This window comes from Astatotilapia calliptera, chromosome 23, assembly GCF_964374335.1.
Source record: "Astatotilapia calliptera chromosome 23, fAstCal68.1, whole genome shotgun sequence".
Lineage (NCBI taxonomy): Eukaryota > Metazoa > Chordata > Actinopteri > Cichliformes > Cichlidae > Astatotilapia > Astatotilapia calliptera.
Window position 1 is genome coordinate 33643037 of NC_137443.1, and position 118040 is coordinate 33761076.

A 118040-nucleotide genomic window follows, 5' to 3' on the forward strand; every position below is an offset into this window, starting at 1 on the left:
AGGTCAGGGTGAAGAAGTGACAGCCAAAGAAAAGCTTACCACAAAACGGAGAAGTTATGACAAATCAGACTATAAGGCAAAAAGAAAGTGCAGCTTTATGGTTTCATGGACAAAAGAATTTCTGTGGCTGCAATATGATGAGCTAAATAACCAGGGCTGCACATAAGTGGTCCGCAGGTGCGCATTCGCTGTCAAAATAAAAAACACGCACAAGGGTTAGGGTTAAATTTAAAAACTGTACTTTTGAGTTAAAATATATATTTATAATTTTAATAAATGACAAATTAAAAAGGCATGAACATTTTTTTGTATCGAAAAAATATCGAACCGTGACACCAAAGTATCGAACCGAACCGAACCGTGAATTTTATGTATCGTTGCACCCCTAATATATATATATATCAAGTGCAGGATCTACCAAGAAGATGCTCTGTCCCCACTGCTGTTCTGCATAGGCCTGAACCCCCTCAGTGAGATCATTAACAAGACTGGCTACGGATACCGACTACGGAACGGAGCAGTTGTCAGCCACCTCCTGTACATGGATGACATCAAGCTGTATGCCAAGAGTGAACGAGACATCGATTCACTGATCCACACTACCAGGCTATACAGCAATGACATTGGAATGTCGTTCGGACTGGAGAAGTGTAGTCGGATGGTAACAAAGAGAGGAAAGGTAGTCAGAACTGAGGGGATTGAACTACCAGAAGGCAACATTGCAGACATAGAGGACAGTTACAAGTACCTGGGGATCCCGCAGGCGAATGGGAACCATGAAGAGGCCGCTAGAAAAGCTGCAACCACCAAGTACCTGCAGAGGGTCAGGCAAGTCCTGAGGAGTCAGCTGAATGGTAAGAACAAGATCCGGGCCATCAACACGTACGCCCTGCCCGTGATCAGGTACCCTGCTGGGGTAATAGGCTGGCCAAAGGAGGAGATAGAAGCCACTGACATAAAGACAAGAAAGCTCCTTACCATGCATGGAGCCCCAAGTCCAGCACCCTGAGGCTGTATGCTAAGCGGAAGGAAGGGGGCCGGGGACTGGTGAGTGTCAGCACCACAGTCCAGGATGAGACAACAAACATCCAAGAATACATTGGGAAGATGGCCCCAACTGACTGAGTGCTCAGTGAATACCTTAGGCAGCAGAAACCCAAGAAAGAGGAGGGAGACGAGGAACCATCATGGAAGGACAGGCCCCTGCACGGTATGTACCACCGGCAGATAGAGGAGGTGGCTGATATCCAGAAATCCTACCAGTGGCTGGACAAAGCTGGACTGAAAGACAGCACAGAGGCACAAATAATGGCAGCACAAGAACAAGCTCTGAGTACAAGATCCATAGAGGCTGGGGTCTATCACACCAGGCAAGACCCCCGGTGCAGGCTGTGTAAAGATGCCCCAGAGACAATCCAGCACATAACAGCAGGGTGCAAGATGCTAGCAGGCAAGGCATACATGGAACGCCATAACCAAGTGGCCGGCATAGTGTACAGGAACATCTGTGCCGAGTATAACCTGGAAGTCCCGAGGTCAAAATGGGAGATGCCCCCAAGGGTGGTGGAGAATGACCGAGCTAAGATCCTGTGGGACTTCCAGATACAGACGGACAAAATGGTGGTGGCTAACCAACCGGACATAGTGGTGGTAGACAAACAGAAGGAGACAGCCGTAGTGATCGATGTAGCGGTTCCGAATGACAGCAATATCAGGAAGAAGGAACACGAGAAGCTGGAGAAATACCAAGGGCTCAGAGAAGAGCTCGAGAGGATGTGGAGGGTGAAGGTAATGGTGGTCCCCGTGGTAATCGGAGCACTAGGTGCGGTGACTCCCAAGCTAGGCGAGTGGCTCCAGCAGATCCCGGGAATAACATCGGAGATCTCTGTCCAGAAGAGCGCAGTCCTGGGAACAGCTAAGATACTGCGCAGGACCCTCAAGCTCCCAGGCCTCTGGTAGAGGACCCGAGCTTGAAGGATAAACCGCCCGCAGGGGCGTGCTGGGTGTTTGGTTTTATATATATATATATATATATATATATATATATATATATATATATATATATATATATATATATATATATATATCTCAACAAAAACCTTTAAAATTTAGGAAAATATTTCAGTTTCTTTAGGATGAACTTTTATTAATACAGGTTAGCCAAAGTGATATGTCATATGGCCAAAAAGTAAAATGTATTTCACAAGGTAAATCTTAAAACCTTATAATACAATAAAAATTTAAAATGCTTTCTTTCATTATTCATATATATTCATTTATAATACACATCTCTTTCCATTTCAATAAATTTTAAATCTCACAATCTCATCCACATAAATACTGCAAGAGGAATGAATGCTTGGGCATTGAAATAAATCCACGAGATTCTCCAATGCGCCAAGTACTGGCAAATATATGGAAATCACTCATTGTCTCCTGCCTTAATTACAAAAGCACACACAAAGTGGATGCCGCCAAACCAAGCATTTACACGTAAAGCTCTCTCAGGGATTTTTGTGTGCCAAACTGCTCGTGGACAGTGCTTGTGTCTGCAAATCTCAGTTGTCACCCATACGCTATTGTCATTCATGTATTCATATGCCTCTGCACCGAAAGGGATAAAAAGCTGGGTGGTAAGTGGGTGGCAGGGGGAATGCAGGGACAGGGATTGCAAAGCAATGGGACGACATGAAAAACGGCCACACTTGAAAGTGACAGGATGTGACAGTACTAAGCTGTCAACATGCACCATATATAGGACAAAGGTATTACATCATGCTGCTTAATACAAATACAGTTTATAAGCTGTGAGGCCAAGTGATACAATTAGGACTGAGCACAGTGTTAATTTATTCACAGCAACACATAATTTAATGTTACTGATTGAATTCATGAATAAAATTTGTGGAAATGTGGTTTGTTAATGAACAGCAACTGCAACTTCCATTCAGACAACTGGAGAAGTTCAGCTTATTTATACATTTTTAGTCAAACAAAGGCGCAGATTATGCATTATGTGCAGGATTCTATGGCTAATTAATGTCCATGTCTGGGATGAGTTGGTTCTCCGGGTAGGGGAGTTTAAGTATCTCGGTGATGCAGACGCTGTACTGATCTGTTGTGGTTCAGAGAGAGCTGAGCATGAAGGCAAAACTTTTAATTTACCGGTTGATCTACATTCCTGCCCTGTTGGTGATGGGTATTTGCTACTAACTGAAGGAATGAGATCACAGATAAGCAGCGGAAATGAGCTTCCTTCGAAGGCTGTCTGGGCTCTCTCTTCAATATTGGGTGAGCATTTTGGTTAATTTGGAAGGGCTCACAGTAAAGCCTCATCTTCATCCAACAGAGCCAGTTGAGGTGGTTGGATGTTACTAGGATGCCTCATGGACACCACTTAGGCCAAGCTAATTTCTCCAACTCATTCAGGGAGACATCAAATGAGCTGGAGGAGCACAAGTAAGATAAGATAAGATAACCTTTATTAGTCCCACACGTGGGAAATTTGTTTTGTCACAGCAGGAAGTGGACAGTGCAAAAGTTATGAGGCAAAAATTAGAATACAATAAGAATAAATACAGTACACAACTGTACAGAATAGAATAAAATAAAATACTATATACAGTAGAATAAAATAAAATAAATATACAATAAGATAAAAATAGAATACAAATACAAATACTATATACAACTGAGAAGTAGCTGAGAACAAGGACAACAATAGTCTAAGTTTCTGTTTTAACTGCTGCAGTTATAACTTAAATGCCATGTCCCATTTTGGACCCAGGGGTTTTGAGTTTTTGTGGAATCATTATGGTTTCTTTTTGATATTTTATGCTTGAGATTTAGATTTAGTTTTCCCTTGTGCTTTGTAGTGTTCGCCATTATGTTGTGTGTTTCACCTTAGTGTATGGTAGTGTATTTCCATGCCAAATTCCAGTGTTTCTTAGTTTGTGGTTGCATTATAAGTCTTTACTGTTAGTGTTTACTGTGTTGTGAGTCCTGCATTTCAATTCAATTCAGTTTAATTCAGTTTTATTTATATAGCGCCAAATCACAACTACAGTCGTCTCAAGGCGTCGTATCCCACATAGCAGACAGGTCTGGCCCGGATCTGGTGTCAAGCTGGCACTGATGGCTGACTTCTGGCATGGTAAGTGGTATGCCATCCAGATATGGGCCAGGCCTGGCATAGATGACACTGTTTATGTGATGGCACGCCACATCTAGCCTGATTATGGTTTGGTTTTTGTGACCCAGGCTCATAGAAAACAGCTCTGGCCCGGATCGGGCATCAAGCTGGCACTTCTTACTGACTGGTGTCACTGCTGGCTGACTTCTGGCATGGTAAGTGGTATGTCAACCAGATGTGGGCCAGGTCTGACAATGATGGCACTATTTATGTTCCTATTTTCCTATTTTAGTTAGAAGACCCAAATGCCATGTTGCAATACTATACTGCTATGGTAGCCAACATTTCAAATGCAGGTTTGACAGGTTTGTGAGTGTACACTTTATCCAAAACCTAGTGAGGGTTTACTCATGTTTACCACCAGGTGACTGTAGCTCAGATGGTAGCACAGCTCATCTAGAAATCGGAAGGTTGGTGGTTTGATTCCTGGCTTCTCCACTCTATATGTCAAGAGCGTGGATGTGTATGAATGTAGTTTGAAAGCACTCAGTTTAGAGAGATTGGGTGAATGTGGCCTGTTGTATAGAGCACTTTGAGTAATCCGGGAGAGTAGAAAAGCATTATATGAGTTAATTGGAAATTTTTATTCGCAACTTTACACAAATTTGGTTTTGGAAACTCTTTCATAAACTGGATAAGAATATTATACAATTCCCCAACGGCACGTATCAGAACAAATGACCAGACATCCTCCAGCTTCTGTCTCCTGAGGGGCACCAGACAGGGATGCCCACTCTCCCCCTCACTTTTTGCAATTTTTATCGAACCTCTAGCAGCAGCATTTAGACAGGCTACAACAATTAAGGGCATAAAATGTAAGAACATAGAACATAAAATCAGTCTCTATGCGGATGATGTGTTGCTTTTTCTGCAAAACACACAAACCAACCTCTCTGAGGTAATTACTTTAATAAACTGGTTTTCAAGAGTTTCAGATTATTCAATTAACTGGCCAAAATCTACAGTTCTCCCCATTAACTGCTCCTTCCATAATTCTTCCTCTGCCCCACTGCAATCCGGAAATATTAAATATTTAGGTATTAATATCTCTCCTAAGCTTTCAGACTTAACTAAACTAAACCACATCCCACTTCTAAAGAAAGTAGAAGGCGATCTGACTAGATGGAAATCTTTACCCATATCACTCATGGGAAGGGTCGCCACTATAAAAATGATGATCTTGCCAAAAATAAATTACTTATTTTTGATGATCCCTAACAAACCATCACAAGATTGGTTCAGATCTCTGGATTCATATATTTCCAAATTCCTTTGGAAAGATAAACCCCCGCGTATTAGCTTAAAAACGCTACAAAGAACCAAGGATAGAGGAGGATTAGATCTGCCTAATTTTCACCAATACTTCTTAGCCAACAGGCTTCAGTTCATCTCAGAATGGTTAAAACATACCTTCTTAGTTGAGCCCTGGCTAGATGTTGAACAGGCACTATGCAAGGATCTAGAGATTTCAGACCTACCATTTATTAGCTCAAACATCAAAAGACATGAATGCTTTAAAAGTATCAACATCAGCTTTTCTCTAACAGCATGGTGGGAGTTTCTAAAAATAACGGAGTCTTCATTAATCCCATGCAAACGTACACCTATCTGGAATAACCCTGACATATTACAAAACAATAATATGATTAATTTCCCAGAATGGAGTTGTAAAGGAATTAAATACTTAGAACATATATTAGAGGGAACAGAATTTATTCCATTTGACAGACTAGTTGAACAATATGGGATCAACAAGACAAGGTTTTTAGAATATCAACAAATTAAATCCATAGTAAAAAAGAAATTTAACCTCAGTCAAGTTGAATTACAAACACCACCAAGTGCGGCACATTTTCTTACTCTTAAATCCCCCAAATTATTATCTAAAATATACAGAACACTTTCTAAATTAGATGAATCAATATCCCTTCCTACTGCAAAGTGGGAAGCAGATTTATCAGTCAACCTAGACCAAAACTTCTGGTCTCAGATTTGCTTAAAAACTTTTAAATTAATTAAAAATCCCAGTCTGCAATTAATACAATACAAAATACTTCATAGAGTGCACTATACAGGTCATCGGATGTTCAAGATGGGCTTTACATCTTCCAACAACTGCTCACACTGTCAAGGCAATACACCAGACAATTACATCCACGCTCTTTGGTTCTGTCCACCAGTGCAAAAGTTTTGGCGCGAGATATGTGAAGACTTATCAAAATGTCTGAAATGTAACATTCCAACCTCCCCCTTAGTGTGTTTGTTGGGCAGCTTAGATAATGTCACTTCAGAAAAGAATATAGCCCATATGATCTTCACTGCCCTATGCATAGCCAAGAAAACAGTCCTCATGAACTGGAAAAATAAAAATAATCTTAATTCTAACCAATATAGAAATTATCTATTAGATTACATTAGTCTTGACACAGCTTCTGCCACCACATTAGATCAATTGCTCTGGGCCCCTTTTATCAGCTCCATCACCTAGTGGGGGTGGGGGGTCATAGTTTGGTCCCGCCTTCACTGTTGTGATTGGTGAGGGGGTAGGGACAGGCTTAGGGCGTCGGGGGGTTCCCCGGAGGTATCTTCCTTGGGGGGCTCAACCCGGGGTAGCGGTCACGTCCGGTTGAGGGCTCTGTTGGCTCTCAGGTGACTGTTTCCTCGCGGCTGCGTGCAGCGGGGCTAGGGGAGGGTCTGTGCTGACGGACGCGGGTTACTGACCTGGCAACCTGGCTGCCCCTGGGTGGGTCCGGGATGGGCGTGAGGTTCTGGGGGCGCTCCGTCTCTGGGCTGGGGCCCGGGCCGGGCCTCGGGGGCTCGGGTCCTGGTTGGTGTGTTGCCGGGGTTGTGGGCGGGTGGGTGCATGGGGGCCCGGCCCTGGAGCAGGGTGCCGCCGGTGCATCGAGCCGCCTGGGGGGCTCTTCAACTGGTGGGGGGGATGGTCACATCTTGCAGGAGCTTTCTTCTCTCAGGAACTCTCTGCAGGAGGGGGAGATACAGGAGAGGTGGAGGAAGATCTCAGCCTGGGCGTTTACCGTCTTATGTAGTCTGGAAGATGTGTGGTTGGTGGGGTGGGTGCAGTTTTCTCTGTGGTGGGGTTGGGTGGACTGTCCAGGGCTCTGTGGAGCCGGGGGGCGCTACTGCACTGGGCCCCGGTCTGATGGGCCTGGGCCCCCCTTCCCTGGCGGGTCGCGGAGGGTGGGAGTGCCTACTGGGGTCAGCGGGGGAGCTGGCCCCAGGGAGGGGTTACCTGCCCCTCCCTTCCTTCCCTCCCCATCTCCAGCTGCCTCCCTCTTCCCGCTCCTCCACAACCACCCACACATGCAGGGCCTTGGAGTGGGGGTATGTCACCAGGGTGCAGAGGAGGCTACCCCCCCCCCCCCTGTCCCCTTCTGGCTGCCTCTGCCTCAATTTTATCCCACAACTTAGACATTCACATTATTCATACTCTCATTACACATACATATAGGATCTTGGGGGTGGGCACAATCACGGAGTCCAAATCACCATCAGGGTGTATACCTCACCCCTGACGTCGTTGCCCACCTCTCAATTTTAAATACACTTAGTCATTGAGGGTTAGCAGGAGGGACTATGCGCTTACCTGCTGCTCCTTGGCAGGTAGCTCCATGCCCTCCTGGGTTTTAATTGCACCTTAGAACACATATGCATCAACACTACAATGAGCGGGTGGAGGGAGGTTTGGAGTCTTCTCCCACCCCCATTCTCTGCGGCCTGCTGGAGCGGGAGGGCTAGTAGGAGGAGTTGGCCGTCCGACTGCGGTCTGGGGTGTGGGGCCTCCCTGCTGCTGCGGAGTCGGGGTGGTCTGCCTCTCCCCACCGCAGGGAAAAGGGTAACACCACCTGGGTCTGGGTGCAATTCCCCCCTCCAGGGGCAAGGGTACCTAGACCCGGTTTGTAGAGTACGCTTGGGGAGTGTGATTGTGTGTACAGCGTCTCTTTATGTCTGTCTCTACGTTGGTTGAGTGTGGAGTGAGTGCATATGAGAGCATGAGGGTGGGAATGGATGTTTGTGTCTGTGTGTGCCTGTATGTCTGTGTCTATATGTCAGGTTGGGTATCAGACGCCACCTCTCTGGGGACACCTCAGGCCCTCCAAGGTTTGGAGGCCTATCTCCACCCACCACCACTTCCCCTGCCGGTGGCGGACTCCCTCAGGTGTCGGTGTGTTGGTGGTTCTTTGTGTCTGGGGGTGGGCGTCCGGGTACACACCGGCTCACTCCTTGGCGGCCGCTTGTCGGGGCCTGGGGCCTGGGGCTCGCTCGGGCCCCTTTGGAGGTGGGGTGCCCCCGGCCTCTCGGCCTAGGGCTCGGTCACTCAGGCGCAGCTGGGGGCCGGCGGAGCTCACGGGCGCGTCACTGCAACTCCCCCTGACTTCTGCTCCGCGGCTGCTGGGCGAGCCCTCATCTGGGACTCTCCTCAGCTCTTACTGGGACAGTGGCGCGGCTGCCCCTCTGTTGGTCTTCCATGGTCTCTTGTGTTCTGGGGGCCTCTGGATGTCTGGAGTTTTGATCTCCTCCATACCCGCTTCACACCCTGGAGGACGGGGCTGTGGCCCCCCCACACTCCCTAGCAGATCATTACATGGAGAAACCTTTGGAATGCAAGCATGCTGATCCACACAGGTATGCACACATGGGTATTCACAGACGCAGACTAAAGCTTTCTTGGCTGCTGCCTCAAAGCACACTGTGCGCTGTCTATCTTGCGTGCTGCACAATATCGTTTATTACTTAGTAAATACTGACATCTATGACTAGCTAGTTTATTGTGATGGTGCTTTGTTTTCTCTATTATTATGTTGCTCTTTGTTGTTTGCTGTCTCCTCTGTTTGTTTTTGTTTGTTTGTTTGTTTGTTTGTTTTTCTCCATACAGGTGACCCAGGAGTTTTTTTTTTTTTTTTTGTCTCTCTTCCCCCCCTTCTCACCGTCTCTTCTCCCCTTTGGTTTTCTTTCTTTCTCTCCCCCTCTCTCTCTCATTCATTCCCCCTGTCCTATTTATTAAAAAAAAAAAAAAAAAAAATGACAAAGGATGAACTGAAGCTCTGCCATCACGTAATGTCGCATACTGCTGTTTCTGATGTCATTTAAGAAAAAAAAAAAAAAAAAAAAAAAGAAAAGCATTATATGAGAATCAGTCCATTCACTGTCTGACTAGAGTTTCGTCATGTTACTTTTGCATTATTATGTTCTGGCACATTGTTATTACATGGCTTGATTAAAGTACACATTAAGCTGACATCTGGGGTCAGAGCTGAAACTGTTCTGGGCCAGCACAGTGCCAGCAGTGTGTCTGCAACTAGCCTTGTGCTGGCCCATGTGTGGGCCCCCTCTGGAACACCTGATCTGGGCCATCAAAGGGCCGTCATTTTTAGCGGTATGTGGGCCAAGTGTAAGCTCATTGTGTGGGCCAGTTCCAGGACATACCAATTTTGCTATGTGGGATATTGTAAGGTAGACCCTACAATAATACATACTGAGAGAAACCCAACAATCATATGACCCCCTATGAGCAAGCACACAGCAAATTCAAAAGTGTTAAATGTTTTGGTGTTAATAGTCTTCTTGCAAAAGTAGAGTTAATTTTACTCTAAGCAGAGTCACCTTCTTTTAATGTAACTCTGAGGTGTAAAATGATAGTAGTTAAAATCGAGTGTTAAAAATGAGTGTTTCTATGTCAAATCTGGAGGTGTTACAATGGAAACATTAACTCTTGACCTCTTAACTCTGAACTCCTAGAGGGGCTATGACACCAATAGAGTAAATTCACAGACTCCGCCCCCAGCACGGCTCCAATCGAAGCTGAAGTGAAGCCGTTTCAGAACATTTTGTTCTACATATTTGAGTTGTTTGCCATGCTTGGTAAGTCATTTTTTCAAAGATTGTTTCAATTATTATTATGAGCTTTTACTTCTGTGGCTCTTTGGAGTTGAGACAAAGCTGTGTGAAAGGCATTAGCCATGTTGCTCGCTGATAGCATAATATTCTGTTTTAGCTAGCTGAAAGGTATTGTTTGCGGGCAAATACCACAGCCTTGAAAAAAGCTTGCATGTGAATTTTCAGTCAAACTTTTGGTCAAATACACCTAAAACAATGTCTAGAATGTGAAATGTTGGTATAATGGTGCTACTTGAAGCCTGAAAACGATCGCCCGTAAAAAAAAAATAAAATAAAAATAAAAAACACGAGCAAACAGCAGTAGCAGGCATCCTGACTGGGTTCTACGTTAGCATAGATCCCTCCAGAGTTTTGTGCACACGGTTTAGGTAAAAATTAAAAAGGTTGCGGTTTTACATTTAGTTCAGTATTACCTGTTGCCTGTGTCCTTGTCTTTTGGGAAAATACTTTACACAAGTAATGGCTCAAAGAGGATTCCTTTTTTTTTTTTTTTTTTACTGTGCTGCAATTGTTTACTGGATTATTTGTGCCATTAATTGGCGTCAACTAATTTTTAGTCAATCTCCGCACAGGATATGCTTGTGAAGATGGAATATGGGGGAGAGCAGAAGTGCGTTGAAGTTCCACAAAGGGATGAATGAAGGACATGCATATTGTATTGAAGAAATAAGTGTTGAGAATGCTGTTGTCACGGCCGGGCGGATCGCACACAGTAATTCGGCGTGCCCGTGTGGCGTGCTGGCTAGACCCAAGCGCGGCGAAGGCTAGCGGTGGGTTTGGAGCAGACACGCAGTTATTCTAGTAATGACCTGAGCACGAAGCGTGGCTTCGGAACGGTCGTTACAGACAGAGAGCGAGCGGAGCCGGGAAGAGAAAAAGGATTTGAAAGGGATTGTAACTCACAGTTGCTGAATCAGGCGGAGACTGACGTCGGCAGAGTTTCGGAGCTCCTGACACGAGGATACTGATGTCTGAGCGGCGAACAGGTGGGTGGCGTCTCTCTTTTAACCCCGGCCCCGTGATCAGCTGATCACAGCCGATCACCGGCTGACAGCTGTTATTTGCATTTACCATGTCAGACCTTTTGATAAACAAAATTCTAATGAAAGTGAGAACATGTATACTGTTACATCTTTCAGAAAATGTTTTGAAATTGTGGTGCACAGTTCAGAATAAATGTTTTTCAAAAACCATTGCATCTTTTTAGTAAATGTTTATTTCCAAAATAAATTTCTAGAAGTTCAGAACAGTAAAATTCCCGCTTTTTAGAATGAATTAGAAGATAACTCTTACGTAGTTAAACTAAAATACTCTTTGAGAGTTAATATATAAACTCTTAACACCAAGTGTTAAATTATCAACTCCAGACAGATTTGGTGTTTAACACTAAATCAGAGTTAATGTACCAACTCTCCAAAAAGAGTTAAATTAACACTCTCTGGTGTGGACCCATATAGACACTTTAATAGTGTTGAAATCAAATCCGACAGTGTTAATTTGGACATGCTGGATTTGCTGTGCACTTTGACGACAGTGGGAAGGAAAAACTCCCTTTTAACAGGAAGAAACCTCCGGCAGAACCAGGCTCAGGGAGGGGCGGCCATCTGCTGTGACTAGTTGGGGAGAGAGAAGGAAGACAGGATAAAGACATGCTGTGGAAGAGAGACAGAGATTAATAACAAGTACGATTTACTGCAGAGAAGTCTATTAACACATAGTGAGTGAGAAAGGTGACTGAAGAAGAAATACTCAGTGCGTCATGGGAATCCTCCAGCAGCCTAATTCATTTGGGTCCTACCCTACCACAGTGGAACCTGACACTAAACCCATATAAGTTGTATTAGTTGTCTAATTAGTTATCTGCTTTAATTAGAAGTCTTCCATGTGAGTTAATGCAATACCTGGAGTTTCATATGATTACCTACACGATCCTCATGAACATCCCCAATTTGGAAAGTTGTTGCTGTAGTTGTAAATTTGTACATTTTTCATAACTATTAATTGTTGCTGACACATCCAACAGTAAATCACAAACTATGCTTTTCTCCGGGATGAGTCTGGACATATATCACAGCTGTCAGGACATTTTTATTGTTGACTGCTCTAACTGTCTAATCATATCACTTTAATCAGTCAGAAAAATGGTTTCTTTTTCCCAGGTAGCTAGGTAATGGTAAAAATACATTTATGGTACCAGAGTTTCATCAGTAGATATGCAATATATGCACATAGACTGATTCAGTTGTTGATTTCTTAATGCATTTCAGCACTGGTTTTCTTCACTCACCTGTATCACTCATTATGGGTTTATAAACCATTCTGCATTTAATCATTAGTTATTATTTATCTCTGGCTCTCTTCCATATCATGTCTTTATCCTGTCCTCCTAACCTCACCCCCAACCAGTCATGGCTGATGGGCACGTCTCCATGAACCTGGTTCTGTGGGAGGTTTCTTCCTGTTAAAAGGGAGTTTTTCCTTCCCACTGTCGCCAAAGTGCTTGCTCATAGGGGGTCATGTGATTGTTGGGGTTTTCACCGTTTTCTCTGTATTATTTTATCTCACAATATAAAGCACCTTGAGGCAACTGTTGTTGTGATTTGGCACCATATGAATAAAATTGAATTGAATAATAATGTAAAACTGCTGTTTTGCCCTGGGAAACACTTCTTTGCACATAAATCTCTTAAGCGGTCAAGCAGGGTTATTTTCTTTAAGAATGTCAGGAACCGAGGTGTATTAATTGAACGAAACTAATAATATAACTTTAAAATGCATTCTGGTCTCCCACTGCAGACCAGGTTATAAAGACTTACATGTAAGAACAATTGGGTGGCACAATGGTGTGATGATTAACACTGTGACCTCACATCATGAGAGTCTTTGCTTTGAAATTGCCAGCCGGCTGGAGCCTTCTTCTGTCCTGTTTGGCCATCCCCTGTTCCCTCCATGCCCGAGTGAGTTCTGTCCATGTACTCCAGCTTCTACTCATGGTCCAAAGACATCCATGTCAGGTTAATGATTCTAAACTGGCCATTTGTGTGAATGGTTATCTGTACCTCTGTGTTAGCCCTTTGACAGCTAGGATAGGCTCCAGCCCTACTGCAGCTGTGAAATGGAAAAAGAGAGTTTCAAGATAAATCTGAACAAGCAGCTAAAGAATGCATTCTCACATTAGAATGGGTTGTTTTGCTACAATTACATTAGGTATTAATGACATTATATATTTCTCTTGATTCTTATTACTCCAGTCTGTGCTCCTTTGTGTAGGCTTCATAAATCAAACTTGTTATGAAAGACCTGAATGATGTGCATTTGTCATGCTTTTGGAGGCATTTCTCATCAGTTTTCAAAGGCAAAAATATGAAATTTACACTGCAGGAGAAGATCCCTGAGAAACACCTTGTTAGTCTCAGCCTGAAAACAAGAGCTTTATACTTAGGTAATGCTTACTGTAATTGGCAACATTGCCGCAGAAGGTACGTAAAAGATGCCACAGAGATAATGGAACTTTTTTCAGTGTTGCTCGTAGCAAGGGCAGGTTGGAGGATTCAAGCAGGTGAAATCTGCACTTCTCCTGCTAATTCACATTCTAATGTTAATGTTTGCATCAGTACCCAAAATACATTTTCAAGAATGACTACTGATTTAAGTTCCTTAACTAATCTTGGTTGATACCAGTTTTCTCTGCTGCATGGTAGATCAACACAAGAATAAAGCCAGATTTTATGTACCAGGCTTATTTTATACATATCAGCAATATATGAGTGAGCTGCAGTTCTTTGCAGGATTTTTTGTTTTGTGTGTTGATGCCAGAGGTCCGAGGAGAATGGTCACAGATGAAATGATGAATGTTGATTTGTACTGCAATATTTGGATTGTATGCTGAGAATCTGGTTTTAGTCATTTGGTTCAGTTATTCTTACCAATTTTATTTGTATGAACTTTGTGTTTCTTTTTTCACTTGTGTTTATTTAAATGATCTGTGTTTTCAAAGATTCCAAAGTGGGTGAATATCCAATATGCTTCATTTCATTTTCTGCCCACTGTTGAGTGCTTTAATTATATAAGATATTTCAGCTGACATCAGAAAAACGTAACACTGTAAATTTGAAGTGTTTAATATCGAGCATTTTTGCTCATGTGTTCTCCAGTATGTGGTCTTTTACCACACGTTTGGGTAGGCAGGCTATAATCTGAAAACAAACAACTCTTTTTATAATGATGTATAGAATAGCTTTGGAAGTTCAAAGTTAAATAGACAATGTTTAAAAATGACATATTTATCTGAATGCCATGAATCTCTCTCTAGTGGTTTATTATTGAAAAACTGTCATTATTGGCAACTTCTTGAGAAACTCTAAGAAGACAGAATGTATTGTGTTTAGTTTCATATGTAAAGCTTAGTTGAGTATGTTCCACAGTAAGAATTGTGTGGGAGGTGTGAAGGTTTAAAAATAAGCTGTGTTTTCTAACTAAACGGCTAAATTGAAACTGTTAGAATCTCTATGAAAATGAGCCGTTCATCTGCTAATATAAAGTTAAACTGGAAGATTGAATTCTATTTTTCAAAATTGTATTTAATGTTGTGGGGTTTTTTTTTCTTGTTTTCCTTTATTAAACAGGTACTGGTATGCCATCTGGACCATCTGCCTTTCCAGTATTCATTTCCTTCATAGCCACCTTTATTTCCCTCCTTACTAATTAGCTGCTCTTCATTATTCACAAGTTTCCTTCCATTCATGCTCCTCTCTCTCATTGTCTTCATTCATCAGCTGCTCAAACTACTCCTTTCATCTTCTCAGCATATTAACTCGTTAGGAGATTTTTGTCTCTGTCCCTAATCATTCTAACCTGATGCACACTCTTTCCATTTTGGTCTCTCTACCTGGCCAACAAGCTGTTTTCTCCTTCTTTAGTGTCCAGCCTCACACACAACTCAATATGAGCCTCTTCCTTTGCTACTTCCCTCTTTGCTCTATGCCTCCCAGTATTCCTGTAGACTTTCTTCATCTCCTTGACCATCCCACTTCTTTATTTATTATCATATTCCTATCCTATATTCCTATTCCACCAAACACCTTCTTGGCAGTTTCCCTCACTTGAGCTGTTTTCACCTACCACTCAGAGTTTTGCATTTTATTCTTAACACCATACCTATCAAACACCTTGTCACCTACACGTCTACTGAAATTCACTCCAATCACCAGTCTCTCTTCCTGGGGACAATCTCTACCACTTCACCCAACTTACACCAGAATTCCTCCTTTGAATCACCTTGTTGTTGAATTGTGCTATACAAATAAACTTGCCTTGCCTTGCCTTTTCTTCTGGCATCCAGCCTTTATTATCTCCCTTCAACAATCAGCATCAAACCTTGGGTTACCAGCTACCAGTGTTGGGAAGGTTACTTTTAAAATGTATTCCATTACAGAATACAGAATACATGCCCCAAAATGTATTCTGTAACGTATTCCGTTACGTTACTCAATGACAGTAACGTATTCTGAATACTTTGGATTACTTAATATATTATCATGCTTTTTACAACAACGTGAATGTACTATTGCTGTGATTTATTACTATTACTGAAGGTCCGCGACTCCGAACTGTAGTAAAGGGACCTCTGACTAATACGGCGGGGTCCCTGTCGGCTTGTGTGGGTCGACTTTGCTAGCGAGAGACAAAGAGAGGCGTTGAAAGGCTGCTCCAACGGAACTTATTGTTTTCGGAGGAAAACACGAACACTGTGTACAGTCGAGTCTTAATAGCTTACTTACAACTGGGCTCGTCAGGCACTCTTATTGGCTGAAGTGGTTATTATTATATTTACATGCTTCCAGCTCCCGTTTCTGCTCGATGACAACTCGTACCTTTCCACTCCCCTTTTTCTCCCTCCTCGCGCTCAGAGACCCATAACGTGTATGGCAGTCCATTCTCCCAGCAATACGGACTACACTGCCCATGATGCTACATTCTTTAGAGCTATAAATGGTAAATGGCCTGTATTTATATAGCGCTTTACTAGTCCCTAAGGACCCCAAAGCGCTTTACATATCCAGTCATCCACCTATTCACACACTGGTGCTACATTGTAGCCACAGCCACCCTGGGGCGCACTGACAGAGGCGAGGCTGCCGGACACTGGCGCCACCGGGCCCTCTGACCACCACCAGTAGGCAACGGGTGAAGTGTCTTGCCCAAGGACACAACGACCGAGACTGTCCGAGCTGGGGCTCAAATCAAATCAAATCAAATCACTTTTATTGTCACATCACATGTGCAGGCACACTGGCACAGCACATGCGAGTGAAATTCTTGTGTGCGAGCCCCACAAGCAACAGAGATGTGCAAACACAACAACACAAACGAGCAAAATACAAGAATGGCCAACCTGAAACTAATAAATATATGTACAATATATAATAGTGTATGCATTTCTGGATGTGTATACTAAATATCTTCCTACGTGTGTGTGTGTGTGTGTGTGTGTGTGTGTATACACATTTTTACAAATTAAATAGTAAAAATAATAATAATAATAATAATAATAATAATAATAATAATAATAATAAAATATATAAAATATACAGAGGCTCGAACCGGCAACCTTCCGATTACAAGGCGAACTCCCAACTCTTGAGCCACGATCGCCCAGAATGCTTGTAGCATTCTGCCTGTTAGCTTAGCACAACAACAGCAACAACGAAAAGGTGCTCTCTCACCCAGGAAACACACAGTCGCAGAGAGAGAGAGAGAGCGTCGCCCTGTAACCATGGCAACCGTAACGCTGCCGCCTGGAACAACAGAACGTAGCTGTCAAACAAAACCCAAACAGTCCTGACCCGCGACAAAATGAAACAGGAAAGTACCGCAGTGTAATCCATTTATTTCAACAAAGTAACTGTATTCTGAATACCACCTTTTTAAACGGTAACTGTAACGGAATACAGTTACTCATATTTTGTATTTTAAATACGTAACGGCGATACATGTATTCCGTTACTCCCCAACACTGCCAGCTACAAACTCATTACCCTATGTAACCTTCACCTCAACAACACAATTAACATACTCTTTCTTTAAGGTTGCTCCTACTGCATTTTGCTTTTTCTGCTTCCTACCATTGTAGAACAATTTGAATCCAATTCCAGTGCTCCTGGCTTGGCTTGCCTTCCACCAGATCAACTGCACACACAAATACCTCTACCTTTCTTCTCTCCATCATATTAGCCAGCTCTCTTGCTTTACCAGGCATAGTGACTACATTTAAAGTCCCCACTGTCACAGCTTCACTCCTGCCTTTTCTTCTCTCATGCTGCCTCCGAATAGCCCTTCGACTGCTAATGATGGAATTACAATGATATTAGTACAGTCAATTTCTTATATTGTAACATTATCAACTGAGTGATAACAAAGTTTGTTTGTTAGTTTGTTTATTTGTTTTTTTTTTGGGGGGGGGGGGGGTAATTAAGATTTACTGGGAAAAAAAAACATTTTAAAGGAGAAAAATAATCCACTCTTTGAAATTGTGAGGCATTTATTTTTTCATTTAGTTTTTATTTCATTTTCAGTTCTGGACATGACAGCATGACCGCATGTACAATACAACACTGAACGAAGAGGTTTCTAGAGTAATTTCAACACATAAACACACTTTGCAAACTTTCCAAGCTATTAACATTTCCCAGTCCCTCCTCTCCTGCTTCCAGTTGAACATGTTTCTGTTAAAAGGGGACCTATTACTCTTACCAATCTTTTTTTGTTATCCTCATGCACAGATATAGCTTTGCATTGTCCAAGCTAGATTGTAGGGCATTTTATCTCATGTTTCTTTATGCTCCCTCCTTTCCCAGTTTCCTCTGATTGACCAGCTTTCAGAAGCCTGCAAAGGGGCATCCAGTGCCTTGTAAACATCCTTCTTGTTCCTTTTGGGCATCAGCTGCCAATTTTTTTTAATATAAATTATTCATTTTCTCTTCAGCTTACAGCTTGAGCATTCTGCTTTCAGCGATTAATTTTATGTATGTTTGCCTAAGTATTTGATCCTTTGCTATACATGAACAACAAGCATTAATACATTACACATATGACATAAAGTAAGGCAAAGAATAACAGGTCCCCTTTCATTCTTAGCAGGTAGGTAAACTTCTGTATTGAACAACTATCTCCGACCATCTCATACCTTTGTTTCCCTGAAGGATCAGCTTTACATTATAGCATTCTTGCTAGCTACTAGCAAGGTTTTCACCAAACATTTGTGCTTTCTCTCTCTTTTTCACCTTCTTAACAGCTGGTTATATATTACACATGTAAAGCTTTAGTTTAGTTAAACATGAGAATGGTTGACCTCTAAGGTGCCGCAAAGCCTCTAAAACTGCTGCTGAGTCGCTACAGTAGTTGCTTTTGATTTGGTGAGTTTAAGAAGAAACTAGCTAAATATTCCCAACTAAACTGTTGCACTTTGTGCTGCAGAGATTTCAGGCAGATTCACATTTTCTGATATGCGCTTACCACCAGGCCTCAAACAAGCAGAATAAGTGGATGAACAGTCCTCACCTCTTTCATTAAAGCTCTCACATTAGTAAGTATATGAAGAGATATGGATTTTTGGGCCATTTATTGTACACGTTGAGGTTTTTAATTACATAGAAAAATTAAAAACTTGTGTTCCTTTCTCCTTTCTGTAGTATAAGAAAGTGTAGTGGGGGGAAACATTTACCCAGTTTACCCAAAACAGCACAATAATTAATTAACCTCCTAGGACCTGGTGTCCACATATGTGGACATCACATTTTTTTGTTGTCTAGACCAAAATATAAAATTTTGCTCTACAAGGGCCTGATATCCACTTACGAGGACGTTAGACTGCCACTGTTCTATCAAAATTTAAAGCGAATGTGCTCGTATGTGGATCTCATTTTTCTCAGAAACAAAAATCAGGCAAAAAAAAATCATGTAATTCTTTGTTTTTACATTCATCAGGTCCCAATGAGCCCAAATAGCAAAGAGAAAATATAAATGCATGCCATGAAAAAGTTCGGGTCTTAGGAGGTTAATGATCAATTATGTCATCCAAAAAACAATATTATACTTCATTTCCATTAAAACTTTTACTTGTGGCCAAATACAGGGAGTGCAGAATTATTAGGCAAATTAGTATTTTGTCCACTTCATCCTCTTCATGCATGTTGTCTTACTCCAGGCTGTATAGGCTCAAAAGCCTACTACCAATTAAGCATATTAGGTGATGTGCATCTCTGTAATGAGAAGGGGTGTGGTCTAATGACATCAACACCCTATATCAGGTGTGCATAATTATTAGGCAACGTCCTTTCCTTTGGCAAAATGGGTCAAAAGAAGGACTTGACAGGCTCAGAAAAGTCAAAAATAATGAGATATCTTGCAGAGGGATGCAGCAGTCTCAAAATTTCAAAGCTTCTGAAGCGTGATCATCGAACAATCAAGCGTTTCAATCAAAATAGTCAACAGGGTCGCAAGAAGTGTGTGGAAAAACCAAGGCGCAAAATAACTGCCCATGAACTGAGAAAAGTCAAGCGTGCAGCTGCCAAGATGCCACTTGCCACCAGTTTGGCCATATTTCAGAGCTGCAACATCACTGGAGTGCCCAAAAGCACAAGGTGTGCAATACTCAGAGACATGGCCAAGGTAAGAAAGGCTGAAAGACGACCACCACTGAACAAGACACACAAGCTGAAACGTCAAGACTGGGCCAAGAAATATCTCAAGACTGGTTTTTCTAAGGTTTTATGGACTGATGAAATGAGAGTGAGTCTTGATGGGCCAGATGGATGGGCCCGTGGCTGGTAAAGGGCAGAGAGCTCCAGTCCGACTCAGACGCCAGCAAGGTGGAGGTGGAGTACTGGTTTGGGCTGGTATCATCAAAGATGAGCTTGTGGGGCCTTTTCGGGTTGAGGATGGAGTCAAGCTCAACTCCCAGTCCTACTGCCAGTTTCTGGAAGACACCTTCTTCAAGCAGTGGTACAGGAAGAAGTCTGCATCCTTCAAGAAAAACATGATTTTCATGCAGGACAATGCTCCATCACACGCGTCCAAGTACTCCACAGCGTGGCTGGCAAGAAAGGGTATAAAAGAAGAAAAACTAATGACATGGCCACCTTGTTCACCTGATCTGAACCCCATTGAGAACCTGTGGTCCATCATCAAATGTGAGATTTACAAGGAGGGAAAACAGTACACCTCTCTGAACAGTGTCTGGGAGGCTGTGGTTGCTGCTGCACGCAATGTTGATGGTGAACAGATCAAAACACTGACAGAATCCATGGATGGCAGGCTTTTGAGTGTCCTTGCAAAGAAAGGTGGCTATATTGGTCGCTGATTTGTTTTTGTTTTGTTTTTGAATGTCAGAAATGTATATTTGTGTATGTGGAGATGTTATATTGGTTTCACTGGTAAAAATAAATAATTGAAATGGGTATATATTTGTTTTTTGTTAAGTTGCCTAATAATTATGCACAGTAATAGTCACCTGCACACACAGATATCCCCCTAAAATAGCTAAAACTAAAAACAAACTAAACACTACTTCCAAGAACATTCAGCTTTGATATTAATGAGTTTTTTGGGTTCATTGAGAACATGGTTGTTGTTCAATAATAAAATTATTCCTCAAAAATACAACTTGCCTAATAATTCTGCACTCCCTGCATGGTAGTACTCATTCAAAAGCCATAATATCAAGTGGGAAAATGGTCATAAATAAATAGGCTAGTGATTAATTAGCATTAATATTAATGATAAGATAAATGATTAATGAATATAAAAATAAAATAATAGTAATAATAATACTGGCACCAGAAAAAGATGCCCTGAATGACTGAAGATGAACAAAAATGGAACCGAAATCCTTCCATTCGCAGTAGGTTAGCCGGTCTTCATTATTTAGCAGTCTCCATCAAAACGTTCACCTTAAATAAACTTAAAGACAGAATAATATGTACACAGAATTTATATTTTCAACATAGTTTTCCCACTAAAATGTCCGTCCCAGCTAGCGAACAAACAAAGCCACACAAAGAGCACAGGCACTTGATGTTCTTTTCAGGATGCAACAAAGCAGATGCTGCTAGTTAAACTGGAGTAAAAGGATGTCACCAAAAAGAAACAGTATTTTCTCCACTTCACATTCTGCAACCATGCACGAAGAATTTAAAGAAGACCTTTGAAAAAGACCTCTAAGCAAGGGCATGGATATTACTCAGCACATGACTCACACCATAATAAGATGAAGAGTGACAAACAGAAGATTAAAAAAAAAAAACAGGGAAAAAATAAAACAGATGGCACATACACTGTAACCACAGCCACTGATGCGACCACCCGGCCCTCCTCGAGGCTTAGCAGGTGCCGGTGGTGCTTACAGTGGTGTAGCTGAACTTGGACATTGAGGTCGCCATCGATGTGCCCATGGAGGTGGCATTGATGCCGTCTTCCCCACCTTCCCTCCCACTGCACCAACAGCATTTGCGGCACAGACGGTTGCGACTGCAGCAGGCAAAAGTGGACAGCAGAGCCTTGCGAAAACGTGTGTTCATGAAGCAGTAAATGATGGGGTTGACACAGGCCGACGTGTAGGACAGGAGGTGGATGAAAGAGATGGGTGCTCCTGAGAGGGCTTTGGTGACAGACTTCATGTCAAAGGCTTTCCAGGTATTGACTGTGAACAAGGGCATCCAGCAGATGAAGAAGAGTGCTACGATCACCATCAGCATGCGGATGACGCGCCTCTTAGCCTGCAGCTTAGCCTCGGAGGTGTTGCTGCGGGCGCGCTCAGTCTTGACCTGCACGGTGCTAGATGAGGCAGAGAGGGTGGGAAGCTCCACAGAAGAGGAGGGCTTTTTGGATACCTGGATGTAGCAGCCATCATCATCGTCATTCGGCCCTGTCAAAGGTCTGTCTACACCATTTTTCTGGCCTGTAGAAGTACAGGGGGAAAGCGTAAGTTTGAGTCACCTTAAATCACGTGTCATTAACAGAAACAGGTGACACATGATTACAATACATTTTGGCTTCCTGCAGCTGACACAGCTGCAGACAGTTAGAAAAACCCCACCTCCCCTCACTAACAACTGAAGTGGTTAAATTTCATAACACTAAACAAACCCTTTAGGAGGAATTTCAGGGGTCGATAAATCTCCCATTTGAACAACATTTAAGTATTAAACAGTTATCATAAATGCTATCCTGGCCAGCACACGTTAACATTAGCTGTTTAGCTATACCGATATTTTGACACATAGCTTCAGTATGTCCAGAGTTTGGAGAACTAATTTCACTATTTGTTTATTAGTAGGTTCTAAAAATATATTCTACCTCATGATCTTTAACGAAATAATCATCAAAATCAAAGTAATTTGTAAAATGAATAAAATTGTGGCTAGGATAGGCTCCACCCCTCCCTGCAACCCTGAATTGAATAAGTGGAAGAAAATGGATGGATGGATGGATGGATGGATGAATGGATGGATGGATGGATGGATGGATGAAATAACATTTCTAAACTTAATCTTAAATACTTATTTTGTTAAATCTTACCCTCAAACACTCTCTGTATGTATAACCCATGTGAACAAGAACTAGTCAACGGCGGGGATGAAGAACTCCCTTTTAACAGGAAGAGATGTCAGGCAGAAACCAGGCTTTCCTCTGATCTTAATCATGGATTAGCAGGTGTGTTTGGGTTTACTTCACATGCAGTTCTTGGGTGTAACGTTTCCAAAGTTAAGCATTAATGACATTAGATTTCTCAGTAGTGTAACAATATAACAAATTGCTTGGAGCACTTTAGCCTTCATTTCTGTTTGTTCACACTTCTACAGTGGAAACAATGTGGCAATGGCTTTGAAAGGTTCATTTCCATTCTTACACGCTTTCATCTTTTTAGAACACCTGAATGAAACACATTTAAACAAAATGACTGTGATGCCAACCAAAATGTAAAACCTGATTTGCAACGCACCGTCTGCTAGTGTCTGAAAATTGCATAATTATCCTGTAGCTTAAAATAACCCTAACCCAACTCTAAATGATTCAACTCCATGTGGAATTCCATGCAAGGATGGAAGTTTATTTTGCTACGATCTATTTTCTAATTTTATTTCAGTAATAAATTACCATCACTACTGAATTCTGTTTCACATGTTCCCCACCTTGATGAATCACACTCAAGACTGGACTCCATGGAAACTGGTGCTGCTGATACACACAGTTATAGCAGCAGTTATAATTGACCTAAAGTGACCGTATTTCAGCTATAGCAGATATATTTTTTTCTGTTTCTGTTTAAATGGAGAATATCAGCCGCAAGACAACAACCCGAGTGGTTCCAAGGACAGTGGAGTATATTTTTGGATGGAACAGGTGCAGAACCTCCAGGTAGCAACAAAATATGTCATTCTCTGCTTGAGGCAGATTACACAAATGTCCCTTTGTATATGTGTAGAAATATTTATTTGCTGCTGTTGCCTGGAAATGACAGTGTGCTATCTAAGTGCATAACAATAAAACTCAAGTAGGCACATGTTTATTTTCACAATAGCATATGTCTTATATTTACTAGCCATTTATAGTCGGGGAACATTTACTGGCCCTTCTGATTGTTTCCTGCCTTCCACATGTAATTTATGGCAGCCCCATTTGGGTCTGGAGAAAGTGATTTTTCATCTTCACTACAAGTTAAATCAATGCAAACAACAATCCTTTCACAATTGGATTAAATGTATAATGGATCTCACCAGTTGCCTCCTTGCTCTGGCCCAGCTCAAACTGAATGCCCCGGTAGAGCTCTCTGGAGATCAGACCATAGGCTATACTCATCACCACTCCCGGGATAAAGAACAGAATGAGCAGCAGCAGCACGTACCTGAAAACAGCCAGAATGGAATAAAAGGGGTGTAAAAATCACAGATTTGCAACTAAATCAGTCCTCAAAGCTGAAGAAATCCAGCTGAAAAATTTGCTTGTGAGCGTAACTGTTTTTCTCTTGCCTCTGTATTGCCATGCACATCCAGGAGATGGGCTAAAGGCCCTACAGATGCTCCTCCCAACAGTTATCTTTACCCCCTTTGCTTCTTAGCAAAATGTACTGCAGCATCTCAGGTCAGTTCTGCAGCTCCTCTCTGCAGACCATGACCCCCCTCAGCACCCTGCAGTGTAACCCGCCTTTACACTCTGTTTTTCTTTGAGCTGTTTACCTCTGGTGATACTCTTGATGCTGCAGCGTTTGTATATATCACCAGTAGTGGGGTTTTTTTGGTTTTTTTTGCCGCAGCCTTATTGGAAGACCAGAACAACAGTATGAAGTTTTAACTTACTTACTGTACATGAAGACCAACTGGCATAATAATTACTACAAATTCTTTCCTTAAACACCTTTTTGAGATGCATGACACAACAGGGCTTTGCACCATGCTTTTTCCAGTGTCAATATCCCAACATATGTAGATTAGAAGATCATAGTGTAGAAAGTACTGTTTTTGTTTTGTCATCAATCAGTACAAGTTTGAGGATCTTAAGACATGTCTGAAAAACACTGGAAAAATACAATCCTTAGTTTGATAAGTTGGCGCTGAAGAATCCTGTCCATGCAGGACTATGTCATCTGCATAAAAATGTATTTTATATGTTTAGTTTTGCTTTACTTAGAAAAATGTTTGCTAACAAAAAGACTATGATCACCTCTCACCCAGTAAAAACTTGTTCAAAAGACAAATTTCTCAGTTTCTCAACATTTTCTACAGGTAAAAGGCAAAAATATCAAATATTACAAGTTATAAAACTATCCATCCATTCTTACGGCCATGGGTGGTGTCTAAAACATTGCCAACCACTATACTGCCAGGTATAAAATATAGTACATTTGAGTTAAATCTTTTTGGTAGTTGTCTTTTTTTGTAGCTTCAGCACTGTGAAAAGATATTTGCCTGCTTCTTTATTTCTTAGTTTTTTGCACATTAGCCACACTAAAATATAAATCATTTCCAAAGCATCTCAATCTGATTTGACTCCGACTTTGACAAGGCCACTCCAAAACCTTCATTTTGTTTTTCAAACCATTCACACCATTGCTGATGTATTTCAGATCATTGACCCACTGTATAAGTGGGTGCACAAGTGCACTTGAGCTTCAGGGCATGAACTGATGGCTCGGTATTCTCCTTCAGGAGAATCATTTATATCATTGTCTGATAGAGAGCACAAATCATGGTTCCATCAATTATAACTAATTTGTATCAAGTCCTGAAGGAAGAAAGCAGCCCCGGCCCACTAGCACACTGCCACCACCATGTCTGACTGTTGGTGTGAGTTTTATGCCAAATGATGCATACGTCCCAAAAAGCTCATTTTTGGTTCTGCTCAATTTTTGTCTCACCAGTCCACAGAGTATCCCAGATGTTTTTTCCCCTCAAAGATGTGATTGAGTTCTTTTCAGTCAGCTGTGTTTTTCTTCTTAGAACCCTCCCATGAATGCCATTTTTGCTCAGATTCTTTCGTATTATTGAATCATGACCCTAACTAAGGCAAGTGAGGCATGTAGTTCTCTGGATGTTGTTCTGAGTTCTTTTGTGACCTCCTGGATAAGTCATCAGCGTGGAGTTGGAGTAATTTTGGTAGGGTGACGACTCCTGGGAAGGTTAACACTGTTTGAATTGTTTTCACTTTTTGGATTAAAGCTCTGACTGTGGTTCACAGGACTTAGAAATGGCTCAACAAAGCCTTAGAGATGTCTTTCCCTTTCCTCACTAGATATCAGTGGCGTGCTTTTCAGTTGTTTCTTTAGATTATGGCATGATGTGTTGCTTTTTGACGTTTTTAGCCTATTTCGCTTTGTCAGACAGGTCCTGTTTAAATAGAAATCGGGCCTGGGTGAGGCTAGTGAAACTGAATCTCATCTCTCAGGTTTCAAAAAAATAGTGGATAATAGCAGTTAATTTATGACTTAAACAGGAAGTTAATTACTTTACCACCTCGGATCAGTTTGGTTTGGATAGTTTTTTTTTTCCTTAATAAATGAAATCATAATTTAAAAACTGAATTTTGTATTTACTCAGGCTATGTTTGTCTAGAATTTAAATTTATTTGATGATCTGAAACATTTAAATGTGATAAAAGGCTGCAACTACTTTTTCACACTGTTTCAACTACCATATTCAAACAACAACATATACATAATTCGGGGTTAAATTGAGCACAGTGCCACAGTGGTTTGCCTCACAGCAACAAGAGTTCAATTCCACTCTCCGGCCGGGGCTTCCTCCCACAGTCCAAAGACATGCAGTTAGTGGGGATAAGTTTATTGGAAACTCCAAATTGCCCATAGGTGTGAATGTGAGTGTGAATGGTTGTCTGTGTGTTAGCCCTGGATACGCGGCAGAGCCTGTTCTGAGAGGTACTGTAGCTGTAAAGATGAGATCCAACCTGTAGATACTATAAGGATAAAAGGTAGAATTTAGTGAGTGAATCTAATCAGCACCAAACTGTCTAGTACAGTATTATCACAAAATGAGTTTAGACCTACTTCAATTTGTTCTGCAAAACATTTCACAAAAACATAATTCAGCAGCACAGCATGCATAGATTCAATATCTGACTTAAAAACTTTAAAACGAATTAGAACAATGGATTTGGTGTGCAGTCCTAACTTTTGAAAATAACCTCTCATCTTCCTCTCCTGTGCGCAACACTAAGAGTGGGAAACTCAACATTCGCTAGCAGGCACGCTGTGCAACAAACTGCACCGACACAGTTTGTGTGTTTGGTCATGTTTGTCAAGCTGTTTGAAAAGTTCCAGTGGAAAGGACTTGGCACCTAAAAAAAATCCATTTATGCTTGCCTGTCTTCAGTAGCTCCTATCTGGATGCTGAGTATCATAGCATGACTTAAACGTTGTTTTTTTTACATCTGCACCATAAACGCATCACTGGGAAGAGAAGGCCAAATGAATGCACTGAAGATGTAAGCAGCCCGTGGGCTAACAATATTTTCTTATTACTGCAAGTGTTTCCATACCGCCGCGGGAAGCAACAAGAGTCTGCAGCACAAGTAAGAACTGGTCCATTTGACAGTCATTCGCATTATTAACCTGTCTACAAGATTCTATTGCTCACTAATTGAAGGGGCCAGAATGCCATTCTGGATCATTTCAGCCCAGTTTAACACTTGTTTATAATTGCAATGGGATTAAAAAGTCCCAAACACACTTATGTCTCAATCATGTCTAATACTCAGTACCCCAGAACTGCTAAACACAAACTAGCTGGAAAGCTGTCTTAAGTGAAGGGTAAAGTGACCTTAAACAGCTTGAATCAGACCGTTGATGAGTCGAATGAAAATTAGATAAATAAGCTACTAATGCTGTCCAGGTAGAAGCGTGTAGTTGTAAATGAGCATTTAGTACACATCAGCTGTTTGCTGCAGTTAGATAACTTGGTCATTTGAGATCAATAGCAAGAATCTCCACTCAAACCACTGAATAACGCCAATGATTTTAATTGTGTTCCACTTTAAACCAATGTGCGAGAGTTAAATATTAGAACTTTCTGTGTGGCTCTTATGCTGCTGATAAAAAAGGCTGTAAACTATTAAACCCAGAGTGTCCGGTTTGTATGTAAATGTGCACATAACATTTACAAATACAGTTAAAAGATTATCTAATTATTGGGGATGTTTTCAACTGATTTAGACTGGGTACACGAATGTTTTCTATTCACAGACGACAAAGAATACCAATCCCAGCTTTCTGCAGTGCTTAGATTGGTGGCACATCAAAGAAAAAGTTATGAACTGAGTGTAGAGCAAAAAAAAGAAAAAAGCAGAGCAAAATGTTGACAGAGGAATTTCTGAGTAGTGCAAAAAGGTTCAAAGGGCTTAGAGCCTCTGTCAGCTCTGTCACAGTATCTGACGGAAACCCCTCCGCACATATTCTGTGGAAGTCCTTCGACGCTCTGGAGCTTTGTTTGAAAGCTGCTGAGTTTTCCCACCTGGGACTGGAAAACCAGAGACTGTATTAGTGAATCGAATGAACGAATGTGTGTATTAGAGAGAGAGGAGAAGGTGGCGTGTACAAGTAAAGCAAAACACGAGCACGCACAAGCAAGGTAATAAATAAATGGACCGGCGCTGAGTAGATGCAGCCAGATCTCCCATTTGATTGGTAGTAATGAGAGAATGCTCTTCTTAACTGCCGGTGTCTGCGGTGCATCAGTCAGCACATAAAAGCGACAGCACACAGGAAGAGGCCATGTTTCATTCATTGTCTGATATTCTAATGTCTGCTTGGGCAACTCTCTGAACTCAGCACTTCTCATTAAAAATAAAAAAATAAATAAAGGCGTCTATCAGCTGGCAGTTTAATACTGTGGAAAATCTGTTAGACAAAAGCTGTGTGGAAGTGACCACGCGGGAGTGTGGAAACAGCATTTAAAAACAGCAGTAGTGGATCTGCGCTTGTTTTGCCTCAAAGGGAAAACCCAGATGGGTAGAGCTGAAGCAGAGGGAAAAAAACATGTTGAATATTCATAGCTACCTCTTTTCCCACATCACCTGAAAGCAACATGATTATCAAGCAGGAAAGATGCGTTTGGCTCGCATTAATCATCAAAGAAAATGATGGTGCATATGTCATAAATTTCTTTTGCACTTTTAATTTCCAGTCCTGTTCAGTCAGAGCTGGAAAGCACTAACTCAGCTAATAGTGCACCTGCTGGAGGGTCGCCACAAAGCAGGAGGCTCTTTTTTTTTTAATGTAAAAGGCTTTATTATTCAGACCAGAAAGTAAATGAGCAAAGCATAGCAGTGTTCAGAAAATAAAACACTGATTGTATTAAGTCAGACTACAGGTGTCACTCGCCTCTGTCAGTGCGCCACAGGGCAGCTGTGGCTACAATGTAGCTTGCTATCACCAGTGTGTGAATGTGTGTGTGAATGGGTGAATGACTGAATGTAGTGTAAAGCACTTTGGGGTCCTTAGGAACTAAGTAAAGCGCTATACAAATGCAGGCCATTTACCGTTTACAGGTGTTCACGGCGCCAAAAACTTGAAGGTTATCAGAAACGAACACGTGTAACAGCAGCAAGTAGTCGAGTCAAAAGTTCTCCAACTAAACTAAACCGACTCTATAAAGGAAGATTCTAAACTACATGTTTCAGGGTTCAACTTTTTATTTGCTCTGCGTGGCGTTTTGAAACCAAAAACTCTGATGTTATAATGACAATAACCGAGGCAATTCAATATTAATAGAAACCATTTTCCTAAAATGTAACTGCAGGTCACTCTGGTGACCCGTGTGCCCTATCTCTTGCCTAATGACAGCTGGGAAAGGTTTCAAGCAGTTGAGGAATTGGTTGGATGGTTTGATGGATGGAGGTCATAATAACAGCTTGCATTAATGACTCATTCAGTTGGATTCCAGGGAAGGAAATTAGAGGCAATTTTTAAAAAAACAAAACAGATAAACTGTAGAGTTATTTGGGCCAATAGACCCTGGCAGTAAATCCTAAAACAGATTTACAATGAAACAAAGAGCCCTTTTGAAATGTTTAAATGTTGCATTTACAATGCAGCACACAGTCATAAATGATCAAGGATTGTCAAGCTAATTTAATATTTGTGAATGATGCAAAATATAGTTTAAAAGCAAACATTTTCCCTCAAACGCATTCTCGCCCATGTAGGCCAATGTGATCAGTGAGCTGACGCTTTAGACTGGCCTTACCCCAGAATGCTGAAGTCCTGAAGTCCCAGATTTTTACTCATAACATGGCGTACGGATTTTCTTCACCATCAGTTACAGTGAAATATGCTGTGTTAGGCAAAAGACACCTGCTGCAGACAGATTATCTACAGGCACAGCACCGATGATGAGGCTGATGATGATTACTGTTTTGAGTGCATGAATCCTTTCAAGTAAGCACACAATATTTAGTCATATAGCACTTCACAGACAAGAGTCAAAGAGTGCTTTACAGTTTGCAGTGTTTTAAAGGTTAGAGTCACTAAAAATGTCTGGTATCATTACCATCTTGAGGGTTGTTTTTGGCAGTTTTCCCTTTGGGAATATTCTTCAAAAATACTTAGCATATCTCACGGCTCTTTATTTTTGCCCATTTATATACTATAATCGAACCCACAGAGGCTGATGCTCCAGAAAACGTAACAAGCCAAATTTATTGCTTTTTAATTAGCACAACAGTTTTCAGTTGTGCAATCATGATCAATTTGGTCTTTCACGTGATCAAATAGCATTAGGGAACCCAATGTGTCACTGAAAAAAAGGAGTGATGGCTGTTTCTAGGCCTACACAGATTAAACCATTTAGTCATTAAACCATTAATGATTTTATAATGATTGATTACATCTGTCTGTTTTCTTAGCCACTCACTCAATCCAGGGTTGTTGGGGGTGGCTGGAGCGTGTCCCAGCTGTCTCTGGGCAAGACCCAGGGTATGTCCCAGTCAGGTTGCTAGTCCATCACAGGGCCAACACAGACACAAAGAAACCATTACAGCTGATATAGCAGTTACATGGATGTCTTTGGATTGTGGGAGGAAGCACACGGAGAAAACCCATGGAAGCGCAGGGAGAGCATGGACGCTCCACACAGAAAGGCCCGGCCAGCTGGCAGATTCAAACCCTTGCTGTGAGGCAACAGTGCGAACAACTGTTCCACTGTGTCATAATCATTATTTTCCATTCACAACAATTTTGGTCAATTTAATTTTAAATTAGAGAAAAAAAATGTGCTTTTCTTTCAAAAATGAGGACATCTGAGAATGATCCCAAGCTTTCCAGCAGTAGTTTATGTTAAGATCAAAAGGGGGCTCTTCAAAACTCTTCAAATGGCTACAAAGGATATTTGTTCAGCTTTATTTATATCTCAGATTTTAGTTGGACGATAAGGTCGAGAACTTAATACATCTTCAAATTGTCTCTAAGGTTGTGGATTTTAGCTGTATGGTTATGCATCTGAAAACTACTAAAACAAACAAAAAGAAGAATTAATAAATTAATTGCAAGAGTCATCTTTAAATAAAATTGTAAAATCCAGCTATGCTTTGCTTTATTAAGTCTGAGATAGAAGCAGAGATTGTACATAAAAAGAAATCCACCATAGTTTCACTGAGTAGGAAGTCCCATGGTGAAGCCTCCAGCAGAATTTATGGTACCACATTAGTCTATGTAGTTTTTGGCTCCCAGAGTGATGCCTGTGTGCAGAACTTAATCTGCCATTGATAATGTTTTGCGTTGGTAGAATGCTAACTGGTTGAAGAAGTGCTTGAACAGGAAAGGGAGTGACAGCGCACACCTTCATGAGGAAGAAGTGCAAAATGATAATAACGATCAACATATTACACTGGCTATAGTGAAGAGCTGTCATTATTATTAATACAGTTTCACGATAGAGAAAATCTGTTCTTTCGTGACTTTTATTCTGGCTGCGGCAAGAGCTAAATTGAAAGGCCAACAACAGAACAACAAGTTTTTTTGCAGTTGCATTGAATGTTAGATAGAAAGCACTTAGGCATAGAAAAGAGTGCCTTTATGAATAACATGCTTTGAGTGCTCTAGTAGAGTAGAAAAGTAATGTAATGTGAGAACCAGTCCATTTACCAATCACCTAAGTCACCTACAGATAGCTATTAAAAGGAATGCAGATGTGCAACACTAACATAGGCTTCTGTTTTAGACCCAAATCTTGCACTCGTTTATCTACTGAAAATCAGAGCTCTGATCTGAATAGTTGATCAGCTGTAATTTAGATACGATTTAGATGTATTTTAGGTCTAAATAAAGGTCCAACGCTGATAATGAAAAATCGACAGAGTCAAAGACACTCCATTCATAATGTTAGAACCATACAGTTTCCTTTTTAATGCAAAATGTTATCTGCTCAGATCAAAACGTGGAGTGAATAATGAATAAGATTAGTCATCGTTTCAGAGTACTTTTTGCAACTTTGTCAGTGAACATGATGTGTAAGTGCAAATATATACTTTGCTTGACTTTGACTTTTAACCACTTTATGGCTCTTTTATGGATCTCAACCTAAAAATGGCTGCTTCGGTGATTAGGTGTCCATTTCATCTAGCGAAAGCTAGATTGTGTTATCTCTTAGGAAGCTTTAACCCCTGACAAGGAATTAAAAGTTGAAATGTGCTTGTACTCTGTGACATGGAAACTTTTGACATCTGAGTCTTGATTGTCTTCTCCTTCCTCCTCCACCTCCTCACTGAACAGGCTAATTAACTGCTCTCCCACTGCCTCATCTTTCTCAGTGAAGCTTAAGAGCTTGATAGACAGTCAGAGAAAAGAGAATTCGTCAGTGTTCCACCACAAAAGGCTGTCAAAAAGAGAGAAAAAGAGATGTACAAGTTCTGGCCATGTTCATCTTCTTCTTCACTTTAATTGCACCATCGTACAGAATCCAAAGTTTTCACAGACAGATCTATAAAAATCCCTGAGTAGTATATCCCAAGAGGATTTAACGTGTCTTCTCTGAGGTGGTATCCATCTATTTGGGGGAGCTTTTGAACAAGAAAGCTGGTTTTACTGGCCTTTAGAGAGCTATAGATGAATAGATGAATTTCCTAACGTGGAGCAATCCAGACTGTAACGGCAATAATCGGTTCTCTCTTGACCTTCTCATAAGATTTGCTCTTCCCTCTTTCTAAGCAAAGAGTAGGGAAAGAAGAAATTATTGCATTAATTTAAAAAGACAGTGAAATGATCACACTGAGGGTAGACACATTATCTGCAGAATATTTGTGTAATAATGTAGTTATTTCCTTTTTTTCCTAGTGCCTCCATTTATTGGTATAACCCCTGCTAAGCTACAAAAGTGATCCATCTCATATTGGCTCTCAACAGGAACTGCCTGCTCACTAATTTTGTCTTATAAAACTTTCACCTACTGATTTCATTCATTTTTCAAACACCCACTCCATAGCCACCTTAGCAACTTCAGCCCGGGGGCTCATTTCTAAAATGACAAGAATTTAAGAGCCTTCTCTTTTTTCATCCCTCTCACATTTCTTTCTGGCCAAAGAGAAAATCCACCAAACGCTTGGACACAGCAGCATTTATAACTGTGAAAGTGATCACCAAATTAATTTCATTTTAAGCACCCTCACATTCTGTGAATCTGTTCAAAGGGTTAAAGTAGATTTGTACAAAGTTATCGTGTCAAGTTTGACTTCATTTTAAAATTAACACTTGCAGCTTGAAAGAAGAAATGTTTAAAGACAGTTAGACCTGACGGTTTTTAACAATAATGCTAAAGTACTGTCAGATTTGCAAACAAGCTAAAAACAAACAAACAATCCAGTTAGCAAGCTAGGGGGACTTTTCAAAAAGCGATTAAATTGTAAAAAAAAGTTCAAAAAATGTAACACTGTACTTTCTTGGCACCATAGAAATGTACTATGCACAACACTGGCTTTGCTCATAGGAGAAGAATTGTTTGAAGATAGAAAACAGGAGTTTATAATAGAAATGTGTCTCGAGCAGTGTTGGTCAAGTTACTTGAAAAAAGTAATCAGTAACTAATTACTGATTACTTCCACAAAAAAGTAATCCCGTTACTTTACTGATTACTTATTTTCAAAAGTAATTAATTACTTAGTTACTTAGTTACTTTTTAAAAACACGATTTACAACCTGAAGAGGTGATAAAGTGATAGATCTTTCAGCCCAATTCTACGTTTTCTGCATAATCCATCATACAAAATGTAATCAAATGGAAAAGTCTCTTTTTAAAACTTGTTTTATCAGCTTTAATCTTTCAACTTTATGCATCAAGCAAAAATTTAATTATATGCAACATTCTCTGACTGGAAGAAATTTGTTTAATATTTAAACCTATTTTCTGCACATTCCAGCACATAAAATAAAATATTTTTTGTGTTTACACTCACTCTTTCAAATAGATGCAAGTAAAACACAGCAGAAAATAAATAAAGTCAAAGACTCAGCGGTCCTGTTGCTCTATTTTCACCTGTAAAGCAGGACTGCGGTAGGCGGAGGTTTACCCTGGTGCAGGTATGCCGCGGTCAGTTGAAGAATCCACGAGTTTCTTTGTGAATTTCCCATTATGTCATAGTGCACTCGGTGCTTGCTTGGAAGTTTAGGGGTTATTTTCGCAGTAAAAAGAAGTTTTCTTCCCACGCACGATGGACGCTAATGTTTTTGTCACTTTTTATGGAATCAAACTCAAAGTAAGGTCAGTACTTCCACGCTTAAACGCTGCACGCTCATACTCTCTCCCACAATCGATATATGATCCACTGTTGATCTGCACACAGCTGTTGTCACTAACGGCGCACTCACTTACGTCACTGTCGTGAGACATTCTCGCAAAAAAATCACGGTTTTAGTAATCTAATACGGTTCTGCCCAAATAGCAAAATCACATTAAATTAATGTTGTTTTTTTCATCCAAATCATCATTATGGTCAAGATTGAAATCTCAATGCTAAATAAATATCAAATCAAAGTTAAAATATTGATGAAACCTGACAGTGTAATAGTAATGCCATAGGAAAAATATTGATTCAAAGTTGTCCTGTTATAATTAGCTACTGAAAAGACTTTGATCTATAGTTGACCAGATTATACTGACAGGAGATGGATTTGTAGTTGACAGGAAAATTGTATTGAAATGTCATCAATTTATAGTCGAAAACTTGATTCCCAAAAAGTTGATTCTGCTTATCTGGACGCAGCGTTTTCAGTAAAAGAAACTTTTAGTTACTTCTTCTTGGTCACAAATGACATAATTCCACTTAATGTAAGTGAGAATCCAAGAATTTCCACACTTTTGGAAGCAAAGCCATGGAAACTGTATTCCATTTCCATTGCATTCATATTTTACTCACTTATCCCTGTCAAGGTTGTGAAGACATCACACCAAATAATTGTAATGCATGTGAAGTCTTGCTTTTCACAGACGCTGGCAAGAGTTTATCTATTGAGAATGGTAGATATTATTGCTTTAAAATAGCTGGCAGTCATCATTTCCAAACTAGTCATCCAGCCCACACAGATATTTTTTTCTTTACATAAAGACATGTCTGATAAACTGATTACAGACCATGCTTTTTTTCACCTATCTTTTATATTTCTTTCTCTGGCGGCAAATAGTTTAACATAACATGTTAATAAGCACTTACCAGGCCTGCTCAGATTGTGGATTGGGCCAGTCCAAGCGGCACATGCGGCCCACAGTACCATTATGCCTTGGGAAAGACTTGAGAGTGCTAAACACCGGATAGGGCACCATGATTAACAATGACACCACCCAGGTAGCAGCGATGACGCGGTAGGCGTGAGATCGGGTCTGCCATGCACGGGATTTCAGTGGGTTACAGATGGCACTGTATCTTTCGATAGCAATGGCCACCAGGCTGAAGGTGGAGATGCTGACGGAGACTCCTGGAAGAGAAAATAAATGAGACTAAGAAAACATTTGCAAAGCCAGTCGACTCACTTCTTATACACAAAGAGACACATTGTTGCAAAATTTACATTCTACGGTCGTACTTCTCAATAGATAAATCATTTGGTTATCCTTCAGTTTGGACTCTCCACAAGATTCTCCGGGTGCCACCCTGAGATACCGAAAAACATCTGAACTGAACTAAAAGCATAAAGTGAAAAAGAAGGCAGACATATTTGTTCATTCATTTGACTGAAAACATGCTTTACTCCTGACTTTTAAGTGGCACACCTGGCAAAATCGCTCTACATCATGTTAAAATTGCATTTAACATTTTGTATTGTGCTGCTTAATTGGATCCCCTGTGTCCACAAGAGGAAAACATGAGAAAGATAATGTTACCTGAATTATTTTTATGACATAACCCATCCCCTTGGAATATCTCACAAAATGTGCCATCACTTTTACTCAGTATAACAAATATCAACCTGTTGACAAGAAACATGTCTATGTACTAATGGCACATTTTGGAAATAGAGCAGTACTAAGCACATACATTTAAGTCTAATATTTGCTCATCTTTTAGTTAACACTAACAAACAAATTGTTTGTTTAAACATGTCATAAGCAGCCGTGACTATTTACAGAGGAGAAAAGTATGTGAAAGAACACACCCTTGCAATACAAGAGCCTCCTAGTTCAAAGTCAAATAAATGTCAGGCTGCTCCATCAACAGTAGCAATGTGGCCCTGTTTTCTCTGGACCAAAACTGACTGATGGCAACAGTTCAGCCACAGATCCAACAGGATACTTTTCAATGCTGTAACTAAGTGCCAAACATCGCCCAGATTAGGTTTAAAGTCTCTGCTATCTGGATATCAGTCAGACTAGAAAGCCAATTTAACTTGTGGGCTTTAAGCACCCTTTTAGAAATGTCAATGCACTATGCACTTTAGACGTGAAGCATACAGAGCATAATTTATGTGATAACAATGTTACCAGTGATGCCATCTTCACTGCCTGGAGAGTGACATCGCTACCCAGACTGCATTCCAATGTAAGCAAGAACTTTAGCTTAGGAATGAAAGGACCTTTACAAGTCTAACAGGTTTTTGGTATGAGTTTTAAATAGCTGGTGTTAAAATCCAGGTTATGGTCACATTTTGTTTTAGACACATGGGAAACAGCAAAAAAGGCTAAAGGATGTTACATTTCAATTAAGTCTTGTAACGAGTGAAAATCAGCTAAACTCAAACTTTACCACAAAGCCTAACCCAGGTCACCAGAGACCTGGTGGATGTTTAGAGTTTACAATTCATTTCAACTTTATTTATACAATGCCTAATCACAACAACAGTTGCCTCAAGGTGCCTTAAATTGTAAGGTAGACCCTATAACACAACAAAGAAAGGGAGGCGACCCCCACGTGGGGGTGGGAGGGAGGCCTCCCATATTCAACGTGCTGGGACATGATGAGTTTGTTGTTGTTGTTGTGTGTATGTGTGGCTGGCAGCTGAAAAGCTGCAACTGGGGAAAAAAAGTGTGTCAAAAGTGTGAACTATGTGGTCGGGTCCGTCCTTACTCCCACAGACACAAACCAAGGCCAAGTTGAATTTGCAATAATCAGCTGAGGGGGAATGAAATAACTTGTTGTGTGTCTGTGCTCGAATTGTGAGTCCAGATGAGGCAAAAAGCACACGCACATACCTGTGTGTCACAAGCAGGAATAAATTCCCTGCGCTGAACCTCTGTTGCTATGAGAGGCAGCAACCTCAATCCTCCATTTCTTTGTCACGCAGCATATTAATCCCCATTCATTGTTCCTCCAGGACGGAAGAACATATCCTGCCTAAACCAGGGCTTTACGTTATCACTCATGGGAGGAAGTCATTCTGCATTCTCCTGTGAGCACGGTGCAACTCAATTTACAGGAACAATACTAAGCTTTTGAGTGGTGGTCAGAAACTGTTTCCCTTCATCCTTTGGTGCAGGCTTTTCCTGCAAACCTGTGATTAAAAAAACCAAAACTGTGTTCCTTTCTATTGTGATAAGCTTTTCTATCTTATCAAAGGTAAAAGATTAAGGATGTAAGTATATATTGAGTGAAAAACGCAAGGATTGAAACCCCCAGAGAAAAAAAAAGGGGAAACAGCAAGGATAGTTGGTGTTGGATTTGATGTGGATCTGATGGGAGCAGGGAGGAGCTGTATCTTATTCCTGCGCCACCAGAACAAAGGAGCTGACTGGCAAAGATATTCAACAACAAAGAGAACATCAGCTGCACAAAAAGACGTCTGAATGCCTTTTCTGTTCCATGAGCTGTAGAAAAAACAGTATTTCAGTTCTTTGCAAGACGGGTAACCTTTTGATTGCTGCTTCACTTGCATGAAACCTGAAGGGATAACAAAGCTGCCCCTTGATAATCAGGCAATCATTAGTCCAACCAAATCAGTAAACCCAGTGCAGTAAAAAGTATTTTCCCCTCCTTGATTTCCTAGTTTCTTGGTATATTTGTCAGATCATCAAACAAATTTTAACTCTAGACAAAGATATTCTGAGTAAGTACAAAATGCATTTTTTAAATATTATTGTAGGGTCTTTGCCTAACAGTATAAAGCACCTTGAGTTGACTGTTGCTGTGTGAAAAAGTACTTGCCTTCTAAACCTAATAGCTAGTTTTGCCACCCTTTACCGCAATAACTGCAACATGAGTCCTTCACATCGTTGTGGAGGAATTTTGGCCCACTCATCTTTGCAGAAGTCGAGCATTAAAGGCCAGTTGAAGGCCGTGGAGAAGCATAAGTCCGGTCTTTGACTTGGCCTTGGACAGAAACCTTCCAAACCATCCAGCTTTTGTCTCGTCAATCCACAGAACAATTTCCCGAAAGTTGTAGGGATCATTAAGGTTTTGTCTTTTTTCTTGTGTTCTTTTAAGTCAGCAGTGGTTTTCTCCTTAGAACCCTCCCATGGATGCCCAGTCTGCCCACTTTCCTTCTTATTGTTGAATCATGAACACTGAGCTTAATTACAGTCAGAATCAGAATACTTCATTACTTACTTCAGGGCCAAAGGTATAAGATAAAGCGGATATTTGAAAGAATACTCATCATGCAAAGCTCCTCTAGCAAAATGTAATCTTCCTTTTAATACTTGAACTTGATTTTTTATGACCCTCGAAAACTATATGAATAGTGAAATTATTATCCTAAATATGCAATGATTATTTGAATACTTTGGCTTAGCACGAGTGGGGGCATTCAGACTATAAGGTACTCCTCTCCCGTGGGGTGTGCAAAAATACCGCAGTGTAAGAAATGTGCGTTGCTTTGTAAAAACTGCAGTGCAGCTTGTTGATTTGGCCCATCGCTAATACTGTCAGACTCACATTATAACTGTAGAACATCTTCCTGCATCCTTAATTTTGTGTATGTCATGGTTTTTGTAACAAACTACACTTTTAGTTAGAAGTCCTGTTTTTTCTCGTTTTGTTTCTTTGATGGTTCTTCCCCTACTCTTTTATCTGTTTTATCTGTTGACTTTACTTGGTTCACCCTTTTAGTCTTGTTAGTTCTTGATTAGTTCTTCTTGTGGTTTTTTTACTTTTGCCTTCCTCTTTTGTTCTTTTTCCACCCTCATCAGTGTTTGAGTGAGTTCACCTGTTTTTATTGCCTCTCTCGGTCTATGGTGTGTATTTAGTGTGTCTCAGTTTCCTCAGTCTTGGTCTGTTTCCCATTCCTTTTGTCTCCACTTTGTTTAATTCTGGCTTGCACCTTTTGGTAGCTCTACTTCTCTTTTAGATTTCTTCAAGTTTTTTGTTTTTCCAAGCACGTTTGTATAAGACCTTCTGTTTAAATACACAATCTTTGAAATTACTGGCAGCCTGTTGCCCTTTTGTCTGCTTTTGGGTGAGTCAGTGAGCTCATTCAACAGGGCCAGGAGCATTACAAAAAGAGTTGCTAACAGGCAATTTGATCCCAATTGTAATGGTGCCAGTTTACCAAAATATGTAGAAACTGCATATGCTGCACAATGTGCAAACATAATGTATGTTTACAGGGTACCCTGTATTGTGTCCATGGATTTTTTTTCTATTAATCAAGAAGAGCAGTATGACCTGTTACCAGAGTGCTAAATATGCTGTTACACTTTTTGTCAAAGAGACTCTGACTGTGCCAGCCTGTTTCCATGAAAGAATCCTGACTGCCATCATTGTTGTCCACTGTCCACTGCATGTCTACGCAGAAGGAGGTGGGTGGCACAGTCAGCACATGCAAATCTTAACACAGAGCACAGACACTGTAAGTCGTCTCACACTGTAAGTCTCTCACGCCCACATGTCTCTTTCAAGTGCTAAGCACAGACATGGAGAGAGATCAAATCGCACACAGGGGTTTTCTTTTGTTATTGCTTGAAGTCGGCGATGCTCAGCCACGGCACCGGCTTACACTGATTGCAGAGAAAGGGAACACGGAAAGGGAGGAATGTTGTTATGTTCATTCTTTCACCGCAAGGCAAAGAAGAGGTATAATCAAATAAACAATGCAATGATGGAGAAATGCAAGTGTTATTTATATAGCACATTCAATGGTGCATTAGAAAGCAAACAAACAGCAGGATTAAAAGAAAGGGCAGTAAAAATCATTTGAAGTCAAATGTATTAAGTTTGTATTATGTTGTGTGTGTTTGTGGATGTAAGTTATAAATGAACACATGGTTGGGGACCAAGCCAACAAACATGGAAGATGCAGGTTTTAGGAATGAATGACTGCAGCAGTGACACTTTCATATATAGCCTGTAAACTGCATGAGGACTTCTGAGGACATATTAATAAAGATAAGTAGGTTTATAGTCATTACTGAGGCCTGTAGAGTCACAAGTTCACATGAGTGATGTTTGTAAACCCTACACTTATAGTAACTGATGGCCGTGAGGCTCTGTAGATCCATACTGACAGGAAATGCACTTTCAGGTGATGTACAGCACTGATCCTTCAGTGATTTAAACTCATGACACTGTTACACAGACAGCACAAGGAAATTCAAACCAGACTAATGTGCTCTTAGTCGGAAAGTTTGGCCCTAATTCTTCAACCCTTTCAATATTTCAGAGAAAAAAATATCAGACCATCTGTTTTATTACAGCCACTAGAAGTCAACACTGAGATGAGATCAGCACCATCGATGGACCGATTTATGAAACCTCTAAAGAAAATTAAACTCCAACCAATACTGAAGGGGTTCCCCCACACTGGCCTCTGAGGTGTATTTTTCATTTAGCATTTTTCAGGTTTTTGACAGGACAAAGCTACCTACAGTGGCCCCCTCTTTCTTATTTTTAAAGTTCAGTCCCTCCTAACCAGGTAGAACTGCTTATATTGGTTTCGTAATAGCTGGCTTGTTAGCCAGGTTTTAGCTGTGCTCGGTATCATTCAGCCAGGCACCCTACTCCAGAGAGGATCTGTGCTATGAGTTGTAGAACCTGCAGCAAATAGCAAAATGGGTAAGCAGAGTTGGGGAGTAACGGAATACATGTACCGCCGTTACGTATTTAAAATACAAAATATGAGTAACTGTATTCCGTTACAGTTACAGTTTAAAAAGGTGGTATTTAGAATACAGTTACTTTGTTGAAATAAATGGATTACATGGCGGTCCTCTGTAATTTTGGTCATTCCACGCCGCGCATTGCGGCTCGAAACCCAAACAAAACACGCGAGAAGAGGCTGTAAAAAAGAAAAAAAAGCGTCCTGTTGGTGGCGTTAGTCAAACAATGGAGCCAGAGCCAGCCGGAGCCAGCCAACAGAGTCAGCAGTGCACGTTGGGCAGGAATGCGTTTCAGAGTTGGAAGTTCCAACACCATTTCATATTCAAAGAAGAAAGGGATGGGCGGAATTTCACAGTGCAATGCAAACTCTGCTTGCCAGCAAAGAAGATGCTCTCTGCGTCAAAAGACTCCACCTCCAACCTAAGAAAACATCTGAAAGTAAGTTATTTTAAAAAAACTAAAGTTAACATACTGCAAATATCTTATTTTAGTTGTGGTAGCTACCTAGGCTATGTGCCACTTCAGTAGCTTCGATATAATATTGCTGTGATTTTAGCTAACATTGTTAGCTGGCGTTAGCTAACGTTAGTTCATAGACGGGTAAACTTGATGGATAGCATTAACGAGCTGTAAATTATGGTGTGCAGTTGTGAAAGCCATCCCAAAATGATTAACAGTAGGGTGGACATTAAGGTTGGGCGAGATTAAAAATTTTTCCAACCGACAATCGTCAGTCAAACGATAACCAACATAATCGTGCAGGTGACTTGTTAATGGGCGGAGCAATGTAATAATGCACGGACTGATTTGCGCATTTAGAACATAAATAGAAAGTTTAGTTTTGGGGGGATATTTTTTCTTTTTTTCTTGTTGGAGTTTCTGTATTAACATAGCTACTTTTTGGATTATTCATTTATTTATTCGAGATGCACCAAATTGCACAAAAAACTTAACTTTACCTCTGATATTTTTTTATGGTCGCTGGAAGTGACATTTTGGTTTTTAACTTATTTGTTTTTTGGTCGAGTATCTAAGACATAAACACTGGAACACAGTTAAAGTGGAAAAAGAAGTCAGTTTAGTATTTGTTTTTGGCATGCATTCAAAAAGCAGCACCTCATATGTTTACTGCAATTGTTCGCCAATTATTTGATTTTTGTGGCCAATTAAGGTTTTCAACCAAGCAGTTCAGCACTGACACCTTGGACAGTTCTTTGTTGCATGCCTTTGTTAAATGGCCATAAGGTAATGTTGCTGAGTTGCATTAAAACATATGTCTTGTTTTAAAAATTATATCTAGGGGTAAGGTTTAAAATGTAATTTCTCATTGTTACATTGAGTTTGAATATCTGAGTTGTATTGAAAAATCTTTTGTAATTTAAAATTATTGGTGGAAGAATAATATTGACAGTAAATGCCAAAATAATATATTTTTCATTTTTGAGTATAATTTTATATATTGCCTTTTTTTGTCCTAATAAGAAAACAGTCATTGAAAATGCTGATATTTTTTCTCCTTGTGCAAGGCTACTTTTTGTTTTAACTAAGTGATGTTGGTGACCATAACAGTAAATACTTTTCAATGGCATATTTTATGTTTGTCTTCCACTTGTCAGCTTTATAAATAAAAAAAATGTTAAGGAAAGACTGTGCTTTTTTTATTATCTTTAAGAAGACAAAACAGCTTATACAAACATACCCAAGTCTTTGCTCCTCTACATTACATATATTATCTTAAGTTGGGCCTAACAGTTAATTGGTAAAGAAAAACAAACAAGGATTTGTAGGATGTGATAGCAACATTCATGTAGTTGTAAAAAGCATAACAATATATTAAGTAATCCAAAGTATTCAGAATACGTTACTCACATTGAGTAACTTAACGGAATACGTTACAAAATACATTTTGGGGCATGTATTCTGTATTCTGTACTGGAATACATTTTAAAAGTAACCTTCCCAACACTGTGGGTAAGCCAAGCTCACCAAGGCTGACAAGTAAAGGACTACCAGCTGCAGCCCAAAATAATGGAGATACTTGGTGTTGATTATTAAATTCACTTCTGGGACCTTATGAAGTGGAGTCAACTTTGGATACCATGGAAACCATCGGTACATCTCTTAGAGTTCAGTGAAGGCAAGCATTAAGCAGGACCGAAACAAATGTCCCTCACATACCAAGGGTAAGAAAAAAACTGGTGGTCAGTGGTAGTTACAGTAAATCAAAGGACATTTAGAGTGTTTTTTACTTGTTATTGTGTTATTTTCAGTTGAATTCCTGTTTCAGGTCCAGTTTATCTTTAAAACTAGGCACAAACACAAGATGAAATGTCTGGAAATTTGAAGTATCTAACTTGATTTGCCCTAATTTCCTTTGGGATTAATAAAGTATTCTGATTCTGATTGATTATCTTTCTTATTGCTACTTTAAAGTATTTCATCATATTTTCAAGCTAAATTTTAAAGGTACATATGTGGTTATTCGTTTATGTGCTTGAATGAGAAGTCTTAACATCAGTGTTGTTTTTAAGGCAGTATTTGGATCATTTTTCTCTAAACTTACTATCTTTATGTTTGTCAGAGCTGATAAACTGATGGAGGAATTTGTGGAGCCGAGTAACACCAGCAGCCAAATGCTGACAGCGGCAGAGGTAAGTCACTTTAACATGACACATTAGATAAGGAGGAGACATGGCATTCCAAGTGTAACCCACCTAAAATTGCCTCATGAAAATTAACTGCTGATCCCAAGGAATACCAGTAGGTGGCGCTATATTATGTAGTGCTTGTGACCTTGAGTAGCGAAGTAGCGAAGGAAAACAACGTTAAGGCTATTAGTGATGGGATTTCCGGCTCTTTTTAGAGAACCGGCTCTTTTGGCTCGGCTCACTAAAAAGAGCCGACTCTTTCGGCTCCCAACCGGCTCTTCGGGTTGTTTTGTTGCTTTATCTAATTTATTATTAACAATAATATAAAATTATGCACAAAAGGAATTACTAATGTAAAAAAAAAAGTGGTTTTATTTATATATTCATTCATTCATTCACTTCCGCTTATCCTTTCCAGGGTCGCGGGGGGCGCTGGAGCCTATCCCAGCTGTCCTAGGGCGAGAGGCGGGGTACACCCTGGACAGGTCGCCAGTCTGTCGCACATATATTTTTATATATAAATATATGTGGTGGCCCCTAAAGACAAAACATGTACAAACTCCAAAACACATTTCTAGCATGAACTGAACTTCCAAAACAGAGCTACCTAGATCACTTAAATTACACAATTGAAAGCATATGTGTATTGTCTGTGTATTTATACACAAGCACTCATATATATTCAAATAATTTAAAAAAAAATGTTCATTTACCTGTTACTACCACACACCAAATCCAGTCGTTTGTACTTGCTGGCTTCTGTAGCCACTTGGTAACAAAAGATCAACACTGCGCCTAGCATCCTGGAGCACTTCTGTTGTGTTTTGTACGTGCTTCAGAGTTCTGACGTGTTTTGAAGTTTGTACGTCCTTTGTCTCTTGGGGCCACCGTAAATATACTTTTATTTATTCACTCCACATAAAATGTATTCTCTGTCATATGGGCCTGCATGAATAAACTTTTTGAATCCTTTATCATTTTCATATAACTGAAAATAGTTGTGGATGATTACTATACCTTTCTAATGTGCCATTGTTGTCCCTGGCTCTCTTTCTCTCTCTCTCCCTCCTGCTCTGTTCCTCCTCCCCTCTCATCCCAGCGTAAGGCACAAGACTCGCATGTGGAGTGAAGCGGAAAAAAAGTGCGAGAGAGGGTGAGAGAAAGGAAAAAAAATCGCACCCACGGCACGCGATAAGGAGCCGGCTAGTGTCGTTCAAAGACCCGGCTCTAAGAGCCATTTCGTTCGTGACCGACACATCACTAAAGGCTATGTATGCTGGTCGGCGCAACTCACTGGGAATTTTTCCTTAGTCCTTGTTTAAAAAAAAAAAAGTTATGTGTGAAGACACGAAGTTGGATTTTACTCTTCCGCCTGTTGGGAAATGGAATTGTTGATGCCGATGTACCTCTGTTTTTATGATTCCTGTTCATTTCCGGTGAGTTGACTAACTTTGCTAGCATAGCAAGCTAATCGTTAGCTAAATGTAATGTAAATTTTATGTGTTCCTTTTAAGTGCTGTATTATCCTTTTTTTTCACTTGTGAATAATCTAAGCCAATTGGAGATGTTTTTTTTTTCTGAAAGATAGGAAGTACATTTTATTTCCTGTAAGGAGATGATAAATATGAGCAGTCTTTGGATAAATAGTACTGCGACCACGTTTTGCACTTCCCTCATGCATTGATAAGGTGCATTCTCACAGTTCAGTAAGAGCTGGTTTAATGTGACTGCTGTTCAAATCCGATATTTTCAAATCCGACCTGGGTCACTTTCGTATGTGGTACTGAATCCGATACATATCTGATGTTTTAGAAAGCGACTGCTGTGTGAACGGTCATGTCGCATTAAATCCGTCTTTTACGTCACTGACACAAAACAGACGCCAATTATCAGCGCCGGACAAGACATCGTGAGCGCTTCCTGGCCATCCAGTGAAACTGTTGGGAAGACAACGTTGGAGAAACGTGAACATTTTATTTGTACTGTATAATCTGCAGATTCTGACAAAAAGCTGCAACTATCCTTTGAAGCACCACTCATCTCTAAAACAGCAATAAGGATAATTATTAGGCCATATGTAAATAACAAAATAACTTTATAACTTAAAGAAAAATTGGGAAACGTAAAGTCCGAAACAAGTCTTTATATTAAGGCCATCAGTCAAACAATACTGTTAGGTCTGGATCTAACCAGAGCACGTTGTGTGTGATGTCTTCTTTTGCGCATGCGGGCCGCTTTGAGGGTTCACACTAGAGCGCGTTTGTTGTCACATTTTATTTGTAGTGTGAACAAGCAGACAAAAAAATCAGATTTGATCAAATAATCGGAATTGAACATTAAGACCTGCAGTGTGAACGTAGGCTAAGTCTCTGTGTGGCCAACACCAGACAACATGCCCACATCGTGGCCTAAACCAATCATGAATGTGCTGCTTAGAGATCGACAGACCACGTGAGTTTCGCGCGTTGCATTGTAGGTACTAGTGGCAGCAAAATTGAAACACTGCATCAAGCACTAGCATTTCCAGCACCGGTAATCATTAATTCTGCGGTTTTAATCCATACCTGCATTTTATTTGCCCCAAAAACAATTATGTACAAAACGAAGGAGAACACAGCAGGTCTGTACAAAGACCGACTTGACAAAAAGGCAAAAACAAAGTATGAGGAAAAAAAATCAAAGGAGTGAAAGGGTTAGACCCATAGGAGCATACAGAATGGAGTAAAGACGTTAGCGTGCTGCCTAGGGCTGCCACGATTAGTCAGCTAGTCACGATTACGTCTAATTTAACAGTCGACGCGTTGTTTGACGCTTTGTAAGATCCCAAAAGACGCAGGAATAAGTAGTAGTATTTAAGAGTGTAATAACGGACTGAAACAGAAGATGGCAGCACTGTATGTACAAGGATGCCAGCTGCCGTTAAACCCCGAAGAAGAAGACGCGGTGTCCCAGAATTCATAGCGCGGCCCAGCTCAGTTGTCAACAATGGCAGCAGCTAGTTAGTTTTAATATTACTCTTATTATTCTTTCTGGGTCACAAAATAAACGATTAACATATTTTCAGGTCAGAATGTAGCTGTGTAAACTTCAAATATCTGCTCAGTTTATCAAGACACCACATATTTTCAAAAGCACTCCAACGTTTTCGGAGACGTCTGTTACCCACCAGCTCGATAGCTAGCCGGGGTTCAAGGCTAACTAGAGTTTGTTGAGAACACCGGACTCCCGGCAAATCGTTTTCAAACCCTCCGCCGTCTTTCGCTACTCAGGTTAAACATGATATATAAGTTACTTAGATAACTTAAAAATGTTATTGTTTGGCTTTTTTTAGTATTTTATTTGTTCCTGATTAAATTGGTTTGGCTGAGATTAAAGTTATAGTTTTTACCCAGCTGAATAAACGTCAAGCAGATTAAACTCCATTGAAACAATCTGCAAATGTTATTAAAATTTAATAAACTCTCATCTTGTCTTTATTTTTAGCTAGCACATACCTTAAACACTTATAGCTGTAAGCTAATAATAGTTATATAAGAGCAGATGCTGGTGCAATAAGCTGTACGTTTTACGTCCAATGGATGCATGATTTAATTAGTCGACTAATCGCAAAAATAATTGGTGACTAGTCGACTATCAAAATAATCGTTTGTGGCAGCCCTAGTGTTGCCCAACTTTCATCACGCACATATTTATTATTATATGGTCCTAAGTGTGAGTGCATACACTCAAAAAATGTTAAGTAACTTCAGACCCCTGCAAAAAGCCCAGGTCCAGTTTCTTTGGTGATTTGGACTATTCAATTTCACAGCTGTTGTTAAATTTTTTTCTTTCTTCAATGCAAAAAATAAATAACCATATCAATACAACATACTGGAAAAAAGTTATTCATCACTTGATTGCTTCAATACAACTCTTGGGCACATATATGCGGGACTTCTCGTGGCTGTTTTGATGTCGCTCTCCCGCTTAACCGATCAAATCTGGCTGTGGTAGCAGCTTTAAACTCCGTATGACCCAGGCTGATAGAGGGTGCCCAGTCTGGATCGCATTCCAGGATTTTGTAGGCTGGTTTTCCTACAAAACACAGCAAACATTAGCCCGCAAAGCCACAGCAAACAAAGCAGCATAGTGCAGCGAATTCAATTCAAATCAATATAAGACTTATTTGTAACCTATATCAACAATTTTGTTATGATAAATTACGTAATAACTACAAAAGAAGACTTACCTTTGTGGAAATGCTTGGAGCAGACTAACATGTGAGCTGGAGTGTTCTGGAATGTTATATTTGGTCTTCGAATGGCTGCAATCCAGGCCATCCGTTGGCTCTTTGTTACTTCGGAAACATGGCTTGAACAATTTCTCTTCCACAACGGAATCCGATTAAAACCAATCTCTCTACCCGTCGGCTTCCCGTCACTGTCATGCAACCGGCTATTGCAGTTAATAATACAACAGCTTTTGGCTATTCTTTGTTTCTTTTTATTGCTGTGTGACTGTTTTCTTGTGAAAGCCTGCGTGCGCTACTACCACTTGCCACTCGTACCTACAATCCTTTGCGGTTTTGATGTCACATTTTCAATCTCTATATGAACACGCTGCTGAAGTGCCGCAGCACCGACTCCGTGCTGCTGCACTTTGATCTATTTGTGTGTCACGCGCGTGTCCCTGCACAGACGCACAGAAAGGGGAAATTGATGGGTTTAGATTTTGTTATTGTCATTTGTATTAAGAAATATTTAACCATATATGCTTAGAGGTGTATAATCATTTGTAGATTGAAAGAATGTCTCATCCTAGGAGGTCTGTAACAACTCTGTGTAGCACGAAGAGGGGGGGGTGCGTTCACTCCTCTACAGAGTGTTCTGGCATAGATTACACACCTCCTAGGAGAGGTCGTATCTTCTCTTGTTGATATATGGCACATGTATATCTCTTTAAGTATAAGAGCCTTTTGTTCAGATGGACCCGCTCCTGGCACCAGCGTTTGGGGAGTCTTCACAGGGTTGACCTCACACACACACACACACACACACTATTCTTTGTTCACATGTATACCTATGTAAGATGTTATATGTTAATGACCCTATGCATATTCATGTAACCACAATAAAAGGAGTGCTATGGGGAACCTGGCTGAGAGTCTGACGGTGGTCAAGTGGTGGAACGACACTTGGCCCCAGCCAGGTCTCCCTCATGCATGAGTAAACCAGAGAACTTTGGTGCCTTGTGTCTTGCTTTTTGCTGCGTAGCAGATTGTCCTTAACGTTCCAGCGAATAGGTTTATGCTACAAACCTATCAGAAATAACATAGGGAATTACCACAATATCCAGTAGCGCACGGCGACACCCGCACATTTTGCCAATGTGCTGCCAAAAGAATCCTAGGTTGCACCGGTGCTACCAGCCAGCTCGAGTAAAAAAAAAAAAGTCTCCGCAACTCTGTGTGATCAACAACAAACATATTATGCCCATATCATGGACTAAACCAATCAGAGATAGTCAAAGGCTGAACCTCTCAGATGCCCATGCCCAAGGTAAGATGTTTAGATATTGAGATGTTTGGTTCGAATCCTTTGAGGCATTATAAAATGTTGACTTTTTTCATTTTGACTTTTGACCGTATTTTTCGGACTTTAAGGGGTGCTTAAAATCCTTTCATTTCCTCAAAAGTGTGCCTTATGCATGAGTTCTGGTTATGCTAACTGACCACGAACTGATTTTATGTGGTACACGGCACTCAAAAATCTGTCAAAATGTTTTAGTACGACTTTGGTAAGCTACGAAGCCGCAATGCTGACAGCCCTAAATTTTGGGGGGAAATTAGTTTCTCCATGTATGGATTTCCTCTGTGTTGTAAACGTGCAAATCAGTCCGTGCATGATTACATTCCTATCAAAAAGTCTGTGTATGTGCAAATGTATCGCCCATCGTTGATTATTGGACTGACGATTGTCGGTTGGAAAATTTTTACATATCGCCCAACCCTAGTGTGATACACAGTAGTAAACTTGACTGAAATTTGCCAAACTCTCTCTTTATTGCTAAGAGCTTTTACTCTGAAATTTATACACTCATTATGTTTACCTATCCCCCTTATGTGCAATATCACTAAGTGCAATTTTTCTGATGCAGCATAGTATTTTATTCTATTTTATCTTGTTCTACTCTATTGTTTTTCTTAATTTTTGCTGCTCTTAACTTTTTACTGTCCACTTTCTGCTGTGAACAAACAAATTTCCTACGTGTGAGACTAATAAAGGTTTATCTTATCTTATGTGAAGGTGAAAGGTCAACAGTGACATAAAAATGTTGCCAAAGTTAGTTTAGCATTTTTGGCATTACAGGTACAGCCAGGATATATTTTTACTTACCTTTCACTAAAATTGCATAATTGACTCCAATTATGAGAAGGGGGTAGATTCAGTTGAAGAACAGCTGGATCTGCGCACGAAAGTTGACACCAAACAATACCTCTGTGAGCAGTGTGGGAAAATGTTCAAAACATTAAGTTTGAAGGTCCATCAGCGTCTGCACACTGGATAAAAACCCTACTCTTGCGATAAGTGTGGCCAGAGCTTTGCTCAATTAGTTCATTTTCAGGTACATCAGTTTGGGCACAGTGGGGAAAAAAACATTCCTATGTGAAGCGTGTGGACTTACCTTCACTCACTTAAGTCCTTTGAAAAGACATCAACACACCCACACAGGAGAAAAACCATTCCCCTGTGATGAGTGCGGAAAAAGGTTCACTCACTCAGGTAACTTGAAAAGACCAGTGTACTCACACGGGAGAAAAACCATACTGCTGTGATAACTGTGGCAAAAGCTTCACCTAATCAATTCATTTACAGAGACACAAGTGCATGCCACAGGTGTAGGAAGCGTCCCCCCTACATCGGCATTTCCACAAATGTTTATCAAACTATTTCATAAAACCATTAACATAATTTGCAAGCGTTGTCATGGTCCGGGTGTGTGCTAGTGTGTCTCCCTCTGAACTGGCATCTCCACCCCTGGGAGGGGCCTCTGTGTTCTGCTGATTGCTCGCACCGGTGGGTGATTAAGCCGGGGACTCATAAGGCCAGCGCACTCAACCTCTCTTCACCAGATTCTCAGCTAACCCTACTTAGTGCCGGCCACCACAGTGATTTTGAACACGCCTTGAAAACTACCATGTCTCATCGTGTATCTTTCTTTCATAGCCACGCACCAAGTTAGTTAGTTACTGCTTCTTTTGATAGAGTTTTCAGATGCACTGATCAAAGCTTCACTCTCTGCAACTTGGCAGAATTGTGAGGATTTTGTTTGACGAGAGGATTTTCTGCTGCAATTCTGGATGAGGTGCTGACAAATTAATTACTAGACAACTAACCGAACCAAATGTTTACATTTCCCCCCTGCACTGTCTCTGCTCCAAATGAAGATGCTCTAATCCTTTTTTTTTTTTTTTTCATTAAACCTGACTCGAGTCAACACTCACAGCCTGATAACTGGCTTTTGAAGCTCTGAAGTTTGTTGTTGCAGATCTCTCGGCACACCTGAGCCTGGGAGAAAAGATTTGCATTCCTCGGGTGAAACCATGCCTGTTTATTCTAGTAACACCTATGTTAGGTTTTGTATTGTTGATTGTCATTTATGCTTAGAAATATCTACTTATATAGGCTTAGAGTTTTATAATTAGTTGTAGATTGGTAGAGGTTTGATCCTTAATAGTCTGCAAACTTTGTGTGCATTCCAGAGCACTCTGGGAGCATGGGAGAGGTCGTACCTTGTCTTATTGTTTTATGGTAGGATAAACGTATCTATATCTGTTTTAGTCTAAGTGCCTTTTGTATAGATGAACTGCTGGACTTCCAGACCAGCAGGTTTAGGGAAGTCATTTATGGGGTCACACTCTGACCCCCCACACACACACACACACAAAGGCAAGGTACTCTTTGTGTGTATGTATACGTCGTACGTTAATGAACCTATGCATATTCATGTAACCTCAATAAAAGAGCAGTGTTACGGGGGAGCAGACGAGAGCAACTGGGGTCAAGCGAAGGAACGGCGTTTGTCCGGTTCTCTCCCGTGCACGAGAAACATGAAGAACTTTGCCTACTTCGTGTCTTGCTTGCTGTGTAATTATATTGTCTTCAACGTTCCAGCGAATAGGTTCAAGCTACAAACCTATCAACCTAATTTTCTGCTTAAGGATGGCCTCAAGAAGTACAAAGCTCTTAAAACTGTACCAGTGGAATTAGTGTGTTACAGGTGCCAGATATCCTTACAGCTGTTTCTGTTCAGAAGTTTACTGTAAGCCACGAACCTCCCAAACTCTAATGCATTAATGCAAAGTGCACCTCAGAGGAATTGCATCACACAGCCAGCAGCAAAAACACAAACATGGATGCCTAAATATGATTGAAGATTGTGCTTGTACATGAAAGCATACTCTCTGAATATTACAACATCAATCTCATAACTGCCATGGAAACAGCACAGGGGCTATTATTCATATGATTACCGAGCTGGGGCAGATCGGTGGATGCTTAGATGAATGGGCAAGTAGAAGGATGAATGGTGTATTATACGTCTAGTGTGTGGCTGTGTCCCAATTAAGAGACCGCACGCTTGAAGTACGCATTTTGAGTGCGATTACGTCACCGCCACGCGACGACAGCTGTCCCATTTCGAAGTGTACTCCAAATGCGCCGTCAATTTCCCCAAATATCAAGCGTGGTCCGGTGCATGCGTCGTGGTCCCATATATCCCACAATCCATAGCGCGGCGGTGGGTGTGGATAATTTTGCCGCAAAATACGGCAGACAGCAGAAGGGAGCGGCCGAAGAGTGAACTGTCAAAAGTAAGTACTGAATATGATGTCACTTATTTATGTGCGAATGTTTAATAATGAAGAACATTAAAACATTGCTGTTGGCCACATGTCGGCAAAGTTATGTGACAATAGTGATGTTTGTACTTTCAGCGTTAACTTGGTTTTAAAGCCTCTACTTCAATATATATATATATATATATATATATATATATATATATATAGTTGACCTTAATCTTACAAAGAATGTGATGATTTTATGGAAAATTAAAACACAACAAGCTGAAAGTCAGTGATGCTGCTCAGTTTGCAGTCCTGAATATCACAGCACAAGCAGGATTCACTGCACTGTTAATGTTAGCCATGTTATATTGCTGCCTCTGTTCGGTGGTGTCGAGCCAAACGGACTTTAACGTGTGTTTGAACGAGCTGACGGTTCACTCGTTAAGCTGAAAGTAAGATGCTTTAATCACAGGAGTCACACATGTGTCCACTGTACCATCTGGGAACTCTTCTTGTTTAGCACTCGTAATAACACAAACACTAAATCCTCCTTCTCTTGTGCTGTTGTGTAGCAGTGTATACACCTGAGACTGTCACCTGTCACCCAGCTGTATATAAACTCCGTCATGCTAGCTAGCACGCAGTACGAGTTATTGTAACTGACTATAAAAAGTCAGCAATATATGAAATATGAAAATAAACTACACCTAAACTTGGTTTATATCTGACCCAGATAGACTGCAGGTCATAACTTCTTACCTGGAGTTCAGTTCACCTGACACTTGCACCGGTGGCCGCCTTGAGCCTCTCCTCCTCCTGCCTCCCCTTTCCCTCATCCACATGCTGGCCTCTGTGGAAGCTCTACCATGGTTACCACCAAACAACTGAGTTATTTTTACACATCGGCCAGCATCTTGCCAATACACCACCTTTCATTGTTTATACAGTTACAGAAAAACCAAAACATCGGCTCATAAAAAGAAAAATCACCACCGGCCCGGAGCTGTGGCACGCGTGCCCAGGGTTGCTGACCCCTGGGCTAGATAGAAGATGTTGCTCTTGGAAGTAATGGATCAGATGCTCGTGGGGAGTTTGACAGGAGATGTTAATGTTTGTATATGAACATTGTGAGGAGGACGTGAGATTGTTTGGGAGAAGCTCAGGGTAGAGCTGCTAATCTTCCACATGGGAAAGGAGCCAGCTGAGGCGGCTGACTAGGATGCCTCCTGGAGACCACCTAGGTGAGGTTTTTCAAGGATGTCCAGCAGGGAGGAGACCCCAGGGTGCATGCAGGACATTCTGGAGATACATCTCTCGATTGCCCTGAAAACAGCTTGTTTATCCTAAATGATGGGTGATTGAGGAGAAGGAGGCATGGGCAGCTCTGCTTAGATTGCTGCCACTGGGCCTCAGAGATGAATAGAAAATGAATGGATTCTAACCCTCAGTAAATTGAAAACCATTCTTGCCTAAATACAGGGACAGGGTCAGAGCACTTGCCATCTTCTTAGACATTGCAGGGTTCAGAATCTTGGTTTAAGAAATTATTCAATACAACCATAGGTCAAACACATGACCCAAAAATGGCAGAAAAATCAAAGGTTTAAAACAAACAAACAAAAAAAACCTACAGCTCTCAATATGACAAGCAACTATAATAGGGGGATAGAGGAAATGCCAAAAAGAAAGTTGACTGTTAATAGGACTCTTTAAGACAGGAAATTATGAATAACACTTTGTTTTTCAAGACTGAGCTCAGGTCCTTCCTCTCCTTTTCTCTCAATATCTGTTCCCATTTTCTAACTTTCACTAGTTTCTGATCTCACTGCCTGATGAGACCAGGGCTATGACTGCTGGGATTTCAATTGTACTGCATCAAATATGAACTGGCCTGACAGAAGTTTGGTTTCTTGCCAGTCCAGTCATGTGTCTGTGGCAATTAGGGATGGGTATCGTTTAGGTTTTATCCGATACCGGTGCCAAATCTGTACTTTTGAAACGGTGCCGGTGCTTAAACGGTGCTCGAACCGGTGCTTAAAGAATGGAGAACACAAACTTTGTCCAAAAACCTATCATGTTCAGCTGGTTTTTTTTGTAAAAAGATAACAATGTGTGCCTTTTCTGCAGCTATGTGGCATATAAGGCATCACTCTTGGCTGGAAGCAGTGCTTAAACAATGGAAAAAACACAAAATTGGTCCAAAAACCTCTCATGTTTACCTGATTTTTTGTAAAAAGATAACAATGTTAGCCTTTTCTGCAGCTATGGGGCATATATGGCATCACTCTTGGCTGGAAGCAGTGCTTAAACAATGGAAAAAACACAAACTTTGTCCAAAAACCTCTCATGTTTAACTGTTTCCCACTTTTTCTTTGGTCATTTTAGCCTTTTTGGCCAGGGTGAAGGGAGTATCTGCCATCAAACAAGAAGACAGCCGCATGTAGCTATGATGATGTTTGCTAGTTCACCTTACATGCATTAATGTAATAACGTGGTTAGCCTACTCAACGTAAATTACACACGAACAACATGAAGCTACTCACGCAGAGAAGAACGGCTGCTGCTGCCATCATCATCCTCATCATTTCTGCTACACTGGCAGGGCTAGGGGCCAGGACTCTATTCTTCGGGTTTTTGGGGGATGTTGCTCCGGGTCCGATAACTGGCAACCCACCCGACGTGCACGGTGTGAGGTCTCGCAGCAAGCTATCAAATACGGTGCATTTCTCGGCTTTAAAAAAAAACGCTATGCGTCGCCAGCTGTTTCATCGGATTTGAGGTGTTACCTCCTTTGACAGTATCACAGTATCAGCTTAAAGCACTTGTTGCAGGCTGCTGAGTTTGCATCTTTTGCTGTGAAGTACAGCCAGACTTTTGACTGCTTCGCCTTGAGCATTTTAATCTGTAGCTCTGCTCTAACAGAACGTACGTACCTGGCCCCGCCTACTATCCTCGGAAACGTAAAATTATTGGCTAGAAATGTATCACAGCTCAGGAAAAAAAAGCACCGAAATAAAGCACCGAAATGTGCGCTGCTTTTCGGTCTGGTTACTACCGTTTATGTCAGAACCGGTGCCATCATGGCACCAGACACCGGTACCCATCCCTAGTGGCAATAATCCAATCAGACCACAATTTAAATGGAGAGATTAGGTGCTGAGTTGGGGTGTCGGGTTCGTTGAAAAATGAAAAATCATCCCTTCAAATACAATGTTCTGATGAATTATTGTTATCTTTTATTAAATTCATATTATCCAATAAAATACTTCCTTGAGTTTCCAAACACAAAATGAGAGGCAGAGCTTTCAGCTATCACACTCTTCTCCTGTGGAACCAGCTCTCAGTTCTAATTTTAAAATCAGTCTTTTGATAAAGATTAATTAGTTTAGATAGTTGGGCTTGAAGCCGGTGGCCTTAAACTACTCTGCAGTTATGCTGCTACATTATGAATATTAAATCACCTATCCATGGTGATGGGTGTTCCCATCACTTCCATGGCCACAGGTGTATAAAATAAAGTATCTAGGAATGCAAGCTGCTCCTACAAACATTTGTGAAAGATTGGATTGCTCTCAGGAGCTCAGTGAATACTGTCATGAAACTGTCATGAGTCATAAAATTTCCTTGCCGTTAACTATTTCACAATCCACTGTTAGTGGAATTATAACAAACTGGAAGAAACTGGGAAAGACTGCAACTCAGCCACAAAGTGCTAGGCCATGTAAATTCACAGAGCGGGCTCAGCAGAGGTCACCAACTTTCTACAGAGGCAATCACTACAGACCTTCAAACTTCACGTAGAGTTCAGATTAGCTCAAGAACAGCAGGTAGAGTGCTTCATGGAACGAGTTTCCATGGCTGACCAACTGGTACAAACCATGCTGCCACTGGACTCTAGACTCTTGTCCAACATCAGTGTCTGACCTCATAAATTTGCTTCTATAAGAATGGCCAGAAATTCTCATAAACATACTCCCAAACCTTGTGGAAAGCGTTCCCAGAAGAGCTGAAGCTGTTATAGCTGCAAAGGGTGATGTGGCATCATGTTAAACTCAATGGATTAAGAATGGGATTTAACTCGATTTCACGTGAGTTTGAAGGCAGAAAATACTTTTGGCGATAAAGTGTATTAATAAGAGATGGCCTCTTGGTGTGCCAGCAGTTACTTTACTGTTGGAGGTCTCTTCCTCTTAAAAGGGAGTTTGTTTTTCCCCACTGTCTCCAGTTTTGGATTGTTACAGTTATGCTCTTATATTTTATGGTCTTCACCTTTCAATAAAAAAAGCTTGTGCTGTACTGATCAGCAGCAGAAAACTGAATATGTATCAGGATGATCACTGTATTTCAGTTCACCTGGTTCTAATGTTGTGTCTGATCGGTGCATTATAATGAGCAGTATTCTGAAGGATGGGTGTACAAACGTGTACACAATACATATTTTTTGACTAGGTATAGTGACATGTTAGCAACCATGTCCAATCCAGAGAATAGAAAGACTAGTGGTAACTCTGTAGATCATTTGAGGTTATCTCACCAAGAGTGACTCCTTCAAATGCATTACCCTGCTAGAAGAGTTCCCTCATCATCTTTTAAGACATCTTAATCATTTCATAGGGAGAAAATGAAATGCTTTGACAGTTTTTTTGCATAGATGCAGCAAAGAATGATCAACATCTGCAGAAGAAGACACCATGCTAATTCCTGTGGTTCAGTGCTTCATCATTTCACTCATTCATTATGAGACTACTTTGTAGCTTAACTAAAACAAGCATAAAATTAAAGAAAAGTGATCAAAAAACCAAAAAGTTTGTATTTTAAGTCCAAAGCAGCTGCCCCTCCTGCTCTCTTCCTCCTTATCACAGCTGAGAGAGCCCAGTAATTGAAAAGGAGATTCGGCAAGCCTGTCCTCACAGATGGTACGTTGCATTTCTGAAACAATAATAGGATTGCGATCCTGACCGCTCGATATCGTTTCTCGACCATTCAAAAGCTCAAAGTGGAGCAAAGAGACAAAGTACTGCAGTCTATCTCAGTTTCGTGGCACTCTCTTTTGCTTTCAGTCTGACTCAGGCCTCACGTGGCACCTCAACTCTGGCCTGATGAGAGCCAGCTCATCGCTAAGTCACACTCCTGAAGATGTGTGACTGTTCGAGCACTTTCAGAGTGATGGTTAAAAGAAGCCAAGAGAAAAGCCTCTTTGCGAGACAGACCCTTGTTAAATATCAAGCAATTTTCGGCAGGGGGATCACAGGGTCTGATCAGCTGTGAGTCACAAAAGAAGGCCAGATTTCTCTTTTAGAAGAATAAAACACATAAAGCCCAATGACCAAATGGATCTCATATATTTAATTTTAAAAAAAGAACATGATAATAATCACATTAATGTAAACTCTCCCTTATTCTGGTTGTGCTAGTTGTGTAAGATTTCTGAAATAATGAGCCCAATCCGTATGTAACCAGGTCATAAATTACATATTGTTATATTTACACAAAATGTGTTCTAGACAAACCGTTCCTTTTATACCTGATTTTTAGGACCTCCAAGCCTGTGGTTCATTATCAGTTAGAGCCCTTCCTCATTCTTCTTCTTCGGTGCAACCCTATAAATACAGGGTAACCCTTTGGCCTCTCCCCTTTTCTACAATTCCCCTGTGGGAGAGGTTGGTGTCATTTCTTTACCAGCACTGTAAAACACACATATAATTTATATTTAGCCACCCTGATGTTTCCGATTGTGTTTTTAGTTCAATTATTGTCATCACTGTGCCTGTCTTTGCTAGATGCTGTAAATGTGTAGTACATGTCTGCCACATACGTGTTATAGGCACAGTCTATGCTAGCATGAATAGATCCTTCTTGCTGGCTTGGAAGTTGTGGTGGGTTAAGCTAACCCTCTTCCATACTGTTTGTATTTTGTTGTAGGAGCTGGAGCGGGCAAGTTAATGACTTGGAGGTCTGTGTTTCTTTTACCATTCATTGTCAGACACAGAGCAGGAACACAACAGTTACACGTACAGAAGTGGCCTTTTTACTTTTCTTATTCCATGCAAAAATACATAAATCAATAACGTTTTATTTGCATAAAGTAATTGAATTCATGAATTGTTTATACCACAGCTTTTCACGCTGTGTTATTAACCTGACTTTCTGTCACCATTTGAAACTTGATCAAAATTCTGTTGTGTGAATCAATGGCCTGAAGTTCTCCTCTAAAAGAAGAAACAGACATAGAAATATGTATTCAATATCTCCTCCTGTCCTCTCTTTCATACATCTTTCTTTCCTGAAACATAAAGCAACCCTGCTTGAGCTACTTGATCACAATTTTATTGGTGTCTGTATGAATGCATGGTAGGGATGAGAAGGAGAAAAAAAGAATGTGTAGAGTATACAGGTGAGACTGTGGGGTGACATTACTTTCTGATTTGTTGGACGAGTAAGTGCATGGGATTGCCCGGAAGGAATACCAATATTATACAACAAACTGGCTGATTTAATAACTCTTAATAAGGGTGTCAGATGCCGTTCAGGATCATCCCGGCCCACTTCATCCCCTGATTACCAGCTGTCACATTAACATCAGGCTCCTTTTCTGTAGTGCACCTGAATTGCAAATGAATGGATGGATGGATGGATATATATATATATATATATATATATATATATATATATATATATATATATATATATATATATATATATATATAGTGCCTTTCAACTCTAACTGAGCACTCAAACACTTTTTAGACTACAAACCACATTCACCCATTCATAAAGTCTGGGGTTTATTATTTTGCGGAAGTACACTTCAACATGTAGCCTGGAGGAGCTGGGGAATAAACCACTGACCTTCCAAGTAGCACACAATGGCTGACGCATCCAAAAAAATTGGCAGCAACTCTGGAGCATGAGCAATGAGTATAGAGCCAAGGCCCACCTGTATTCATATTTACATAAAACAACTTCTCTGGTTCTTTTCCTCTGCTTTTGATTACACTCTGCTAGCATATGGCTTGCTTCCATCTTGTAAACCCCTTTTTCAAGTTACTCTCAGAGGGTTTGTTTGGTTTCCAAGCTCCACTCTGCCGATAGATGATCATCACAGGCAAATAAATGTCACATCTCCCATTCAGCTAAATCCATTAAACAGGTAGCATTTATTGTAGTGACCACAGTGGGTCTTGTTTTTACTAATTTCTTTAGAGTGTGAGACTTCTGCACTGTTTTAGCTGCTGTTGTTTGCTGCACACAAGACAGTGATCCATTTTCCCTTCCTACAGCAATCCGCCTCACTGTCAATCATGGCTTTTGATGTGTTGTGCTCTTATAATGAGCCAGCTTTGCAGTTCAGTTATGTAGCACCAGTTTATAAAAACAGTTGCTCAGAGCATGTTATACTGTAAGATAAAGACCCTAAAATAGTCCCTACAAACACACAGGTCAGATGATCCCTTCTTTGAAAAACAGCACAGGAAGTGGATCTCTTTAAATGCCTCATATACTAAGAGTGTACAGTTCAGCTCAGGTTTGGTATCAAAAGTCTCATGCTCACCCATTAAGTAGGTGACAATCTTGCACATGGTGGCTCCAAAGATGAAGTCCTCTAGCATGTTGGGGATAAGTGTAAAGGGCATACAGAAAATGGCCATCATCAGGTCGCTGACCGCCAGCGACAGCAGGAAGGAGTTGGTGACCGTCCGCATGCGCTTGTTCAGCATCAGGACCACGATGATCAGGAGGTTGCCAAAGACGCTGAGCAGGAAGATGAGCGAGTAGAGCAAAATACGCAAGGAGTCCATCTCTGATAGACACAAAGAGACACAGGGCATTTTCAGTTATAGGGAGGAATATTGTAAGCTTCTCTTAACAAAAACCTCAGTTTCCAGGAGGAAGTATTTTGTGCTACTGTAGTCCTGGGAGAGAAGAAATTGTACTTGTAACAGTAATAAACAAAGAATAAGAAGTGGAAAAGCAAATAAAAGCAGCATAAGATGAACACGGGTGCATTAATTGAACTGGCTGGCTGACAAACGTCTTTCACCAGGATCTATACACCCAAATTAATCCAAAAGCAGTTTTATTCATTTGCATGCAAATGCAAGTAACACTTTAATTATTCATGCAACCCTTGTATTAAATTAGATATGAATTAATAAAAAGAAAACATCAAGATAAGAAAATTTAAAAGGAGATAGTTGCATCAATACATGAAGACAACAGCCTGGATCAGGTTGTTCCCCTGGGAAATAAGACTCTGAGCACATAAACAACACCAAACCCTATTACAAGGCAGAATAACTTGGCTTAATCAACATCTTAAATCGTGCTAATGTCAATATTCCTCTCCTCACCCTGTGAATGGAAGCATTAGTAGTAATCTTCAAGAAAAAGATGAAGACAATATCACAAGCACAGAGCCGACCGTGTCAGGTGGCTCACTTGGGAATACAACCCAAACTGGAAAAACAAGATCAAAATTAAACAGTTCTCTTTTCATCAACAATAATATCCTTTCAGTTTGTAGGGGCAGGAGGAGGAGCAAGATTTGAGCAACAGCCAGATGTAATTCCAGGCCACAGTCATCAAAACAATTACAGTGAGACGCAAAAGCGACTAAGAAGAGATACAACTGACAAAAAAATCATAAAGAGACATAAATGACTACAAATTGATGCATAATGACTGAAAATAGACACAAAGTCACTGATTAGAAGGTAAATGACAACTGAACAACACTAACAAAGTTACAAAAAAAAACAGTTGAGAACTACAAATCAAAGATAATGACTACATGCTTATGAAAATAATGACACAAAGACCCAAAATGCATAGTGACTACAAAGGCTCCGATACAGATACAGGGTTAAGCAAAAACATAGACTGGTTTAATTATACAAATTGATCATACAGACATGTGGTGGCATGCACTGAGATCTTAAAAAAAGAATATAATGAAACAGTCATCTACAGTGTGTTTCATAAGATTTCCTTCTTTCAGCGCTGCCATACAGCTAAGCATCAGTGGGTGCTGGATGGCCCAGCCAGAGGGTTTTTGGGATGCTCCCTTCACTAACACCGGCCTGCCACAGCGAGTCTGTTTGAGAATGAGAGTATCTGACAGGACAAGGCCGGGGCTGGCCATGTGCTGACTGAGTCCTCTGATTAAACACAGAGACATGCGAGAAGTCCGGAGGTTTACAGCAGAGCCTGCGCACAGAATGTAGCACATCACCTTTAAGGCAAGCATTGCTCATCAGGAGTAGAAGCAGGACTCAAACAGCGCGTGTTTGTGGGGCTTAAAACGCATCTTTGTGCCACAGTGAACACTGAGACAGCCCTAATCCTGTTAAAAAGAGAGGTTTTCCTTCCCACTGTCGCCATCTGATTGTGGGGGTTTCTTTCTAATATTTTAGGGTCTTTATCTTGCAATTTAAAACACTTTGAAGTGACTGTTGTTGTCCTCCCACACAGATGCATATTTTGAATTTCAATGTTTGCAAAACTTAAAGACCCACATAAATGACCCAGTTTTTAGAATTTGACTCAGTGCTTTTAATAATAAGGTATGTTTGATAGTATTTAATTTAACTACACACTTGAAAGCCTATTGCCAGAGCTGTTGAGCCGCAGCTGCTACGGTTATGTGACTTCAGTGTGCACATTAAAATGATGTATTTTTGATCTTTTGTCATTATTGTTTTGGTATCTTATTACCAACTTGCCCCATGTCCTCTGCTGTTTGCCTAATAGCTGTGCTTGTCTCTGTGTGGGTGTATTTACAAGTATTTTATGAAACACTGTGGGATAAATTGTGCCTTATGAGTGTGTGCAGCATGACATTACGTTTTAGTGTGAGAAAAAAAAGCTCTTTGTATCGTTGCTTTTATCCTGCTTCTGTGACTTAACTCTAAGCTTAATTGGCTGGAGAGCATCTTGCCAAAGGAGTGAAGATGAAAGTTGATTCAAACTGGCATATTCATAGTAATGTCCTCCCTATAAATAGACAAATTAAATAACATTTTTAAAGCAAACTATGAAAAAAGTTTGTCTGCAGTAACAAGTACAGAGTGATTAGACGGTCCGGTTTTGAACCGAAGACATTGCAGGTTAATGCTGATCACCTCTGCCACGTGAGAGATTCTGTCCCCCTTAACTGCAAGTATGAATTATTCCTTTGATGGAGAAGAGTCCTCTGCTTTTTGAAGCTGTTTCATTAGCCAAAGATTGCCCCATTTCAGAGATGTGACAGCATTCTGCCATGCTCTGCCATGGGCTACTTTTACGTTAATGTTCCTCATAATAACAACTTTTTAACTACAGGAAGGTGAGCATACCTTTAAACATTCTATTCCGTCCAAACCTGGTTCGCCCAGAGTTTTCTTCCAGTTCAAAAGGGACTTTTTTCCTCCTTCCAACAAGTCCTTCCTCATAGGTCTCATCCGATTGTTAAGGTTTGTCTCTAATATTTTAGGGTTTTTGCCTTACAATATAAAGCACCTTGGGGTAACTGTTGTAGTGATTTGCTGCTATATAAATAAAATTGATTAGAGTTGAGTTGAGTTAAATTCCATTCTTTTCATCATTTGAGCAATGTGTGGATGTCGGATGCTGCAGATGTTGCTATGCCCCTCTCACACAGGGTCAAAGGGAAAAAGCCTTCTTCTGGATCACAGAGGATTGTTTTAATCTTATTGCATTTTTTTTACTTGATTTGACAGGTGAGGCATGGATAGTTGTGATTGCTGTCATGACCTTTAAAGCAGGGGTGTCCAACTCCATGCCTCAAGGGCCGGTGTCCTGCAGGTTTTAGATGTGTCCTTGATCCAACACAGCTGATTTAAATGGCTAAATTACCTCCTCAACATGTCTTGAAGTTCTCCAGAGGCCTGGTAATGAACTAGTCGTTTGATTCAGGTGTGGTGATCTCTAAAACCTGCAGGACAGCGGCCCTCAAAGCCTGGAGTTGGACACCCCTGCTTTAAAGTGTTCAGTCAGACACAAAGCTAACGCATTCAGATCCCATCACATCAGGGGAACATATACTCAGGGAAAAAAATTATTTGAACCCCTGCTGATTTGGTACGTTTACCTGCTAACAAAGAAATGATCAGTCTATAATTTCAGTGGTAGGTTTATTTGAACAGTAAGAGACAAAACAATAGCCAACAAAAAAATGCATTTCAAAAAACTTAGAAATTAATTTGCATTTTCATGAAGGAAATAAGTATTTGACCCCTTTGCAAAACGTGCTTCAGCACTTGGTGACAAATCACAGAGGTCAGATGTGTCTTATAGTTGGCCACAAGTTTTGCACACATCTCAGGGGAGATTTTGTCCCACTCCTCTTTGGAGATCCTCTCCAAGTCATTAATGTTTCATGGCTGATGTTTGGCAACTGTAACCTTCAGCTTCCTCCACAGATTTTCTATGGGATTAAGGTCTGGAGGCCACTCCGAAATCTTATTATGCTTCTTCTTGAGCTTCTTCTTCAGCCTTGGCCGTGTCATGTCACGCTGGAATACCCACCCACAATGCATTTTCAATGCCCTGGCTGAGGGAAGGAGGTTCTCACCCAAGATTTGATGGTACATGGACCCATCCATCCTCCATTTGATGCAGTGTAGTCCTGTCCCCTTAGCAGAAAAACACCCCAAAGCATACTGTTTCCAACTCCATGTTTGACGGTGGGGACAGGGTTCTTGGAGTCATAGGCAGCATTCTTCCTCCTCCAAAGTTGAGTTGATGCCAAATAGCTCGATGTTGGTCTCACTTGATCACAACACTTTCACTCAGTCCCCCTCTGAATCATTGAGATGTTCAGTGGCAAACTCCAAACAGGCCTGTGCTTTCTTGACCAGGGGAACCTTGCAGGCACTGCAGGATTTCAGTCCTTCACGGGGTAGTGTGTTACCAAATGTTTTCTTGGTGAATATGGTACCAGCTGCCTTGAGATCATTGACAAGTTCTTCCTGAATAGTTCTGGGCTGGTTCCACACTGCTCTTATTATCTCATTATCATGAGATCTTACATGGAGCTCAAGACCAATGGAGATTAACAGTTATTTTATGGTTCTTCCACTGGCGAATAATGGCACCAACTGTTGTCACCTTCTCACCCAGCAGCTTGGCGATGGTCTTGTAGCCCATTCCAGCCTTGTGTAGGTCCACATTCTTGTCACTGACATCTTTGGAAAGTGCTTTGGGCTTGGACATGGTGCAGAGTTTAGAATCTGAATAGATACCTGCGTAAAATAAACCTGTGAGCCAGAAATCTTGCTGATTGATATTGAGGATCAACTACCTATTTCCTTCATGAAAATGCGAAGAAGTTTGTAACTTTTTTGAAATGCATTTTTCTGGATTTTTTTGTCTTTGTTCTGTGTCTCACTGTTCAGATAAACCTACCATTGAAATTATAGACTGATCATTTTGTTGTTAGTTAGGGCAGACTTAACAAATCAGCAGGGTTTAAAATAAATCTGGCGGGGGGCTAAAGACATCCACTTTCAGTAACTAATAAGATGTAACTGGAACATGCGTTTCATTTTCACATTCAGAATCAGCACTACATTGTGAGGCTTTCATCATTAATTCCAAGCAGTAAGCTGTCACTGGCTCAGCAGCCTCTATCGTGTTAGATTTTACGTGATCCAGCCAAATGAAAATGGAATTATGTCTTCATTGAGCACCAGCGGTATACTGGCTCCCTTGAGCCTTATATCTGCAGGACAATTCACTTTGCTTCCTTTGACTCCCTCAAGCGTGACAGCTGTGCACAAATCAAAAGGCATCTAAAAACATGTGAATGAAAGGACAGGGTTCACCTCTCAAATGTTCAAGCCTTGACCCAGGGCTGGGTCTGTTTCTTTAACCTTTATATTGCTCTATTTGCATCCTATTGGCTGCTGCAATGCAAACTGTAATTATGTTTTCCCACAAGGTTCATTTAAGTTTCATCACATCACTTCACGTTGTCTTATCTTTACGAGAGGATTAGCACAACTTCATAGGCACAGCAAGCCATTTAAAAGTGTTGTCATTTTTTGGCTGTGGATTGTGCAGTGAGAGGAGTATTTTTTTTTTCTCCTTTCACTTGAGTGATGGGGCCGGTTCTCATCACGATACATGAATAAATCGCCACAAAGTTCATGAATAATGGATGCTAATAATCTGCAGGTCTGCGGTTTTGAACTATCCTTTTAATCACAACCTTACCGTAAGGCTGCAATTCATGTAGAAAGTCCCAGTGAGATGATGAAATAGTCCAAATTGTTAGAAATTGCTGTCATCTCTATCGAAATATGATGTTTCTCCTAATTACAAAGGGGTAGAAAACCCTTTGGAAGTGAACCTGAGAACCACAGACATGAATAAGGAACTTGCGGCAATCAGCAACAACAGGATTTGCAACAATTTGCAACACTCAAAAAAAAGCAACAGATTTTGTTATTTCAGTTGATTACTTGAGCATTCACTGAGCATTAAATTCGTTAATTAACGTCTACTGCTCATCAATTATTGGACTAATCTTTCCTGCACTAACATAAGCTCCTCTACTTTTCCCATTCCCATTTTTCTGTTTAGCCACATATATGAAAAACCAGCAGCCCTCATGTAAAGGTCTTCAATAAGTGGGTCTCTGTTATGTTTGTATCATTCACTAAAATAGCACAATTCACATCCTGCCATGTTCACGTAGCTTTATTGAGGAGTGCTCGCACTGCATGCAAACAACACTCCATCTCTGCTTGTGATTGCAATGCTCTGAAAACCTGAAGGCATCATGGGAAGCACACCAACAACATCCGTTTTGATGCACTATAAATAAATCAATATTGAGCGCACAGCTACACATATAATAGAATATCTATAGCAACTGAAAAAAAAGTAAGTTTACCTCCAGTAATATTCATCTCGTGTCCTGTTTTCTGACAAATACCCACAAAATGCAAAAGAGACTCTATGACCACACCTGTAGAATTACACAATTACACAATTAGTTTTTATATTTTGGTTTAATTTCTGTGTTATAAACATGTAACATCACAGTTACCTTCAATACCTATCATAGCTAGAACAACAGAATGACGGACAGAACGTGTTTCTACCAGTTTTCTCAAATTTTCAGAGCATTTCAGTGCATTTTGTGGAAGAACTACCTTATTGAACTCCAGTGCATATTCCATGGGAACAGTCACTGACTGCACTAATTAATTAAGTCATTAAGTAATGTGTCATTAGGTTGTAGGGAAAAATAAAAGCTAGCAAGCAAACCCAAGGGTTCAAAATTAGTTTTGGTGAGCAGACACTAATAAAAACCCAATAATACTTCTTTAACATTCCTACGAAGGATCTGATCACAGTGTATCTGGTATCTGACTGAGGACATACATATATCCATAGGTTGCCAGTTGACGTCTTGGTCCCTCTCTCTTCTCTCCTCACTGTCATCAACTTTTTCTTTCTGTAGCTTTTGCAGTTTTGTTTGTTAATTATGAGTTGAGTTGGGAGACTCTGCCAGTCCTGTTTTCAGTTTTGGTTCTATTAGTTTAGCTCACTAATATTGATTCAGGGAAAAGCCAGAATCTGATGGCCTTTCATGTGATTTGTTAATTGTCTTCTTCCTCTTTTCTTTGTTGTAGCGAGGGCTCTCATCTCATTATTTCGCTGTGTTCTTTATAAGTAACTGTACTTTCATTATACAAAGTTTGTTGAACTGCAGCAGCATGGTGGCGTCTCAAATGTTGGGTTCCCTTTGAGCCAACATTATGAAATCATAAGGGTGCGCTCTGTGCTCACTGTAACATTAGAGAAACTGAAGAGGATTCTTGGCCCTGTCATTTTGCATTTAGTTCCTTTACATTCATGCAGTACAAACAAAATCTGCTCGACCCATCCGATTTGATCATTTTGGCAGGAAGTCAGATACAACCAAATCAGTCAATGTAACCTTAGCCTCGAATGAAGAGCCTTTCTCCATTCTTTGCTGTTATTTCCCATTTATAGTGTTCCTACACTAAAGACTGCATGAAAAACAAACTGACTGAATTCATGTAAGAAAAGGCTGTTTTGAAATTGATCCATGTTGGTCTGATAGGCTTTCCAGGCACAAGACCCTATTGGTTATCACATATAAATTTCCTTTTCCTTATAACCAAAAGTGGCCGTGTTTTGGCGTCATTTCGCTGTTAACTAGTAAACACTCCACACTGTGAATAAACTACTACAAGCACACTTGGCGTTTAAGCTTTAGAGTGCTTCCTTCTAATGCCTCGTTTATTGTGTCCACGCAGCCAGTAGGTCAGCATCTTACATCACTGACTTCCTGTCTCTTTAATCTGCCACCTTGAAATTGCAAAGGTTGCTTCAAAGAGTTGACAGCCTGTCTCGTATCCAAAAAGATTCACTAAAGAGATAGGGATCAGGGCAGGGTGTCACACTCCACGCTTCTCTTTACCGACAGAAGAAAATCACTGAATCCCCAGGACTGATTTCACCCAATGACAAGTATGTAATTCTCTTTTCGACTTGTCTGAAATGATAAAAATGGATTCCTGCATTTTGGTGCACATTATCTGGTGGATGGATTTTAGCTTTACACAAGCCTGACTGATTTCATATTTAACCTCTGCACTACACATTACCACACTGTGATGCTTAGCTTTAAAAAAAGTGGTAGCAGATGAATCCTTTCACAGTAATTTAGCTCAATGTGCAGAAATCAGTCGACGTGTTGCATTTTACCACTGTAATGAGGTGAGTTACTGTAGCTGTCAGCACAATTCAACTGAATTAGTCTTTCCACTATGGCTCCCCATGAGAGAGGAATATTGATCCTACATTACTTAGATTTTTTTTCAGAAGTTGGAAGGATCTTGTTTGTACTGCAAGAACAAACTCAGCATGTATTCAATTACCCACAATGCTCTCTGTCTCTGATATTTTCATTTGCTTCTGATGCCACTGATTCCTTTTTTTCATCACTAACATGTTTTATTTCCATTAATTGAATGTTTTTGCTTAGAATCATCCAAGCAAACCAACCCACAGATGAAATATTTATTACAGCGGAATATGTAAAGTGTGAGAAAAACTTAATGGAAACAGCACATCCATAGTAGCAGTATGTGTGTATTTAAAGAAAAGCCGCTAACAGGCAGACAAATGTTGAGTACTACACAGTACCCAATGATGAATGAACTCTTTATTAAATTACTTTTTTTTTTAAATGAGACTTTGGAGGTTTGACATTTTCAGCTAATGTTCAGTGGCTAGCTAGCTTATTAGAAAGGTCACTGTGGTACTGGGTGGGTTGCTTGTTCTGGCTAGTGAAAAGCAGCTAAACTCCTTCTTAGTTTGCTCATCTAACTGCTCAAAAAATGAGAATAAGTTTATTTCCTCATACTTTACATTTGAGACCTACTTGCTTCACATAGCTTTCTTTGATTGATTAACATTTCTTGAGTTTAAAAAGTGTTTCCATATAAGCTAGTTTTTTTTGGTCTCTTCTTGTAAATAGGCTCTTAAAAACTGATTTGTGTGGTGCTATATGAATACGTGTTTCTTTGTGCTCTGGGTGAATCTAAAGCCCTGTCCACAGAACCGCTCATCAGGCATCACTGTATCTAGCACATGGCTGGTCGCTAGGCAACATTCCAGGATCCTGTTGGCTAGTCAACAGTCTAATGTATTTACCAACCATATATCAATGAATGGTATGTTTCATTCTCTTCAGTGACTTGTATGCATGTCAATTAATTGCATAAAACCTCATATAAGTTTTAAGGCACAGTAAATCATTTTTTGAGGCTATTTAATAGAAAAAAATTGTTGTACTCAAATATACATTGTTTACTGTGTAACTACAAATTAATGTATTCTCATAATCTTTTTTTATGTATGTGGCTAGAGACCGACCACATATGTAATACGTCTTATAAGTTACTTGTAGTTTAAATTTAAAGATTGCAAATAGCTTTTGATTGATTGATTGAATCTTTATTTTGAACATGTTGAAAAAGTACAACAAAATAGAATTAAAAAAGACAAATGAACAAAGCAAAACAAAAGGAAAACGAGCAACCACAACTCCAAATAACGTTCATGTTCAAAAAGGAGCAGGAAGAAGCATAAGCCTAATTAATCCCACCCCTTTTCCACTATCTAGTATAAATAGACTACAGAAATACCTCCTTGCAATTACATTACATGTTATGTGTAACATATATATATAAAAAAACACCCAGCACGCCCCTGCGGGCGGTTTATCCTTCAAGCTCGGGTCCTCTACCAGAGGCCTGGGAGCTTGAGGGTCCTGCGCAGTATCTTAGCTGTTCCCAGGACTGCGCTCTTCTGGACAGAGATCTCCGATGTTATTCCCGGGATCTGCTGGAGCCACTCGCCTAGCTTGGGAGTCACCGCACCTAGTGCTCCGATTACCACGGGGACCACCGTTACCTTCACCCTCCACATCCTCTCGAGCTCTTCTCTGAGCCCTTGGTATTTCTCCAGCTTCTCGTGTTCCTTCTTCCTGATATTGCTGTCATTCGGAACCGCTACATCGATCACTACAGCCGTCTTCTTCTGTTTGTCTACCACCACTATGTCCGGTTGGTTAGCCACCACCATTTTGTCCGTCTGTATCTGGAAGTCCCACAGGATCTTAGCTCGGTCATTCTCCACCACCCTTGGGGGCATCTCCCATTTTGACCTCGGGACTTCCAGGTTATACTCGGCACAGATGTTCCTGTACACTATGCCGGCCACTTGGTTATGGCGTTCCATGTATGCCTTGCCTGCTAGCATCTTGCACCCTGCTGTTATGTGCTGGATTGTCTCTGGGGCATCTTTACACAGCCTGCACCTGGGGTCTTGCCTGGTGTGATAGACCCCAGCCTCTATGGATCTTGTACTCAGAGCTTGTTCTTGTGCTGCCATGATTAGTGCCTCTGTGCTGTCTTTCAGTCCAGCTTTGTCCAGCCACTGGTAGGATTTCTGGATATCAGCCACCTCCTCTATCTGCCGGTGGTACATACCGTGCAGGGGCCTGTCCTTCCATGATGGTTCCTCGTCTCCCTCCTCTTTCTTGGGTTTCTGCTGCCTGAGGTATTCACTGAGCACTCGGTCAGTTGGGGCCATCTTCCCAATGTATTCTTGGATGTTCCTTGTCTCATCCTGGACTGTGGTGCTGACACTCACCAGTCCCCGGCCCCCTTCCTTCCGCTTAGCGTACAGCCTCAGGGTGCTGGACTTGGGGTGAAACCCTCCATGCATGGTAAGGAGCTTTCTTGTCTTTATGTCAGTGGCTTCTATCTCCTCCTTTGGCCAGCCTATTACCCCAGCAGGGTACCTGATCACGGGCAGGGCGTATGTGTTGATGGCCCGGATCTTGTTCTTACCATTCAGCTGACTCCTCAGGACTTGCCTGACCCTCTGCAGGTACTTGGTGGTTGCAGCCTTTCTAGCGGCCTCTTCATGGTTCCCATTTGCCTGCGGGATCCCCAGGTACTTGTAACTGTCCTCTATGTCTGCAATGTTGCCTTCTGGTAGTTCAATCCCCTCAGTTCTGACTACCTTCCCTCTCTTTGTTACCATCCGACTACACTTCTCCAGTCCGAACGACATTCCAATGTCATTGCTGTATAGCCTGGTAGTGTGGATCAGTGAATCGATGTCTCGTTCACTCTTGGCATACAGCTTGATGTCATCCATGTACAGGAGGTGGCTGACAACTGCTCCGTTCCGTAGTCGGTATCCGTAGCCAGTCTTGTTAATGATCTCACTGAGGGGGTTCAGGCCTATGCAGAACAGCAGTGGGGACAGAGCATCTCCTTGGTAGATCCCGCACTTGATGGTGATTTGTGCTATGGGCTTGGAGTTGGCCTCTAGTGTTGTACGCCACATCCCCATTGAGTTCCTGATGAAGGCTCTTAGGGTCCCATTGATCTTGTACAATTCTAGGCATTCCAGTATCCAGCTGTGGGGCATTGAGTCATAGGCCTTCTTGTAATCAATCCAGGCAGTGCACAGGTTGGTCAGTCTGGTCTTGCAGTCTCGGCTGATTGTTCTGTCTACCAGTAGCTGGTGTTTTGCACCTCTGGTATTCTTGCCAATTCCTTTCTGTGTCCCGCTCATGTATTGACCCATGTGCCTGTTCATCTTAGCCGATATGATGCCTGACAGGAGCTTCCATGTAGTACTGAGGCAGGTTATTGGTCGGTAGTTGGAGGGGACCGGTCCCTTCTTGGGGTCCTTGGGGATCAGGACCGTCCGGCCTTCAGTTAGCCATTCCGGGTGTCTCTCGTTAACTAGCAGCTGGTTCATTTGTGCTGCCAGACGCTCGTGGAGTGCAGTCAGCTTCTTCAGCCAGTAGGCGTGAACCATGTCGGGCCCTGGTGCTGTCCAACTCTTCATACTGGAGACCCTTTCTTGGATATCTGCCACTGTGATGGTTACTGGACCCTGTTCAGGGAGGTCGCTGTGGTCTGCCCTCAGATCCACTAGCCACTGAGCATTGCCGTTATGGGTTGCATCCTTCTCCCATATGCTCTTCCAGTATTGCTCCGTCTCCAGCCTTGGTGGTGCTGTTCTCTTATTGTTCCCTTGCCACTGAGAGTACACCTTTGCTGGTTCTGTGGAGAACAGCTGGTTTATTCTCCTGCCTTCTATCTCTCTGGTGTACCTCCTCAAGCGGCTGGCCAAGGCTGTGAGTCTTTGCTTGGCAGTTTCCAAGGCCTCAGGTATGGACAGCTTGCTGTATTTCTTAGGCACCTTATTTGTCGCACCTTTCTGCAACTCTGTTAGTTGGCTAACCTCCCTCTGTGCTACTTTGATCTTGCCCTCTAGCCTCCTTCTCCATGGAGGGTACTGCCCCTTGTGGCTGTACTTGTAGCCAAGCATCTCACTGATCACTGCTGCCGTATTGTAGATCAGCTTGTTAGTGTCGGTAATCGTGGTTGTAGGTATTGCCCGTAGTGCTGCATTAACATCATCTAGCAGACCTTCTGAGGGTACTTCACGTAATCTTGCCCTGCCCTAGTGCACAGGTGTACCTCAGACTGCCCACAACAAAAGGCCACCCTGGAATGTGCAGTTTTTTGCGCTATTGGGGGTCTGGGGACCCAGAACCGGTCAGTATCTGGTGTGACCACCATTTGCCTCATGCAGTGCAACACATCGTCGCATGGAGTCTATCAGATTGTCAATTGTGGCCTGTGGAATGTTGGTCCACTCCACTTCAATGGCTGTGCGAGGTTGTTGGATATTCGTGGGAACTGGTACACGCTGTCGTATACGCCGGTCAAGCACATCCCGAACATGCTCAATGGGTGACATGTCCGGTGAGTATGCTGGCCATGCAAGAACTGGGACATTCTCAGCTGCCATCTGCCCTGAACAATGTGAACCATGATTCATCCGTGAAGCGCACACCTCTCCAACGTCCCAGACGCCATCGAATGTGAGCATTTGCCCACACAAGTCTGTTATGGCGACGAGCTGGAGTCAGGTCAAGACCCCGATGAGGACGACGGGCATGCAGTTGAGCGTCCCTGAGACGGTTTCTGACAGTTTGTGCAGAAATTGTTTGGTTGTGCAAACCAATTGTTCCAGCAGCTGTCTGGGTGGCTGGTCTCAGATGATCTTGGAGGTGAACCTGCTGGATGTGGAGGTCCTGGGCTGGTGTGGTTACACGAGGTCTGCGGTTGTGAGGCCGGCTGGATGTGCTGCCATATTCTCTGAAACGCCTGTGGAGACGGCTCATGGTTGAGAAATGAACATTCAATGCACGGGCGACAGATCTGGTTGACATTCCTGCTGTCAGCATGCCAATTGCACGCTCCCTCATTGCTTGTGGCATCTGTGGCATTTTGCTGTGAGACAAAACTGCACATTCCAGGGTGGCCTTTTGTTGTGGGCAGTCTGAGGTACACCTGTGCACTACTCATGATGTCAGATCAGCATCCTGATGTGGCACACCTGTGAGGTGGGATGGATTATCTCAATATAGCAGATGTGCCCACTACCACACATTTGGACTGATTTGTGACCACTGTTTGGGAGGGATGGTTATATTGTGTATCTGGAATGAATTTTAGGTCTCTACGTCCATCCCATGGGGAATGGGAGCAGTAACAAAGGTGTTGCGTTTATATTTTTGTTGAGTGTATATACCTATACCAACATACCTGTGCACCCGCACACACGTGAAAATATTAGACAAGAACACCCTATCAAATCTCTGCCTTTTCCCTGTACCCTGTAAAAACCATATCCTTAAACCACTTTTTAAACTGCGCCATGCTTGGACATTGCTTCATATCTTTACTTAGTCTGTTCCACAGCTTCACTCCACACACAGAGATGCAAAAACTTTTTAATGTTGTACGGATACGAGGATGTTTTAAATTTTATTCCCCCCTCAAATTGTATCCCCGTTCCCTTTTAAAAAACATTTTTAGAATATTGTCAGGAAGCAGGTTATTTATTGCTTTATATATAATTTGTGCAGTGAGAAAATGAACCAGATCTGTGAATTTTAGAATTTTTGATTTTAAGAATAGTGGATTTGTATGATCTCTGTAACCAGTTTTATGGATTATCCTTATGGCCCTTTTTTGTAATATAAAGACTGATGATAGCGAACATTTGTAAGTATTGCCCCAAACCTCTGCACAGTAATTCAAATACGGTGCAATCAGGGAACAATAGAGAATGTGGAGTGATTTGTGGTCCAGAATGTGTTTTACTTTACTCAAGATTGAGACACTTCTTGAAATTTTGTTATGTATATGATTTATATGAGACTTCCAGTTTAATTTATCATCTATAATCACACTAAGAAACTTATGTTCAAGTACTCTTTCAATTTCCACACCATCTAAATGAATCTGCACCTGTGCATTTCTAAGGGAATGCCCAAATAAGATAATTTTAGTTTTACTTAGATTTAGCGATAGTTTGTTCCTGTTAAACCATTTTTTAATTTTGCACATTTCTGAAGTAATTGTATCCAGCAGCTCCTTTAGATTCCCCCCAGAACAAAAAATATTTGTGTCATCTGCAAATAATACTAATTTTAATATATCAGATGCCTTACAAATATCATTTATATAAATAATAAATAATTTTGGACCCAGTACAGAGCCTTGTGGAACACCACAAGCAATGTCCAAGCATGATCAGGAACGGACAGCCAGCTTCACAAATTGTTTCCTGTCACCTAAATAATTTTTCACCCATTGCAGTACAATCCCCCTGATCCCGTACTGTTCCAATTTATTAATTAATATGTCATGATTGATTGTAGGGCTGCACGATTTTGCATAAAATGAGAATCACGATTTTTTGGCTTAGAATTGAGATCACGATTCTCTCACGATTTTCTTTTCCAGTACAAATATTTATTGCACTTATTAACTGCACATCATCTTCGTAACAGTTGAGACTGAACATGAAAACAATAAATAAACATAAAAACAACAAATGTCTCACAAGTTTTGTTGTTGCCGCAAAATGTTGTAGTGCTTGAAATTCCGTCTTCACCGTTGCTCGACACTGCGTGTATAGAGCAGGTAGTGCAGCAATAGAAAAATAGTTGCAGGACGGCACTGTGTAGCGTTTGTCTAGGGTGTTGATCATTTTCCAAAATCCCTCGTTTTGCACAGTGTTGATGGGAGCCATATCTTTGGTCAGGTGATAAGTAATAGCCTCCATAATTTCTTTGTGCCTGTGGGAGTTCGACGTGTATAGGGAAGCGCTGTATAAGGTTCCCGTTATTGATGTTTGGGTGGTTGACCGGGACGGATTTTCTCCTGTCACTTTCCTGTCATCCCTGACGTGCTCTCCGTTGTTTTTTCCCTGCTAATTTTAGCATCACACAGCTTCTGTACCACGTGGTATAAGGCTCCGTAAACAGGCCTGTAATTTGTGAAGTGGCGTCTATCCCCGGTTTTATACAGCGGCACAACTTTGGCTATTTTCATTTTGTTTGGCACTTTTCCCGTCTGAAATGATAAGTTGCAAATATATGTTAGAGGTCCTACAATTCCTTCAATGACCTTCTTGACGATTTTCATGTCAATATCATTACAATCAGTAGATGTTTTATATTTATACATGTGTACAATGTCAATTATTTCTTTTTCCTCCACTGATGTGAGGAACATTGAGTTAGGGTTCCTATCAATCAGGTTTTCACTACAGTCTACTGATGGCAGTGACTCAGGAATTTGTTCTGCCAGTTTTGGTCCAATATTTACAAAATAATGATTAAAGCTGTTGACCTTATCAGCAGTGTTTTCCATATTATTGCCATTGTCGATAAAGTATTGAGGATAAATTTGTTGTCCAGAATTATTTTTAATGATACCGTTTAAAACATCCCATATTCCCTTCATATTATGTTTATTGTTGTTCAATATTTTACTATAATACTCCTTTCTACATACACGTATAATATTGGTCAACTTATTTTTGTATTTTTTATATTTATTTTCAGCATCTTTTGTTCTTTGTTTTAGGAATTCCCTATAGAGTGTATTTTTCTTTTTACATGCATTTTGTAAACCCTTAGTGATCCATGGTCTATCTGAATATTTGTGCTTTCTGTTGTATTTTATTGTTGGACAGTTTTTATCGCACAACTCCATGAATATTCTTAAAAATATGCCATATGCAATATCAATATCAGCTTCTTTGTACACATTGTCCCAGTCCTGATTTAATAGATCGTTCTTAAGTGCATTCACAGTTTCTTCTGTCCTTACACGTCTGTATCTCAGTTGTTCTTCATGCTGATTTTTCTTATAATTAGTGTCATAAACTGCAAAAACTGGTAGGTGATCACTGATGTCATTAATTAATATTCCACTCACAATGTTGTTTTCCATATTGTTAGTGAAAATATTGTCAAGTAAGGTGGCACAATCTGGTGTAATTCTGCTAGGCCTGGTTATTTTAGGATGTAAACTCAAACTGTACATAGTGTTTAGGAATTCGTCGGTCATTGTATGCTTTTTCGGATTCAACAGGTCAATATTAAAATCACCATAGATAAACATAACTTTTTGATTTGTTTTAGAGAATATTTCCTCTATGAAGTCATTAAATACTTGAATACTAGAGCCAGGTGTTCTATATATACAGCTAATTATTACATTTTTTCTCTTTTTCCTTATAAATTTCAATTGTTATACATTCTAGTAAATTATCAATTACAGTTGTCATACTTTCTACCACCTTGTAGTTTAGGTTTTTATCCACATACACAGCTACTCCCCCTCCACTCTTGTTCCTTCTATTTACAAAATTCACTTCATATCCCTCCAGTCCAAAGTCCATTCCTTTCTCCGCATTGATCCATGTTTCATGGCAATAATTCCAAATGGATTTGTCAACTCATTTAGATATTCCTTTATATTGTTGAAGTTGGCATACAGACTTCTGCTATTAAAATGGATTACTGATAATTTCTTTTCCGTGTTGATGGTGTGCTTAAACTGTTCATCAGTGAAGTAGCAGCAGTTACTGCTAATGTTGTAGAAGAAATTATTTTCCGGGTCTATATCCTTTTCTAAGTCTAGAGCATTATGGTCTGTGTATCGAAATGTTCTCAGTTCCAGATTATCATAAAGAGAATTCCAATGAGTTATATTGATATTGATATTGTTGCCGGATGCAGATGAAGTTCTTTTGGACTGTGCCATGTGTTGTGTTGTGTGTCACGTCACATGTGTATTCATACCTCCAGAGTAAGTTGACCTCAGTATTTGTCCAGCTCCTCCATATTTCTGATGACCAACACTTTGGCTTGTTCCGGTGTTCCATTGAGTTTAATGAATACTTTGCAGTTGGTGGTCCATGTATTTTGAATTTTTCCCTGTTTCTTCAAGTAACGTGCTTTCCTGGCAATGTCCGCATTTCTTTTTATCAGATGTTCGTTCATGAAGACATCGGATCCTTTCAGTTTCTTTCCTTGTTTTAACAGTGCTGTTTTGTGTTTTCTGTTTGCAAATCTCACAATGATGGCTGGTTTGTCACTGTCATTTTTTCGGGGTAGAGGGTAGCAAGCCTCAATGTTGTTATAATCCACTTCCACACCTTTGGACCGTAGAAAGGTAACCACTTGATGCTCCGTGGAGTTGACATCTTCCTCTAGCTAGTTGATGCTAGCATCCTTCCTCTCTCTCACCGCTACGGTTCAAAAACATCAACTTCTGAGTTTTCGAGAGGTCGCAAATGACGAGCCACCACTTCTGGACGGTTTCCCACACACGCTCTCAAAGATTAGTATCCACCAAACTATATATGACTATTTACGTATATAAATCTTGTAAACGTTTATGTACAAGTTACTTATAAACTTGGACCTATTCCATTACAAATACATATGAGCAGGCTGTTCATAGAAGCCACCATGTTGCCGCGTTGGACCGTGGCCAAGCTGGGCGTTGCCTTCTGCCTAATCACATTTTATGTAAGTGGTTAGAGTCGGCCACATATGTAGTACACCTTAGGAGATTATTTTAATTCAAAGATTTGAATTTCACAAGTAGCTCTTGCAAGCTAAATATGACCATTTAACATTCCTGCATTTATTTTAATTGTCTCTTTGTGGTTATGTCTTTCCCTTCCTTTTGCAATTGCTTATTGTCAGCAGATTAGACATGCAACCCTCCCGTTGTTAAGTGTTAGGCTGAGTGCCCTGAAAATCACACATTCCCTCTGATAAACAGCTTGATAACATTCTTAAATTGTATGAGAATTTAAGTGTCTGTGTAAAAAAATATTACATCCACTTCAAAGAAAATGTTACTAATGCCAGCTAACAATGCTCAACAGCAGCTAGCAGAGCTAAAACAAACAAACAAACAAACAGCTGCAACCCCAGTATCACTGTCATCAGTCAGAAGTGAGCACATTGACTCATATCGGACTCCTTTCACAAAAATGTACAGCTTTCTCTATAGTAAATAGATGTGACACTCGGGATACGGACGCTGCAGTCATATTGACAGCTGAGGTAAACAGCAGACTTACAGCCTGAACTCACTACAGATGAACAGTGACCAGAGATGTTTGTCCTTCAGCAGCCACCATAGCTGGGATTATGAATTTGAATTGGGAGGGGTACAAAACCAGAATTAAATTAACTGCAATTTGTAATCTACTGACATCTAATAGTGAGATTTTACCCAACGTTTAACTCAGGGTCTGCTCAGGATCATCCCTAATAGATATGTTGCCTGTCATCACTAAAAGTGATTGAAATTTACTGGCATTCCAAGGTTTGTGTTTGCTACAGGACTGGTAGTCTCTTTCTGTTTGAAGACCCATTAAGAAAACTTGCTGATCACTATGGAGTAAAATTCCTGTCAATGAAGTGTTAACCAGTAGGGGTAAAAGTAGGGGAATTCACTGTTTGACCCCCAATTTACTGAAACTAATTCAGTGGTGTTCTCATTCGCTTCTGTGTTCTCTAATTGGAGCCAGCAACTCATAGCTATTACAAGAGCTTCCCCTTTAGGGATTTCTGTGTTGAATTAAACATTCAGTCAAGGCGTTTGCCACTGAAATTCTATAAATCACGCTGTAAACTGAGCCAGCAGCAAGGCACCAGGAGACACGATGCAGCCCAACTACTAATTGGAACCTAAAGTTCACCAAGTAAGAATCAATCAAATATTAAAGCTCATATTTTAGATTCAATAAACTTCTTTTTTCATGTGCCACAGCTGTAAACAGGTCTTTCTTTTGTCTCTAAGACCACTCTGGTGAATCGCATGACAAAGGATTAACTGAGAATGACATTAACCACCCATTACAGTGGGGCAAAAAAGTATTTAGTCAGCCACCGATTGTGCAAGTTCCCCCACCTAAAATGATGACAGAGGTCAGTAATTTGCACCAGAGGTACACTTCAACTGTGAGAGACAGAATGTGAAAAAAAAATCCATGAATCCACATGGTAGGATTTGTAAAGAATTTATTCGTAAATTAGGGTGGAAAATAAGTATTTGGTCACCTCAAACAAGGAAAATCTCTGGCTCTCACAGACCTGTAACGTCTTTTGTAAGAAGCTTTTCTGTCCCCCACACGTTACCTGTATGAATGGCACCTGTTTGAACTCATCATCTGTTTAAAAGACACCTGTCCACAGCCTCAAACAGTCAGACTCCAAACTCCGCCATGGCCAAGACCAAAGAGCTTTCCAAGGACACCAGGAAAAGTATTGTAGACCTGCACCAGACTGGGAAGAGTGAATCTACAATAGGCAAGCAGCTTGGTGTGAAAAAATCAACTGTGGGAGCAATCATCAGAAAATGGAAGACATACAAGACCACTGATAATCTCCCTCGATCTGGGGCTCCACGCAAGATCTCATCCCGTGGGGTCAAAATGATCATGAGAACGGTGAGCAAAGATCCCAGAACCACACGGGGGGACCTGGTGAATGACCTGCAGAGAGCTGGGACCAAAGTAACAAAGGTCACCATCAGTAACACACTACAACGGCAGGGAATCAAATCCCGCAGTGCCAGACGTGTTCCGCTGCTGAAGCCAGTGCATGTCCAGGCCCGTCTGAAGTTTGCCAGAGAGCACATGGATGATACAGCAGAGGATTGGGAGAATGTCATGTGGTCAGATGAAACCAAAGTAGAACTTTTTGGTATAAACTCAACTCGTCGTGTTTGGAGGAAGAAGAATACTGAGTTGCATCCCAAGAACACCATACCTACTGTGAAGCATGGGGGTGGAAACATCATGCTATGGGGCTGTTTTTCTGCCAAGGGGACAGGACGACTGATCCGTGTTAAGGACAGAATGAATGGGGCCATGTATCGTGAGATTTTGAGCCAAAACCTCCTTCCATCAGTGAGAACTTTGAAGATGACACGAGGCTGGGTCTTCCAACATGACAATGATCCAAAACACACCGCCCGGGCAACAAAGGAGTGGCTCAGTAAGAAGCATTTGAAAGTCCTGGAGTGGCCTAGCCAGTCTCCAGACCTCTACCCCATAGAAAATCTGTGGCGGGAGTTGAAAGTCCGTGTTGCTCGGCGACAGCCCCAAAACATCACTGCTCTCGAGAAGATCTGCATGGAGGAATGGGCCAAAATACCAGCTACTGTGTGTGCAAACCTGGTAAAGACCTATAGTAAACGTTTGACCTCTGTTATTGCCAACAAAGGTTATGTTACAAAGTATTGAGTTGTATTTTTGTTACTGACCAAATACTTATTTTCCACCCTGATTTACGAATAAATTCTTTACAAATCCTACCATGTGGATTCATGGATTTTTTTTTTCACATTCTGTCTCTCACAGTTGAAGTGTACCTCTGGTGCAAATTACTGACCTCTGTCATCATTTTAGGTGGGGGAACTTGCACAATCGGTGGCTGACTAAATACTTTTTTGCCCCACTGTATATGCACTGAGCCTAACCGATATTGGGTAACCTTATATGACTGTGGCTTGGGCTTCATTCCATTCTTCCGCTGTCGTGAGTTAATAAAGCCAGAGTGCAGACAGAGAACATTACAGATCAATACAGCTATTCCAAGGATTTGAAACCGTGCTCCTGTTTGATGTGATCTTCATTAGTGCTGGTGTCACTATACACCGTGTAGATCTGTGATATACAGATGAGGACAAAATTATTAACCCCCCTTAAAAATCTCCTATTTTTTTAAGCATTTCCCAAATTCTTTTAAATAGAGCAGGGAATTTTTCCAAACATCCTACTTTTATTTTGGATCCTTACATTATTATATATTGTGCAAAAAAACAAAATTGTTTCACAAAAACCAAAAAACTCATGATTAGCCCCCTTGATGCTAACAGTATATCCTTTACTGGATAACAGTCTGCAGACACTTGTTGTTTTCAACAAGTCTCACACATGTCTCCTAAATAATCCCAGTCCAGTCTTCTAGGGTGAGTCTCTCAGACTCCTCCAGACTTGATGGTCTTCCTGCATGGACCTGAGTTTCCAGTTCATCCCAAAGATTTTCAAAGGGATTAAAGCCAGAGCATTGTGCAGGCCATACAATAACATTCTCTTTGGTTTTTTGGAGGTAGTTCTCCAGAAGCAATGTATGTTTTGGGTTGTTGTCATGTTGGAAGACAAAGCGATGACTCGGAATCAGTTTTGCTACAGACTGCTGGAGGTTTTCTTTAAAAAAATTTCACTTATCTTTCTTTTCTCATGATTCCTTCCACCTTGACAAGATTGCTAGTTCCAGAAACACTGAAGCATCCTCACAGCATAGTGCTCACGCCGCCGTGTTTCACTGCAGGGACAGTTCTTCATGTTGCATGCCCCTTCTTTCTCCAAACATAAGCAGCATTTCTACGGCCAAAGAGCTCTAGTTTCATCTTATGTGACCAAAGGACACACTTTCAGTATACATAATTTTACTCCAGGTTGTTCTTAGCGGTTTGAAGATGTCTCTTCTGCAGAAGTAGAGATTGTCTTGGTCTGTAGCCTTGCAATCCAATCCTGTGCAGGATTCTAGTGATTGCCTTCTTTGGCTAAGTCACTCACTAGTGTCTTGGCAGTTTTTCTGGGGTCTTTATACCCATCTCTCACTAGTTTCTTTTTGCCAGGCTTGTTCTAAACTTTGTGACCCTCTTTGAATTTCTTCATACTTCTCACTCCAGGTCTTGACACTCAGAAATGCTCTGATAACTTTGTATATCTGTCTCCAGCTTTCTTTCTGGCATTATGCTTTCTCAAGTGACAACTCAAATCCTTGCTGAGTTTTTATACTATGTGTAAATGAGAAGAAAAACCTCTGTTTTAACTTGATTTTAAAAGCTTTGAGCGTTGAGTTAAAGCACATCATTGCACAGCAGTGGTTTTTGTTATGGCTCAATAAAAGGGGGCTAATGATTCTTGCTTTTTCTAAAATAATGCTGTTCTTGTGTGCAAACAGAAAATTCTAATGGAAGCTAGTATGTTTAAAAATGCTATATTAAAAATCCCTCACTCTGCAGAAAAAAGCACTTGAGAATTTTTTTGACAGAAGCTTTAATTCATATGTGGCCTGATAACTTTATTCTCATCTGTATGTGCTGTTTTAATGGAGTAACCTGATGAGAGGGCAAAGGCAGGAACTGTTTACTAAGAGACCAGGATTTTATCAAGATGTAGCTTCTCATTATCAGGATGATTCAAATCTTTATACTCACAGTGCATTCATGCAATTTGTTTCACCTCAACAAGTTGCTTCAAAATGTTCCAATTATTAGCTCTGATTACTGTGATCGCGTTATGACAGACAACACCACTATGTAAACACCCCAAGGGGACAAGATTCTAATTTCTTCCACAAGATACAACATTGTAGAAATGGGTACAATGTTAGAAACTCCCAGCTCTTTTACTGTGTATACTGTGCACAGCTGACTCTGCAGCAGCACGTCTCTTGTCTTGCTCTCCGGTTTTTCCACTTTTGCTCAGTGCCCAAGGCGACTTATTGGATTCCTTCTAAAAACAAATGTTCATTTAATGCTCATGAGATCCACTTCAAGATAACTCATCGCAAGACAGGGTGAGCTCAGCAGAGTGCCACTTTGAATCATCTGGAGAACGGAGAGTGTCTAAGCATAGCCAAGGTGCAGCTACAGATATTCCACATAAGCAGCACCGTGTCTGAACTGAACTGCTCTCAGGAGTCCAGAAGGATTATTTTTGAAATGATGCATGTCCGATGTTGTTTTAGTTCTGTGCAGTCGGTATTTTACAGCTGCTCTATCTGTTAAGCAACTCTTCAGACAAGCGGTAAAAACATGTCAGTCATCTGCAGAATGTAAATTTAAAAGAAAACCATACAAAGAAATCAAAATCAGAAAGAAAAAGGTGCAAGTGAATGAAAGCAATATATTCTTCCCACTGACCTCAGTGTGGACATCCTGAATTTCTTTCTTTTTCTTTAAAATCAGGTATAGCATAAGTCTTTCACATCCTGCCGGTTACTTAAATAGGGTAGGCTGGTTAAGATATATTAACCTACTCACAGTTTCTGTTCAACTGTCGCTTTGCAGCCCATCTCGACCTGAGGGCCTCCTTCTTTGCTGCCTTTGACACAATCACTGTCACATCTCATGTCACTAACGCCTGCTCTGTTCTGTGTTCCAGCTTTTCTGTTGCACTCGCTGACTTATGCACATCCACATGCATGTCTAATCCAGGACAGAGACACATAAATGACTGCAGATAACAACAGAAGTCTTCTTTTGAGCTGCCCTAACTGAAATCTGTTGGTTCTTCTGTAGTTAAAAAAGAACAAAACATTAAATACACCTTCTAAGTGCGTTTCAAGATGTTTAGTTTAATAATGAGATCCCTGCAAAGCTTACGCCATGTGATTTCTAAAAATACATTCATCGTATATTCATGTTCAGACCTGCCTGAGTGAGTGTGGAATCTACTGTACGCCAGTTTTTTAGAACAGCAGCATGCTCCCATTCCTTTCACGTTGTACAGTAGTTTGTGTCACGTCTCTCTTTTTGCTCATGCTTTAAACTTCCATTCCAGCCCAGAGAGGTAAACCTCACGACTTGAAGACTTCTATAGTAACTAAGAGAAAAGGAAATGCTTAACAGCGCAGGCTGCAGTTGTGATATAAAGCTGAATACAGCACCCTGTAATTGTTAGAAATACAGCTATAAACCACCCAACCATCACTTCTGACTGTTCATTAGACAAAATAATTTATTTAAAGATCCCATTCTGGGCTACAGAAAGCTGTGACTGGGATCTGTCACTATACAATGATGTCTTATAGGAGAAACAAGTGGGAGAGGAAATGATCTGCTCATTATTCTATAGTGAAAACATAGATTTCAGGAGTTCAGGAGGGATGCCAGGGACAAAAAACATAACTGTCAGCACAGTGACTGCAGATTTCTGTGTTTTCTTTTACATAAATAACATTAATAACAAAGTAAACAAAAGATAAATGAAGCATTCAAATGAGTCAAAACTCTCCATAAAGTTTCCAGGGTGAGCATCCCTCTGGTCCTCGCTTAATGCCCAACCTCCAAATGTGCAAACAAAACCTTCACCCATGGCGGAAGACAGTTACTAATTAATATGAATCTACAGCTACACTGTATAAACTAATGTGGCTTTATTTGAAATGTTCTCCCATTTTTGAGTTGATGAAACTGATTGTTGCTAAATAACTGAAGCTACTTTGTAGAGTAAATGAAACCCACTTCAGTGTGTGAGAATATATTTGCACTGTGTTCATCTACTGTAATAACTTTTTAAAATGAATTTCACCTAAACTACTTTTGATGTGGAATTTAACCTTAAATTTAACACTTTATGTTGAAAGCTATCATCAAGGTCCATTTATAATATTAAATTGATTTCTTTGTTTCTCTCCAACATCAAAACAAACCATTTCTGTTCCTTTTGCATCAGGAATTCAAGTGACGGGGTGGGGCTTTAATTTACTGCCCCAGCTGTGGATATCTGAGAGTAACAATACACATTCATATCCATCACTGTCTTATGGCCTGAGGAGACCCTGAAGGATGAAGATGAATAAAAAGAAGTTTATGTGCCAGCCAGCCATGTGAGGTGGACGTAGCAATGTGACCACAATTCTCACAGTGTTAGATTGCTCTCTGGGTAGATCACCCCACTGATGTTGATGCCTGCCTCACATATAAGGTCAATAAAAGTAATGCAGCACACAAGGAGGAATGGCTCTGAATTATTTAGCGAGGAAAGATTTGAAATTTTCTCGATACTGCAGCAGAGGCGGGGGGTGGGAAAAAAAATTAAAAAGAGCCTCTCAACCTCATTTTCCAAATCAGCCTGTGTGCTCAACTGGTGTCCTGATAGACTTATTGTGAGAGCCTTATCTTCTCTGGTGTTGGGCTTAATCTCCTGCCCACTTTGAGAGCGAGAAGAACAAACACTCGGAATTAGAGCTGCTTTTCACTCTGCACAAGGCTGCCGCTGCTGCTGCTGCTGCTCATTCTGATTGGGGCGTTATTGATGCAGAGAGAAGCAGCAGTAAATTGGAAAGCTGGGTGATTGGTTACATACAATGAGGATGAGGAGAGCTGATTTAAAAAGAAGAAGAAGAAGAAGAAGAAGAAGAAGAAGAAGAAGAAGAAAGAAAGAAAGAAAGAAAGAAAACAACTCCTGATTGCAAATGGCTTTCTTTTAAAAATACAGATCTGACACAGTGTGGGGGGGGAAATGATCTGTAGGTAAAACATCATTTGGTGTTCTACATATCTGAGTAAGGAGAGGAAATTACATGAGGTCTATTGATTGCATTTTTGTAACCAAGGAATTAGTCATTTGTCTGTTTGTAACTTGGAGGGAATCACCACTGTTAAACAAGAAATGAAAGCTGTTTTTTTTTAATCACTCACATTTAGTTTGTATGAAAAGATGAATATTGAAGAACAATGTTGGCAATTTAAGCCAAATCAGACTAATAACAATAACAATAACAACAACAACAACAACAATAATAATAATAATAATAATAATAATAATAATAATAATATTAATAATAATAATAATAATAATAATAATAATAATAATAATAATAATAACAACATTAGGGTTTAACACCTTATCTGTTTATACCGGGTCTGGGGCCAGGTGTTGGTGCCATCTGTAGCGGTTTAACACCTCAGCCTGGATGATTCATTTGTGGAAAACTGTGTGCTCTTACCTCTGGCTCTGGCCGGTCTGCTGGGGACGGAGCGGTTCGTGTTGCTCACGTTGTAGTCGCTAACTTCCACGCTGAGGTTCCCCCACTCCGTCACAGTCCCGTTCCCCGTCCGTAGAGCCATCCTCTCTTCGCTTCTGGTTTCACACCTGCGCTGAGTGACTGAGCCGATCAGCCCGCCACCTTTTCCTTCATAACAGCCGGAGAAGGGGCGTTTAGGAAACTTGGAGGCGGCCCAGAGTTCTGTTTGCTTTTCTTTTCCTTCTTCTTCTTCTCTTTTTAAAATCTCGAGCACGGTGGAATAAATGGAGACCAGGCGGAGTGTGACAGGGTTAACTGATGGGGAGCCGTGAGGGAAGCCCCGGGAAGCGCGCAGTACAGCGGACTGAAGCCCGACTGTGGAGGAATGAGGCTGCGCTGCTAAGGCAACTGAGGAGCTCTCACACTCTCTTCCTCTCTCTCTCTCTCTCTGTTCACACCACCGTCACTGCAACAGTTTAGAGAAATCATACACAAACTGGCTGCTGCTCATCCGTAGGTGGACTGACTTCAAGCTCGATCAGCTCCAGAGCTTCCTTTTCTAAGTGACACCACAGCAGTGGTGGAGACACCGTTTATATGAGGGTGTCCATGCAGGGCTACGTGCTTGGGGTGACGTTGGATCTCCATCCATTTTAACAAGATTTATTAAGAATTTGTGATAAATCCATCTGACCAAACCAATCATTTTCTTTATCACTCACTAGTTCTGTGCCATACTTATTCACTTGGTATTGATCTGATGCCAAGTAAATATGAGTATCTATCGCCAATACAGATATCGATATTTTCAGCTATGTAGGCAGATTATGTAGGGGAGAGTAGTATGTCATGATTTGTGAGATGAATCATCAATAATTTGAAAAGGTTCAGACGTTTTTCACAGTGTGTGTTTGAAGGTTTTTTTTTTCTTTTCCAGAAAAATAATTTGTTGAACACAGATCAGTGGGCTGCACGCTGAGGACAGAAACAAAGTAATCAGATACCAATACTGATTACTGATATTTGGATCGATCCACCCACATCTGTGTCTCACATTTGTCATTTGAATTGGCCAAAAAGCAAAAGGACTCATGTAGAGGAGGTACTGCTACGCTTGCATCCAGTGCTATATTTTCAATTCTGGACTCTATAGATTCACTTTGCATGATTCACAGCCCATTTTTCTTAGATGTGGGCCTTGGTGCAGCAATGTCAGCTCATCCTCTGTCTAAAACCAGCTGTTTTAGCACCTTCTCTTTAAGCAAGTTTTTTTTTTCCTGATCTACTGTCCCTCATAGGTAGAAGGTTTAAGCATCAGGTGTGAACCAGCATGGCAGCGTTTGGCTCAGTTGCATCACTTGTACATACACTTGTCTCACTCTTTCAATATGGCCTTGTTTGATATGAGCTCCCATAAGTACATCTGTATAATAAAAAATGGGGAAACACCATGCGTCTGCTTAATTATTATAATTTAAAAAGAGTGTTTTCATTGTTAAAATGTTTTTGGAGGAGACTGAGAGCGGTGTACCCCAGGAGAGGCCCAGGCGTTGTCCGCATCCCTGGGGCTGGGCCTGTGGTCAAAGCACGGGCAGACCAACTGCAGGCCTCCACCATCATTCCCATCCCCAAAAGGTCTGAAATAGACCATCTCAATGACTACAGACCTATGTCCCTCACGTCTGTAGTCATGAGGTGTTTCAATAGTTTCTCACCACATCAGAGACTGCTTACCTTCCTCTCGGAGTAAATCGGTCCACGCAGGATTCCATCACCATCACATAGCACTGAGCCATCTGGAGAACTGGAAGAGCTACATGATGCACGTCATGCACTACAATTCAGAGTTCAACACCATAGACATCCTCACCACCAAACTGGACCACCCTCAGGTCCCCTCTGCCACATTCTCCTGGATCAAAGATTTCCTGACCAACAATCAGTACTGCCACGAGCAGTAGAAGTAAAAGACACCTTTTCTTAAATGAACTGGTTGTAAAGCAGAGGTGCCAAAGAACAGATAGCTCAGTAGGTAGAGTGGTGGCCCCATGATCGGGAGGTCAGGAGTTCAAATCCACTGAACGGCTACCCTGAAGTGCCCCTGAGCAAAGTACTGTCCCTACGCACTGCTCCCCGGGCGCCCACTGAGTGAATGGGTTAAATGTAGAGAGGAATTTCCCCACGGGGATCAATAAAGTATACGTTACATGTTGCACATCCTGTGTTCGTGATGAGAACATATTACTGTGAATGTTATTGTCTTGGTTACATATTAGCTGTTATAAATGATTGTTTAAAGCGAAAGAGTGTCTCGGTATTTTCTCGTAGCCTGTGGAACAACTTTAAATGTTCCATTTAGCTGTTTGGCTAACAGGAGAAAGGTGAGACCCTCTGAGACCCCTGATGGGCAGCGTGATGGCTTTGTTTATGAGGAACAATCTATAAGCACCTCTGGGTTTCGTTTAGTTCATGTGCTGCTGCTTGAGAAATGATGCTTTGAAAAGTGTCTGGAGGTAGCGGGGGAGGAGGGGGACTTAGTTTGCACTGTGGGGGAGGAAGACTACACTATTTGTGTTTGTGATTTGTTATATGGTTGCTGTCAGTCCTGGGGATGGTTTTACAAGTACTCTTATTGCTTTTGTGCTGCTCCTATGTGTGGGTGGTGTGTGTGTGCTCCAGCTTGGCTAACACGTGTTGGTGGTTTTCCACATTTTGTAGGATAACGGCTTATTACAGTAATGCCAAAAGTCTCTCCCTTCCTCTTCCTCTGGAGCCTTCAGTGTTGAGAGTTTGGCAGCTGCTCTGCATTGATTTTCACTAGATAAAGGTCTTCACGCAGGTCATGATCAGCCTGTCTGATGAGATGGGGAATTTGCCTTTTGATACACGGGAGTGTCAGAACCTCCTCTTCCTTTTTGTAAAACTGGTGGAGTGAAAATTCACTGAAAGAAAATGCAGTTCAGCTAAAGCACTCAAGCTCCTGAGAAATTCAAACAGGCCTCTGTCATTCCACCTATTGTAAGATTTCATAAGTAGCTGAAAACACCGTAGTGAATATTAACGAGCATAGACCAATCTTCCCTAAAGCTAAAAAAAAAAGATGAAACAAACTTTGCATGAAGTATGATTATGATGTCATAATACAATCCCAATTTGAAAAAGTTGCTTTGCTGTCTGTTACGCCCCTCTGCAGCCCCTAACCTCTTTGCAGTGTTCAGCTGTTGCTAATTGACCACACCTGGTGAGGTATGGATAAAGGCATACCTGAGGCAGGCTTTCAGGAAGGCGCACCAGTCTTTGTCTTAGTGGTACCAGCTGTTTAAGCTAACTTATTATGTAATTTAAAATAAAACCTCTTCTTTGTGGAATTCTGGTGTTTATTTATATTGCAGCTTTTAAGCCAGGTCATAACATGTCTAAAATGTAAATATAGCCAAACTCATGAATTCATATTTTATCAAAAATAGAACATAGAAAATATATTAAATTAAAAAAAGGTCACTCTGAATTTGATGGCGGCAAAAAGTCTCATAAAAAGGTGGGACAAAGGCAACAAAAGGTAAGTAAGTGGTACTAAAAAGAAACAAATGGAGGGACATTTTGCAGCTAACTAGGTTAATGGAAATGGATCAGTAACATGCCTGGGTGTAACAAAAAGATCTTAGAGAGGCAGAGTTTCTGGTAAGTAAAGATGAGGAGAAAGACACCAATTTAAAAAGAAATCCATTTACAAATTGTGCAATCTGGAGAAATATTTGTGTGGCTGACATAAACGGTAATAACCACACCGAAAAGCAGCGCACATTTCGGTGCTTTTTTTCGGTGCTTTATTTCCCCTGAGATGTCACACACTTTGAATTCTAGCCAATCATTTTACCTTTGCAAGCGTAGTAGGCGGGCCCAGGTACATAGGTTCTTTTAGAGCAGAGCTACAGATTAAAAAAGGCTGAAAATCAGTGTTGAATGTCTGTGATCTTCAGGCCCTAAAGTGGCACTGCATTGTAACAGACATGATCCTGTCACATACACCATCACATAGGCTTAAGAACACCTCCAGAAGTCTGTGAACACAGCTCAATGTGCTACCTACAAATGCCGGCTATCATGCGAAGAAGAAACCATAAGTGAACATGATCTACACATGCTGCCTTCTTTTCTAAACCAACCTCCTCATTAAAAGTGGACTGAGGCAAAACTGTTCTGTGGTCAGAAAAATCAAAACCTGGCATTGGCAGTTTGCACAACTGGAAAGGTACTATCGATGCTGAACGGTATATATAGGTTTTAGAGCAATACATGCTCCAGATGGGTTCTTTGTCAAACCAAATACTACAGCTATTACAACAGCATGGGTGCAAAAGCAAGAATTGAGCCACATTCCTCTCCCAGAAGTCCAGGAGCTGGTCTCTTCAATTCACAGATGTTTACAGACATCTTCAAAGAAGGGGGGATGCCACAGGGTGGTAAACAGAGAACGCGTTACTGTAATCGGATTACTTTTTTCAAGTAACGAGTAAAATAAGGGATTACTATTGCAAAAACGGTAATTAGATTACCGTTACTTTCCCGTAGGAACGCTGCGTTACTGCGTTACTAAAACCGTGATTTTTTTGCGAGAATGTCTCATGACAGTGACGTAAGCAAGTGCGACATTCGTGACAACAGCTGTGTGCAGATCAACAGTGGATCATATATCGAGTGCGGGAGAGAGTATGAGCGTGCAGCATTTAAAGTGTGGAAGTACTGACCTTACTTTAAGTTTGATTCCATAAAAAGTGACAAAAACATTAGCGTCCGTTGTGCGTGGGAAGAAAACGTATTTTTACTGCGAAAAAAAACCCCTAAACGTCCAAGCAAGCACCGAGTGCGCAACGACGTAATGGGAAATTCACAGAGAAACTCGCGGATTCTTCAACTGACCGCTGCGGCACACCTGCACCAGGATAAACCTCCGCCTACCCCGCTCCTGCTTTACAGGTGAAAATAGAGCAACAGGACCGCTAGTCTTTGACTTTATTTATTTTCTGCTGTGTTTTACTTGCATCTATTTGAAAGAGTGAGTGTAAACACAAAAAAATATTTAATTTTATGTGTTGGAATGTGCAGAAAATAGGTTTAAATATTAAACAAATTTCTTCCAGTCAGAGAATGTTGCATATAATTAAATTTTTGCTTGATGCATAAAGTTAAAAGATTAAAACTAATAAAACAAGTTTTAAAAAGAGACTTTTCCATTTGATTACATTTTGTGTGATGGATTATGCAGAAAAAGTAGAATTGGGCTGAAAGATCTATCGCTTTATCACCTATTCAGGTTGTAAATCGTGTTTTTAAAAAGTAACTAAGTAACTAAGTAATTAATTACTTTTGAAAATAAGTAATCAGTAAAGTAACTGGACTACTTTTTGGGGGAAGTAATCAGTAATTAGTTACTGATTACTTTTTTCAAGTAACTTGACCAACACTGGTGGTAAACATGGCCCTCTGCCACCTTTCAGAGATATGTTGCTGCCATCAAATTGTAAATGAGCCAGTATTTTTGCTGTGTGGGATCAGTGTGATGTATTAAAATGGAACCCTGTATAGCTTGTAAAGCTTAGATTACCATTATCGTAGCGCCTGAAATTTAAATTTAAATTTAAATTTAAATCACAGCAGTTTAAATAAAACCATGTAACTAATCTTCAAAACCTCCTGTACAGTACATAACAGTAGTCATATAAGCATGTCATAATCTTGTTTTTAAATGAGTAAAAGATATTTATTTAATTACTCAGTAAATAAATGTTAATGGTACCTTTTAGATCCAAGAGTGAGCTGGTGTTCCACTTGGATCAATCCTAGAACCATTTCTCTTCCTGCTGACCATTTTCCAGTTGATTGTTGGCTATTTCTGCTGGTAGATCCGTTATGTTTGCAAGTTCAAAATATATGTTTCATAGAATGCATGCACGAAAATATTTTAGAGAAATATCAGCATAGACCAATATAGCCTTTGTTGATACCAGCATATCAGCAAATATAGTGGTATTTACCAGGATCAGTGTTATGTTACACAAATTTTGTGCTGGCAAAATCTTTAAAAGCTAAAAGAGTTCAAAACATTCTAATTATTTTGTTACACTAAAGACTTCTTTGTATCCCTCGGATAAAACAAAAATAAGAAAAATGAAAAAAGTATCGACTATCGGACAGATTGTTGTAAATACTGGTATCAGAACAGGAATTCACAATCACTATTATGATACTGAAAACATCCTGTCAACTCAATAAAAACCAAAAGTTCATTTAGATCTAAGCCCTTTCAGTTTTTGGTGGACAATGTTTGGAATCTGTTTAAACACCTAACACCAAATTTTTTTCAGCGTTTTTTTTTCTACTGATTATCTATTTATAGCTGTCTGGCAAGTGATCAGTTAGGAAACCCTGTCATAGATGATGTGAAATGTATTCTCTGCACTCTGCTTCTCACATTCACAGGTCTGAGAAGGTGTCTTAGCTGCCAAAGCTAGCTACAACACCAGCTGAAAGTAAAATCTCTTACACTTCCAGGATCCTTAAAGGGTTTCAGATTCTCTCCTCAGATTGAATTTAATCAAAATTCTTTAAAATGGCCGCCATAGTGATATAATTACTGATTTCATTATGGCCAGTATTATTTCTTCCATCGATGTAGCTGACAAATAACGACCGACTTAATCCCTCTTATGTAACAGAGCATCTATCTAACAGGTGTACAGGTGTGCATTGCCTTAGGTGTGTGTATTTCAAGGTTATTAACACAAAAAGTGTTTTACATGTTCTTTACTACACTTTCTTTTTCACCCAAAGGTATTCTTCTTATCACAATTACCTTAACTTAAAACAGACAGAGACTGGCTTCTATCCAGAAACACAGACCAAAACCTTTAAACTTCATCAGTTAGACGGAGCACTGCAAATACCCCTTTGAATATTCACAAATATAGCAAATTCAAAGAAGTACTGAAAGATATACGGTACATTTGCTGCTGCCTGTGCACAATAGTTACCATTTCTGTTTTAATAAATGTTGTGTCCAGTGTCACAGATGCCTGCTCTGTTCAGGGAAGGGATAACTGCAGATGGAAAAACAATCTTATTTCAACTAAAGTGGTCCTGACAGCAATTTACTAAGTTTACGTACAGACTATGTTACCTTTTTATAAACTCTCACTAGCTGTTTGTCTTTTCTTTTCAGTCTTTGCCAAGCAAATAAAACCATTTTGTTTTTCTGGGAGATTCCCTTCTTTGTTTTCTCTCAAAGTACATAACCACCTCCCCTAACAGGAAAAAACATACTAATGGGGGCTCATTGCTAAAGTAATGAAGCCTTAAGTGTTTCACAGAATTAGAGACAAACACATACTTGCACAAATGCGAGTGCAGCTTGAGCAGGCACTTCACTTCCTAAAACTATCTGACCTATAAGAACCCTACGGCGTCCAGGAATGTGCATCAAAAACTTGCCTGTCTTCTCAGCTTTTGCAGGCTGCCCAGATGTTGACACAGCTTTTCTTCCCCACATGCACGCTCCAAATTTATTTCCCCACATAAAGCAAAGAGTCCAAGGCTGAGATAAACTGTTGGAGTGACCAGAAAATGTTTGACAGAAAACTGTCAGGCAGTGCAAACTTTGGCTGAATGTGCCTCCTGAAACGAGTCCCAAATACCCTGAGTGTTTTAAGCATCCAACTTAATGCAGCTCTAATCCTCAAGATTAATCTTTTTTCTCATCTCTGCACAAGCCAAACTTTGACATATCACTGGACTTGAGGTACTGTGTGTTTGCACACACACAGTGTATTTAAAATGCTGAGGCTTGTGTCTGAGTCCAACTGAACTGCCTGCCTCGCTCATCCAAGAGTAGTACTTTCATCTATGATAATGAAGAAAGAGAGCATAAAGTGAGCTTTGATTCTCTATCTGGGACACACACACATACTGAGTTTGAGGCCAGAGCTCAGACAGGTCTTGTCTCTACATCTTATGAGCAGTAGCTCCCAAATAGACATGATGCACTTGTCAGCAAAGGCGCGGGAACAAAGGCTGGGGTTGCTGGAGTGTAGTTAACATGCATGCAAACATTTTGCTGTCAGTGTATAACCACACAGCAGACAGACTGAGACAGAGAGAGCTCAGAATAAAGAAAATACGGCATTCCTACTCTAATTAATCTCAGCGGGCTTAAAATTGAATTAAAAAAACACATTGGTGAGCATTATGCAACTTTAGTTCTTTATGACAATATAACAATTATAAACACTCAGGAGACCCTGTTTGAGAGACCTTTAACTTTTGAACTTCAGATGGTGAGCGCATTCTGTACTGGGTGCACAGGTGCTGTTGTTTGAAAGCACTTCTGCCTCATCACATATAAGCTTGTCATAGAAACTGTGTTCTATAATAAGTATCTTAGCGACCTCTGCTGGTCAGTATCAGCATGTATGATAAGTGTTTTGTGTAAAGAACAGACCATAATTTCAAAATGTGTCTTATTTTAGTCAGAAAAACTGTTCATTTAGAGTATTTTATCATTAGGTGAACAAAATTTAATGTACATAGCCTAAGCCTTTTGCTAAGTTGTTATCGTTAAATAGAAAATTCTGTTCTCACACGCCAAAATGCCAAACAGCTAATATGTCATCTTCAACATTTGACATATAAAGTAAAGAATGCTTGAAAAAAAGTTTTTAAAAAATGTAAATATCTATTCAATTACTCAATTTTTAACTCTGAAACAAAGTTACATTTAGTCATTTTTTGTTTTGTTTTCATTTTGTCTTTTAGATTTGTAAGATTTAAGATTTAGATTTACTGTAAAGTATAAATTATCAACTGCACTATTATTATTTATGATTCTTAGGTTTATTTTATTGTTAATATTTATGCGACTGAGCCAGACCCCACACGAAGCTCAGGTGATTGTTTACATTTGCTTGATTGAACACAGTGCTCTTTGGTTCGGCACCCGTTCTCAGTTAGGCCAGCTGTCCAGCAGACCTCACGTTCAACATACCTCCCTCTTCAGGTCCCCGGCGTCACTGAAGACTGGAAGAAAATTACTTCCACCTGCCCCCTCAGCCTCCCTGGCAGTGCCCCTTGAGCCCACTGCACCACCCCTACCCTGCAGCAGCGCCTGAAGACCACATGTTGTTTTTATTTTTAATGCTGATAACATACTCATTTTGAAATAACAGCTAAAGTCAATCAGGTTATGTTCAAAGTTTAGTTTCTCATTTTCACAGCATAATCTTCATGGATGATATTAAATATCATCCATGAAATTCGGGATGGGTATCGAAACCTGGTTCTTGTTGAGAATCGGTTCCCACTGTTTCAATTCCTTGGAATTGTTTGTCATTTTTACAAATGATTCCCTTATCGATTCCAGTCGCCCGAATGATGTCACCACATTGCGGAGCGTCATTTACCTGGCAGGAAACATGGCGGCTCAAACGCTCAAAAGTTTGGTTATACTTTAGGAGAACGGATGACAACAGGGCAACTTGTAATACTTGCAAAGTAGATATTTCATTTAAGGGAGGAAACACTACGAATATGCAAAAGCATTTGCTCACAAAACACGCGATAACCTCGTGAATCTCAACCCAGCAGCAGCGGTAAGGTTTGCACGTCCTCTCCCGGAAGGTAACTAATCAACTAACGGTGCATATTATGTTAGCGCGATCTGCCTTATTACAAAACCTTCCATTACTGTGCATTTAGGTGACCATGATGAGAGAGACAGACAGAGTAGGGGTGGGTTTTGATTACCGATTTATCGATTAAAATCGATTCTGGATAACGTGATATCGATTCATTAAAATCCTGAATCGATTTTTTAATATAAATTTATTTTGCCCGAAATACCAGAATATCAGGCTAAACCTTACTAAATTTCAACAACCACCAAACAGCTAAAACAGTAAATGAGAGCAGGAACACGGATTCTGCACAAAGACATAAACACAAAGCACGGACTCGCCGACACATCAGAATCAGATGTCGCCTTTCTCACCCGACGGCACGGACACGGTCGGGGCTGAAAGCCGACAGCTCGCTGATTCTGATCCGTCGGCGGGTCCTCGCTTTGTGTTTACGCCCTTTTTTAGATTCTGAAGCTGCAGGTTTTAACTCTCTCCAGACAATATTGACTGAACGAGCAGCAAAAGAAGATCCAAACTTCACATAAACATCATCATGAATTCCCTCTTACTTTTGTTTTTTTGCTTCCACCATAATCACACTTCATGCACAGCTCTCTCTCTCTCTCTCTCTCTCTCTCTCTCTCTCTCTCTCTCTCTGTATACTTCAAGAACAGTTTCCCGTCTAAAAATCTGTTTTCTGCATTATTCGCTTGCTTGTTATGCACAAGTCGTTGTTTACAGCGCTGTCAGCCGCTGTTTTTTTCCTTTTACTTACTTCCGAAAAGAAAACCTAATTTCTGCCATTCAACAGGCTACTGAACAAATTTAAACTTTTTGAAATTATGCAAAATTGCAAAACGCTTAGCTGTGTCTCTAAAACCTCTGTAACTTTGCTCTGCTTCACTTGAGCAGCATCAGGTACTGTTCATATGTTGATTAATGACTTTCTTTCATTTTTGATCTACTGCAGAATATTTTTATAAAATCCCAGGCCAGGAAAATCACCTTCATGTTTTTCTGTGTTCTATCCTCAGCTACTTTGACACAAAGGCATCTGCTGTGATGCTTACACCTTTGATTAAGTCTCGCAAGTGTCAGCTTTCTTTTATAAATATAAAATTATGGAAATGTAATGATGCATGATCTGAATTATAGTATTTCTGACTGTCTGAGGCTAAATTTTCCCGAATCGAATTGAATCGATTCAGGACCTTGTGAATCGGAATCGAATCGATTCTAGAAATCAGTGACGATACCCAGCCCTAAGACAGAGTCTGGCTCAGATGCTGGCAGTTCTCGCTGCAGTCTACCGGTAGCGTCTCCTTTCAGGCCAGGATTGACGAATGTCACCGAGCAGTGACTAAGTTTGTGGTCAAAGGCTTGCACCCATTTGCCGCAGCAGATGATTTTCAGTAAGTGAATGTGTTTAATTGTAGGCAGGGACATTACTGGATATTCTTGTGTAATTGCTACAGAATAATTTATGTTATACTTTGTTATTGCTACAGAAGAATATTTATTTTATTATTTTACATTTACAATTTTTTTTTCCTGGGGACCCTGTGACACTCCATTGAAGAGGCTGTGGATCTCTTAAGATCTCACTGTTGGGTTTGTAAGGCCACGTTACTCCTAAATTTCTATTATGTTCAAAGAGAAGATATAAAACAAAGTTCTAAGCTAATGGACCTTAGTGTTCTCCTTTTTTAAAAAGAATCGATAAGAGAATCGATAAAGAATCGAATCGTTAAACAGAATTGAAAATGGAATCGGAATCGTGAAAATCTTATCAATACCCATCCCCCACTACTGTGATGTAGTGATCAACACTGAGATGAAAGCACTGAGCAACATCGTTAACATAACATTCACTTTACAAGGACAAAATGACTTAACCCTTGTGTTCCCCTTTGGGGCAGCCCCAGACCCCGGGGGTCCCAAAGTACCCCACCCTCAGTAGAGACAGGTGAATGAAAATGAAAAAAACAGAACGATCATTTGGGGTCGAAGAGTGCCCCAGAGCGATTCTAATGGGTTCGTCAGGGGATCGGGAAAGAAAACGTAGCACTTGGGGGCCATGCACAGAAGCTGCTGCGGCAGCGTGGGAGTCATTGATACCCCAGTACATAAAAATGAAGCATAATCACAATAATGATAATAATGATAATAATAATAATAAGAAGAAGAAGAAGAAGAAGAAGAAGAAGAAGAAGAAGAAGAAAAAGAAGAATACAACACACAGACGCTTCTGAGTTTTATTTTATTTTATTTGAAATTACACTCACGATACAACTGAGGCAATCTGGAAGGCCATACCTTTTAGGGACATGCGCAATAGGGAGGGTGCATTTTTAAAATGCCTCCCCCCCTGTATTTTTGATTACAATATCAACAAACTGTCCGTGTTTCAGGTGCTCGGTGCTGTACAGTGCCTTCGGTGGCTGTGAATACATGATCAGGAGACGTTGAATGGAAGGTATGAAACTCGGCGTGAGGAGTCTTTTCCTGATGCTGTAATAATGTTCAGCGTAAAAGTCATCCTCCAAGTGTCACAGCGGGATGGAACGGACACACGCGCAGGCTCTGAGTTGGGAAACACAAGAATCTTTATTACAGCACACCAGGTGATCTATTTACAGAGGTGAGGGGGAAGCCGGGCTCCGGGGCTCCACACACAAAGGGAAAAGACGCTGAAAGTCCACACGCACTCCGTCCACTCCTCACGCTCCTCTCCACACTCCACAGAAAATACGATGATGTACTCCACTCCTCGCACACTCAATCAGTCAGGAAACACAGGGGTTGGTCCAGGGAATGCGGGTCGGCAACGGTCCAGCGACGAGAAACACAGAGATGCCGTCTTATAAAGGAGCTGGAACCCTCTCGTAACGAGCCACAGGTGCGTGATGGCGACCAGGTGCATGGACCAAGGGCAGAAGCTCGACCGGGTAGGGACAGGGACCCTGACACCAAGACTCGCAGACACTCATGTTGTCTCTGGCTGGGGTGATTGGTCTTGCACCCGTTGCATGCTTCGGTGCGGTACTCGTTGATCACTAGGTCGAGTAGGTGATACACCTGCGCAGTTTTCACGGTATCGACGAGTAAAGAAGACGCCCAACCGTCAAGCTCGGCGTCTTTAACTGAGAATATCCAAGGGCTCCACCGAGCCCCACGAGAACATAAGATGTAAAGTACACTCCTGTGCCAAATAATCCCAGGGAAGCGAGGCGGAAAAATTTACACCGCTCCTTCAATTCGATCCTCTCCTCTTCTTCCCTTTTTCTTTGTTCTTCCTCCTTTCTCCTCTTCAGCCTTTCTCCTTCGAGTTTCTTCTGGGCCGCCTTATACATCTCGTTGGTGTAGTGGTTTCCTCCATTGAAATCCACCATTTCATCTATTTCATCCAAAAGACAGCCCCAGAGTGTCGATCACAGCGATATTTCTTCCGTCTTTGCCCTCTGCCTCTTTTCTGAGACAGCCGTCGGTGACAGACTCAGGCGAAATGGTGTTTCCGGATGCACTCTTTCCCGATCCTGTTTTACCGACCAGGAGGAGTCTCAGTTCTTCACGGGTCGCAGAGCCTGCGGGGTTGGGGAAATGATGGTAAATGGCCTGTATTTATACAGCGCTTTTACTAGTCCCTTAAGACCCCAAAGCGCTTTACATATCCAGTCATCCGCCCATTCACACACACATTCACACACTGGTGATGGCAAGCTACATTGTAGCCACAGCCACCCTGGGGCGCACTGACAGAGGCGAGGCTGCCGGACACTGGCGCCACCGGGCCCTCTGACCACCACCAGTAGGCAACGGGTGAAGTGTCTTGCCCAAGGACACAACGACCGAGACTGTCCAAGCCGGGGCTCGAACTGGCAACCTTCCGATTACAAGGCGAACTCCCAACTCTTGAGCCACGATCGCCCCTCCCCCTGATAGTAACATTTGAATCATTCTAGAAAAAAATAAAATAAAACACTACGTTACACTAGGCTATTCTTTTGTTATCTTTGTATTGATGTTGACAGCAAGCAGTTTGTCCACATAAAGCGAGTACCACAAGCAGCACACAACCCTGGGATTGCACTTTACCTCTGTATCGATGTTGACAGCGAGCAGTTTTCCCACATAACGCCAGTAGCACAAGCAGCACACATCCCTGGATCCGGCCTTTGGTTGCCAACGTTTTCAGTAAGCTAAGAAAAGAAGAAAGAAAAAAGAGGTGAAATTAAGGCACATTCAAGGAAAGTATTTCAGATCAGATTAGCAAGTTAAACCACACTGAAAATGCACGTTGAATAAACCATGGCCCCAAACTGCACGGTTGTCCCATGTGTTTCCCCCGTAGCTGCTCCAGGCTCACACACAATGAGCCCTGGTTTTGCGACGCAGGCGTAGCAACAACCTCCTTCTACTCCTCACTGCCTCCTGTATGTGTGTGTGTGTGTGTGTGTGTGTGTGTGTGTGTGTGTGTGTGTGTGTGTGTGTGTGTAGGGGGTACTGGGTTCCTCACAGACGGTGGTGTTCGTGAAACCCACCCTCCCCAAAGCTAAGGGCTCGCCAGCGAGGCGCGTGAGAGCGAGGAAAATGTTTTTAAAAAGGGAAAGGAGGATGAGGAGACACTGAGGGTCCGAGGTCTAAACGGAAGGCTGTGTTCAGGTAACCCGCCCTCCGCAGACATAAGCGTACGCTAGCAAGGCTCTTGAGAACGATGTAGAGGGAGCAAGGATGAGGATGAGGCAAGGAGTGTCTGAAGTCCAAACGGAGGGCGGTGTTCGTGTAATAGGCAGGCCACATAGCTGCTCTTTCACTAGCGAGGCAGATGAGAACGAAGGCGAGGGAGCAAGAAGGACGAGGGGCATGGAGAGCCCGAGGTCCAACTGGAGGGTGGTGTTCACATAATAGGCAGGCCAAGCAGCTGCTCTTGCACTAGCGAGGCGCTTGAGAACGATGTAGAGGGAGCAAGGAGGATGAGGAGCAACGGAGAGCCCGAGGTCCAACTGGAGGGCGGTGTTCGTGTAATAGGCAGGCCAAACAGCTTCTCTTTCACTAGCGAGGAGCATGAGAGCGATGAAGAGGGAGCAAGGAGGACGAGGAGGCATGGAGAGCCCGAGGTCCAACTGGAGGGTGGTGTTCGCGTAATAGGAAGGCCAAACAGCTTCTCTTGAACTAGCGAGGCGCATGACAACGGTAGAGAAGGAGCAAGGAGGATGAGGAGCAATGGAGATCCCGAGGTCCTCACCGAAGGGGGTGTTCGCGAAACCGGCCCTCCACAGACCTAAGCATACACTAGCGAGGAGCATAAACGGAGGGCGGTGTTCGCGTAATAGGCAGGCCAAACAGCTGCGCTTTCACTAGCGAGGCCCTTGAGAACGATGTAGAGGGAGCAAAGAGTACGAGGAGCAACGGAGAGCCCGAGGTCCAACATGAGGGCGGTGTTCGCGTAATAGGAAGGCCAAACAGCTTCTCTTTCACTAGCCAGGCACTTAAGAATGATGGAGAGAGAGCAAGCAGGACATGGAGGAATGGAAAGCCTGAGGTCCTCACCGACGGGGGTGTTCGCGAAACCGGCCCTCCGGAGACCTAAGCATACGCTAGCAAGGAGCATGAGAACGATGTAGAGAGAGCAAGGATGAGGAGGAGGCAAGGAGTTTCTGAAGTCCAAACGGAGGGCGGTGTTCGCGTAATAGGCAGGCCAAGCAGCTGCTCTTTCACTAGCAAGGCACTTGAGAGCAATGTACAGGGAGTGCAGAATTATTAGGCAAGTTGTATTTTTGAGGAATAATTTTATTATTGAACAACAACCATGTTCTCAATGAACCCAAAAAACTCATTAATATCAAAGCTGAATGTTCTTGGAAGTAGTTTTTAGTTTGTTTTTAGTTTTAGCTATTTTAGGGGGATGTCTGTGTGTGCAGGTGACTATTACTGTGCATAATTATTAGGCAACTTAACAAAAAACAAATATATACCCATTTCAATTATTTATTTTTACCAGTGACACCAATATAACATCTCCACATTCACAAATATGCATTTCTGACATTCAAAAACAAAACAAAAACAAATCAGCGACCAATATAGCCACCTTTCTTTGCAAGGACACTCAAAAGCCTGCCATCCATGGATTCTGTCAGTGTTTTGATCTGTTCACCATCAACATTGCGTGCAGCAGCAACCACAGCCTCCCAGACACTGTTCAGAGAGGTGTACTGTTTTCCCTCCTTGTAAATCTCACATTTGATGATGGACCACAGGTTCTCAATGGGGTTCAGATCAGGTGAACAAGGTGGCCATGTCATTAGTTTTTCTTCTTTTATACCCTTTCTTGCCAGCCACGCTGTGGAGTACTTGGACGCGTGTGATGGAGCATTGTCCTGCATGAAAATCATGTTTTTCTTGAAGGATGCAGACTTCTTCCTGTACCACTGCTTGAAGAAGGTGTCTTCCAGAAACTGGCAGTAGGACTGGGAGTTGAGCTTGACTCCATCCTCAACCCGAAAAGGCCCCACAAGCTCATCTTTGATGATACCAGCCCAAACCAGTACTCCACCTCCACCTTGCTGGCGTCTGAGTCGGACTGGAGCTCTCTGCCCTTTACCAATCCAGCCACAGGCCCATCCATCTGGCCCATCAAGACTCACTCTCATTTCATCAGTCCATAAAACCTTAGAAAAACCAGTCTTGAGATATTTCTTGGCCCAGTCTTGACGTTTCAGCTTGTGTGTCTTGTTCAGTGGTGGTCGTCTTTCAGCCTTTCTTACCTTGGCCATGTCTCTGAGTATTGCACACCTTGTGCTTTTGGGCACTCCAGTGATGTTGCAGCTCTGAAATATGGCCAAACTGGTGGCAAGTGGCATCTTGGCAGCTGCACGCTTGACTTTTCTCAGTTCATGGGCAGTTATTTTGCGCCTTGGTTTTTCCACACGCTTCTTGCGACCCTGTTGACTATTTTGATTGAAACGCTTGATTGTTCAATGATCACGCTTCAGAAGCTTTGCAATTTTGAGACTGCTGCATCCCTCTGCAAGATATCTCACTATTTTTGACTTTTCTGAGCCTGTCAAGTCCTTCTTTTGACCCATTTTGCCAAAGGAAAGGAAGTTGCCTAATAATTATGCACACCTGATATAGGGTGTTAGACCACACCCCTTCTCATTACAGAGATGCACATCACCTAATATGCTTAATTGGTAGTAGGCTTTCGAGCCTATACAGCTTGGAGTAAGACAACATGCATGATAGACTACTCATACAGTAAAAACCTAGAAACTACAATATTCTCTTTAGACGCAGAAAAAGCATTTGACAGAGTTAACTGGAAATTTCTATTTGCAACTTTACACAAATTTGGTTTTGGATCCTCTTTCATAAACTGGTTAAAAATATTATATAATTCCCCAACAGCTTGTGTTAGAACAAATGACCAGACATCCTCCAGCTTCTGTCTCTTGAGGGGCACCAGACAGGGATGCCCACTCTCCCCTTCACTATTTGCAATTTTTATTGAACCACTAGCAGCAGCAATTAGACAGAATTCAGTAATTAAGGGCATAAAATGCAAGAACGTGGAACATAAAATCAGCCTTTATGCGGATGATGTGTTACTCTTTCTCCAAAATTCACAAACCAATATCTCTGGGGTGATTGAATTGATAAACTCTTTTGCAAGAATATCAGATTACTCAATTAACTAGTCAAAATCTACAGTCCTACCGATTAATTGCTCCTTCCATAATTCCTCTTCTACACCACTGCAATCGGGAAATATAAAATATTTAGGTATTAATGTTTCTCCCAAGCTTGCAGATCTAACTAAATTAAACCATATCCCACTTTTAAAGAAGGTAGAAGATGATCTGGCTAGATGGAAATGTCTACCCATATCACTCATGGGAAGGGTTGCCGCTATAAAAATGATGGTCTTACCAAAAATAAATTATTTATTCTCAATGATCCAAACTAAACCGCCACAAGATTGGTTCAGATCTCTAGATTCATGTATGTCCAAATTCCTTTGGAAAAATAAACCCCCACGTATAAGCTTAAAAACACTACAAAAGACCAAGGATAAAGGAGGACTAGAACTGCCTAACTTTCAGCACTACTTCTTAGCCAACAGGCTTCAGTTTATCTCAGGATGGCTAAAACACACCCTCTTAGATGAACCTTGGCTAGATGTAGAACAAGCACTCTGCAATAATCTAGAGATCTCAGACCTACCATTTATCAGCTCAAACATCCAACGACATGAATGCTTTAAAAGCATCAACATCAGCTCTTCTCTGACAGCATGGTGGGAGTTTCTAAAATTGACGGCGTCTTCATTAATCCCATGCAAACGTACACCTATCTGGAACAACCCTGACATATTACAAAACAATAATATGATAAACTTTTCAGATTGGAGTGATAAAGGAATCAAATATTTAGAACATATACTAGAAGGAACAGAATTTATTTCATTTGACGGACTAGTTACACAATATGGGATCAACAAGAAAAGATTTTTAGAATATCAACAAATTAAATCCATAGTAAAAAAGAAATTTAAACCGGGTCAAGTTGAACTACAAACACCACCAAGTGTGGTTCAATTTCTTACTCTTAAACCCCCCAAATTACTATCCAAAATATACAGAATGCTTTCTAAAACAGATGAATCAATATCACTTCCTATTGCAAAATGGGAAGCGGATTTATCAGTTAACTTAGACCTAAACTTCTGGTCTCAGATTTGCTTAAAAACCTTTCATCTAATTAGAAATCCCAGTCTTCAATTAATTCAATACAAAATATTACATAGAGTACACTATACAGGTCATCGGATGTTCAAGATGGGCTTTACGTCTACCAACAACTGCTCACACTGCCAAACCAATTCACCGGACAATTATATCCACGCTCTTTGGTTCTGTCCACCAGTTCAGAAGTTTTGGCGCGAGATATGTGAAGACTTATCAAAGTGTCTGAAATGTAACATTCCAACTTCCCCCTTAGTGTGTTTGTTGGGCAGCTTAGATAATGTCACTTCAGAAAAGAATATCGCCCATATGGTTTTCACTGCCCTATGCATAGCCAAGAAAACAGTCCTCATGAACTGGAAAAATAAAAATGATCTTAATTCTAACCAATATAGAAATTATCTATTAGATTACATTAGTCTTGATACAGCCTCTGCCACCACATCAGATCAATTGCTCTGGGCTCCTTTGATCAGCTCCATCACCTAGTGGGGGTGGGGGGTCATAGTTTGGTCCCGCCTTCACTGTTGTGATTGGTGTGGGGGTAGGGACAGGCTTAGGGCGTCGGGGGGTTCCCCGGAGGCATCTTCCTTGGGGGGCTCAACCCGGGGTAGCGGTCATGTCCGGTTAGGGGCTCTGTTGGCTCTCCGGTGACTGTTTCTTCGCGGCTGCGTGCAGCGGGGCTAGGGGAGGGTCTGTGCTGACGGACGTGGGTTACTGACCTGGTAGCCTGGCTGGCCCTGGGTGGGTCCGGGATGGGCGTGAGGTTCTGGGGGCGCTCCGTCTCTGGGCTGGGACCCGGACCGGGCCTCGGGGGCTTGGGTCCTGGTTGGTGTGTTGCCGGGGTTGTGGGCGGGTGGGTGCATGGGGGCCCAGCCCTGGAGCAGGGTGCCGCCGGTCCGTCGAGCCACCTGGGGGGCTCTTCAACTGGTGGGGGAGATGGTCACATCTTGCAGGAGCTTTCCTCTCCTCAGGAGCTCCCTCTGCAGGAGGGGGAGATACAGGAGAGGTGGAGGAAGATCTCAGCCTGGGTGTTTATTGTCTTATGTAGTCTGGAAGATGAGTGGATGGTGGGGTGGGTGCAGTTTTCTCTGTGGTGGGGTTGGGTGGACTGTCCCGGGCTCTGTGGGGCCGGGCGGCGCTGCTGCACTGGGCCCGGTCTGGATGGGCCTGGGCCCCCTTTCCCTGGCGGGTCGCGGAGTATGGGGGTGCCTACTGGGGTCAGCGGGGGAGCTGGCCCCAGGGAGGGGTCACTTGCCCCTCCCTTCCTTCCCTCCCCATCTCCAGCTGCCTCCCTCTTCCCGCTCCACCACAACCACCCACACATGCAGGGCCTTGGAGTAGGGGTATGTCACCAGGGTGCAGAGGAGGCTACCCCCCCCCCCCCTCTGTCCCCTTCTGGCTGCCTCTGCCTCAATTTTATCCCACAACTTAGACATTCACATTACTCACACTCTCATTACACATACATATAGGATCTTGGGGGTGGGCACGATACACGGAGTCCAAAGTACCATCAGGGTGTACACCCCACCCCTGGCATCGTTGCCCACCTCTCAATTTTAAATACACGTAGACATTGAGGGCTAGCAGGAGGGACCATGCGCTTACCTGCTGCTCTCTGGCAGGTAGCTCCATGCCCTCCTGGGTTTTAAATGCACCTTAGAACACACATGCATCAACATTACAATGAGCGGGTGGAGGGAGGTTTGGAGTCTTCTCTCACCCCCGTTCTCTGCGACCTGCTGGAGCAGGGGGGCTAGGAGGAGGAGTTGGCCGTCCGACTGCGGTCTGGAGTGTGGAGCCTTCCTGCTGCTGCGGAGTCGGGGCGGTCTGCCTCCCCCCACCGCAGGGAAAAGGGAAACACCACCTGGGTCTGGGTGCAGTTCCCCCCTCCAGGGGCGGGGGCACCTAGACCCGGTTTGTAGAGTACGCTTGGGGAGTGTGATCGTGTGTACAACGTCTCTTTATGTCTGTCTCCACGTTGGTTGAGTGTGGAGTAAGTGCATATGAGAGCATGAGGGTGGGAATGGATGTTTGTATCTGTGTGTGCCTGTATGTCTGTGTCTATATGTCAGGTTGGGTGTCAGGCGCCACCTCTCTGGGGACATCTCAGGCCCTCCAAGGTTTGGAGGCCTATCTCCCCCTACCACCACTTCCCCTGCCAGTGGCGGACCCCCTCAGACATCGGTGCGTTGGTGGTTCTTTGTGTCCGGGGATGGGCGTCCAGGTACACACCGGCTCACTCCTTGGCGGCCGCTTATCGGGGCCTGGAGCCTGGGGCTCGCTCGGGCCACTTCGGAGGTGGGGTGCCCCCGGCCTCTCGGCCTGGGGCTCGGTCACTCAGGCGCAGCTGGCTGCCGGCGGAGCTCACGGGCGCGTCACTGCAACTCCCCCTGGCTTCTGCTCCGCGGCTGCTGAGTGAGCCCTCATCTGGGACTCTCCTCAGCTCTTCAGAATCAGAATCAGAATCAGAAACTTTATTGTCATTGTCATGAGAACAACGAAATTAAGAATGGTCCCCGATCATTGCATCATCCGCCGGGACAGTGGCGCAGCTGCCCCTCTGTTGGTCTTCCTTGGTCTCTTGTGTTCTGGGGGCCTCTGGATGTCTGGAGTTTTGATCTCCTCCACACCTGCTTCACGCCCTGGAGGACGGGGCTGTGGCCCCCCCACACCCTCTAGCAGATTATTACATGAAGGAACCTTTTAAAAAAACAAAAAACAAGCGCGTCCATGCTCACAGGTGTACACACGGGTGATCACACCCACAAACTACACCCTTTTTGGCTCCTACCTCAAAGCACACTGTGTTCTGTTGATCTTATGTGCTGCACAATAATGTTTAACATTTAGTATTTACTGTCATATTCCCATATATCATTGTGATGTTGTTTATTCTATTACTCTTGTTCTCTTCTGCTTGCTTTCTTTTTTCTTTCTCAGCAGGTGATCCAGGTGATTGATATATGCATTTTTTTTTCTCTGCCCGTTCTGTTGGTTTTTGTCTTTTGCCCTTCTCCCCCGTCCCTCTTCTCAGCTGTTTCTCTTTCCCTCTTTCTTTCTCCCCTTCTTTCACCCAGTCAAGTCTGTCCCGTATTCAGTAAGTGAAAATAAAATAAACAATAAAAGGTGAATCAAATGGACCATTACGGCAAGGCTGGGATGGTCAGTTTGGTAAAGTAAATCCGTTGGGCATCTTTCTTTGCCTTTAGACAACAATTCTGATGGCAAAAGAGCCAAACGGGACAGGCCAAAAAAAAAAAAAAAAAAAAAAAAAAAGACAACATGCATGAGGAGGATGATGTGGACAAAATACTCATTTGCCTAATAATTCTGCACTCCCTGTAGAGGGGGCAAAGAAGACGGGGAGCAACGGAGATCCCAAGGTCCTCACCGAAGGGGGTGTTCGCGAAACCCGCCCTCCGCAGACCTATGTGTATGCTAGCGAGGATGTAAAGAGAGCATAGATGAGGAGGAGGCAAGGAGTGTCTGAAGTCCAAACAGAGAGTGGTGTTCGCGTAATAGGCAGGCCAAGCAGCTGCTCTTTCACTAGCGAGGCGCAGGAGAATGATGGAGGAGCAAGGAGGACAAGGAGCAACGGAGAGCTCGATGTCCTCACCGACGGCGGTTTTCGCAAAACCCACCCTCTGCAAACCTAAGCGTACTCTAGCGAGGAGCGTGACAAGGATGTAGAGGGAGCAAGGAGGACAAGGAGGCTCGGAATGCCCGAGGTCCAACTGGAGGGCGGTGTTCGCGTAATAGGCAGGCCAAGCAGCTGCTCTTTCACTAGCGAGGCGCAGGAGAACGATGGAGAAGGAGCAAGGAAGACGAGGAGGCAACGGAGAGCCCGTGGTCCTCAGGTCCATTTACGCGTAACCCAAGGCCCATCCGACAAAGCGCTCACCTGCGAGGAGCAGGAGAACGGAGCAGAAGGAGGTCGCAGGACGGGGAGACAGGAAGAGTCCGAGGTCCTCACTGAGGCCGGTTTACGCGAACACTGCAGAGAAGGAGACATTGATGATGATGATGATGATGATGTGAAGTTGAGAGTTGTTTGCTCCGGCGGTTTGGGGTCCCTCCAGACCCCAGTGTTTGCCATCGTAACTTACGAATGTGCATTGGGGTTGTGAAATACCCCATCGTGGGTACACTTTGACTCTATAGTAATCGTGGAGTAGAGAGCATCCCTGGTCCTCGCGAAGGCCAGTTTACGCGTAACCCGAGGCCCATAAGGCTAAGCACTCACCTGCGAGGAGCAGGAGAACGGAGCAGAAGGAGGACGGGGACTCAAGGAGAGTCCGAGGTCCTCACTTAGGCTGGTTTACGCGAACACTCTCGAGAAGGATACGATGATGATGATGTGAAGTTGAGAGTTGTTTCCTCCAGCGGTTCGGGGTCCCTCCAGACCCCAGTGTTTGCCATCGTAACTTACGAATCAGAATCAGAATCAGAATACTTTATTGATCCCTGGGGGAAATTATTTTTTGTTACAGTGCTCCATTATAAACAAACATTAAGACAAGACAGACAATACGCTAACTAAGAATAGTACAATATATACATATATATACTAGAGATGGACCGATCCGATATTACGTATCGGTATCGGTCCGATACTGACCTAAATTACTGGATTGGATATCGGAGAAAAATAAAAAATGTAATCCGATCCATTAAATATCACGAAAGCACCTCACAAAACGTGCAACACGCCGTAACTCGCCTCAGAACGTTAGCACGTCGGAGCAGTATGCATCACGTGATAGAGCGGCTGTGGCATGCGGGACCTGTGGTGGTCTGGATAGCATTTGGAGCTTCGCTAGCAACCCGGCATTTCATCTCCGACAAAGTTATCCCCGAGAGAAGTAAAGCAAGTGTGTAAGTCCGTCTCTGAATGTTTGTAAAGCATTCCTGCGTTAAGCTTAACAAGCGATATATGGTGCGAGTGCCTCTTCTCTCCCCCTCCCTCTCTTGCTGCTACTTCAATCATGAAACTGCTTAATGATCAGCTGATCGGCTTTTCTGTCGCGAGTCCATCTCTCTGGTTTGTTTTTGGCCCACTTTGCACCAGAAAGAGGAAACCAGCGGATAAACAATAGCAGCACGTTTAAGCTTGATAAGCTGTTGTTAGAATTTATTTAATATTACTTTCTACACCAGGATCTTTTTCTACGCAGCTGACGCTGGTAACTGTGCAGGGGCGGATCTAGCAAAGTTTAGCCAAGGGGGCCGATAGGGCATTAACAGGGAAAAGGGGGCACAAAGACATACTTTTCTTTCTTATTCTCATTTAAAATGTCTAGCTTTTAATAAATAATTATCTGAATCTTACACCCAAAGTTTTAATCTGATGTAAAATGTATAGAAGTCCATTACTGTATATAGTAACTGTTAAGTCTAATATACCCTAGTAAGCTATAGTACTTTTTCCTTTGGGAAAGTACCATCTGTGCAGTCTGCAATTCTGTTGAAGAAAGATGTTGAATCTATTTAATTATTCTTGAAAAAATAATTTATTTCTGTGCTTTTTTTTAAATCAATTAAGGTTGATTACATCGATTAAGCATCATGAGGTGGAGCGTGAGGGGTGGTTCCCTATTTTTTATTTATTTATTTTTGTTGTTGCTGGGAGTTGGAACCCTATTAGTTAGGTTGCTTAATATTTACGCTAAGTACTCTTTAAAATACCAGAATAGGGAGGATGGTGTAGGTTTAAGTTTATTAGATTGATCAGTATTGCTGAACTATGAAATATTTTTTTTTGCATACAGGTATAACAGAATAGCTTTAGCGTAGTTGTTGTTTTAAACTTGAGTATGAACTTATACAAAATGCAGCAAGATATTTAAAAAAGCAGTTTTGTTGATTAAAACACACTATATCGGATTCATATCTGTATCGGCAGATATCCAAATGTATGATATCGGTATTGGTATCGGACATAACAAAAATGGTATCGTGCCATCTCTAATATATACATACATACATAAGTCACTCATAAATAAATAGCTGGAAAAGAAACGTGTAGTTGTAGCAGTAACCAGTGTGTTAAGTGGATGCGTTGTACAGGGAGATGGCCACAGGCAGGAAAGATTTCCTGTGTCGTTCAGTGGTGCTTTTCGGTAATCTCAGTCTCTCACTGAACGTGCTCCTGTGACTGACCAGCATGTCATGGAGTGGGTGGGAGGTGTTATCCAACATTGTCTTTATCTTGGACAGCATCCGCCTCTCCGACACCACCTTGAGGGAGTCCAGCTCCATCCCCACAACATTGCTGGCCTTACGGATTAGTTTGTCAATGTGTAGTCCAAGGTATTTATAGTCCTCCACAATGTCCACACTGACCCCCTGGATTGAAACAGGGGTCAAGTGTTCCCTGGTCTTCCTGAAGTCCACGATCAGTTCCTTGGTCTTTGCCACGTTGAGCTGCAGATGATTCTGCTCACACCACGTGACAAAGGAGTCGATCACAGCCCGGTACTCTGTCTCATCATCCCTGCTGATGCATCCAACCATCGCAGAGTCATCAGAAAACTTCTGAAGATGGCAGGTCTCTGTGCAGTGGCTGAAGTCTGTGGTGTAGAGGGTGAAGAGGAAGGGGGAGAGGACAGTCCCCTGTGGTGCCCCTGTGTTGCTGATCACCTTGTCAGACACACACTGTGGGAGACGTACATATTGTGGTCTTCCTGTCAGGGCGATCGTGGCTCAAGAGTTGGGAGTTTGCCTTGTAATCGGAAGGTTGCCAGTTCGAGCCCCGGCTTGGACAGTCTCGGTCGTTGTGTCCTTGGGCAAGACACTTCACCCATTGCCTACTGGTGGTGGTCAGAGGGCCCGGTGGCGCCAGTGTCAGTGCGCCCCAGGGTGGCTGTGGCTACAATGTAGCTTGCCATCACCAGTGTGTGAATGTGTGTGTGAATGGGTGGATGACTGGATATGTAAAGCGCTTTGGGGTCCTTAGGGACTAGTAAAGCGCTATATAAATACAGGCCATTTACCATTTACAGGCCAGGTAATCAACAATCCAGGACACCAGAGAAGCATCCACCTGCATCGCTGCTAACTTATCACCCAGGAGGGTCGGCCTGATGGTATTGAAAGCACTAGAAAAGTCAAAAAACATGACCCTCACAGTGCTCGCCGGCTGGTCCAGATGGGTGTAGACACGATTGAGCAGGTAGATGATGGCGTCCTCAGTTCCGAGACGAGGCTGATAAGCGAACTGAGGGGGATCCAGATGTGGTCTTACTAGGGGTCGCAGCTGGTCCAGGATGAGCCTTTCCAGGGTGTTCATGATGTGGGAGGTCAGTGCCACGGGCCTGTAATCCTGGGGGCCACTGGGACGTGGCGTCTTTGGTACAGGGACAAGGCATGATGTCTTCCACATCACTGGGACCCTCTGCAGACTCAGACTCAGCATAAACAGTTTATGAAAGACTCCACTCAGCTGGGGGGCACAGGTCTTGAGGACGAGGGGACTCACTCCGTCTGGTCCAGCAGACTTGCCTGAGTGAAGTCTCCTCATTTGCATCTCAACCTGGTATTGAGTGAAGGTGATGGGTGGGGGAGGGGTGTCAGGAATCTCACAGGAGGTAACAGCGCCATGTGAAGAGAGAGGCTGGCACAGTGGTGTGGCTCTGGATTCCAGGCTGACTACAGGTGAGGTTGTGGGGGTGGGAGCAGACACTGTGGTGTCGAATCTATTGAAAAACAGATTCAACTCGTCGGCTCTATTCTCACCTCCCTCAGCTCCCCTGCTGTTGGTTGGCCTGAATCCAGTGATGGTCTTCATGCCCCTCCACACCTCTCTCATGCTGTTCTGCTGGAGTTTCCACTCCAGCTTCCTCCTGTAATTGTCCTTAGCCTCTCTGATCTTGTCCTTTAGTAACACCTGGATCTTCCTCACCTCCTCTTTGTTGCCCCCTCTGAAAGCCCTCTTCTTGTTGTTGAGGAGGGCTTTGATGTCCTTAGTCACCCACGGCTTGTTATTTGGGTAACAATGAACAGTCTGAGCTGGAACAATGGAGTCGGTGCAGAAAGTTATGTAGTCTGTGATACACTCAGTAAGCCCATTGATGTCCTCGGCGTGAGGCTCACAGAGTGTTTCCCAGTCGGTCACCTCGAAACAGCCCTGTAGTTCCGCTATTGCCTCCTCTGACCACCTCCTAACAGTCCTGGTGGTCACAGGTTCCCTCCTCACAATTGGCACATAGCGGGGGGTGAGGTGAATCAGGTTATGATCTGACCTACCAAGTGGGGGGAGGGAGGAGGAGCTGTATGCATCCTTGACGTTAGCATACAGTAAGTCTAAAATGTTCTCTCCCCTGGTGGGACAGTCCACATATTGTTTGAATGTTGTTAGTGTATTGTCCAGTGATACATGGTTGAAGTCACCCGAGATCACAATAAAGGCACTCGGGTGCTGAGTCTGTAACCGAGCTATGGCAGAGTGGATAGTGTCACATGCAGCTGTGGGGTTAGCAGAGGGAGGAACATAAACAGTCACCAAGATGACGTGAGAGAATTCCCTGGGTAAATAATACGGCCTGAGTCCAACAGCACACAGTTCAGTGTCCCGGCAACAAATCTTTTCTTTGATTGTTATGTTGGCAGGGTTACACCACCGGTTGTTAACTAAAACAGCAAGCCCACCTCCTTTCCGCTTACCGCTAGCGATGCTGTCCCTGTCCGCCCAAACAGTGTGGAAGCCTTCCACGGAAGCATTCTCATCGGGAATGTCCTGGTGCATCCATGATTCGGTGAAACACATCAGGCTACACTCTCGGTATTCCCTCTGACTCCGTACCAGTGCTGAGAGCTCGTCGATTTTATTTGCCAACGATCGCACATTTCCCATCACGATAGACGGCAGACACAGTTTATACCTCCTCCTCGCTTCGAGCCTCCGCTGTCTCACCGTCTCCTTTTTTCTTCTCTTCTGTCCTTGACCTCTGCATCCCCGATGTGTTTTCCTCCAAATTTCAGCTGGTACTTCTGCGGGCCTGGCCAGCGAGCCGGCCGGCATGAGGGCGATCAGCTGATCTCTGGAGTAAACAGTCCGTGTGTGTAGGAGATGTGCCGCGGTCCCGCTCCTTGATAAAAGTAACAGTTCCACGGCCACCAGAAGAACAAAAACTCTCTCAATCCACATGATTGAGTAAGAGATAATAAACGGATGAAAATACAAGTCAGAAAAAAAAAAGAATACGTAAGAAAAAAGAGCTAAACTAAGAGAAAAGCAGGAGCGACTGTAACAGGCTGCACGCTGGTTGGCGCATGCGCACATTGGGGTTGCGAAATACCCCATCGTGGGTACACTTTCATCCCATAGTAATCGTGGAGTAGAGAGCATCCCCAGTCCTCGTGAAGGCCGGTTTACGCGTAACCCGAGGCCCATAAGGCTAAGCACTCACCTGCGAGGAGCAGGAGAACGGAGCAGAAGGAGGAAGGAGGACGGGGAGGCAGGGAGAGTTTACGCGTAACTTGGGGCCCAGCGCTTGCCTGCGAAGAGCAGGAGAATGGAGCAGAAGGAGGTAGGAAGGCGGCAGGGAGAGTCTGAGGCCCTCAAGGAGGGCGGTTTACGCGAATTCTGCCCTCTGTAAAGCCAAGCGTCCAACAGCGAGGCCCAGGAGAACTGAGGAGAGGGCCGGTTTACGTGAAGACTACCCTCTGTAAAGCTGAGCGTTTGCAAGCGCAGGGTAGAAGGAGCAAGGAGAAGGAGGAAGGAGACGATGATGATGATTATGTGTAGTTGAGAGATGTTTGCTCCGGTGGTTCGGGGTCCCTCGAGACCCCAGTATTTGCCATCGTAACTTACGAATGTGGTGTGGGGTGGCGAAATACCCCATCATGATCACTAAGGGGTCACAGAGTACCCACGGAGCACGGAGCGCCCGCGGTCCCCACTTGGGCCGGTTTACGCGTAACCCGGGGCCCATCCGGCTAAGCGCTCGCCTGCGGGGAGCAGGAGAACGGGGGAGAAGGAGGAAGGAGGTCGAGGAGGAACGGAGAGTCCGAGGTCCTCACTGAGGCCGGTGTACGCGAAAACTCTCGAAAAGGAGACGATGATGATGATGATGTGAAGTTGAGAGTTGTTGCCGTGGCGCCTTGGGGTCCTTCCAGACCCCAAGGTTTGCCATTGTAACTTACGCAATCGATGGAGGGTTACAACCAATTAGGTGCCTTTGTCCGACGCTGTGACGAGACCCGCTGTAGCCGGGGGTCCGCCTGACCCCCATCTGCCCCCACCGCGAACCAGTGCCCTGTTTCGCGACGAGACCTGGGTCCGCGCTGCCGGGGTCTGCGTGATCCTCCCCCCCCCCCCCCTTCTTTTTTTTTTTTTGGTCCAGGGCGCACATGGGTTAATATAGCCACGGAGTGATGTCGGGGTCGCGGTGGAGCTGTCCGTCCACGTACAGCCGGTCCACAGTGATGACAGCGCGGGAGCCCTTCTGGATGAAGCCGCATCGGATTGGGAAGAGGACCCTGCATCGTTCCAGAATCTCTTTGGGGAACTGGTCGTTCACGCTGAAGTCCGTTCCTTTTAATTCCCTGCCGCGGCTTTTCACAATGCTTTTGTTTTCATTCTAATTCTACTCTTTTTATTCAAATTCCATTGTTTGTTCTCAAATTCTGTTCTTTTCAGGCAAATTCTTTGGTTTTTGATCAAATTCTGTTGTTTTCGTTCAAATTCCATTGTTTGTTTTCAAATTCTTTTCTTTTCATTGAAATTCCGTTGTTTTCATGTTAATTCCGTTGTTTTCATTGAAATTCCGTTGTTTTCATTCTAATTCTACTCTTTTTATTCAAATTCCATTGTTTGTTCTCAAATTCTGTGTTTTTCATGTTAATTCCGTTGTTTTCATTCTAATTCTGTTGTTTGTTTTAAACTTCCATTATTTTCATTCTAATTCCATTGTTTTGATTTAAATTCTGTTGTGTTCATTCAAATTCCATTGTTTTGATTCAAATTCTGTTCTGGGGTCCGTTCTTCGTACCTCGCTAAGTAAGTTAGCTGGATTTGATTGTTGACGATTTCGCGTGATCTTGGATCATTCGGTTCTCCGAAGCTGATCTGGGACTTGCTGTCATAGCAACAGATCCGTAAGCGTAAACCTGCTTTGGAGCAGGCTTACTTTATGTAAACAGGATTAGATCGCGGCCACGCAGGTATGTCCACTTCATTTACACGAAAGCAACAGCGATATTTTACCACTGTTTGTCCAAAAATAGATATTATCAATGTAACTAAAGATAATGCAGTATTTGATTCTTGTATTGATTTCATACAGATACATACAGGTCATTTCCTAAAAAAAAGGGAAATGTACTATTAATCATTCTATTTCATGTATTTGATTATTTCAGATGTAATTCATATTTTAGAGTATTAATTAGAGATGGACCAATCCGATATTACGTATCGGTATCGGTCCGATACTGACCTAAATTACTGGATCGGATATCGGCGAGAAATAAAAAATGTAATCCGATCCATTAAATATCAAAAAAGCACCTCACAAAACTTGCGACATGGCGTAACTCGTCTCATAACCGTAGCACGGAGCAGTGTGGTCACGTGATACAGCGGCTGTGTGTATTTGTAGTCTCGCTACCAAACCAGCATTTCATCTCCGAGGAAGTTATCCCAGAGAGAAGTAAAGCAAGTGTGTAAGTTCCTCTCTGAATGTTTGTAAAGCATTCCCACGTTAAGCTTAACAACTGATATATGGAGCAAGTGCCTCTCTCTCTCTCTCTCTCTCTCCTGCCGCTACTTCATGAAACTGCTTAATGATCAGCTGATCGGCTTTTCTGTCGCGACTCGTCTCTCTTGTTTGTTTTTGGCCCACTTTGCACCAGAAAGAGGAAACCAGCGGCTGAACAACAGCAGCACGTTTAAGCTTGATAAGCTGTTGTTAGAATTTATTTAATATTACTTTCTACACCAGGATCTTTTTCTACGCAGCTGACGCTGGTAACTGTGCAGGGGCGGATCTAGCAAAGTTTAGCCAAGGGGGCCGATAGGGCATTAACAGGGAAAAGGGGGCACAAAGACATACTTTTCTTTCTTATTCTCATTTAAAATGTCTAGCTTTTAATAAATAATTATCTGAATCTTACACCCAAAGTTTTAATCTGATGTAAAATGTATAGAAGTCCATTACTGTATATAGTAACTGTTAAGTCTAATATACCCTAGTAAGCTATAGTACTTTTTCCTTTGGGAAAGTACCATCTGTGCAGTCTGCAATTCTGTTGAAGAAAGATGTTGAATCTATTTAATTATTCTTGAAAAAATAATTTATTTCTGTGCATTTTTTTTTCACACTGCATCAAATTAAAGTTGATTACATCGATTAAGCATCACAAAGTGGAGGGTGGAGGGTGGTTCCCTATTTTTTATTTTTTTTTGCTGGTAGTTTGCAACCCTATTAGTTAGGTTGCTTAATATTTCTGCTAAGTACTCTTTAAAATACCAGAATAGGAAGGATGGAGCAGGTTTAAGTTTATTAGATTGATCAGTGTTGCTGAACTATGAAATATTTTGGGCGCAGTGTACTTTTTACACACAGGTATAACAGAATAGCTTTAGTGCTGTTGTTTATTTAAACTTGACTATGAACTTATACAAAATGCAGCAAGATATTAAAAAACAGTTTTATTGATTAAAAAACACACTATATCGGATTCATATCGGTATCGGCAGATATCCAAATTCATGATATCGGTATCGGTATCGGACATAAAAAAGTGGTATCGTGCCATCTCTAGTATTAATAGTAAATTACTTCATGTGATCAAGATGAGACCACGGCTATAAAAGCGAAGGTGGATTTGGGAAGTCTGTCACAGCCATGTCCTGTCCGTACGCAAGCCACCCATTGCGGAAGGTGCAAGATTGATATGGAGAGTTTTCAGAATTCAGCGTATATTGCGGGATAGACAGGATCCTTTAGCTCAGCGTGACAGTGTGCTCATAGAGAGATATCGATTTTCCCGTGAGGGTATCATTTACTTAACCAACTTGTTGACGAGGGGGTGCAGGACCACAACCTGTCTTTTTTTGCTCTGCCCTTTTCTTGGTTGCTGTTATAAACAAACAAACAGATTATTTCAGGGTCTCTTTTCAAGAGACTAAAAGCAATATAAGTGATAAATATTACCATTCTGTAGAATATTCTTATATTTCACTTTTACTTGTTCCCATGTTCTAGTGGGTCCTGTTGTGGCTCTAATGTGGAAGAGGATATAATGTAATATAATATAATGTGATATAATGTAATATAATATAATAAATT

At 41.8% G+C, this 118040-nt stretch overlaps 1 protein-coding gene across 1 annotated transcript; it reads right to left on the reverse strand.

Annotated features, from left to right (window-relative positions):
• Positions 1 to 17647: 17647 nt before the first annotated feature.
• On the reverse strand, positions 17648 to 86861 carry LOC113016497 (cholecystokinin receptor-like). Its single transcript, XM_026159370.2, has 5 exons — positions 86310 to 86861; positions 60150 to 60398; positions 35315 to 35576; positions 23884 to 24011; positions 17648 to 22064 (listed from the first exon to the last, which is right to left on the reverse strand). The coding sequence occupies exons 1-5, from the start codon at positions 86428 to 86430 to the stop codon at positions 21487 to 21489; spliced, it is 1338 nt and encodes a 445-aa protein (XP_026015155.1). The 5' UTR covers positions 86431 to 86861; the 3' UTR covers positions 17648 to 21486.
• Positions 86862 to 118040: the final 31179 nt, after the last annotated feature.

Bases quoted from the DNA above. Each gene is read 5' to 3' on its own strand.
- LOC113016497 (XM_026159370.2), bottom strand. From the start codon at position 86,430: ATGGCTCTACGGACGGGGAACGGGACTGTGACGGAGTGGGGGAACCTC. The intron at 35,577-60,149 runs GTGAGCATGAGA...TTTCTCTTCCAG, and splicing joins GATTGTCACCTACTTAATGG to GAGTCTCCGTCAGCATCTCC. The intron at 22,065-23,883 runs GTGAGATCCATT...GTACTTCTACAG, and splicing joins CCAGAGCAAGGAGGCAACTG to GCCAGAAAAATGGTGTAGAC.